The 144,179-nt window shown below is 39.0% G+C and overlaps 1 long non-coding RNA gene across 1 annotated transcript; it reads left to right on the top strand.

The window, feature by feature from the left end:
• The first annotated feature begins 52,093 nt into the window (after nt 1-52,093).
• LOC121982909 lies at nt 52,094-53,215 on the top strand. Its single transcript, XR_006112327.1, has 3 exons — nt 52,094-52,208; nt 52,359-52,447; nt 53,199-53,215. It is a non-coding gene; the product is annotated as an uncharacterized LOC121982909 (long non-coding RNA).
• The last annotated feature ends 90,964 nt before the right edge of the window (nt 53,216-144,179 follow it).

Genomic DNA, 144,179 nt, shown 5'->3' with positions numbered 1-144,179 from the left:
AACGGGAAAACTCTGACCTCCTGAGTGATGTCCAATGTATCACCGGACGGTAGGGAGATGGTCAGTTGCTACAGTCTACTAGTAGGTAGTCTACCAATCTCCCGCATAAAGGTACGGGATATAAAAGAATGTGAGCTACCAGTATCTATCAACATATCAGCAGATAAGTCATAAATGGAAATCGTACACGGAAAATGGATCTGTCGGCTCGCTGCGCATCCTCTGTGGTGACCGCATGAATACATCCCATCTCGGGCGGAGGAGAAGGTGGTAGCACTACCAGCGGCTGCTGCATTTGGGCAGGAGCCTGCCACTGAGGTGGTGTTGGATACTGTGCCAAAGACGTCTGAGAGAGCTGCGACTAATACTGGATCGGTGGCTGGGGTTGTGACTGGTACTGAACCAGTGGTTGTGGCTGCGGCTGGTACTGAACCAGTGGCTGAGGCTGCAGATACTGGACTAGGGGTTGGGGCTGTAACTGATATGGAGGTCCCACAACAGAACTTTGTGGTACCATAAGGGCATTGGAGTGCTCCTGTCCATGCATGCTATATGCAACTACGGCAGGGGGAGCTGTCCTCTGCTGACTATGCAAAGATTGGGCTCTTTGCCCTCCTCGTCGAGTCCCTGACTGACTGTGCTATCCTCCATGAACAGCAACCCCGGAAGCCGTGTGCTGAGCCTTTAATGAACAATCTCATCTCACGTGGCCAGGCTGTTTGCAATAATAGCAAACTAGCTGTCCGAAGGAGCAGGCTGAGGTGACGTGGTCTCTGGACCCACATCTAGTGCAGAGAATATCACTGGTAGGCTGTTTCCGGTTCTGCTGTGAAGATCGAAAACGTCCTGATGAAGATTCGCCAGACTTCTGAGGCTGACCAGAAGCCCTCAAAGTACCCTGTCCTGACCGGCTACGACCACTCTACTGCTGTCCGGTCGCCTGTGTCTGCTGGATCTGCCCTGATGTCTGACCCGTCTGCTTCCTTTTCTTAAACGGATACGCTCTCTGCTGAGCTGACTCTGCCATCAGGACTCTGTCCAGTATCTCTATGTAGGATGTACTCCCAAAACCGGCAAGCTTTACTTGCAGATGTCCATCCAGTCCCTGAATAAACTGATGCATACTGGAACTATCCTCAGCAACTAAATCTGGAAAGAATTTGGACAACCGGTTAAACTCAGTATTATACTCTATCACCAAACGGTTGTTCGGTCGTAGACTCAGAAAATTCTACCGGCGAGTCATCTGATAGGCTCGTGAAAAGTAGCGGCTCTCAAAAGCCTCTCTGAATCTGGCCCAGGTGATGTTCTGCTCGCCTATGATGGATCGCTGCATAACCATCCAGGTGTTGGCCTCATCCCGTAAATGGAAAGCAGCTAGCTCTGCTTTCTCCCACTCGGAGCAAGCCATGTAGAAGAAGGTCCACTCCATGGTCTCTATCCAGGACTGAGCCACACTCGGATAAGTCTATCGTCGGAAGAGTATGAATCGACTCTTCATCGACTCTGCCAGCGCTGGGATCCGGGCTCGTGCCGCGACTATATCAGTGAGGTGAGTAGGGATGACTGTAGGAACTGGCGAAACCATTGGAACTGGTATAACAGGCGGTACCGCTGCATAGGCCGGGGGAAGCATCCCCAGTGCTACTGCATAGGCTGGAGCAGGTGCTATTAGTGGCACCGTAGGGTTAGCATATGTGGATGCGGCTAGAGGTACGGTAGGTGGTGGTGCCAGAAATGGAGCAACCGGTACCGCTGGTGCAGGTGCTAGGTACACTGTAGGCACCGGGGGCATGGGTGGCACCGCTCGTTGTACTATGAATACCGTAGGAGTGGGTCCGACGGGTACGGTCGGGGTAGGTACCTCTGAAACCATCGGTGTCTAAGAACCCGATGCACCTGCAGTATCTTGAGTATGTCCCTGACCAACAGGCTCAACCCAGTAAAGGTCTCTGGCGACTCTTTCGCCAAGGACTCCAACGTCATCTTACGTGGCCGTCCTACACCACGTCTCGGCACGGGAGCACGTGCACCTCACCTCATATCTGTTGAATTATAACACGCAAATATTACAACCAGTCTAAAAAATTATAAAATTACCTTTTTACCTATTTGTTGTCCGGAAATGTTCTGTCGTTGTCCAGTCCCCCTTTTTGACCTCGAAAATCCAAAACAAGAAAATTGCCGAAAATCCATACAAATCCAAAACGGAATTCTGAAACATAATCATAACGAAAATCCGTACAAATCCGAAAATATTAGTTTGGCTCGCAAACTTGGCTCTGATACAAAAAATATTATCACGCTCCAGGTAGTCCCTGCCAGAAGAAATTTCGACAGCATCTCCCCTCTACGGGTGACAATATGAAACTTCCTACAACCAATCCAGATATCTCGGCCAACACGGCTCGAACATATGTATAATAACAATACAACAAACAAGCATCCACGCAGTTTAATAGTAAATAAACTAAACTAATGCAATAATAAAGGAAACTCTCAAAAATCCTAATCAACTACACCATAAAACACAAATCCGATATCCTACTCAACTACACTCATAAAACACAAATCCGATATCCTACTCAACTACACTCATAAAACACAAATCCGATATCCTACTCAACTACACTCATAAAACACAAATCACCAGCATACATCCAAACGAAAATCCATCGATAATAAGAAAACATAAAAGATCCAGATACCAGAAGACACAAGTCTAAAACATAGTCCAACATAAGAAGAAAAACAAAATGTGCAAACTCGTCGTGACGTGCACTGGTGGGGGACTAGCGACTAGAACCTCCTATATGCATGTCAAACAATGCATCCATCTAATATGCAAAATATAAAGTGCAACAAACACAAGCAATAAATGCAAATAATGCATATGATGCCAATAACATGTCCTGGTCACCCCTGACGCCAGTCAGCCATCTCACATACGATGGTGAGACCGAGTGGGTATGGCTGCGATAATCGTGCACTCTGCCATCACTACTCCTGATGAGTGACCGAGTAGATGGGATGCTATCAGAGTACACCTATCCTCCTACTCCAAATCATAAGTGGGGGAGCTCAATGCTCTCATCTCCCTGAGACAATCCAGTGGAGGGACCCCTGACGTGCTACCACGCTGCGTCACGCTACCCATGAGTGGACCAGCGGAGCACTGACAGAGCTAGCACTACACCTTGTCTGATATACCACTAACCCGTGAGTGGTGGTATGTGCAGATCCATGTAACTGGCGATGCGCTCAACAATAATGGAGTCGACTATCGCGCAGGAATGTAATCATGCGAGATGGTGCATGACAATAAGCATAGAAATATCCTGATCCTATCTACCTCCATAAAAACAAACATGTACCAAAATACGTAGATCAAATAATATGATCTAGGTACACAGGTCAGGAATACTATCTAACTAGTCTGATATATCATAAAGCATGACATGCCACTATCTCCATAACATACATCACAAACAGGGCATGAACGCTAAACAAGTAACAAACAAAACATACTCGGAAACAAATAGTGGCATGCCGATGCAGATATAAACATATTTAGTACTACTTGTTAAAATCTACTAAACATATCGACAAGACATATCAAAATAGATAGGTCAAGGTTCCTGCCTCCAATAGAAAGGTTCAATCTGAAATAGATCTCTCGTCAAGACACCATCTCGAATCAAAGTCCAGTACCAATCAATATATATTTTTATTTAGCTAAAATTCATAAGAATTTGAATAGCTAAATAAAATCCACAAGACTAAGTTAGGGAAAACCCTAATCCACACAATCTCAATCAATGCACTATAATTAAATCCCATGGTCAATTAGGGTTAGTTACCTTAAATCCAAACAAAGCATTAGATAGAAATCCACAACCTAAATCCAATTACACATGAAACTAAAACATGACCAACCACATGTTCCATTCTAAATTCATAGACCACATCAATTACAAAATGTATCAAGATCCCTACATCATACCTCAAGTTCAGCCCCTTCCTCCTATTTTTTCCACACAACAAGGAACGTTGCTATGGAAATGAGGTTGCTGCCGACACCAGAAAGTCCACAGAACAGTCGTTTCTGTTGGATTCCTTCACTGAACAGAACAAGATGAGATCCGGCAAGAAGATCACAAATCAAACAATACTTGTTAACATCCTAATATTGAAACAATCTACGAATCCAGTCGAACAGAATAGGAAGAAGGTCACAAGAAACTGATCCGAGGTCAAACAAGATCCTCGAATCCCCAACCTTCTCGTCACTGCCTTACCTTCATTAGTCGCCTCCAGAGATCGTCGCCAGATCTGGATTCTTGCCTCGGTGCTCTGAGCCCCACTCGACGTCGGTGATCTAGGGCATGGTGGCAACAATAGTGTGACCACAATGAGGGAGAAGAAGAACCAAATCAAAAGCCTCCACTCACCAATAGGGAAGAGGAGGATTCACGGTGGAGACGGCTAGGGCATCGGGCGATCGGTGTTAGCGCCGGGCAGTGAACCTAAGGCAGAGGGTGATCGGCAAAAGAGAGGAAGAGTAGGATCGGCTTCCTTGACCGAGGGCTTTATACACAGGGAGAAATGGAAGGCACGCCGATTTGGGGAAGAAGAGGAAACGACACCGGCGTCGGCGGTTTTGGCAAGAGGAAGAAACGAGGACGGGTTGAGTGAGGCGCGGCGCGGGTCAGGGGAGGAAACGACGTTTAAGGGGAAAAAGAAAAAGAAAATGAAATGTATTTATAAATAAAACATTTCCTCACTTAAATGGGTATCCTAAACAGGCTTTATCAGTACCCATAAATTCGTCCCCTCAAAACCCGACGTACGAGCTACGAAAAATTTCCAGAAAGTTTCTAAAATTTTAGAAAATTCCCTTATTATTATTCACCATTTTTCGGTATTTTACATACTTGGTTCGCAGCCTATGGTGACTCCTACTCCAAGGCCCGCACGTGAGAGTGCTTTTGATGGGCAATCCACTAATCAATCGAAAGTTACAGAATATTTACAATTATAGTACAGGTAACATTTAAATAACACAATACTAACGACTTAGAGAAATAGATCTTCAGAGTAGTCATCATCGGAGCAGCTTTCGGATGTCGAGAGGCTTTATCGACGCAAGGCGCAAGTGCAAAAGTCATTCTGAATGTTGTTATTAAGCTCTCGGTCGAATGCTGCTTATATAGTCTATTCCGGGTACCTGGAATACCTTCGGGTGCCTGGACCACGTGTCCCGGCCAATTGACGGACTCCACATCAGCTTGTGGATGACTTTTTGGGTCTAGACGCCTAGACTGAGTCCGAGCATCGGGATCCCTTCTAGGTGCCCAGACCCCTTCCGAGCCCCTGGACTAGTTTTTTCCATCCTTGCTTTTAACTGCAAAATAAAGTGTGTCTAGGCAATAAACCATATATATAATATAAATTTGACAACCTCTGACTATCTGATTCTGATTTTGAGTTTTGCTGAAACTCTAGGTCGAACTGACGCCTACTGTTCCCTCCTCGAGGGAACACATCCTCACCTACTCCTCTCAGAAGAGTTTACCTTCTGCCAGACTGGTCCTCTAGACCATTTGGAATTTTTCTCAGCGTCCGAGACTTCAGGTCTTCATGCTGAACGTCTGCTCCACGGCTTGTCCATGTTAAAATGTATACTAAAAGTCTGACTTTTTATATAAACATTTATTTTAAAATAAGAATCATATTGGTCAAATGTCTACATTTATATACTAAATGCAGTTGTTCATTTAATTTATATTGAAGATAACATGGTGTGTGTTATCACACAGAAGATCATGTTATCAGTTCCTTATAAATTATAAATAGTTGCTCACAACCAAGATGGAATGGGGTAAACCATTGGAATGGTTGTAGTGTAATTTGGTATTAATTTATCTTGACTATAAAATTACACTAGTACACTCAGAGTGTATTGAGTAGGACTATTTGAGGTTGTTCATTTTATACTGACTGTAAAAAAAGAACAGGACCTCTGTTATTATGGATGTACGCACTCCTAATCATGATATAATAACAAGAACGTATACTTAATATTTATTTTTTTAATTTATCAAAGGGTGAGATTTAGTTCATTAAATCAATAGACCCGATAAATTGGGAAATGATATTATTTATATGGTGTGTTATTGATTATAGAATGAAACTGTGTCCTAGTGATATAGGTTGGTGATGTCCCCTTGAGAAACTCATAAGGATTGTCATGTAAATTCTGCAGGTGGACTTAGTCTGACATGACAATAAGGTTGAGTGGTACTACGCTTGGAGCTAAATATTAATTAAGTGAGTTGTCAGTAACTCATTTAATTAGTGGGCATTCAATATCTTAAACATAGGGAGACTAACACACTCATGATAAGAAGGAACCCATATTGTAATATGGGATTGGTGCGTTAGTGCAATAATAACTCTTTAGTGGTATGAGTTATTATTGATGAACTTGAATTGGGTGTTCGGGGTGAACACGGGAAGCTCAAGCTCATCGGGGGATAAAAACCAATTCCTCCTCTCGGTCACTGTTGTAGCCTCTTATTTATAATGCCTTATATCCACCTAAAGCTCAGCTTCTTACCCATATTGATGTGGCCAGCCAAGCCAAGCTTGGAGCCCAAGCTAGGGCCGACCGAGCCAAATAATAGAACTAAGTTGTGGCCCGCCAAGCTTGGAGCCCAAGCTAGGTGGCCAGCCACATAAAATTAAAAGGGTATTATAAATTTTAAAATCTTTCCTTTTGTGGAAGCCATGCTTTTAAAAAAAAGTTTTTAAATTTTGAAATCTTTCCTTTTATAGCTTTCTATAAAGGATTAAGAGAGAGGTTTGAAATCTTTCCTTATTTGTAGTTATCTATAATGATTAAAAAAAGATTTTAATTTTTAATAAAACTTTCATTTTTTGTAAACATCCACATGTTTTTTAAAAGAGAATTTTTAATTTATAAAATTTTCCTTTTATAACCAACAAGGGATTTAAAAGAGAAATTTTTTATTAAAATTTCTTACCGAAAACAAATAAGAAAGTTTTAATTTTATGTTTAAAACTTTCCTTGTTTGGAGCACTTGGGTAGGGCCGGCCATGACAACCATTAAAAGGAAGTTTTAATTTTTTATTTTAAAACTTTCCTTTTTAGTCATTGGCAAGGAAAATAAGGAAGTTTTAATTATGTTTAAAACTTTCCTTTTTTGCCAAGACCAAGGATTATAAAAGAGAGGGAGGGGTGCCTCATGAAATAACATCTTCTATTCCTCTCTTCCAATCCATTGGTGGCCGGCCCTCATCCTTTTCTCTCCTCCTCTTGTTTTCTTACCTTGAGGCCGGTGGCACTTGAAGAAGGGTTTTCATCTTGGTGGCCGGTTGCTTGGAGAAGAAGAAGAAGTAGAGAAAGGAAACATCCCTTGGAGGTTGTTGGTGGCCGAAAGTTAAGGAAGCAAAGGAAGGCTTGGGTGGATTTCATCTTGGTAGATCGTCGCCCACACGACATCTAAAAGAAGGAGAGGAATACAATAGAAGATCAAGAGGTCTATAAGCTACAAAAGGTATAACTAGTTATTTATTTCCACATCATAACTAGTTCATCCTTTATTATAGATCTTGAAAAACCAAACACATGAGGCTATCGGATTTAGGTTATCGTTTTGTTATCGATTTTATTTTTTGATTTCATGTTTCGATATTGTGCTTCTATTGAGGTCTCTATAGTTAAACCTAGTTTACTGTAAGAAGATAAATATCCGGTTTCTTTAAAAGGCTTTGTCTAGGAAGTGGTGGTTGATCCCATACCCAAGAAGGCCTAGTGCCTCACCATGTTTAACCTAGATGTCAATTTTTGAAATAGATATTTAATTAACTTCTGTAATATATTTTAACTTATGAAGAACACATTGGTTAAATTTGGAGTAAAAATGTTAAGTATCGTTTCCAATCCAAGTTTAACTTCTGAAGGACAATTTGGATTAATAATGTTTAGCATCGTTTGCAATCCAAATTTAACTTCAGTAGAGCACATGGGTAGCTAGGATAGTTCTATGCTTGTACAAATTTTTGTACAGGGGAACTAGAACAGTATTCTGAGTAGCAACCTATAATTGGTATCAGAGCTAGGTTTTACCTCTGTGTGTTTGGTTTTTAGGTTAATTATGCACATGTCATATATATTTTAGGCAAGAAAATAGTAGGATGTGCAAATAGATTAACTCTGTTGTTGCAGGTTCCAACTATTATGGCCTATTGTGATTATGTGTGATTGGACCTTAGGACATGTCGAGGGAATTTTATGTGTGTGCATGATTGTATTATTAAATATAGCAGGAGCTGTATTAGTTTTAGGATTTTACATTTTGTTCGATCTAGACTTTATGTACATTCCTTTGTGGAATAAAGGATCGATATATGTAAAATTTTATTTTTGTCGTGGATCGTATCCTTGCGAGGAATGGTGCTATTTAAGGACCAGAGGCACAGCGGAAAAGGAAGCTCGATAGACGCGACGACATGAGCCCTAGTGCTGGTGGCTAGGTTTAACGACTGCTAGGGATGACAACACACGGAGGACAGTGATGAAAGAGGCCATAGTAGTTGGAAAATTATTATTTTATATTTATTGCTTTTATTTGCTGTGATGTGTGTGTGTGCATGTTAAAATCCTCATCTTATATAACTAAGTGGGAGAGGAATTTTTAAATAAATTTCACGGTCTCCATTACTGGTTTGTAAGTGATGCAAACAAACTTGCGCATTGGCTTTGAGTGCCTTCCTCCACATCGAATGAGTTTGTTTGTGAATCACTAGATCAAACTTCCTTTATGGATGATTATAGGAAATTATTTAAGAGCATGTGATCTTCTCCATCTGAAGGGGCACAATCATCCTATTTAATGGACTAAGTATCAAGTAATGGTATACACTTAGGCGCATTTAATAGTATCTTCTCCATCGGAGTCACTACTATTATTTGTGTGACCGAAAAAATACCAACTATTAATTTTATTTGACATAAAGTTAGGTTGACAAGAATAAAATTAATGGGTAAAACCTCCTCTTACAAATGTTTGAATTTGTATACGTCCATACTATCGTGGCATACAAATTTCACGGTGTTTTGAGGTGTTGGTGAATTTAAATGATATTGTTTGAGGAATCAATATTATTCTAAATTCATAAGTTTTGACCAAAACTTATTTTGTGATTCTTAGAATTTCAAATGACATTCAACCCACTTGCTGTTATTCTGAAAGAGAATAAACTTACTGATCCCAATTACATAGATGAGAAAAGAAACCTGGACATGGTCCTAACTGCTGAAGGCTATAAGTTTGTATTGTTAGAGGTCTGCTTTAATGTGCCTAATAGCGATTCTAGTGAAGAGGAGATTGAGTATCATAAAAATGGGTCAAGGCAGATGAGATGTCGCGGTGTTACATTTTGGCTTCAATGTCAAATGTGCTACAACATCAGCATCAGGCCATTCCCATTGCCTATGACATGATGCACAATCTCAAGGAATTCTTCGGACACCAGAATCGGGTAGCTAGGTAAGAGGCTATGAGAAACTTAATGACAACCACCATGTCAGAGGGGGCACCCGTAAGGGATTATATCCTCAAAATAATGGCTTACTTGAATGAGATACAAATCCTTGGCGCTGAAATCGATGGGGAAACCCAGGTCGATATTATTCTCCAAACGCTACCCAAATGTTTTGAGCAGTTCTGCCTGAACTACAATATGAATAAAAGGATTTATTCATTGGCGGAACTACTGATAGAACTTCAAGCAGCAGAAGGGCTATTTCGTCATAGTTCTCAAATCCACTTTGCTGAAAATGTTTCTACTTCTAAGTCGAAAGGCAAGAAGAAGAAGAAACAAGATGGTTCAATAAAGAAAGTGAATCGATCTCTAGGTACTGGACTAAAAGCAGGAGTGAAGAAGCCGAAGGGCAATTGCTTCATTTACAAGTAGTCTAGACATTGGAAGGCGAACTATCATTGTAAGAAGGAGAACAATAAAGGTATATCTTATTCTCTAGTAGTTGAAACATGTTTAGCGGTGTTATCTACCAGAACATGATGTGTAGACACAGGAGTCATTGATCATGTCTATAATTCATTGCAGGGGTTCCAGGAAACCCGACGACTATATGAAGGAGAGATAACCATCTACATGGGCAATGCTATGAAAGTGGCGCATGTTGTAGTGGGAGATGTTTACTTATCATTTGATAGGAATGAAATTTTTATTTTGAGAAATTATCTTTATGTACCAAGTTTTAGAAAGAATTTAATTTCAGTTTCTAAACTATTTTTGGATGGATATTCTGTTTCTTTTGATGACAAAGTGGTTATCAAGAAAAATATGGTAATTATCTATTCTGGTACATTAGTTGGCAATTTGTATACTCTAAATCCAATAACTCCCACAAAGCAACAAATGGAAATTAATAACACATCCTCTAATTCTAATAATAGAAAGGAACCTTCGGAAATGAACCAAACATATCTTTGGCATCTAAGGCTTGGTCATATTAATTTGAGTAGGATTCAAAGGCAAATAGCTGATGGACTTTTGGGTTCATTGGTGGTGGAAAACTTTCCAACCTACGAATCTTGCTTGGAAGGAAAAATGACCAAGAGACCTTTTAAGGCCAAGGGGTATACAGCAAAAGATGTGTTGAAATTGGTTCATTCTGATTTTTGTGGACCTATGGCTATCCAGGCGAGAGGTGGTTTCGAATATTTGTCTCTTTTATAGATGACTACTCGAGATATGGGTACATTTACTTGATGCGCTGCAAGTTTGAGTGCTTTGATAAGTTCAAAGAGTACAAGGCTGATGTGGAGAAACGTCATGGTAAAAGTATCAAGACACTATGATCTGATCGTGGTGGCGAGTACCTCTCAGGAGAGTTTAGGAATTACTTATTAGAGGTTGGGATTCAATCCCAATTATCTGCACCTGGTACACCCCAACCGAATGGTATGACAGAACGAAGGAATAAAACTCTTATGGAAATGGTTATATCGATGATGAGTTATTCAGAATTACCAAATTCGTTCTGGGAATATGCTCTAGAAATAAAAATGTACATTATAAACTTGGTACCTTCTAAATTAGTGCCCTCTACTCCCACAGAATTGTGGAATGGGCGTAAGCCTAGTCTGAGACATGTTCGGATTTGGGGTAGTCCAGCACATGTGCTGAAGGGAGATGCTAATAAGTTGGAATCTCGTACAGAAGTTCGCTTGTTTGTAGGTTATCCTAAAGGAACTAAAAGTGGTTTGTTTTATAGTCCTAAAGATCAAAATGTCATTGTTAGCACTAATGCCCGATTTTTAGAAGAGGACTATGTAATGAACCACAAGCCCATGAGTGAAATTATTCTAGAAGAAATGAAAGAGGTCAAGCCTACTTTAGTACCAACAGTGCAAGATGAAATATCATAAGAAACTACAGTACATATCACAAATAATGTACAACTACAGGCAGTGCCTCGTCGTAGTGGGAGAGTTGTTAGCTAACCTGAAAGATTCATGTTTTTGGGAGAGTTTTCGGACTTGATCCCAGGTAAACATGAACCTGATCCCCGAACATATGACGAAGCACTCCAAGATAAAGATGCAGCATCTTGGCAAAGAGAACCACCAAATGGTAAATAAACTATTGGATGTAAATGGATCTACAAAAGAAAAAGAGGGGCAGACGGGAAGTAAGGCTTATTGCGAAGGGGTAAACTCAGAAAGATGGAATCGATTATGAGGAACCTTTTCGTTAGTAGCTATGCTTAAGTCTATCCGGATACTTTTATCTATTGCTGCTTATATGGATTATGAGGTTTGGCAAATGGATGTCAAGACAACTTTCCTTAATGGAAGTCTTGAAGAAAACATCCATATGAAACAACTAGAGGGGTTTATTGGTAAGCTCAATCCATATGAAGCAACCATATGAAACATCCATATGAAGCAACCATATGAAGGACAAAGAGCATCTTGTATGTAAGCTCAATCGGTCTATTTATGGACTGAAGTAAGCTTCAAGATCTTGGAACATCTAGTTTAATGAAGTAATCTAGTCTTATGGATTTATTTAGTGTCCAGATAAGTCTTGTGTATACAAGAAGTGTGACGGAAACATGGTGGTATTTCTTGTACTATACGTAGATGACATTTTGTTAATTAGCAACAATGTCAAAGTGTTGTCAGAAGAAAGGGCATGGTTGTCCAAGAAATTCGATATGAAGGACTTGAGAGAATGCAGACATATTCTTGGGATCAATGTAATAAGGGATCACAAGAAAAGAATGTGTGCTTATCCCAAGCTTTATATATCGATACTATCCTTGCTCATTTTAGCATGCAAAACTCCAAGAAAGGTTTTCTACCTTTTAGGCATGAAGTATCTTTATCTAAAGAGATTTCTCCTAAGACATCAAAAGAGATAGAGAAAATGAAGGCAGTTCCTTATGCTTCAGCTATAGGAAGCCTAATGTATGCAATGTTATGCATGAGACCGGATATTTGTTTTGCCGTGGGCATGGTTAGTAGATATCAAAGTAATCCAAGACAAGGACATTGGACTGCCGTAAAGCATATATTAAAGTACCTGAGAAGGACTAGAGATTATATGACGGTTTACCAAGTAGATGATTTGCTCCCTGTGGATTACACGGATTCTGACTTCCAATCAGATAGGGACAATAGTAAGTCTACCTCAGGTTATGTGTTTACTTTAGGAGGTGAGCCATAGCATGGAGGAGTGTTAAGCAGAAATACGTTTCAGACTCCACCATGGAAGCTGAGTATGTGGCAGCCTCTGAGGTAGCCAAAGAAGCTGTATGACTGAGGAAATTCTTGATGGACTTAGATGTGATTCCTGGTTTGCCCAAAATTATCACAATTTATTGTGATAATAGTGGTGTAGTAGTAAACTCGAAGGAACCATGAGCCCATAAGGTGAGTAAACACATTGAGCACAAGTACCACCTAATACGAGACATTGTAAAGCGAGGAGAAGTTATTGTCTCCAAGATTGCATCAGCAAATAACCAGGCAAATCCTTTCACTAAGGCCCTTCCGGTGAAAGCTTTTGATCGACATGTTGAGGGGATAGGAATCAGATGTATGGCAGTATTTATGGCAACATAGTCTTTTAGTATAAGTGGGAGATTGTTGGAAAGTATACTAAAAGTCTAGATTTTGTATAAACATTTATTTTGAAATAAGAATTACATTGGTCAAATGTCTACATTTATATGCTAAATGTAGTTGTTCATTTAATTTATATTGAAGATAACATGGTGTGTGGTATCACACAAAAGATTATGTTATCAGTTCTTTATAAATTATAATTAGTTGCTCACAACCAAGATGGAATGGGACAAACCATTGGAATGGTTGTAGTGTAATTTGGTATTAGTTTATCTTGACTATAAAATTACACTAGTACACTCTGAGTGTATTGAGCAGGACTATTTGAGGTTGTTCTTTTTATACTGACTGTTAAAAAAGAACAGGACCTCTGTTATTAAGGGAGTGCATACACTTAATCATGATATAATAACAAGCACGTATACTTAATATTTATTTCTTTAATTTATCAAAGGGTGAGATTTAGTTCATTAAATCAATAGGCCCGATAAGTTGGGAAATGATATTATTTATATGGTGTGTTGTTGATTATAGAATGAAACTGTCATAATGATCTAGGTTGGTGATGTCCCTTTGAGGAGCTCATAAGAATTGTCATGTAAACCCTGCAGGTGGACTTAGTCCGACATGACAATAAGGTTGAGTAGTACTACTCTTGGAGCTAAATATTAATTAAGTGAGTTTTCAGTAACTCATTTAATTAGTGGACATTCGATATCTTAAACACAAGGAGACTAACGCACTCATGATAAGAAGGAGCCCATATTGTAATATGGGATTGGTGCGGTAGTGCAATAATAATTCTTTAGTGGTATGAGTTATTATTGATGAACTTGAGTTGGGTGTTCGGGGCAAACACGGGAAGCTCAAGCTCATCGGGAGACCAAAACCAATTCCTCCTCTCGGTCCCGTTGTAGCCTCTTATTTATAAAGTCTTATATCCACCTAAAGCTTAGCTTCTTACCCATCTTGATGTAGTCGGCCAAGCCAAGCTTGGAGTCCAAACTAGGGCCGGCCAAGACAAAGAATGGAGCTAAGTTGTGGCCGACCAAGCTTGGAGCCCAAGCTAGGTGGCCGGGTACATAAAATTAAAAGGGTATTTTAAATTTTAAAATATTTCTTTTTGTGGAAGCCATGGTTTTAAAAGAGAGTTTTTAAATTTTGAAATATTTCTACAAAGGATTAAGAGAGAGGTTTGAAATCTTTCCTTAATTGTAGTTATCTATAATGATTAAAAGAAAGATTTTAATTTTTGATAAAACTTTCCTTTTTTGTAGCCATCATCATGTTTTTTAAAAGAGAGATTTTAATTTATAAAATTTTCCTTTTATAACCAACAAGGGATTTAAAAGAGAAATTTTTTATTAAAATTTCTTATCGGAAACAAATAAGGAAGTTTTAATTTTATGTTTAAAACTTTCCTTGTTTGGAGCACTTGGGTAGGGCCGGCCATGACAACCATTAAAAGGAAGTTTTAATTTTTTATTTTAAAACTTTCCTTTTTAGTCATTGGCAAGGAAAATAAGGAAGTTTTAATTATGTTTAAAACTTTACTTTTTTACCATGACCGAGGATTATAAAAGAGAGTGAGGGGGTGCCTCATGAAATAACATCTTCTATTCCTCTCTTCCAATCCATTGGTGGCTGGCCCTCATCCTTTTCTCTTCTCCTCTTGTTTTCTTACCTTGAGGCCGGCGACACTTGAAGAAGGGTTTTCATCTTGGTGGCTGGTTGCTTGGAGAAGAAGAAGAAGAAGAGAAAGGAAGCATCCCTTGGAGGTTGTTGGTGGCCGAAAGTTAAGGAAGCAAAGGAAGGCTTGGGTAGATTTCATCTTGGTAGATCGTCGTCCAAATGACGTCTAAGAGAAGGAGAGGAATACAACAGAAGATCAAGAGGTCTATGAGCTACAAAAAGGTATAACTAGTTATTTATTTCCACATCATAACTAGTTCATCCTTTTGTATAGATCTTGAAAAACCAAACACAAGAGGCTATCGGTTTTAGGTTATTGTTTTGTTATTGATTTTATTTTTCGATTTCATGTTTCGATATTGTGCTTCTATTGAGGTCTCTGTAGTTAAACCTAGTTTACAGTAAGAAGTTAAATATCTGATTTCTTTGAAAGGATTTGTCTAGGAAGTAGTGGATGATCCCATACCCAAGAAGGCCTACTACCTCACCATGTTTAACCTGGAAGTTGATCTTTGAAATAGATATTTAATTAACTTCTATAACATGGTTTAACTTATGAAGAACACATCGGTTAAACTTGGAGTAAAAGTGTTAAGTATCATTTCCAATCCAAGTATAACTTTTGAAGGACAATTTGGATTAATAATGTTAAGCATAGTTTGCAATCCAAATTTACCTTCAGTAGAGCACATGGGTAGCTAGGATAGTTCTATGTGTTAGAGTGTATACTGAAAGCCTAAGCTTTTGTAAACATTTATTTTGAATAAAAAATCACATTTGGTCAAATTGTCTACATTTGTTTGTAGTTGTTCAATTAATTTATATTGTAGATAATATAGTATGTGGTGTCACATACAGAAGATGATGTTATCAGTACCTTATAAATTATAAATAGTAGCTCACGACCAAAATGGAAGGGAACAAACCATTGGAAGGTCGTAGTGTAATTAGGAATTAGTTTATCTTAACTATATAATTACACTAGTACACTTAGAGTGTATTGAGTAGGACCATTAGAGGTCGTTTCTTTTATACTGACTTTATAAAGGAACAAAGACCTCAGTTATTATGGAAGTGTGTGCTCTTAATCCTAATATAATAACAAGCACATATATTTGATATTTATTTCTTTAATTTATCAATGGGTGAGATTTAGTTCGATAAATCAATAAGCCCGATAAGTTGGGAAATGATATCACTTATAGTGTGTGTTGTTGATTATAGAAGGAAACTGTGACCTAGTGATCTAGGTTGATAATGACCCAAGAAGAGCTCATAAGGATTGTCATGTTAAACCCTGCAGGTGGACTCAGTCCGACATGACGATAAGGTTGAGTGGTACTATTCTTGGATTAAGATATTAATTAAATGAGTTGTCAGTAACTCACTTAATTCGTGGACATTCGACATCTTAAACACAGGGAAACTAACACACTCATAATAAGAAGGAGCCCAAAAATGTAATTTGGGATTGGTGCGGTAGTTCAATAATAGTTCTCTAGTGGAATGAATTATTATTGATAAAATTAAGTTGTGTGTTCGGGGCGAACACGGGATGCTTAATTTTATCGGGAGACCAAAACCAATTCCTCCTCTCGGTCCCTATCGTAGCCTCTTATTTATAGAGTACTATACCCACCTATACCCACCTTCATACCCATGGTGTAGGGGCCAGCCAAGCTAGCTTGTGGATCAAGCTAGGGCCAACCAAGCCTTGGTCCATGGGTGGCCGGCCCTAGCTTGAACCCAAGCTAAGGTGGCCGACCCTATTAAATTAAAAAAGAATTTTAATTTTAAAATTTTCTTATGTGAAAGATATAATTTATTGGAGAGATTAAAAATTAAAATATCTCTTTTATAAGGTTCTACAAAAGATTAAAGAAAGAGATTAAATCTCTTTCCTTATTTGTAGATTGGAAAGATATTTTATTTTTCTTCTTTGTAAATGATTCACATGTTGAAAAATTAAAATTATAGAAATTTGTTTTTATCAACCACGAAGGGATTTTAAAGGAAATTTTATTTTTTTAAAATTTTCGAAGACAAATAAGGAATTTTTAATTGTTGATTGAAAATTACCTTGTTTGCTCTCCATGAGGTGGCCGGCCATGATATAATTAATTGGGAAATTTTATTTAATTTTTCTTAATTAATTCATGTCAAGGAAAGTTAAGGAAATTTTATTGTAATTAAATTTCCTTATTTTCCAAAGCTAAGGATTATAAAAAAGGGGGTTTTGGGAGCCTTCAAGGTGAACAACCTCTATTATTTTCTCCCTCTTTTCTTCCTTGGTTTGGCCGGCCTCATCCTTTCTCTTCTCTCCATCCTTGTGGCCGAAACTTCCTTCATCTTGGAGATCAAGTGGTGGCCGGTTTCTAGCTTGGAGAAGAAGGAGAGAAAGCTTTCATCCCTTGGAGCATTGGTGGTGGTTTCTCTTCTTCCTTGGAGGTGCACTTGATTTGGCTGAACCTTGCAAGGAGGAGAAGAAGGTGCTTTGGTGGTTTCTCATCTCGGAAGACCGTTGCCCACACAACGTCCGAGATTAGATGAGGAATACGGTAGAAGACCTAGAGGTTTTTGCTTGCAAAAGAAAAGGTATACTTGTATTTAATTTCCGCATCATACTAGTTTTATCTTCATGTAAAAAATACCAAATACAAGAGGCATTCGATTCTAGTATTTCGAATTTGTTTTCGATGTTGTGTTCTTTGTTTTTCTTTTCCTTGTGATTTGATTGTTCTTTTCGGTTGACCTAAAGTTATTTAAGGAAATTAAATGTTAGCTTTCCTTAAAAGGCTTTGTCTAGGCGGTGGTAGTTGTTCCCATATCCAAGAAGGCCATGTGCCTCGCCATGCAGTCCTGAAAGCCAATTTTGAAAATTAATATTTAATGAAATTAATAACTTAGGTGATTTGGATCGAACGTGTTAAGTTCCGCAGGAGATCTAAGTCTAAACCTAAAAGAACAAATAGATTAAACTTTGGATCAAACGTGTTAAGGCGATCCAAGTTTAATTTAAAAGAACACATGGTAGCTAGGAAAAGGTTCAGATCTTTGTACAAAATTTTTGTACAGGTGGAACCATTAGGTTTCCTAGAAGCAACCAACAATTGGTATCGAGCTAGGTTTTGCCTCTGTGTATTTGGTATTAATTTAATTATGCACATGTCATACATAATTTAGGCAGGTTAATAGTAGGATGTGCTAACTTTGTGGATGCAGGATCCAACTATTATGGCTTATAGTTTTTATGTGTGTGATTGGACCCTTGGACATGTCAAGGGCATTTATTGTGTGTGCATGATTGTAATATAAAATACAGCAAGAGCTGTATTTAGTTTTATTAGGATTTTATTTTTTTTTGATCTAGTTACATGTACATTCCTTTTATAATATAGGATCGATGGATGTAAATTTTATTTTATGTTCGATCTAGTTCACATGTACATTCCTTCGAGGAATATAGGATCGAAAAATGTAAAATTCTATTTATGTCGCGGATCGAATCTTGCAAGGCGTGAAACCTTTTCAGGACCAGAGACGCAGCGGAACAAGGAGCAAGATGGATGCGACAACTAGACCCGGTGGCAGTGGCCAAAGATGGCAGCAGCTAGGGTTGGCGACACACGGAGGACAACAATAGATAAAAGCCATAATTGTTGAAAATTAGTTTTTCTATTTATTGCTTTTATATTGTGTTGTGTGTGTATGTTAGTATACATGTTTAGTAGGCTAGCATAGTCAAAATTCCTCATTTTAAATAGCTAAGTGGGAGAGGGATTTTAAATAAATTCCACGGTCTCCATTACTGGTTTATAAGTGATGCAACAAGATTGCATGTTGGCTCTGAGTGCCTTCCTCCATATCGGATGAGCTTGTTTGCGGATCACTAGATTAAACTTCCATTTTTGGATGACTATTGTTAGGACCAAAAGTAGCTAGAGGGGGGGGGGGGGGGAATAGCTCGTCGCGTTCGCTCGGTGCTCGGCGTTGCTTGTTCCTTCAAAGATGCGCAGCGGAAAATACAGAAACAAACACACAACGCTAACACGGTTGGTTTTACTTGGTATCCACCTCACAAGAGGTGACTAATCCAAGGATCCACACCAACACACACACCCTCCACTAAATAAAACTCTCCTTTGTGGTAACTACCAAGGGCGGAGAAGCCCTACAATACTCAATACAAGAAGAGAGGGAAAGGATACAAGAAATACAAGCTTACAAGCTTACAATGAGTACAAAACCCTAACCCTAGCTTCTCTTCTTGGCTTTGATCCGCCTCTTGACTTGGAGAGCTTCCAAGATCCTTCAAGAACTGGCGATCTGAGCTTTGTGAGCTCTGTGGAGGAGTTAGCGAGAGCTCTGGAGTGAATCGGAGAAGTTCTACCGCAGCCATCGAACGCCTGCAGCTATAAACGATGTCAACGGTCGGATCCCGATCGATTCGAATGTTCCCAATCGATCGGGGAGGCTTTGGATCGATCCACTGATCGATCCAGAGCTTATCGCGAGAAGCGCCGATCGATCCACGGATCGATCCAGGCTATTCATCGCTAGGCGGCCGGTCCCAATCGATCCAGATCGATTGGGACTCGAATCGATCCACGGATCGATCCGAATTGCGAGCACAGTGCGGATCGATCCACCGATCGATTCAGACTTCGGATCGATCCACGGATCGATCCACGGACTTGATTTTGTCCAAAACCAAGTCCCAAACATCCCTAACCAACATTCGGTCAACGGACTGTTGGTATGTCATGCCTAGCATCTAGTCACTCCCTTGACCTGCTAGGACTCCACTAAGTGTCCGGTCAACCTTTGACCCACTTGGACTTTTCTCTTGCCAAGTATCCGGCCAATCCTTTGACCTACTTGGACTTTTCTTCATGCCAAGTATCCAGTCAATCCTTTGACCTACTTGACTTCTCACACCGGATGTCCGATCATCCTTGATCCATCTCGATTTTCCCTTGCCTGCCGGCTTCACTCACCGGGGCTTTCACCCAGCTTCACTCACTAGGTTTCCATCCATAGCTTCACTCACTAGGACTTTCATCACCACCGGTCACTTTCACCTAGATTTCTTCCATCCGCTTCACTGGGCTTTCACCTTTCACTCGTGGCTTCACCCAGCTGCTTCACCACGGTTCTTCCATCCGGCTTTCACCCACCACTAGCACAGCTTCCTCACTCACTGGGATTTCACTCCTTCCCGCCAGCTAGACTTTCGACTCGCCTCACTACTTTCCATCACGCTTTCTCCCTAGACTACTTCTGCACCTTCGCTCACTCCAGACTTCCTTCCTTACCGCCACTCACGGGACTTTTCTTGGCTTCACTCACCAGACTTTCATTTTGCCTAACATCCCGGTTAGGACTTCCCCAAGTATCCAGTCAACCTTGACCTACTTGACTCTTCTTCAATCAATATCTTATTGTCAAACATCTAAACCCAAACCAAGACTCGGCTTGGTCAACCGAGGTCAACAACAATCTCCCCTTTTTGATGTTTGACAATACCACAATAACACTTACAATCCCATATGTAAGTTAGGCTAATCCCATAGCCTCCTTCTTCATGCCACTAGGTAATGAAAGCATAAATTAAGCTCTTCATTCTCCCCTAAGAGGGAACTCCCTCTAGGTAATGAAAGCCTAACTTACTCCCTTTCATGAGTCCTTTCATTCTCCCCCTATGACCTTCCCATAGGTAATGAAGGACTAAGCTTAACCATACATTCTCCCCTATTGGCACACATCAACCCATCGTTGGACACACATCAACCTATGCTCCAATTCTGGCACACTTCAACAAATCCATTTGTTGAAGACTCTCCCAAGAGTTGCTCATCGTTGTTCACAACATCACTCGTTGTGATCAACACGATAATGAAGGTCCCATACCCTTCATTTATCCTTAACTTCTCCCTCAATGTAGACAACTACCCAACCTTGAGCATTATCTACTACTTGAGTGGCCACTTGAAATAATGAGGATATCCACTCCCCATTTCTCCCCATTTCAAGTGTAAATGCTCAACCTTGAGCAAGTTTACAACAGAAGGTTAACCACCTTCCAAGGTTCATGAAAAATAATTTTCATGTCTTTAAAGAGTCCCTCCCCCTAAAGACATGGTGGTAACTTCTGTCATTACACCAACAATGACTTGGAATCCCTAAAACATTAGGAAACCCAAATTTGGAAGTTTTGAGGTTCAAATATTCAAAATTTGAAACAACCTCAACCTAAACTTCTACTTAGTCTTCGTTAACCAATCCATCCTTGTTTTCAACATGAAAACACCCTTTGTATGTATACAAATGTATTTAAGGGGTTTGAAATGGTTACCTAGACTCAAAGAGGTTCAAAGATGCTGAAATCAGCCTTCCCGCCAAAATCAACAACTTGGATCGATTGGAGTTGGGTTCCAATCGATTGAACCTTTACGAATCGATCCACGGATCGATTCAGACTCCGATCGATCGGCTGATCGATCCAGTGAGCTTCTGCTCACGGAATTGCTTTGAATCGATCCATGGATCGATTCATGGAACTCCAATCGATCCATGGATCGATCAGCTCGATAGTTGCTGAAATTCCATTTCAGTCAGAAACCCCTAGAAAATTCTACAAAAATCCAAAAATTATGAAATTTCGTGTAGACATTATTTAGGCATACTTAATCATGGAAAAATAGCTTTCTATGAAAATACATCATATTTTCAAAGATTGACACAAACTTGAAAACTTGCAAAACTTTAGTGTTTTTCTTCAAGTTTGTGTCTAACTATTCAATGGTGATTACTATCAAAAGATAGCCTTCACCAAGGTTTTCCAAAAACATTTTAAAAACATTTTCAAAACCAATATCCCATCATGTTTCTTGGGCATAATGCACATGACTTGTACATTAGCTTTCCCAATGATGGGAAAACACATAACTATGTGTTTTGATGAATTTAAAACTCAAAGGAATGCACTAAATCAACATCTTGAGCTTTGTTCATCATCCTAACATCTCACTTGTATATAATATGCACTAAAACACATACAAGTCACCTTAGAGGTCTTTGTGAGATGTAAAATTTGGTTTTGCCCTATTCTAGGGATCATGCATATCTATCTAGGCATTTTAGAAATGTTAGACATCCACCTAGGATGTCACTTGTCAATAAGTGTCGTTAAATGCCATTCGTCCTTAATTACAAGGAATTAAACTTAATGCATGATTATGTTATGGCATACATCAAAATAAAATAGCTTTCAAAAGAAAGATTTCTATAACTACATGATGTATGTATGGCATGACATGGTATTTTTGTATTTTTCATGATAAGTCATGAATGCAAAATCCAAATAAGATAAAATATGATGTCATGGCATATTATGAGCAAACAATCATGGCATGGTTTAGCATAAATAAAATATACCTAGATTACCTATCTAAGTATCATTAATCTTAGCTAATCCTAAAACTTAAACCCTAGATTGCCCTAAAGTGCTTCAAGAAAATGCCAAAGCCTAAGTTTGCATTTCTTATTCCCTTGATTAATTTATGCCAATTAAAATAAACATGTCCTCAAATGTTGGCATATTCCATTTTTCCTCAAGAGTAGCACTTTTAAATTTAAGGCCCGGATTGCCTTAAATTGCCTAAGAACATACCACAAACCCAACTTGATAGTTCTTATTAATTTTCCAATATGTGCCATTTAAGATAAAATCAATACTTCTCCAATTTGGCACATTTACTCTTTCAAGGAGTAATCAATAATTCCATTTCATTTTCAAAGGTTAACTAAAACCTTGAAAATGCTCCTTGAGTGTCAATTTCCTCAAAGTTGGGTTAACTACCCTTCTAATCGGAGTTGACACTCTCTAACCCATCTATAGAGAAGATGCTCCTAGGAACCCAACACCTATTGGTGCTCCTTGGATGCTCTAGGTACTCACTAGGGATAACTTCCCTAGATACCTTCCTAGTGACCTTGTTGGGCTTCTTAGAAGCCTTGGTCACATTTTCTAGGTCAACTTTAGGGATAACCTCCCTTGTGACCTTGTTTGTGACTTTCTTAGACTTCTTAGAAGTCTTAGTCACATTTATTGCAAAAATACTCTTAGGGATGACTTCCCTAGTATTTTTGGCTTGACCACTAGACCTAGGGTTTGTTCCATAACTATATGGAACTCTATGGTAAGAGGGCACATCCTTCTTAGCCTTTGGTTTGTATCCCAAACCTCTATGGCCATTAGATGACCTTTGTGCTCCTAGACCTAGGTTATGCTCATTTTGCCCTAATAGGATATTTTCCATCCTTTTTAGGGTCTTTTCCATTTTATCAAGTCTTGACCTCAAGACTTGATTTTCTCTCACTAAGTCCTTAGTATTTGACCCATGAGCATTTTTGTTTCTAGGCTTGTATCTAAAATCCTTAGAGTTTTCGCCTAGATTATTACCTACAATCCTAGCCTTAGATGTAGTAGTTTTAGCATGAAAAGCTATATATTTTTCTTTAACACTATCATGCTTTCTATTTTCATGGTAAATAGCATTAAAATGATATACATTTGAACTATCATGCTTTTTACCATAATGTAGAGGAGTAGGCTCAATAAATGTTACCTTCTTCTTTACTTTAGAGGCTCCCCCTTGACTAGAGCTTCCTCCATGAGCCTTGACCATCTTCTTCCCCTTGGGGCATTGACTTCGGTAATGCCCTTTTTGTTGACACAAGAAGCACACAATGTGCTCCTTGCTCTTCTTTGTCCCGGGGGTGGTCTCCTTGGGCTTCTCCTTGCCCTTTTGTGCCACTTGGCCCTTCTTCTTGGCCAATTTAGGGCATTTGCTCTTGTAGTGCCCACTTTCCCTACACTCAAAACATATTATATGATTTTTATTTTTAATTGAAACATTTATACCTTCTTGTATAGGGATGGCACTTGCTCCTCCATTTGATATTTCTTGAATTTCGGAGGTGGCACCATCTTCTTCTTCTTCACTTGACCCGGATGTAGAAGCTTCTCCTTCTTCTTGATCCGGCGTCACCAAGGATTGCTCCCCCTCAATCCTAGAGGTGGAGGCTTCATCATTTTGAATGTGAAACAAGGAGTATGCTCCCTCCTTGTTCCCTTCGGTGTATTCCCTTGAGGATGAAGCTTCTTGGATTTCCTCTTCTTCGGAGGTTGAGTATCTCTCAACCTCGGGGTCCTCCTCTTGGTCTTGCTCCAAAGAGTCACCCTCTTTGGATTCTTCATGATCTTGTACAGTGGAGGGGATCTCTTCATGAAGCTTAGCCAATTTGCTCCAAAGTTCCTTTGCATCTTCAAATTCTCCAATTTTGCAAAGAATGGTGCTTGGCAATAAATTGACCAAAAGCTTGGTCACATTGTCATTTGTCTCGCACCTTTGGACTTGCTCCGGGCTCCATTTGCTTTTCTTTAGAACTTTGCCCTTTGAATTTCTTGGAGCCTTGAAACCTTCCATTAGAGCAAACCATTGCTCTATCTCCATCATCAAGAAATTTTCAATTCTTGATCTCCAAGAATCGAAGCTTGCCGATGTGTATGGTGGAGCCACCCTTGTGTCAAATCCAAGTCCATCTTGGAATTGCATCTTGAAGTTGAGCTTGATAAAATCTTGAACTTGAAGAATTTGCTCCAACTTCTTCACCCTCTAGCTTTTCTTGTTATGCTTGACCCTTCCGACGATGATTCCGGTGAAGAGCGGCATCGCTCTGATACCACTTGTTAGGACCAAAAGTAGCTAGAGGGGAGGTGAATAGCTCGTCGCGTTCGCTCGTTGCTCGGCGTTGCTTGTTCCTTCAAAGATGTGCAGCGGAAAATACAGAAACAAACACACAACGCTAACACGGTTGGTTTTACTTGGTATCCACCTCACAAGAGGTGACTAATCCAAGGATCCACACCAACACACACACCCTCCACTAAATAAAACTCTCCTTTGTGGTAACTACCAAGGGCGGAGAAGCCCTACAATACTCAATACAAGAAGAGAGGGAAAGGATACAAGAAATACAAGCTTACAAGCTTACAATGAGTACAAAACCCTAACCCTAGCTTCTCTTCTTGGCTTTGATCCGCCTCTTGACTTGGAGAGCTTCCAAGATCCTTCAAGAACTGGCGATCTGAGCTTTGTGAGCGCTGTGGAGGAGTTGGCGAGAGCTCTGGAGTGAATCGGAGAAGTTCTTGCCGCAGCTATAAACGATGTCAACGGTCGGATCCCGATCGATTCGAATGTTCCCAATCGATCGGGAGGCTTTGGATCGATCCACGGATCGATCCGCGTCCGCGCGAAATGCGCTGGATCGATCCACGGATCGATCCGGCGCTTATCGCGCGAAGCAGCGTCCCAATCGATCCAGAGACTGGATCGATCCACGGATCGATCCGAGCTTTCAGTCGATCGATCCACCGATCGATCCAGATCCTCGATCGATCCACGGATCGATCCGACTTGATTTTGTCCAAAACCAAGTCCCAAACATCCCTAACCAACATTCGGTCAACGTTGACTGTTGGTATGTCATGCCTAGCATCTAGTCACTCCTTGACCTGCTAGGACTCCCTTACCAAGTGTCCGGTCAATCCCTTGACCCACTTGGACTTTTCTCTGTGCCAAGTATCCGGTTGACCTACTTGGACTTTTCTTTCATGCCAAGTATCCATCAATCCTTTGACCTACTTGGACTTCTCCCCTGATGTCCGATCATCCTTGATCCATCTGGATTTTCCCTTGCCCGGCTTCACTCACTGGGGCTTTCACCTAGCTTCACTCACTAGGGTTTTCCATCCGCCTAGCTTCACTCACTAGGACTTTCACTCACCAGGATTTCCATCTGCCTAGCTTCACTCACTAGGACTTTCACCTGGCTTCACTCACCAGGGCTTTCACCTAGCTTCACTCACTAGGGTTTTCCATCTGCCTAGCTTCACTCACTAGGACTTTCACCTGGCTTCACTCACTAGGACTTTCACCTGGCTTCACTCACCAGGATTTCTATCTAGCTTTACCTTTCACCTGGCTTCACTCACCAGGATTTCTATCTGCCTAGCTTTACTCACTAGGACTTTCACCTGGCTTCACTCACCAGGATTTCCATCTGCCTAGCTTCACTCACTAGGACTTCCTTCTGCCTGGCTTCACTCACCAGGACTTCCTTCTGCCTGGCTTCACTCACCAGGACTTTTCTTCTGCCTGGCTTCACTCACCAGGACTTTCATTTTGCCTAACATCCCAGTTAGGACTTCCCAGTCAAGTATCCAGTCAACCTTGACCTACTTGACTCTTCTTCAATCAATATCTTATTGTCAAACATCTAAACCCAAACCAAGACTCAGCTTGGTTACCCAGGTCAACCTTGACCTGAGGGATATTGCACCAACAACTATAGGAAGTTAATTAAGAGCGTGTGATCTTCCCCATCGGAAGGGGCACAATCTTATTAATGGACTTAGTGTCAAGTAATGGTACACACTTAGGCACGTTTAATAGTATCCTCCCCATCGGAGTCACTGCTATTATTTGTGTGACCAAAGTAAACCAACTATTAATTTTATTTGTCAAAAAGTTAGGTTGACAAGATAATAAAATTAATGGGTAAACCCCTCTTTTTACAAATGTTGAATTTGTATACGTCCACATTATCGTGGCATATAAAATTCACGGTGTTTTAAGGTGTTGGTTAATTTAAAATAGTATTGTTTGAGAAATCAATATTATTCTAAATTTAGAGTTCTGACCAAAAGTTATTTGTAATTCTTAGGATGACTTTCAACCCACTATCCATCATACTAAAAGAGAACAGACTTACTGGTCCTAACTACATAGATTGGAAAAGGAACCTGGACATTGTTCTAACTGCTGAAAGCTATAAGTTTGTACTGACTGAGCCTTGCCCTGATACTCCCAATGGTGAATCTACCCAAGAGGAGATTGAGTACCATAGGAAATGGGTAAAAGCAGATGAGATGGCGCGGTATTACATTTTGGCTTCAATGTCAAATGTATTGCAACATCAGCATCAAGATTTACCAACAGCCTATGATATTATGAACAATCTCAAGGAACTCTTTGGTCACCAGGATCGGGTCTCTAGGCAAGAAGCCATGAGAAAGATAATGACAGCCACCATGCAAGAGGGTACTCCTGTGAGGGATCATATCCTAAAGATGATGGCTTATCTAAATGAAATACAAATCCTTGGAGGAGAAATTGATGGGGAAACCTAGATCGATATGATCCTCCAAACGCTACCTAGAAGTTTTGAGCAATATCGCCTGAATTACAATATGAATAAAAGGGTATATTCATTGGAGGAACTACTGACAGAACATCAGGCAGCAGAAGGTTTGTTCCGTCATAATTCTCATATTTACTATACTAAAAATGGTTCTACTTCTAAACCGAAAGGAAAATAAGAAGAAGAAACAAGTTAGCTCAGCAAAGAAGGTGAATAAATCTCAGAGTACAGGACCTAAAGCTGGAGTGAAGAAGAAGAAGGGCAAGTGCTTCATCTGCAAGCAGTCAGGGCATTGGAAGGCGGATTGTCCTCGTAGGAATCAGAACAAAAAAGGTATATCTCATGCTCTAGTTGTTGAAACATGTTTAGCGGTGTTATCTACCAGCACCTGGTGCCACTGATCATGTCTGCAATTCCTTGCAGGGGTTCCAGGAAACCCGACGACTAACTGAAGGAGAGATTACAGTCTACATGGGCAATGTTACTAAGGTGGTGGCTGTTGCAGTGAGAGACGTCTACTTATCTTTTAATAGGAATAGAAATTGGTTTTAAGAAATTATCTTTATGTACCCAGTTTTAGAAAGAATTTAATTTCAGTTTCTAAATTATTTTTAGATGGATATTCAGTTTCCTTTAGTAACGATGTAGTTATTAAGAGAAATAAAGTGATTATCTGTTCTGGTGCATTAGTTGGCAATTTGTATACTTTAAATCCAATTTCTCCCACAAAGTATAATATGGAAATTAATAACACATCTTCTAACTCAAATAAGAGAAAAGAACCTTCGAAAATGAACCAAGCATATCTTTGGCATCTAAGGCTTGGTCATATTAACTTAAGTAGGATTCAGAGGCTTATAGCCGATGGACTCTTAGTTTCATTAGAGTTGGAAAATTTTCAAACTTGTGAATCTTGCTTGGAAGGTAAAATGACCAAGAGGCCTTTCAAGGCTAAGGGGTATAGAGCCAAAGAAGTATTAGAATTGGTTCATTCTGATTTGTGTGGTCCTATGTCTGTCTAGGCAAGAGGTGGTTTTGAATATTTTGTCTCTTTTATAGATGATTATTCAAGATACAGATACATTTACCTAATGCGCCGTAAGTCTGAGTGCTTTGATAAGTTCAAAGAATACAAGGCTGATGTGGAAAAACGACTAGGTAAAAGTATCAAGACACTACGGTCTGATCGTGGTGGCGAATATCTCTTAGGAGAGTTTAGGAATTACTTATCAGAGGACGGGATTCAATCCCAACTATCTGCACCTGGTACACCCCAACAGAATGGTGTGGCAGAACGAAGGAATAAGACTCTTATGGAGATGGTTAGATCGATGATGAGTTATTCAGAATTACCAAATTCGTTTTGGGGATATGCTCTGGAAACAGCAGTGTACATTCTGAACTTAGTACCTTCTAAATCAGTTTCTTCTACTCCCACAGAATTGTGGAATGGGCGAAAATCTAGTCTAAGACATATTCAGATTTGGGGTAGTCCAGCACATGTGCTGAAACCAGATGCTGATAAGTTAGAATCTCGTACAGAAGTTCGCGTGTTTGTGGGTTATCCCAGAGGAACGAAAGGTGGTTTATTTTATAGTCCTAAAGACCAGAAGGTCATTGTTATCACCAATGCCCAGTTTTTAGAAGAAGACTATATAATGGATCACAAGCCCAGTAGCAAAGTTGTTCTAGAAGAAATTAGAGAGGACACGTCTACTTTAGTACCAACAGTACAAGATGAAGTACCACAAGAGACTGCAACACGTGTCACACATGATACACAACCACAGACGGTGCCTCGTCGTAGTGGGAGAGTGGTGAGGGAACCTGAGAGATTCATGTTTTTGGGAGAGTCTTCGGACTTGATCCCGGATAAACATGAACCTGATCCCCATACATATGACGAAGCACTCCAAGATATAGATGCAGTAACTTGACAAAAAGCAATGAATTCTGAAATAGAGTCTATGTACTCTAATAAGGTCTGGGAGCTTGTAGAACCACCCGATGGTGTAAAAGTCATTGGATGCAAGTAGATTTACAAAAGGAAAAGAGGGACAGATGGGAAGGTAGAAACCTTCAAAGTTAGGCTTGTTGCGAAAGGGTACACTCAGAAAGAGGGAATCGATTATGAGGAGACCTTTTCACTGGTAGCCATGCTTAAGTCTATCCGGATACTCTTATCTATTGCTGCTCATATGGATTATGAGATTTGGCAAATGGATGTCAAGACAACTTTTCTTAATGGAAGTCTTGAAGAGAACATCCATATGAAGCAACCAGAAGGGTTCATTGAAAAAGGCAAAGAGTATCTAGTGTGCAAGCTCAATCGGTCCATTTATGGACTGAAACAAGCTTCAAGGTCTTGGAACATCCGGTTTAATGAAATAATCCAGTCATATAGATTTATTTAGTGTCCGGATGAGTCTTGTGTATACAAGAAGTGTAACGAAAACGTGGTGGTATTTCTTGTACTATACATAGATGTTATTTTGTTAATTGGCAATAATGTCAAGGTATTATCGAACGTAAGGGTATGGTTGTCCAAGCAATTTGATATGAAGGACTTAGGAGATTGTGCACACATTCTTGGGATCAAAGTTATAAGGGATCGCAAGAAAAGAATGTTGTGTCTGTCCCAAGCTTCATATATAGATACAATCCTTGCTCGTTTTATCATGCAGGATTCTAAGAAAGGTTTCTTACCTTTTAGGCATGGAGTAGCTCTATCTAAAGAGATGTCTCTGAAGACATCAAAAGAGATAGAGGACATGAAAGCAGTTCCTTATACTTCTGCTATAGGAAGCCTAATGTATGCAATGCTATGTACGAGACCCGATATCTGTTTTGCCGTGGGCATGGTTAATAGATATTAGAGTAACCCTGGACAAGGACATTGGACTGCGGTAAAGCATATATTAAAGTACCTGAGAAGGACTAGAGATTATATGCTAGTTTACCAAGCAGACGATTTGCTCCTTGTGGGTTACACGGATTCAGATTTCCAATCAGATAGGGACAACAGTAAGCCTACATCAGGCTATGTGTTTACTTTAGGAGGTGGAGCCATTGCATGGACGAGTGTTAAGCAGAAATGCATTTCGGACTCAACCATGGAAGCTGAGTATGTAGCAGCCTCTGAGGCAGCTAAAGAAGCAGTATGGCTCAAGAACTTTCTAATGGACTTAAATGTGATTCCTAGTTTGCCCAAAATCATCACAAATTATTGTGATAATAGCGGTGCAGTTGCAAACTCGAAGGAACCACGAGCCCATAAGGCAAGTAAACATATAGAGCGCAAGTACCACATGATACGAGATATCGTGAAGCGAGGAGAAGTTGTCATCGCCAAGATTGCATCAGCAGATAACCTGGCAGATCCTTTCACTAAGGCCCTTCCGGCAAAAGCTTTTGATCGGCATGTGGAGGGAATGGGAATCAGATGTATGGCAGAAGATATGACAGCTTAGTCATTAGTATAAGTGGGAGATTGTTAGAGTGTATACTGAAAGCCTAAGCATTTGTAAACATTTATTTTGAATAAAGTATCACATTTGGTCAAATTGTCTACATTTGTTTGTAGTTGTTCAATTAATATATATTGTAGATAACATAGTATGTGGTGTCACATACAGAAGATGATGTTATCAGTACCTTATAAATTATAAATAATAGTTCACGACCAAAATGGAAGGGAACAAACCATTGGAAGGTCGTAGTGTAATTAGGAATTAGTTTATCTTAACTATATAATTACACTAGTACACTTAGAGTGTATTGAGTAGGACCATTAGAGGTCGTTTCTTTTATACTGACTTTATAAAGGAACAAAGACCTCAGTTATTATGGAAGTGTGTGCTCTTAATCCTAATATAATAACAAGCACATATATTTGATATTTATTTCTTTAATTTATCAATGTGTGAGATTTAGTTCGATAAATCAATAAGCCCGATAAGTTGGGAAATGATATCACTTATAGTGTGTGTTGTTGATTATAGAAGGAAAATGTGTCCTAGTGATCTAGGTTGATAATGTCTCCAAGAAGAGCTCATAAGGATTGTCATGTTAAACCCTGTAGGTGGACTCAGTCCGACATGACGATAAGGTTGAGTGGTACTATTCTTGGATTAAGATATTAATTAAATGAGTTGTCAATAACTCGTTTAATTAGTGGGCATTCGACATCTTAAACACAGGGAGACTAACACACTCATAATAAGAAGGAGCCCAAAAATGTAATTTGGGATTGGTGCGGTAGTTCAATAATAGTTCTCTAGTGGAATGAATTATTATTTATAAAATTAAGTTGTGTGTTCGGGGCGAACACGGGATGCTTAATTTTATCGGGAGACCAAAACCAATTCCTCCTCTCGGTCCCTATCGTAGCCTCTTATTTATAGAGTACTATACCCACCTATACCCACCTTCATACCCATGGTGTAGGGGCCGGCCAAGCTAGCTTGTGGATCAAGCTAGGGCCGACCAAGCCTTGGTCCATGGGTGGCCGACCCTAGCTTGAACCCAAGCTAAGGTGGTCAGCCCTATTAAATTAAAAAAGAATTTTAATTTTAAAATTTTCTTATGTGAAAGATATAATTTATTGGAGAGATTAAAAATTAAAATATCTCTTTTATAAGGTTCTACAAAAGATTAAAGAAAGAGATTAAATCTCTTTCCTTATTTGTAGATTGAAAAGATATTTTATTTTTCTTATTTTTAAATTATTCACATGTTGAAAAATTAAATTATAGAAATTTCGTTTTATCAACCACGAAGGGATTTTAAAGGAAATTTTATTTTTTAAAAATTTTCGAAGTCAAATAAGGAATTTTTAATTGTTGATTGAAAATTACCTTGTTTGCCCTCCATGAGGTGGCCGGCCATGATATAATTAATTGAGAAATTTTATTTAATTTTTCTTAATTAATTCATGTCAAGGAAAGTTAAGGAAATTTTATTGTAATTAAATTTCCTTATTTGCCAAAGCTAAGGATTATAAAAGAGGGGGGTTTTGGGAGCCTTCAAGGTGAACAACCTCTATTATTTTCTCCCTCTTTTCTTCCTTGGTGTGGCCGGCCTCATCCTTTCTCTTCTCTCCATCCTTGTGGCTGAAACTTCCTTCATGTTGGAGATCAAGTGGTGGCCGGTTTCTAGCTTGGAGAAGAAGGAGAGAAAGCTTTCATCCCTTAGAGCATTGGTGGTGGTTTCTCTTCTTCCTTGGAGGTGCACTTGATTTGGCCGAACCTTGCAAGGAGGAGAAGAAGGTGGTTTGGTGGTTTCTCATCTCTGAAGACCGTTGCCCACACAACGTCCGAGGTTAGAAGGGGAATACGGTAGAAGACCTAGAGGTTTTTGCTTGCAAAAGAAAAGGTATACTAGTATTTAATTTCCGCCTCATACTAGTTTTATCTTCATGTAAAAAATACCAAATACAAGAGGCATTCGATTCTAGTATTTCGAATTTGTTTTCGATGTTGTGTTCTTGTTTTTTCTTTTCCTTGTGATTTGATTGTTCTTTTCGGTTGACCTAAAGTTATTTAAGGAAATTAAATGTTAGCTTTCATTAAAAGGCTTTGTTTAGGTGATGGTGGTTGTTCCCATATCCAAGAAGACCATGTGCCTCGCCATGCAGTCCTGGAAGCCAATTTTGGAAATTAATATTTAATGGAATTAATAACCTAGGTGATTTGGATCGAACGTGTTAAGTTCCGCAGGAGATCCAAGTCTAAACCTAAAAGAACAAATAGATTAAAATTTGGATCAAACGTGTTAAGTTTCGCAGGCGATCCAAGTTTAATTTAATAGAACACATGGTAGCTAGGAAAATATTCAGATCTTTGTACAAAATTTTTGTACAGTGGAACCATTAGGTTTTCCGAGTAGCAACCAACACTATGCTTGTATAAATTTTTGTACAGGGGAACTAGAATAGTATTCCGAGTAGCAACCAACAGTCCAAACTTCTATCTGGTCCATGACCACCATGATTTTCACCCAGAGTCCTCGACTCTAGGATTTCATCCAAAGTCTTCGACCTGCCAAAACTTTCCGTCTAGGATTACCTCCCCCTGGACCTAGGTTACCTCTCCCTAGGATTTTCTATAACCTTGGGTTACCACCCCTTAGGACCTAGGGTTACCTCCCCCTGGGGTTTTCCACCTACCTAGAATCCACTAGGAATTTTGCCTAAGCACACTTAGGACTTTCCTGCAAGCTCCATCACACTTGTCAGACAACAAGTAACCTTAACTTTGGACCCTTTGCTATAATCAAAACTTAGGTTCGATCATCTGGTGCTCCCTACACCAACATTTTGGCCTTATATCTGAGTCTAAATCTATTGTATACGACCCTTTGTATTTTAAGAATCAAATCAAAGTTCTTGGAACCCAAAGTAAATTGTTCCAATGTGCCATTGAATTCCTTGACTGTAAGATATGATAAATTAAATAATAAGTGTTATTAGAGAAAAACCCTTATTGAATATTTTAGAAATTTTTAGAATTTTTTTGAGATTTAAATGAAGGTCATATGATACGTTTTACGGGGATGAATCTATTGGACTTGGAGAAAGCTTATTTGAATTAGCTATTTAAGTTGGGAATTAATTGGATTAATTAAAAATTATTTAACTTAAGTTAATTTAATCAAGACCTAAGTATAAATATTACTTACCTAAATTTATTTCCCGATCTCCCCTCTGCTCTCGATCTCTCTCACTCATGCGAAGTCGCTCTTCTTCTCCTCTCGATTTCCTTCCCTTGTGCATCACGTCTCTGTCGACGCTTTCTTCCCCGATGCTGATGCCACAAGGGTACTGATCTCACTGGCGTTGTTTGATCCTCTGTTAGTTGAGCATCCCTTCTCCTCCATCGATCGATTTCATCCAGCGGTCATTCTTCCTCCTGACTCATCGCATCTGTGCGGGAAGTCTCTCAACTAAGGGAGGGGAGATCCCAACCATAGCCTCGATCTTCAATTTCCGCACATCTGTGCATTTTATCTCCGACCATCGAACCGTACTACTTCTATTGGATCTCTTTCTCCTGCTTTGACGTGAAGCTCATGGCTGAAATTCCCTAAATTACAGCCATTAGGCATGTTTCCTAGTCACAAAGGGGTATAGTGAGTTTCTTTATCTCTGCCCTTTCTTTTGTCAGACTATCATTGATGTTATCCAACTACTATGTTAGGTTGCAGATCCATGGCTGTGGAGACCATATGCTCTACTAGATCCTAATCACTGTTCACCTCTATGACTGGTGTTTGATCCTATCTTCTTTTTCAGGGAGAAGGTTTCGGCCAAATTGTTCAAGGAGTATTAATCATTGGGAACCTTGCTTCCGGTTACTATATTTGAGGTAATATGTTATCTCTAAGCATACAATTTGGAGTGTGGATGCTGTATTAGGTGCTGGTTAGGGATAATTAACCCAATTGGATTATGGAAGGATTAAGTTTATTAAATCTAATGTTGTTGTGATGGATTATGAATGAGGTTAATTAATTCTTATTGAAATGAATTTAGTATGGTTGATTCATGAGGGATTTAATTTAATCATTAGATTAATTAGAGATGATAAGATGGCTAATCCTAAGTTGATCAATAAGAGATTAATTGATTCATGATGCTTAGTTGATTTAAGACATGTATTAAATGATGTGTTGATTTGGGTGAGTTTTGGGGATGAATCACGTATAAACCCAATCTAATTAGGTTGTAGTATGGTTAAAGTTAATTGGGGAATTAATCCATAATCATGTTCTATTAGAGTTACTCTAATTAGGTGGGGGAGTTATTTAATTATTTACTTCATATGTAATTAGCTAAAAACATCATGTGATGCAGGACATAGATTCAGGATAAGCGTCTCGAAGTGAGATTACTTAGTATGATCGACAGATAAAGGCAGGTATTTCTTCCTTAGCTTCTTTAGTTCTTTAAACTTAGTGCATGGTTGTTATTGGTTGACGAATTAGGTTGCTTTATCTTAAATATGTTCATTTTGTTATCCTTCTTGAGACTTACCAGCTTGACGTTAGAGATGATCTGGTTATTTCATATATAGTCTTGGCTTTTGAATATCTAAATATAGGGTGCATACATTGCTGGTGTGTACTATATGTGTCACTACTTACTGTATTTGTTATTTAGTGGGCACCTATTAGATCTATCCATATCTATAGTCTTGAGTGATTGATGGATCATCTACTGGAGGTACCTATGTCGATCGGGTTGTTCCATTGATGATGATTGTGTCAATATCATGATTGATTATATCATGTTTATCATTGCATTGCATGATGACGACCATTGTCTCCCTTGTAGTGTGGGAGAGTCGTCAGTCATTTTTAGTGTTACACACTCGGCCACTCATGGGTAGTGGTAGATGGAGCAGTTACTGGTTATCTTGTTGTGCCACTCGGCCATTTAGGAGGGAGTGATATCCGACGTTATGAGTAGTCAGGGACCCTGATGCTATATAGTTAGATAAATAGTTAGTGAACTATCCAATTCGACCGCTCTATAGTGACTGGAGGGTAGTATAGTTGTCACGGATCCAAGCCTCTTAGCCATATTGGGGTCGTGGTGTCTTGAGAGGTGGAATGGGTGACCATGTGGCATGCATGCATATTTGCATACGATGCACGATGCATCTGTGGAGATATATCTGCATACATATCTTATAGTTACTAGCTAATGTGATTATGACATGTTGTACTTGTTTGAGCTATGATTGTTGCATATGGTTGTCATGCTTCATACATGTCATTTATTATACATGTGAATGCTATCAGTTATATTACTCAGGTGTTACGAGCAGATCTGTTGTTGATCCCCGATGAGTTTACCAATCATTACACTGTATGTGCCAACTTCAGATTGGGTATGTGAATTTCTTATGTTAGTTATGATTATGTGCAGTCATTTTGTTAGTTATGTTTCGGTGTATTGATTATGTCAATATAATCTATTCTTATTTTCCTACTGAGACTGTATACTTTGATTTTTCATGTTTTATATAGACCATCCACTATCCTGTCTATTACTAGCTGAGTAACCCACACTCACCACACCATATTTGTATTGTCTTTTTCCTCAGGTAGCAGATAGATGATTATGGAGTTACTTGGAGTATCCTGTCTACCGATCCCACGTTACATCCGAGGATAGTTTTTGGTATTGTTTCCTATTTTACTTGCATTACATGTTGTGGACTTGACATTGTATAACTTGATTTGTTTTGGAGTTTTACTATATGGTATCCTGTATTTTCTTTGCTGTGGTTGTGTAAAACCTAGCCGGCTAGTAATATGTCATTTTTTATTTATGTGCTTTTCTTTCATTTTCCACTATATTTTTAGTACAACCGTGTGGGTTGTTTATTATACAATTGCATGGTTGTGATTATTTTTTTCCGGCCGAGTGAACTATGTATATAACTACGTGGTTATAATTATTTTGTTCCATCCGAGTGGGATGTGTATATTACTGCGTGGTTGTGTATATTCCAATCGTGTGGGCTATTGATTATACCTTGTGAGGAACCTTGTGACATTGTATACATGTTTCATTTGTCAATGTTAAAGGGGAGATGTTGTCCGTTTGTCGGGTAGGGACTCCTCTAGGGCGTGACAATTTATTCATATCAGAGTCATAGGTTTACGAGGCTTATTTCGCTATGTTTTAGATTTCATGTTTTGTTTTCTTGATTTGTGTCATTTCGAGTTTTAGGACCAGGTAGCGATAGGATATTTCCAAGCTATAGGAGTTATGTTTGTATATTGTTATCATATAATTTTGTTGGTATATGTATAGTTGTCTATGATTGTTATGACATGTATTGGTACTCTTCTGTTAGTACTTGTCTAGTTGCATGTAACATGTATAACATATGTGTATCGACCATTGTTGATGTCTATCAAATCCTATTGGAGATCAGGGATTACAGTTTCAAGAGATTCCTTCTACCATACCACCAGTATTACTAGTTTTGTTACTACTAGTTGGGCAAGAGTTAGAGTCACCTACTAGTCTATGCTATTATTAGATGGGTAGTGGATAGTATCTGTATACTTATGTTGATTTAGTTAGTAGAGTATTAGTTTACCCTAGTTAGTTCGATCAGTAGAGGACTGATTTACTTTTATTGACTTGGTAAGTAGAGGATTGATTTACTCTTGTTGGTTCAGTTAGTTGATGACCAAATTACTATTATTGGTTCAATAAGTATAAGATCGAATTACTCTATTTCATAGAGATTCTAACCCTTGAGATACTTATGAGTGGTACATGACTTCTACAGACATAGAAAGGACTAAATTAGATGTATACATTGTTGGCATGATTAGTCTATAGGAGATCGGTGTATCTTATTCCATGGGGACTTTGACCATGGATTGTATGTACATGGTTGGATAACTTACAAGGTATATTTGGATAGATACCCCACTGATGTGGAAAAGTGTAAAGATACATGCTTAACAGTTACGAGATACAATCATAATAGGATGTACAATTTGGAGAGTACATTGGAACATAAGACTTGTACTGATGTGGGATAGATGATGTTAGTTGCTAATCCTATTAGGGTCAATTTGTAGCTAGAGGGGGGTGAATAGCTCGTCGCGTTCATTGTCTTGATGCTTTGTGATGATATGCAGCGGAAAAGAACTTGAAGCAAACACTCACAACGCTAACAAGAGGATTTACTTGGTATCCACCACAAGAAGAGGTGACTAATCTAAGGATCCGACCCTCACTCACTCATCCACTATGAAAACACTCATTCTTGGTAACTATCGAAGGTGAAAAAGCCTTGTACAATGCTCACAATACAACAAGAAGAAAAAGGGAAGCAAATACAAGTAAAATCTTACAAGATTTACAACATGAAGACGAAACCCTAGATTCTTCTTCTTTCTTGAATACACCTCTTGACTTGCTTGGAAGTGTACCAACACTCCTCTCTGAGCCTCCAAGATCTAGTGTGCATTGGTGAGCTCGGTGGAGAAAGTCGTGTGAGATTTAGGATGAAGCTCGTAAACAACTACTGAAGAAATCGCAAGCCAACGACTTTATCCTGCGCAATGGTCACAACCCAATCGATCGGCTGATCGATTGAGGAGGCTGAATCGATCGGCTGATCGATTCTACCTTCTTCTATGCTCTTACGTCTACGCGAGAAAACTGACCCCCAATCGATTGGGGAGCCCAATCGATCAGCTAATCGATTGGGGAAGCTACTGTGCGCGCGATATAAGCTCCCAATCGATCAACCGATTGACCACCCTTGACTTTCTTAACTCAAGCTCAAGGGCCCCCAATTCTAACATCTAGTCAACCGTGACCTGATGGAACTCCTCATGACTAACATCTGGTCAACCTTGACATGCCAGAACTTCTTCACCAAGTATCCGGTCAATCCTTTGATCCACTTGGACTTTTCTCTTCATGCCAAGTGTCCGGTCAACCATGAACCACTTGGACTTACCGTCTCATGCCAAGTGTTAGGTCCTCCATGACCCACTTGGACTTCTTTCCAACAAATGGCCAGTCACCCTTGACCCGTCTGAATTTCCTTGTGCCAAGTATCTGGTCACTCCTTTGACCTAATTGGACTTCCCAACACCAAGTGTCTGGTCAACCTTGACCCACCTGGATTTCCACATGCCTAGCTTCACTCGCCAGGTCTTTGCATCTGCCTAGCTTCACTCACTAGGACTTTCCATCTGTCTGGCTTCACTCACCAAGACTTTCACCTAGCTTCACTCACTAGAGTTTTCACTGGCTTCACTCACCAGGATTTTCCCACTGCCCGACTTCACTCACTGGGACTTTGACCTGTATAGCTTCACTCACTAGGTCTTTCACCTGGCTACACTCACTAGGATTTCCCAACTGCCTAGCTTCACTCCCTAGGTCTTTCACCTGGCTTCACTCACTAGGATTTTCAACTACCTGACTTTACTCACCAGGACTTTCCTTTACTTAACGTTAGGACTTTCTCAGTCAAGTATCTAGTTAACCATTTGACCTATTTGACTCTTCTTCACATCTAACTAGTCAATCGTTGACTAGAGGGGAATTATATCAACAATCTTCCCAATCAGATGATTACATCTGTAATCTCCATGTATTGTCAAACATCAAAATCCAAACATCAAGACTCAAGCTTGAGGCAACTCAAGCTTAGTCAACCAGGTCAACCTTGACCGAGGGAATTGCACCAACAATCTCCCTCTTTTTTATGTTTGACAATACCTTTAAGTTAGGCTAATCCCATAGCCTCAACTTTTTATTCATGCAAATGCATGAATGAAGGTTTCCTTCATTCTCTCCCTTTCTAAGAGAGCATTCTCCCCCAAACATTCCTAGAGGGATAATGAAGGCCTAACTTAAACCCTACATTCTCCCCCTATTGGCACACATCAAAAACTCTCGCCTTGAGAATTTACTCAACGTTGTTCACAACCTCACATATTGTTCACAACACTACAATGAAGGTCTTATACCCTTCATTATATCCAATGCTCAACCTTGAGTATTAAACCCCTTCACAATGCTCATCCTAGAACATTCATCATTCCAACAATGAAGGTCTCATACCCTTCATTGTATCCAATGCTCCTCCTATAGCATTCTTCTATCCAACAATAAAGATATCTGATCTTCCATTGTTTCCCTATGCTCGACCTTGAGCATTTACTCTAAAGAAGGTTAACCACCTTCCAAAATGTTTGAAAAATAATTTTCATATCCTTAAAGAGTAACTCTCCCTAAAGACATGCTCCAGACTTCTGTCATTACACCAACAATGACTTGGAGTTCCTAAATCAATAGGAACCCAAAAACTTGAAGTTTTGAGGTTTAAAAGATTCAATATTGAAACTAACCTCATCATAAACTTTAACCTAGTGTTCCTTAATCATTTCTCCTTATTTTCATCATAAAAACTACCCTTAAATGTATATAAATATATTCTAAGGGGTTAGGAGTGGTTAATAATGCTAAAAATGACTTAAAGTGCTGAAATTAGGCTTTCCCAGCCAAAATTATCTTTTTAATCGATTGGGTTGGGGCTCAATCGATTGACAATTGCTCAATTGATCTACTGATCGATTCAGCGAGGTTCTGTTCGTAGAAAAACTGCATGAATCGATCCACTGATTGATCCAGCCGGAGTTGAATTAATTGGATGATCAATTGAACGGGCTTCTTCTCGGGATAATACCTTTCTCAATCGATCACCTGATCGATTGAGATACTCCAATCGATCGGGTGATCGATTGAAGCTCTGATTTCCTGAAAGTGAATTTCAGTAAAATTCAAAAATGCTCCAAAAATTTTACAAAATTCTAAAAATCATGAAAACTCTTATAGACATTATTTAGGGTATATACTATCATGGAAAATAGTTTTCTAAGAAAATACTTCCTATTTTCAAAGATTGACACAAACTTGAAAACTTGCAAAAGCTTCAATATTTTCTTCTAGTTTGTGTCTGACTTTTCAATGATGGTTACTATCAAAAGATAGCCTTCACCAAGGTTTTTCAAAGTATATTTAAAATATTTTTCAAAACAAATTTCCAATCATGTTTTTTGGGCTTAATGCACATGACTTGTACATTAGCTTTCCCAATGATTGGAGTACACATAACTATGTATTTTGATGAAATCAAAACTCAAATAGATGTACTAAATCAACATGTTGAGTCTTATTCATCATCCTAACATCTCACTTGTATTTAATGTGTACTAAAATACATACAAGTCACCTTATAGTCTTTGTGAGATGTAGATTTTTATTTTGCCCTAAACTAGGGATCATGCATATATATCTAGGCATTTTAGAAATTTTGAACATTCACATAGGATGCCACTTGTTAGTAAATACCATTGTCCTTAATCACAAGAAAATTAAAATAATACATGATGATTTATGGCATACATCAAAAAGAATAATTTTTGAAAGAAAATACACTATAGCTACATGATATATGTATGACATGACATGGTATTTTTTTTTCATAATAAACATGAATGCAACATGATGTCATGGCATATGATGGGCAAACAATCATGGTAATTAGCATAAATAAAATATACCTAGATAACTTATCTAAGTATCCTTAATCCTTGCTAAATTAAAATCTAACCCTAGATTGCCCATATTTTCTCAAGAAAATGTCAAACCCCAACTTGGCATTTCTTTTGCCTTTCCCTATTTGTGCCAATTTAAATTATGTGTATTTTTTCAAGGTTTGACACATTTTACTCTTCCAAAGAGTAATCACTTAAATTAAGACTTAAATTTGCCCTTAACTCCCTAAGAAAATACCAAAATCCCAACTTGGCATTTCTTATGCTTTTCTCAAGTGTGCCAATTTAAATTAAGTTCAATTCCTCAAATTTTGGTACATTTTACTCTTCCAAAGAGTAAGCAATAATCCATTTCATTTTCAAATATTAACAATAACCTTGAAAATACTCTCCAAGTGTCAACTTTATCAAAGTTGGGTAACCACCCTTCCCATTTAAAGTTGACAATCTCTAAACTCATCTAGGGTGTAGAGAATATGCTCCTTGGAACCTAAAACCTATTAGTGCTCCTTGGATGCTCTAGGTACTCACTAGGGATAACTTCCCTAGATACCTTCCTAATGACCTTTCTAGGCTTACTAGGAGCCTTTGTCACTTTCTCTAGGTCAACTCTAGGGATAGCTTCTCTTGTGACCTTCTTGGTGACTTTCTTAGACTTCTTAGAAATCTTAGTCACATTGGTCTTGGCAAAAATACTTCTAGGAATAACTGTCCTTGTATCTTTGACTTGACCCCTAGACCTAGGATTGGTTCTATAGGTATATAGAACCCTATGATATGAAGCAACATCCTTCTTAGCCTTATGTTTGTATCCCAAACCTCTATGGCCATTGGATGACCCTTGTTGTCCTAAACCTAGGTTATGCTCTTTTTGCCCCTTAAGGGTACTTTCCATCCTTTTTAGGGTCTTTTCAATTTTGTCAAACATTGACGTCAAGACTTGATTTTCTTTCCATAAATCCCTAGATTTTGATTTATCATTAAATCCTTGCCATTTCTATTTCTAGGCTTATAACTAAGGTCCTTAGTGTTCTTGCCTAGTTTATCTACCTTCCTAACCTTAGGTGAGGTAGTCTTGGCATGAAGAGGTACATATTTTTCTTTCATCCTATCATACCTTCTATTTTTATGATAAATAGCATTAAAATGATATAAAGTTAAACTAGCGTGCTTTTTACCATGATTTAAAGAAATTGGCTCAACAAATGATACCTTGGGTTTACTCTCACAAGCTCCCCCTTGACTCTTGCTTCCTTCTTTGGGCTTGGTTGGTTTATTCCCTTTAGGAAATTGACTCCTATAATGTCCTCTTTGATTACAAGAGAAGCACACAATGTGCTTCTTTCCCTTACGTTCCATGGGGCCGACTCTCTTGGGCTTCTCCTTTCCCTTGGGTGCCACTTGACCCTTCTTCTTGGATAATTTTGGACACTTGCTCTTATAGTGCCCTCTTTCCCTACACACAAAGTAAATAATGTGATTTTTATTATTTAAACTTGAAATTGTTATACCTTTGCGTGTAGGGATGGCACATGATCCTCCAGTTGATTTTTCTTGATTTGTGGAGGTGACACCATCTTCTTCTTCTTCATTTGACCCGAAAGTGGAAGTCTCTTCTTATTTCGGTGTCAATACATGCCACTCCTCCTCAATCCTAAAGGTGGAGGCCTTTTCATCTGTTAGTATTAGCCCTAGCACCAATTATGAGATGATTGTAAAGGACTCCTTTTGTATCATATTTCATTATTAATAAAGGCAAAGTTGGTTATTATATTTACTTCAATTCAGTGCCGAATGAATAAGCATAATAATGTCCTAGAGTAGGAGGTTCTAATCTACAACATATCAATTGGTTGAATTGATAGTGAGATATTGTAGATATACATAGAACACTACTCTTAACTATTCCTAGTCGAGCATTACTATACAAGGATAATATTAATGCGTTGAGACTAGCATGTAGGTCAACGGATGACTTGATCTCACAAGTCATGGATATGATATATCAGGTTGACACATGGGTATATATTAGAGAATATGTACTGAATGCCCCACCATGAGAATGTTTCATGGATTGTCGTATGAGTGTCATAAACATTCTCATGTGACAATTGGTATGAATAGTCATTAAACCTGAAGTCACTACGGTTCCCTACATAAGGAGTTGTATACTTTGGTATCGTCAAACGTCACCCGTAATAGGGTAGACTATAAAGTCGATCACTAGGTATGTAATAAATTATGCGGAGGGATGTGAGTGATACAGATGAGATCTATCCCTTCCATATGACGAAAGTGATATCTATGGGCCCCTGGATTAGTAGGATATAAGAATGCATGGCCATGCTTAAATAAGTCAATATGTGATATTTAGCTTATTTAATTGAGTGTGTCTACTTAGAGATCAAGAAACATAAATATTGATAAGAGGATGACATGGTCTATGCCTCATTGATCAAACTAGATATCGAGGATAGAAGGATTGAGTCATACAAGATAATAGTCACAGAAAAGTTAAGTCGGATCTCGACATTCTCGTCACTTGGGTAGCAATGATGCCTTGCTAGATGTCACTCATTGCTTATGTATTTAAATGTTGATTTGGATACATTGCCAACGTTACGAGAACCTATTGGGTCACACACAAAGAACAAGTCAATGGAGATGGATTAATATTAATCATTGGATTAAGTCTGATTCAAATTTGACTCATTGAGTAAGACTCAATTAAATCCAACTATTGGATTGAGTCCAATTCAAATTAGACTCATTGAATCAATTAGATTAATGATTAATGAGTTGGACTCATTATATGATTTCATGAAATTTGAATTCATGAAGAAAGAGGAGTGTACAACTTGAGTTACTCATGCATTGGATGCATTGGATGAAGAGTGAACAATTTGAATTGCTCATGCATTGGATGCATTGAATTCATTGGATGAAGAGTGAACCATTTGAATTGCACATGCATTGGATTCATTGGATGAAGACAAATATTAATGTCAACCAAGACAATTGACATTAAGGCATGAGGCAACTTCATGAATCTATAAAAAGGGGTTTTGGGGTTCATTTTCATCATGAGTTTTTGGTGCTCCAACTCTTATTCTTCCTCCTCCTCTCTTCCACTTGGCTGAAACCTCCAAGAAAGGTTGCTAGCACAACCTTTGGTTGTTTCATTCTCCACCTTGTGAGTTTGTGAGTTTCATTCTCCACCTTTGGTTTTTAGCGAAACCATCATGGCATTGTGGCTCATAATTAGTTGTTTAAATCATAGTAAATTTTGTCATAATAGATTGGGAATGTTATATGACATGGTGCATGGTTATGACCCTTAAACCCCGATGTGATTGGATGTGTGTGTTGTAATTCATAATACTGTCTGCGTGTCGTGCCTCTCCTCTTTTATTCTAGTTGTAAATTTAGACTACACTCAAATGTAACTCGAGCTTTCTTTAGATTTTGTAATATACAAATTAGAAAAGATTGAGTCTACTTGATGACGATGAAAAAGGAGAAGGACAACAACACATAACGACCAAGGAAGCACTTGGAGAAGATGTTTTTGCCTAGGTTGACCTTTTGATCTTCTCATTTGCTTGAGAGGATTATAGATTATGGGGCCATAACCATGTTATGATTTCTTTTATGCATATATGTGATGTATGCCATGATATGCTATGATTGTATGTGATGCATGTGTAGTTTAATCATGATTAGGTCTTTTAAATATGCCTACCAAAGTTTGGTACTCACATCTAGCTCGATCAATTGTAGTCAGGTTTTGCCAAAGCAAGGTGACTCGATTTATCTTGCTAGAGTGCGAAGGACAATTGTGATGTTTGACTACTAAAACTTTGGGTGTAACTTAACTAAGTTGAGAACTTGGAGGCATATCCCATATGATGAAATTCAAAATTATATTAGTCTTGGGCGATTAGACAAAGCTAACTCAAGATGAGTTATAATGTGGATTTCATAAGATGGGCAAATGAACAAATAGTCTTGTTCACACAATGATACAAGAGTTACATATGATGTAATTGGTAAATGTTGCCTGCCTAAATTATACTAAGTCTTGGGCGATTAGCCAAAGCTAACTCAAGATGTGGTATAATACGGATCTTGTCCCATATAAATGTTATTGCGATTGGATTTGGAGCTAGTAGTGTGGGTAAAACCACATCCATGACTTGCTTCTACCAAAGCTTTACAATTTAGTGGGAGAATCATCTAATTAAAGACCTTGTTAAATGATCAAAAATATGATACTTATTTCTATATTTTATTGTTATAGATCACCATGTTGTCAAATACGTCAAATACTCTCTCTCTACGATCTGTCCTTGATAAGGACAAGCTCAATGGAGCTAACTTCCTAGACTGGTACAGAAACATGAGAATAGTACTTAAGCAAGAACGAAAACTGAATGTTCTAGAGCAGCCCGTTCCTGAAGCACCCCCCGCTACTGCCACTAGAGCTGATAGGGATGCCTATAAGAAGCATCAAGATGACGCATTAGATGTGTCATGCCTTATGCTCGCCACCATGAACTCTAAGCTTCAGAAGCAACATGAGAACATGGACACCTATGATATGGTTGAACACCTTAGACAACTATATCAAGGAGAAGCAAGGCATGAGAGATTTGAGATCTCAAAAGCTCTATTTTAATGCAAAATGCAAGAAGGAAGTCCCGTAGGGCCTTATGTGCTCAAGATGATCGGGTATGTGGAGAATCTACAAAGGTTGGGATTCCCACTAGGCCAAGAATTGGCCACTGACCTAATTTTGCAATCATTGCCCGAAAGTTATAGTCAATTTGTCATTAACTATAACATGAATGAAATTGACAAACCATTGCCTGAGATGTTGAGCATGTTGAGAACTGCTGAACTCAACCTTAAGAAGGCAAAGCCTAGCACCATTTTAATGGTCTCAAAGTGCAAAGGCAAATGGAAGCCCAAAGGTAAGGGTAAAACCCAAATCAAAGGCAAGGGCAAGACTCATGCACTGAAACCCAAAGGTGGGGTGGCTAAGGAAGGAACCTGCTTCCACTGTGGTGAGACTGGACATTGGAAGAAGAATTGCAAATCATACCTAGAGGAAGTGAAAAGGAAGAAAAGTGAAACTTCTACCTCAGGTATACATGTTATAGAAGTTAATATATCTATTTCTTCTTCATGGGTATTAGATATCGGATGTGCATCTCACATTTGTTCTAATGTGCAGGGCTTGAGAAATAGTAGAATATTGACAAAGGGCGAAGTGGACCTACGAGTAGGCAATGGCGCAAGAGTTGCTGCTATAGTTGTAGGAACATATTCCTTATCTTTGCCCACTGGACTTGTATTAGAATTTGAAGAGTGTTGTTATGTGCCTACCTTAACTAAGAACATCATATCTGTTTCTTTTTTGGACAAGAAAGGATTCTCATTTGTAATAAAGGACAAATGTTGTTCTATTTATTTCAATGAAATGTTCTATTGTAGTGCACATCTTGTGAATGGACTCTATGTTCTAGACTTTGACAACCCAATCTATAACATAAATACCAAGCGGTTCAAGTCTAATGATTTGAACCAAACATATATCTGGCATTGTCACTTAGGTCACATAAATGAGAGTTGCATATCCCAACTCCATAAGGATGGACTTTTGGACTCATTTGATTTTGAATCATATGAGATATGCAAATCTTGTCTTCAAGGCAAGATGACAAAGACTCCATTTAGTGGACATAGCAAAAGAGATAATGACTTATTAGGACTCATACATACAGATGTATGTGGCCCTTTCAGAATAGCAGTTAGAGGAGGCTACCATTACTTCATTACTTTTACTGATGATTTCAGTAGATATGGCTATGTGTATCTAATGCGACATAAGTCAGAATCCTTTGAAAAGTTCAAAGAATTCAAGAATGAAGTACAAAATCAACTTGGTAAGAGTATTACGATCCTTCGATCAGATCGAGGTTGAGAATACCTTAGCCAAGAGTTTCATGACCATCTTGTTGAGTGTGGGATTATATCTCAACTCACTCCACTTGGAACACCACAATGGAATGGTGTATTAGAACAGAGAAATCGTACTTTATTAGACATGGTACGAATGATGATGAGTCAAACAGAACTTCCTGCTTCCTTCTGGGGACATGCTCTAGAGATGGTCGCTTTCACACTTAACCGCATTCCATCTATGACTGTCATAAAGACACCATATACGATATGTACTAGGAAGAATCTCAAGATGTCTTTCATGAAGATTTGGGGATGTGAGGCTTACGTTCGATGACAAGTCTCCGATAAACTAGGACCCAAATCAGACAAGTGCTATTTTGTAGGATATCCCAAGGAAACAAAGGGATATTACTTCTATAATCCCACACAAGGCAAAGTGTTTGTTGCCAAAACTAATGTCTTTCTAGAAAGGGAATTTATTTCTAGAAGAACTAGTGGGAGTAATGTCGATCTTGGTGAAATTCAAGATACACAAACTAGCACCGACGCCTTGATGAAAACTGAACAGGTACCACAAGATGTTGGGGATCATGATTTTGTTACACCACAAGAAGTTGTGGAGCAACAACCTGTTCAAGTAGCACAAGCTCTACGCAGATCTGATAGGACTCGTCGTCAACCTGATAGAAATATTCTTTTCTCTTGTCTGACCATGGTGATGTAGAGCTTATTAGTCTCAATGAGCCTACATCGTATTAGGAAGCTGTACAAGGCCTAGATTCTGAGATATGGCTAGAGGCCATGAGATCTGAAATGGAATCCATGTACACTAACCAAGTATGGACTTTAGTCGATCCACCTAAAGGGATCAAACCCATTGGGTGTAAGTGGGTCTTCAAAGTGAAGACAGACATGGATGGTCATATGCATAACTATAAAGGTAGATTGGTGGCTAAAGGATTCAAGCAGATTTATGGTATAGACTATGATGAAACCTTTTCACCAGTTGTGATGCTCAAGTTCATTCGGATCATGCTTGCTATTCACTACAAGAAAAAGCCTCATAGACATCGGTGGAACAACAACGGTTTTAAGCAAAAACATATGTCTTTGAGTATTTTACACCGGTTTTTGGAAAAATCGGTGTCTATGAGCACAGATTTTCGCTCATAGACATCGGTTTTTTTAGCCGATGTCTATGAACGCCTTTTTTACATTAATAGACATCGATTTTAACCGCGGTTTTTAAAACCCGGTGTCTATGAACCAAAATTCTGGTGGACTTTTTTAGCGCGATTTCTTTTGGGCTTCTCTTCGCCCACCATAAATCGAAACCCTAATCTTCCTCATCCTCCTTTTAGGAGTTACCATTTGAAAGACGAGCAATGAATCTCTCAACGGCGATGTGGACGGCGGTGGTCGTCGGCGCTGTCGCGGTCTACTGGTTCGTGTGGGTGATGAGCTCGGCGGAAGTGAAAGGCAAGCGGGCAGTGGGGATTGATCATGCGGGATAAGGTTCAGGAGTACTGGTCCTTCTTTCTCCGCTCCAAGGAGGGCCTAGCACCATTACTATATTAGTGAAGTGAGAGCTAGATCCCCTCGTTTCCCCGATCTGATCGCCATCCGAACTCCTAGGGTTCGACGCCCGGTGACTCCTTCTTGTTCCGGCGGCCTCTCCACCCCTTCCTCTCCCCCTGCATATCTTCCATTCTTGATGCAGGACAAGGCGGCCGCGGAGGACAGCGAGAGGGAGACTTTTTCGAAGAAGCCGCGCCACTACGAAGCCGAGATGCCCCTTACTGATTCCAAGGAAGACTCTTTCCTCTTTCCCGTGAAGGAGATCGTCCAGTACCCTCTTCCGGGATACGTCGCTCCCTCTTCCATCAGCTTCAGCCCCGATGGGCGCTTGATCTCCTATCTCTTCAGCCTCGATGGTACCCTCCACCGTAAAGGCTTCGCCTTTGAAGTTGCCTCACGGCGGCAGGAGTTTGTGATTTGCCCGCCTGATGGAGGCGGCCTCGATGAGAGTAATCTCTCGGCTGAAGAGAAGTTGAGGCGAGAGAGGTCAAGGGAGAGGGGATTGGGAGTCATGAGGTACGAGTGGAAATCGAGGTCGATGTCCTCTTCTTGCTCCGCTCCAGGGAAGCCCACTATCATGGTGCCATTGCCAAATGGGGTCTGTGCTCTGCCCTATTTCCTGATTTAATGAGCAAGTGTTGACATTCAACTAATGTATTTGAAGCAATTTCTGTTTTGAACATTAAAATGCTTCATCACAAGTAGCTATTCTGCGTGCCTTTCTGCGGATGCGGGCCTCCTTCGGAGCTTCCTTCCTTTGGCTTGTTACTTTGGTCTACTTCAATTAGGTTCCCTTCCTTTGGCTCTTATTTACGACCTTGTTGAGTAGGGCTTCTTTGTAGATTCGTTCTTGTACCTGCCTTTTTGGTAGTTTTCATCGATCTTGTTTCTCTGTGAAAGATGTAATTTTGATCGTCATTTTTATATACTTTGGCAGGGTTTCAGATCCTTTGTGTGGACTGCAATTTCTTACCATATGAAAGACGTCCTGAAGTTATCGCCGTCTTCATCACAGTTTCTAGTTTCTGTTGCTCATTCTCCATGGAGTATCAAACCAATTTATGGGTAACCACTTAACAGTCTTGTGTTTGGTCGTTCGATGGATCTTATTGCCTGTTGTGTTCGTTGTGATTGGTACTTCAAGTAACACTTACAAATGATCTGCATTTTATGTTAGCAATCACAATATGTTGCCAATTTATCTTATAAAAGTGTTTTAGTAATTCCTCCCGAATAAACTGTTTTAGTAATCTGTATGCAGTTCTAATTCACGACTCTTTTGTTGTTGATGTGCATGCTATCATGAGCTTGCTAACAGTTAAATTATACTAACATGACGTGTTTATTTCTTTTGGAACACTAAACTTTAAATGACTCGGTCTTTTGTATATTTTCTCATAATAAATACACATAGCTGGACTCACAAGAGCATTTGGGCATCATGTGTGAGATCATACTGTTTCTGATATTGATGCATGAAGATGCATAACTTGTTGAGCAACACAAGGCAAATATGTCAATATAAATTTCTTAAAACATAATGTTTCATATCAAATTGTTTCCATATTTTTTATTATGCAAACTTCAACTACTCATGCTTTTGCAGATCTCGTCAAAATCTCTCTAGCACTTCATCGTTTTACATCGTTTCAACTACTCATGCTTTTTTTTGTTATCTTTGTTGGATGATATTGATATTATTTTGACTTAGCCATCCTCCTCTGATTTATTTGTTCAGACTTTGTCACGTTTTAATTTAATCTCTTGTGCTAACCAAGTCAATGTAGACTTTCTCATTACAGAGAAAATGTAAAGAGAATAAAGACTCGTTCAAGAAGGTGAGCCGCAAAGTGGGACGATCTCAAGAACTGCTAATTAACGACTAAACTTCACTTTCAAGAATTGTGTTACTCGCAAGATGATCATAAAACTCTGTTTTAAATTTATGCACCATATTTCTGGTCATATTACAATACTATAAATTTTTAGACATCTCTTTCTATCGAGATGTAAAACAACATAATCCTGCCAGTCTGTAACAATAGAATGCTATTTTCATTTTCCATGCAGTATAATCAAATACTCCTAAAGACATTATGCAACAAAAGCTTGTTGTTGGTTTAGCTGATACCAAATGGAGATTGTGACAACGAGAATGAAGAGGATGAACACTGGCCATGCAACTTGAGACATGAGAATGATGATGCATAGAAGTTGAACAAGTGCAAAAGCTAATCCTGCCAGTTTGTATGGGATATCAGTGTCAACGGTTGTCTGATCTGATGAAGACTGGAAAAGGTGACAATTGTTAAATTTATACTTTGATATTTAAGCAAGCTACTGAAATTTTTAAATCTTTTAGATAATGCTTCATATATTAACATTGTTACTTTGCTAATTAAAGGAAAGAGTAGTGATATGTCTTTTTGACCTGACAATAAAGAAGAAAGAGAGAAAATCAAAGAACTAACCGTATTAAGTATTCGTCTAGAAGGCGTTGTGTCAAAAAATGACATTGGTGCTCTAAAAATGCTTGTTATCATTCCCAGAAATAGCTTCTGTGCTATTTCAAAGGCAACAGTTGCAAGCAAAACTCCCCTTCCTAGTATAAACATTGAGCTGCTGGCTGACAGTAGAACAAAAATTCCAATAAGTTTTTCTTTGCTCACTTGGTCTTCCTTTTCAGTTGCCCAGGAAATCCAGTAGTTGCTACCAATCTGTAGACCCTGAAAGAGAACTTGAAATAATAACAATACTGGAACAAGAGCCCCTTTGTATGCTGAAGTCACAAAGGTGTGGTATACATGCCATTTCACCCTTCCAAATTCCCTGTCTCTTTGATATGATCTCTCCAAAATCTCAGAGCACCCTTTTTGATCATGTTGTTTTACATCTCTGAGCTCCTTGTGTTTTCATCTCTTGCCACTATCATGGATGCTGGTTTCAAAGGTATTGGTATCATAATCCACTAAATATGCACTATTGTTATTTTCTTGTGAGAAGGTCAATAATTTATCTATCAGGTGAGTTTAACCGGTTTCAACCTGGAGTGAGAATGGAGATATTTCGGCTTGATGCTTGGTATTTCAAGGAAGATCTATTGATAAACCCTACTAATTACATAGTGAAAGGGCTTAATCGTAGGTGCTGTCTACTATAAATTATTCTTCGTTGTATGCAGGTTAATTAGAATCTCAACCTCGATACTTTTTTATTTCTGTGCTATATGTGTTCCTTGACATACACCATGGTGTTACAGATCTTTATTGATCCTTTTTTGTTCACCAATAGGTGTCAGTTTCTCTTGCTAAAATGGGCAATTTAAAAGATCATCGTGATGCACTTGTAGAATTAGTTGCTTCTTCGGAATATGGAATCCTTCATTTGTTTAGTCATCACCAGTTACAGGTATTACCCTCCGCATTCTACGTGAATGAACAAATCATCATAGTTTGAGTTCTACACCGTGAAAATTGATTTGAACTGTTTTTGAGTATCACTGCCAGCTCCCCAACAAAACATGCGACAAAAGAAATTAACTGGGCATATATTTTTCAGGAATTTTTATTAATTGAAAGGGAATGCTCATTACACGCAATGGAGTACGAAGAAGAGTTGTCTGTCATTAATTCTCAACAAGAATGATGGTAATTTTTGGTAAGCTTTGACTCCCTAGTTATAATGTCTTTCATTATCTATGTTTCAAAATTATGCACATATTTGCTAGATTTTTACTGGTTTAATTTTTTTTGATTGATTGACATTTCTTTGAATTGTTTCTGATGTGTTCAAATCATACGTTGTCCAAGTTATCTAGTTTAACTTTATTGCTATTACTTAAATTCAAAATTCTTAGCTGTTTGTGCATAATTAAACAAGTGTTATTCCAATTCCACCCTCTTTTACTCATGTTTCACAAAAACATAAAATCTTTAGTCATATCATTATAGTTGGCAGGACTTCTGATGAGAGGTTGGAAATCTCTTTTTTCCATTTTCAAAAAGAAGTACCAAGAATACGTTCATTGGCACTTCTCAAGTACTGATTAATTAAAAAGGACCCCAGTTAAGAGAGTTGGATCGTGGAGCTGATATCATTGTTGCTACACCAGGATGTTTGAATGATATTCTGAATATGAAAAGATTGAAGCTCCATCAAGTACTGATTAATTAAATTGCAACTATGAGAAAAACTTTGTTGCAATAATTTCTGGTTTGGAATATATTAAGTTCACAGGAATGATAAATCTATCACTATATGATATGGTTGAGATAAATGATGAATGTGTCTCTTTTTAAGCATTCAAATTAGTCATCTTGTTACCTAGTGCTCTTACTACTTTTTCAACTATGATTTTTGGTCTTGGTTTACTAATATATTATTTATGTGTTTTTACAGTTTACAAATCTCAAGTAATCTAGAGTTGAAATTGATGAAGTGCGGTTCGAGTGGGTTGAATGCATGCTAGATTACATTTGAAGTGCGGTTCTACCTTGATGTGTTGTTAAAAGAATGTTCTACCTTAATGATTCTGATATCTATTAGCTTTTGATGTAAAAAGAATGTTTGTGTATTTTATGGATACTGTTGTAAGAAGAATATTTATGTAATTTGTAAATATTTGTGTATTTTATGCATACTGTTGAATGAAGAATATTTGTGTAATTTATGAATATTTGTGTATTTTTTTGTTACTGTCGATTTTTCATTGTTTCGGAAATCAAATTTGTGAAATATACTGATATTACATCGGTTTTCCACCGCTGCAAAATCGATGTTATTAACTAATATTACATCGGTCGTATACCACTGCCAAAACTGGTGTTATTAACATATAATATTACATCGGTTTTACACCGTTGATGAAACGGTGTCGTTAAGTGATACTACACCGGTTAATAACCGATTCGAACACCGGTGTCGTTAAGTGATACTACACCGGTTTTAACCCGATGTCTAAAATGGCAGACCTTTTACATCAGCTTCATATACATCGGTCGAAAATGTAATAGACACCGGTGGAAAACCGATGTCTATGAGGGTTTTTGTTGTAGTGATTGTAGCCTTTTATGATTACGAGATCTGGCAGATGGATGTCAAAACTGTATTTCTTAACGGAAATTACTCGAGGATGTGTACATGGCACAACTTGAGGGTTCTGTAGATCCCAAGAATGCTGGAAAGGCGTGTAAGTTGCAAAGATTCATTTATGGATTAAAGCAAGCTTCTAGAAGTTGGAATCTTCGATTCGATAATGCAATCAAAACATTTGGTTTCATTAAGAATGAAGATGAACCTTGTGTCTACAAAAAGGTTAGTGGGAGCATAGTCATCATTCTCATATTGTATGTAGATGACATATTTCTCATTGGAAATGATATCCCTACTCTTCAATCAGTGAAGACATGGCTTGGGAATTGTTTTTTAAAGAAAGACTTAGGTGAAGCAGCCTACATTTTAGGTCTTAAGATCTATAGAGATAGATCTAAAAGATTGCTTGGTCTAAGCCAGAGTACATATATTGACAAGGTGCTTAAACGTTTTGCCATGGAGAATTCCAAGAAGGGATTCCTACCTATGCCACATGGCGTGAGTCTTTCGAAGACTCAAGGCCCCTCTTCTAAAGAAGAAAGGGACCACATGGATCATATTCCTTATGCATCTGCAATAGGTTCTATCATGTATACCATGCTTTGTACTCGCCCAAATGTCTCATATGCATTAAGTATGATGAGCAGATACCAGTCAGATCTAGGTGAAGGTCACTAGACAGCAGTCAAGAATATTCTTAAGTACTTGAGAAGGACTCAACATTATTTCTTGATCTTTGGAGGCGATGAAGAGCTTGTTGTAAAGGGTTACACCGGTTCTAGCTTCCAAACTGACAAGGATGATTATAAATTGCAGTCAGGGTATGTATTTTTCTTAAATGGTGGTGCTGTGAGCTGGAAGAGTTCAAAGCAAGATACAGTAGCTGATTTTCAATAGAGGCCGAGTACATTGCTGCTTCAGCTGCAGCAAAGGAGGCTGTTTGGATCAGGAAGGTCATTACCGAGCTTGGTGTTGTTCCTAGTATAGCAAATCTAATAGACCTTTATTGTGATAATAATGGGGCTATTGCACAGGTTAAGGAACCTCACTCTCATCAAAGATCCAAACATATACTATGACGATTCCATCTCATTCGAGAGATCATCGATAGAGGAGATGTGAATATATGTAGAATACCGACCGATGGTAACATTGTGGATCCCTTGACAAAGGCTTTGGCACAGAAGAAGCATGATGGTCATACAAGGTCACTGGGTATTAGATATTTCAGTGATTGACACTAGTGCTAGTGGGAGATTGTTAGTATTAGCCCTAGTACCAATTATGAGATGATTGTAAAGGGCTCCTTTTATATCATATTTCATTATTAATAAAGGCAAAGGTGGTTATTATATTTACTTCAATTCAGTGTCGAATGAATAAGCATAATAATGTCCTAGAGTAAGAGGTTCTAATCTACAACATATCAATTGGTTGAATTGATAGTGAGATATTGTAGATATACATAGAACACTACTCTTAACAATTCCTAGTCAAGCATTAATATGCAAGGGCAATATTAATGCGTTAAGACTAGCATGTAGGTCAACGGATGACTTGATCTCACAAGTCATGGATATGAGATATCAGGTTGACACATGGGTATATATTAGAGAATATGTACTGAATGACCCACCATGAGAATGTTTCATAGATCGTCGTATGCGTGTCATAAATATTCTCATGTGACTATTGGTATGAATAGTCCTTAGACCTGAAGTCACTACGATTCCCTACATAAGGAGTTGTATACTTTGTTATCGTCAAACGTCACCCGTAACAGGATGGACTATAAATCGATCACTGGGTATGCAATAAATTATGTGGAGAGATGTGAGTGATGTAGATGGGATATATCCCTTCCATATGACGAAAGTGATATCTATGAGCCCCTTGATTAGTAGGATACAAGAATGCATGACCATGCTTAAATAAGTCAATATGTGATATTGAGCTTATTTAATTGAGTGTGTCTACTTAGAGATCAAGAAACATAAAGATTGATAAGAGGATGACACGGTCTATGCCTCATTGATCAATCTAGATATCGAGGATTGAAGGATTGAGTCATACAAGATAATAACCACGGAAAAGTTAAGTCGGACCTCGACATTCTCATCATTTGGGTAGCAATGATGCCTTGCTAGATGTCAATTATTGCTTATGTATTTAAATGTTAATTTAGATACATTGCCAACGTTACGAGAACCTATTGGGTCACACATAAAGAATAAGTCGATGGAGATGGATTCATATGATGAATCATTGGATTAAGTCTAATCAAATTGGACTCTTTGAGTAAGACTCAATTAAATCCAACTATTGGATTGAGTCCAATTCAAATTAGACTCATTGAATCAATTGGATTAATGATTAATACGTTGGACTCATTATATGATTTCATGAATTATTTGATGATTAATGAGTTGGACTCATTATATGATTTCATGAAATTTGACTTCATGAAGAAAGAGGAGTGTACAACTTGAGTTACTCATGCATTGGATGCATTGGATGAAGAGTGAACAATTTGAATTTCTCATGCATTGCATGCATTGGATGCATTGAATTCATTGGATGAAGAGTGAACCATTTGAATTGCACATGCATTGGATTCATTGGATGAAGACAAATATTAATGTCAATCAAGACAATTGACATTAAGGTATGTGCCAACTTCATGAATCTATAAAAAGGGATTTTTTGGATTCATTTTCATGATGAGTTTTTGGTGCTCTAGCTCTTCTTCCTCCTCCTCTCTTCCACTTGGACGAAACCTCCAAGAAAGGTTGCTAGCACAAACTTTGGTTGTTTCATTCTCCACCTTATGAGTTTGTGAGACAAACAAGACTTGCTCGTGTGGATACCATAGAGGCGCGACCACTTGATCGCACTAAGATCCACATCTAAAGAAACGTTGGAATCGGGATTGCGAAGGACACGTAACAAAGGTATAACTTTCTCATGTAGATAATTAATACTTAGTATATGGTTTCCTTCGCATGGATCTATTGTAAAGGAACTAGATATTTTCCGCTGCGCTTTCACGTGTTTAGCGCCCTATTTCCTTACATCATCTTCATCCTCTTGCACATGAAATAATGATTATGCTCCCTCTTTGCTCTTTTGGTTATACTCCTTTGAGAATGAAGCTTCTTGGACTTCTTCTTCGGAAGTTGACATTTCTCAACTTCGGAGTCCTCTTCCTCTTGGTCTTGCTCCAATGAGTCACCCTCTTTGGATTTCTCTTAGTTTGGTGCAGTGGAGGGTTCTTCCTAAAGCTTGGCCAATTTGCTCCATAGTTCATTTTCATCCTTGTATTATCCAATTTTGCAAATGAATGTGCTTGGCAATAGACTAACCAATAATTTGGTTACCTTGTCATTCACCTCGCATCTTTGAATTTGCTCCTTGCTCCATTTGCTTTTCTTGAGAATTTTGCCCTTTGAATCTTTTGGACCTTCAAAGTCTTCCATTAGAGCAAACCATTGTTCTATCTCCATCATGAAGAAATTTTTGATTCTTGATTTTCAAGAATCTAAGCTTGTCATTGTGAATGGTGGAGGCACCCTTGTGTCATATCCAAGTCCATCTTGGAATTACATTTGAAGTTTAACTCTTTTGAAGTCTTTGAATTTGATGATCTTGTTTCAACTTCTTCTCCCTCTAGCTTATTGCCCTTTCCGATGATGATTCTAGTGAAGAGCAATCTCGCTCTGATACCACTTGTTAGGGTCGATTTTTAGCTAGAGGGGGTGAATAGCTCATCACGTTCGTTATCTTGATGCTTCATGATGATGTGCAGCGGAAAAGAACTCGAAGAAAACACTCACAATGCTAACAAGAGGATTTACTAGATATCCACCTCAAAAAGCGGTGACTAATCCGAGGATCCGACCCTCACTCACTCATCCACTATGAAAACACTTCTTGTCAGTAACTACTGAAGGTGCAGTAGCCTTGTACAATACTCAAAATACAACAAGAAGAAAAAGGGAAGCAAATACAAGTAAAATCTTACAAGATTTACAACATGAAGTCGAAACTCTAGCTTCTTCTTCTTGCTTGAATACACCTCTTGACTTGCCTGGAAGTATACCAACACTGCTTTCTAAGCCTCCAAGAACCGGTGTTTGTCAGTGAGCTCAGTGGAGAAAGTCGTGTGGGGTTCAGGATGAAGATCGCAAAGAACTACTGAAGAAATCGCTCGCCAACGACTTTATCCTATGCAACAGTCATAACCCAATCGATTGACTGATCGATTGGGGAGGTTGAATCGATTGACTGATCAATTCAGCCTTCTTCTGTGCTCTCGTGTCTACGGGAGAAAACTGACCCCCTATCAATTGAACAATCGATTGGGGAGCGCAATCGATCGACTGATCGATTAGGGAATCTATTGTGCGCGTGATATAAGCTCCCAATCGATTAACTGATCGATTGGGCTGTTGTTTATCGTATCACTTTCCCAATCGATCAGCTGATTGATTGGGCTTCGGTTCCATCGATTGGTTAATTAATTGACCACCCTTGACTTGCTTAACTAAAGCTCAAGGGCCCCTGATTCCAACATCTGGTCAACTGTGACCTATTGGAATTCCTCATACCTAGCATCCGGTCAACCTTAACCTGTCGGAACTTCTCCACCAAGTGTTTAGTCAATCCTTTAAACCACTTGGACTTTTTTCTCGTGCCAAGTGTCCGGTCACTAGGGTTTTCACCTGGCTTCGCTCACCAAGATTTTCGCACTACCCGACTGTTGGTTAGTCCTAGGAAAATCGTATCGGTTCCACTGTACAAAAATTTTTTCTACAAGTGTCGAACCTTTCCTTAAATAACCAGACGAAACTTAACATCGTTGATTCTAAATTTAACTTATCTATTCTTAATGGTTTAGATTTGAATAGCAAGCGGAACTTAACACTATTGATTCAAATCCACCTATGTTATTAATTCCATTAAATATTAATTTCCAAAATTGGCTTCCAGGACTGCATGGCGAGGCACATGGCCTTCTTGGATACGGGAGCAACCACCACCACCTAGACAAAGCCTTTTAAGAAAAGCTAATATTTAATTTCCTTAAATAACTCTAGGTTAACCAAAAAGAACAATTGAATCACAAATTCCAAAAACAAAGAAAACACATACTCAAAAAATAAATTCAAAAAACTAGATCTAATGCCACTTGTGTTTGGAATTCATACAAAGAAAAATAACTAGTATGATGCGGAAGAAAATTACTAGTTATACCTTCTCTTTGTATGTTAATGACCTCTTGATCTTCTACCGTATTCCTCTTCTAACCTCGGACGTTTTGTGGGCAACGATCTTCAGAGATGAGAACCACCATGCACCTTTTTCTTGCTTCTAGGTTTCGGCCACCAAGAGTCCTTCTTGATGGATAGGTTCGGCCACCACCAATGCTCCAAGGGATGCTAGAGACTAGGCTTCCTTTCTCTCCTTCTTCTCCTTGCTTGATCCAGCCACCATGAGAACTCCACCAATGAAGAAGTTTCGGCCACAATAAGAAGAGGAGAGTAAAAGAGGGGCCGACCACACCACCATGGATGAGAGGGAGAAAGAAAAAGAATAGAGTCGTTAGCCATGAAGGCAACTCTACCCCCTCATTTATAATCCTTGGTCTTGGCAAATAAGAAAATTTAAATAAAAACTTCCTTAATTCTTTTGCCATGAAAAAGAAAATTTTATTTAATTAAAAATAATTTCCTCTTCTCACATTATATCCGGCCACATCTATAAGCTATAAAAAAGGAGAGTTTTAATTATAATAAGAATTAAAACTTCCTAATTTGTCTTCGGAAATTTATAAAAAAATTTCTCCAATAATTTTTTCCTTCATGGTGGATTATAAAAAGGAAATTTTATAAATTAAAATCTTTCTTTTAAACATGTGGATAATTTCCAAAAAGGAAAGTTATCTCTAAAAATTAAAATCTCCTTTTAATCTACAAATAAGGAAAGATATTAAATCTTTTCTTAATCTTTTGTAGAAACTAATAAAAGAGAATATTTAATTTTTGAACTCTCTTTTAAATCATGAACATGGTTAAAAAAGGAAAGCTTTCTCAAAATTAAAATCTACCTTTCAATCTACAAATAAGGAAAGATTTCAAATCTTTTCTTAATCTTTTGTAGAAAGCTATAAAAGGAAAGATTTAAATTTTAAACTCTCTTTTAAAACCATGGAATCCACATAAGAAAAATTTTAGAAATAAAATTACTTTTTATTTTAATAGGGCCGGCCACCTAAGTTTGGATTCAAGCTAGGGCCGACCACCTCATGAACCCATGAACCATGCCTTTGGCTGGCCCTAGCTTGGACTCCAAGCTAGCTTGGCCGACCCCTATAGGATGGATAAGAAGGTGGGTATAGTACTCTATAATTAAGAGGCTACGATAGGAACTGAGAGGAGGAATTGGTTTTGGTCTCCTAATGAAATTAAGCATCCCGTGTTCTCCCCGAACACATAACTTAATTTCATCAATAATAATTCATTCCACTAAAGAATTATTATTGAACTACCGCACCAATCCCAAATTACATTTTGGGCTCTTTCTTATTATGAGTGTGTTAGTCTCCCTGTGTTTAAGATGTTGAATGTCCACTAATTAAATGAGTTGCTGCAACTCACTTAATTAATATCTTTGTCCAAGAGTAGTACCACTCAACCTCATCGTCATGTTGGACTAAGTCCACCTGCAAGGTTTAACATATCAATCATTAAGAGCTCCTCTTGGGGTCATTCTCAACCTAGATTACTAGGACACAGTTTCCTTCTATAATCAACAACACACACTATAAGTAATATCATTTCCCAACTTATCGGGCTTATTGATTTATCGAGCTAAATCTCATCCATTGATAAGTCAAAGAAATAAATATTAAATATATGTGTTTGTTATTATATTAGGATTAAGAGCACACACTTCCATAATAACTAAGGTCTAGTTCTTTTATAAAGTCAGTACAAAAAGAACTTACCTAAAATGATCCTACTCAATACACTTGGAGTGTATCAGTGTAATTTATTAGTTAAGATAAACTAATACTTAATTACACCATGACTACTTCAACGGTTTGTTCGTTTCCATTTTAGTCGCGAGTAACTGTTTATAATTTATAAATAACCGACAATATGATCTTCTGTGTGTGACACCACATACCATGTTGTCTACTATATAAGTTAATTGAACAAATTACATTTAACAAATAAATGTAGATATTGACCACTGTGATTCTTTATTTCTAAATAAATATTTATACAAAAGATAGACTTTTAGTATACACTCTAACAATCTCCCACTTATACTAAAAGACTATGCTGCCATAAATGCTTCCATACATCTGCTTCCCAACCCTTCAACATGCCCATCAAAAGCTCTTACCTTAAGGACCTTAGTGAAAGGATCTATAGGTCATCACCTGATGCAATCTAGGCGGCAACAACTTCTCCTCGTTTATATGATTTCTCGTATCGGGTGGTACTTGCACTCTATTGTGTTTACTTGGCTTATGGACTTATGGTTTCTTCGAGTTTGCTACTGCACCACTATTATTACAATAAATTGTAATAATCTTTGGACAAACCAGAAATCATATCTAAGTCCATCTTGAGGTTACTGAGTCATTCAGCTTCTATGGCTGCCTCTGAGGCTGCCACATACTCAACTTCCATAGTGGAGTCTGAAAGCACCTATGCTTAACACTCCTCCATAGTTATGGCTTTACCTCCTAAAGTAAACACAAAACCCCGAGGTCGACTTACTATTGTCCCTATCTAATTGGAGGTTAAAATCAGGGATCAAATCATTTGCTTAGTTCTAGCATATAATCCCTAGTCCTTCTCAGGTACTTCAATATATGCTTTACGGCAGTCTAGTGTCCCGGTCCTGAGTTACTTTGATATCTGCTAACTATGCACTGGCAAAACAGATATCTGATCTCGTGCATAGCATACATTAGGCTTTCCAACAGCCGAAGCATAAGGAATTTGCTTTCATGTCCTTTATCTGCTTTGATGTCTTTGGAGACATCTCTTTTAGATAAAGTTACTCCATGCCTGAAAGGTAGAAACCCTTTCTTGGAGTCTTGCATGCTAAAACGAGCAAGGATTGTTTCGATATACGAAGCTTGGGATAAGTAAATGTTGGGTTTTTCGGACCGCGAAAATCACTTTTTCGCGTCGCGGAAACCCCGAAACCTCATGCCACCAGATCTGTGCGAAGTAAAATAAAATAAAAATTTGAGTATGAGTTTACTAAAACCTAGATCTACATTAAGAGAAGATCTTTACCCTTGGTGTGAAGCCCTTCGTGTATCCCGCTCTTCCAAGTGAGGCCAGATCTCGAGGTTGTCAAGTGTACAACCCTCTAGAAGTATCCACACGAACAAATAGGTGGAGAAACCTAACACAAAGGTGTGCTAGCACCTTGGTAAGGTTCGGCCAAGAGAGGAGAGGGAGAAAGGGTGCCAAGAGAGGAGAGGGAGAAAGGGTGAGAGCTTGAGGAAGAAGATGATGTGAATGAGAATGAATGCCTCGAATTGCATTCACTTGCAATTCCAAAAGTGGCTGGCCACATTTTGAGTTGTAACCTCCATTCCCATTTAATGTAGCCATTAAAGAGAAGGAGATTTGTAACCTCCATGAGGTGGCACACACATGTTCTAAACATGATGATGTGTAACACCATTATTGGCCACTTAATACCAACTCACAAATGATGTGGCATAAAGTCAAGTCAAACTTGACTTTTCCTCTTCCTCTCAAGTCAAGTCAAACTTGACATTATAACTCCCATGGTTGATCTTGTAAAATACGGTACCCAAATAATATTTAAATAATAAGGTTATTTGACAAATAATTTATTATAATTTTTAGGGATTTTTAGAAATTTTTCTAGAATTAATTGGAGCTCGTATGATGTAGGTTAAGGGGATTACTTATTAGGCTACGGAAAGCATGTTTAAGCTACCCTATTTAAAGGAGGGATTGATTGAAGCAAAGTTAGTTTTTGATTATTAAACCCTAAGTAATGGGCCGTCTCCCTCCTCACGACATGTTCGCGATCATGTTGTGCCCGCACGACCGCCGCCCTGCGCGGTCGGCGCCCCCGCGTGATCGCCGCCTCCGCGCGATCACCACCTCCTCGCGGTCGCCGCCTCCATGCGACTGCCGCGTCCTTCCGACGACCGAGTCCTCACGACCGTTGAGCCCGTGCGATTGCCGAGTCCTCACGACCGTGTTTCTACGCAGCCGCCCCGACTGCCCGGTCACTCCTCAGCGGCTCGCCTTCACCAAGCTCACAACGGCGCTGTTCTGCCGTGAGGACGATGGCGACGCCCAACACCTCCATGCTCTAATGCCAACGTCGGCAGTAGCCGACCCTCACCCAGACCAAGTAGTTTCAACTGTGTTCCATACCCTCCACACAACTCCTTGTGTTGCCGTCGGAGCGCTGTCGTCGTGGCACGCGACTTCGCCTTTATCGAGCTTGAAACGCTGGTTGCGACTAGCCATCGCTGCACTACTCCCTCCATGTCTTGGACAACAGATCACCATCACTGACTTCCTGTGGAATGCAGGTAGTTATGCTGTCGGAGAAGAAGCGAAACGGAAGGTAACAACGATGAGTAATTAAGGCAAGGATGTGATTAATGCAATTATACATTTAATTAAAATTGGTGGATCATCTAACGGATTAAGGAATTATCAAAACAGTGGTTTTAACTAAATTCCAAATTTATGCTTTTGATTTAATTAGATTAATTAAATATTTATGCAAGGTTAATTGAAGGTTTGGTTTAAATGAATTATTTATAATTTAGTTATGAGTTACGTACTTATAGGATGAACAAATAGAATTGATTAGAAGGATTAAACGGTTGATTAGGTGAGATTAATAAATGGATTAGTTGATTAATTGAGGTTAATTGATGAAATACATGAAAGTTATGCTTAATCAATTAAGGAATAGATTGATGGATTAATTAATTAATGGATTGCTTAATTAATTAGTAAATAGGTTGATTAATGGATTAATTCGTGTTATACCATAGATAATATTCCTAATCGGATTATAATTATGATTAGTTATGTGGTTTATAATAAATCTTAGTTATATTGTGCATGCTATGTGATTTACAGGACGTTGATTCGGGACGAGCGTCTCGATGTAGGATTTCTGGTCACGATCTTCTTATAAGGCGGGTACTTCTTACCTTGATTTTATAGTTCTTTGAATTTAGTGCATGAACTAGTTTGGATAAGAAAGTGTTTTTACCTTGACTCCACTCTTATTTTCTTGCGCTTGATACTTCCACTTGATCTCTGAGAAAATTCATTCCCATATCTATACAGTCTCTTGTTATTGTTCATGATCAGTAGCAGATACTAGATACCATGTTTGTATGCTTTGACTGTTGTTTATTTATGTACTATATTAAGCATGCTGGCTTCATGTAGCATACCCTGTTTCTGCTTATATATATATGATGACTGTTGCATTGTTCGCATCATGTCATTGCATGCAGGCCGCATCCTCGGCCACTCGAGAGAGTGGTAGCTGGAGTTGATGTCACTTGTCTTGTCGTGCCGTGCTCGGCCACTCATGTGAGTGGTAGCTGGAGTACGAGCAGCAGGGACCCCGTCGCAGATGTAGCTAGTTAGCTACTATGCAACTGTCCCCTCGGCCACTCGTGTGAGTGGTAGCTGGAGTGGTGTACAGTCTGTCACTGACCCGGCCTCTCGACCATACAGGGGTCATGGTGCAGAGAGGTGGGCGGAAGTGACCATCCGTGCATACGCTGTTGTTATTATATTTGTTTTGGATGCTATTGTCTATATATGCTGTTATTGCTTACTTATTGATGTTGTTCACATATGCTGATATGCTTGTGTTGAGATATATTTTCATTTTAGATGTTTAGTCATTGGAAATTTGTATATAGCTTTCTTATTACCTCTATAGTTATGAGAAGTACTGTAGTAGATTAGTACCAGTTCTAACCTACTATACCTAGCTAGGATATGGTTTCAGGTATGAGCATTTATTTTGGTTCTATTGTAGTATCTGTTATTCCTTTTATGAGACTGTATACTCTTGGCTCATTTTCTATTTGTATACTATGTTTATGCACTATCTTATCTTTACCCGCTGAGTTCCAATACTCACCACCTCACAAATTTGGTTTCCTTTCGCCATGTAACAGGTAGATGAGTCATGGATGCTTGGAGAGTCCCGGTTGCCAGTCCTACGTCACATTCGAGGATAGTTTTTTTTAGGGTTTTGTTATCGTTTGGGTGGTATGTTGATTTTGTGTATTTTTTACTTTTCAATAAGTCGATGTGAATTTTGGGTCAAGTTTGTGATGGCAGGTATTTTTGTTAGTGTCGTTGTTGGTTTTACGTTCGTATCGTTTTATGTCTTCCGCTGCTGTGTGTTTATTTTATTCCAGCCGAGTGGGTTGTTATTAACTGCGTGGTTGTGCTTATATCCAGCCGTGTGGGCTGTTGTATTATGTTATATGTTTATATGTTGAGTATGTATGTATCTATTGCTTTAGATTGTCACCCATACAGGGGAGATGTTGCCGGATTTTTGTCTGGCATGGATTCCTCTGGGGCGTGACAATTTAGTGGTATCAGAGCCAAGTTGAGAAGCCTATCTTTATGTTTCAGATTTTACGATTTATTTTCATGTTTAGGATTTTTGATTAATCTGATACCAATTTAATGGTATCAGAGCTCAGGTTTTGCGAAGCTTATTTTTATGTTTTAGGTTTGTGCGATTTGTTTTCATGTTTAGATTTTCGAGTTAATCTGATACCAATTTATGGTATTAGAGCGAGGTTAGAGTCAAATGCGAGGTTTTGTGTTTTTCAGGTTCGATCTTGTTTCAATTTATGATTTTCCATGTTCCGATTGTTTTGTTTTCCCTTTGTAAGTTGATCCCTCAATGTGGCTCTCGAGTTGTGGGACCAGGCAGCGGCAGGAATCTCCAAGCTATAGGAGGTATGTGGTATACCGTTATCATACACTTTTGTTAGTACTTGGTTAGTTGTTTATACCATGTGTACTTGTTTAGTGTTTGTACCATGTGTTTATACCAGGTATGACTTGTGTTGTGTTAGTCATTGGTGGATATCTTCTTACACAACATCTAAATGTAGTAATATTTGATTTTCTGATACTCTATTAGTAGATATATGACTTGATGATCTATTGTTTGGTATTTGATGTTGATAGAACCATGAGGAGTAGCACTTGTGTGATATTTAGGGATTTGGTGATATATAGTTGGTGATCCGATTTAAGTGATCTTACGATTGAGTGACCATTTGGATTTTGGAGTGTAATTTCTATATTGTGGATACTTGAGTATTCGGAAGGATGAGAATATGATTGGTTGTCTCACTAGAGATTTATGATAATAAACTTCCTCACTAGATATTATCTTTGTAGAGGGACGCCATGGAGGTGCAATGTTGAATCATAGTGGGTACATCTAAGTTATTAACAGTGGGTGTTGAAGGTTGGATGCTTTCCTTTTTCTCTATTATTGTTCGGGAGGTTAGCAGGTTTGATTGATGATGTCGATAGTTTGAGCGCTATACAGATGTTGGAGGATCTGTTGATAGTGGATTATGGATTTCAGAGGTAGTTGATTTATTCATAGTTGATTAGGTATTAGAGTGGCGTAGCGGAAGCAGGGTGGACTCATAACCCATAGAGTCATCCCTTAAGGTTGGAGATTTGTTCATGAATACTTGGATGGAATGGTATTGGAGTATCTTATTTGTTGCTACCCTAGGATGAGGATCCCGGAGTTGAGCAGAAAATTTGGGGACCAAATTTTTACTAGTGGAGTAGAATGTAAAATATGGTACCCAAATAATATTCAAATAATAAGGTTATTTGACAAATAATCTTATTAGAATATTTAGGGATTTCTAGAAATTTTTCTAGAATTAATTGGAGCCCGTATGATGTAGATTAAGGGGATTACTTATTGGGCTACGGAAAGCCTGTTTAAGCTACCCTATTTAAAGGAGGGATTGATTGAAGCAAAGTTAGTTTTTGATTATTAAACCCTAAGTAATGCGCCGTCTCCCTCCTCACGACGTGTTCGCGATCATGTTGCTCTCGCGCGACCGCCGCCCTGCGCGGTCAGTGCCCCCGCGTGATCACCGCCTCCGCGCGATCGCCGCCTCCGCGTGGTCGCCGCCTCCATGCGACTGCCGCGTCCTCGCGACGGCCGAGTCCTCACGACCGTTGAGCCCGTGCGATTGCCGCGTCTGCTTGCGACGTTGCCATTCGCCGGAAACTAGCCACGGACCCTATCGTCGGCACCGAGTTTCTACACAGCTGCCCCGACTGCCCGGTCACTCCTCAACGGCTCGCCTTCACCAAGCTCACAACGGCGCTGTTCTGCCGTGAGGACGATGGCGACGCCCAACGCCTCAATGCTCCAATGCCAACGTCGGTAGTAGCCGACCCTCACCCAGACCAAGTAGTTGCAACCGTGTTCCAGACCCTCCACGCAACTCCTTGTGTTGCCGTCGGAGCGCTGCCGTCGTGGCACGCCACATCGCCTTTGTCGAGCTTGAAACGCTGGTTGCGACTAGTCATCGCCGCACTACTCCCTCCATGTCTTGTACAACAGATCGCCATCGCTGACTTCCAGTGGAATGCATGTAGTTATGCTGTCGGAGAAGAAGCGAAACGGAAGGTAACAACGATGAGTAATTAAGGCAAGGATGTGATTAATGCAATTATACATTTAATTAAAATTGGTGGATCATCTAACGGATTAAGGAATTATCAAAACAGTGGTTTTAACTAAAATCCAAATTTATGCTTTTGATTGAATTAGATTAATTAAATATTTATGCAAGGTTAATTGAAGGTTTGGTTTAAATGAATTATTTATAATTTAGTTATGAGTTACGTACTTATAGGATGAACAAATAGAATTGATTAGAAGGATTAAACGGTTGATTAGGTGAGATTAATAAATGTATTAGTTGATTAATTGAGGTTAATTGATGAAATACACGAAAGTAATGCTTAATCAATTAAGGAATATATTGATGGATTAATTAATTAATGGATTGCTTAATTAATTAGTAAATAGGTTGATTAATGGATTAATTCATGGTATATCTTAGATAATATTCCTAATCGGATTAGGATTATGATTAGTTATGTGGTTTATAATAAATCTTAGCTATATTGTGCATGCTATGTGATTTGCAGGACGTCGATTCGGGACGAGCGTCTCGATGTAGGATTTCTGGTCACGATCTTCTTATAAGGCGGGTACTTCTTACCTTGATTTTGTAGTTCTTTGAACTTAGTGCATGAACTAGTTTCGATAAGAAAGTGTTTTTACCATGACTCCACTCTTATTTTCCTGCGCTTGATACTTCCACTGGATCTCTGAGATAATTCGTCCCCATATCTATATAGTCTCTTGTTATTGTCCATGATCAGTAGCAGATACTAGATACCATGTTTGTATGCTTTATCTATTGTTTATTTATGTACTATATTGAACATGCTGGCTTCATGTAGCATACCCTGTTTCTGCTTATATATATATGATGACTGTTGCATTGTTCGCATTATGTCATTGCATGCATGCCGCATCCTCGGCCACTCGAGAGAGTGGTAGCTGGAGTTGATGTCACTTGTCTTGTCGTGCCGTGCTCGGCCACTCATGTGAGTGGTAGCTGGAGTACGAGTAGCAGGGACCCCGTCGCAGATGTAGCTAGTTAGCTACTATGCAACTGTCCCCTCGGCCACTCGTGTGAGTGGTAGCTGGAGTGGTGTACAGTCTGTCACTGACCCGGCTTCTCGACCATACAGGGGTCATGGTGCAGAGAGGTGGGTGGGAGTGACCATCCGTGCATACGCTCTTGTTATTATATTTGTTTTGGCTGTTGTTGTCTATATATGCTGTTATTGCTTACTTATTGCTGTTGTTCACATATGCTGATATGCTTACTTGTGTTGAGATATATTTTCATTATAGATGTTTAGTCATTGGAAATTTGTATATAGCTTGCTTATTACCTCTATAGTTATGAGAAGTACTGTAGCAGATTAGTACCAGTCCTGACCTACAATACCTAGCTAGGATATGGTTTCAGGTATGAGCATTTATTTTGGTTCTATTGTAGTATCTGCTATTCCTTTTATGAAACTGTATACTCTTAGCTCATTTTCTATTTGTATATTACGTTTATGCACTATCTTATCTTTACCCGCTAAGTTCCAATACTCACCACCTCGCAAATTTGGTTTCCTTTCGCCAGGTAATAGGTAGATGAGTCATGGATGCTTGGAGAGTCCCGACTGCCAGTCCTGGGTCCTACGTCACATTCGAGGATATTTTTTTTTTTTTTGGGTTTTGTTATCGTTTGGGTGGTATGTTGATTTTGTGTATTTTTTAACTTTTCAATAAGTCGATGTGAATTTTGGGTCAAGTCTATGATGGCAGGTATTTTTGTTAGTGTCGTTGTTGGTTTTACGTTCGTATCGTTTTATGCCTTCCGCTGTTGTGTGTTTATTTTATTCCAGCTGAGTGGGCTGTTATTAACTACGTGGTTGTGCTTTTATCCATCCATGTGGGTTGTTGTATTATGTTATATGTTTATATGTTGAGTATGTATGTATCTATTGCTTCAGACTGTCACCCGTACAGGGGAGATGTTGCCGGATTTTTGTCTGGCATGGATTCCTCTAGGGCGTGACAGATCTAATCCAACTATTTGATTCAAGCCAATTTAATATAATGAATCTAATTCATTTAATTAAATTGATTCAATGAGTCATAATCTAAATTAGACTCATTAAACACATGAATCAACTTGAGTCCAACTCAATTAGTCCAATTAGGATTACTCTTAATCCAATTTGATTCATCACATGAATCTAATCCTCTTGGTTCATCATATGAACCTAATCTCCATCTAATTGTCCTTTGTGTGTGACCCTATAGGTTCTTATAACGTTGGCAATGCTCCTAAATCCATTTAGAAGCATAAGTAATGAGCGGTATCTAGCAACACATCATTACTACCCAAGTTATAAGAATGTTGAGATCCAACATCACCTTGTGACTACTAATTGTGACTTCTCACAAAATATGACAAGTGTCCTTCTATCCTAGACATCTAGATTGATCAATGTGAGGCATAGACAGTGTCATCCTCTGCCCAATCTAAATTTTGAACTCCAAGTAGACTCACTAAATCAAATGAGCTCAATATCTCATATTGACTCATTTGAGTATGGCCATGCAGTTCGTCGTCTCACTCTATCAAGAATATCGATGTCTCTCCCGTCATATAGGAGGGATAGATCCTATCTACATCACTCACATCCCTCTGCATAATTCGTTACATACCTAGTAATCACCTTTATAGTCCACCCAATTACGGGTGACGTTTGGCGAAACCAAAGTACATAACTACTTATGTAGGGATCCATGGTGACTTCAGCTCTAAGGACTAGTAGTCATACTAATAGCCACATGAGAAAGTATATGACACTCATATAACGATCCATGATACTTTCTCATGGTGGGTCATTCAGTATACATTCTCCAATGCATACCCATGTGTCAACTTGATATCTCTATATCCATGACTTGTGAGATCAAGCCATCGAGTTGACCTACATGCTAGTCTTATTGCATTAACATTGTCCCTGAATGTTAATACTCGACTAGGAATGATTAAGAGTAGTGTTCCCTATATCATCTCACTATCGGTTCAACTAACCGATTGATATAGGTAAGAACCCTTTACTCAAGGATGCTATTATACTTAGTTATTTGACACCAATACAAGTAAGTATAATAACCAAAACAAATGCCTTTATTTATATAAGAATATGACACAACAAGTCCATAATACAATCATCAAATGATTGGCTCTAGGGCTCTAACTAACAATCTCCCACTAGCACTAGTGTCAATCGGTGTAGGCTCTAAGCCCCAATGACCTAGTGTGAGCATCATGCTTCCTCTGTGCCAAAGCCTTGGTAAAGGGATCTGCGATGTTAGCCTCTGTAGGTACTCTGCAAATCTTCACATCTCCTCTCTCGATAATCTCTCGAATGAGATGGAAGCGCCGTAGTATGTGTTTGGTCCGCTGGTGTGAGCGAGGTTCCTTCGCCTGTGCTATAGCTCCATTGTTGTCACAATAGAGCTCAATAGGGTCAGCGATACTGGGAACCACCCCAAGTTCAGTGATGAACTTGTGGATCCAAACTGCCTCCTTTGCTGCCTCTGATGCAGCAATGTACTCAACCTCTATCGTAGAATCAGCTACTGTGTTCTGCTTCGAACTCTTCCAGCTCACAGCACCACCATTAATGCAAAACATGAACCCTAACTGCGATCGATAATCTTCCTGGTATGTCTGGAAGCTAGCATCACTGTAACCCTTTACAGCTAGCTCATCATTGCCTCCATATATCAAAAAATATTCTTTAGTCCTTCTTAAGTACTTAAGAATATTCTTGACCGCTATCTAGTGACTTTCACCTGGATCTGACTGGTATCTGCTCGTCATGCTCAAAGTATACGAGACATCAGGACGAGTACATTGCATGGCGTACATGATAGATCCTATGGCTGAGGCATAAGGGATCTGGTCCATTCGATCTCTCTCCTCTCTAGAAGAGGGACCTTGAGTCTTCGAAAGACTCACGCCATGTGACATCGACAGAAATCCCTTCTTGGAGTTCTGCATGGCAAACCGAAGGAGTACCTTGTCAATATATGTACTCTGACTTAGGCCAAGCAATCTCTTAGATCTATCTTGATAGATCTGTATGCCTAGAATGCGAGATGCTTCACCTAAGTCCTTCATTGAGAAGTAACTCCCTAGCCAGGTCTTGACAGACTGAAGCAAAGGGATGTCTTTCCCAATGAGTAGTATGTCATCCACATACAATATGAGAAAGATAACTATGTCCCCTACAACCTTCTTGTAGGCACAAGGTTCATCTTCATTCTTGATGAAACCAAACTGTTTGATTACATCATCGAATCGAAGATTCCAGCTCCGAGAAGCTTGCTTTAGTCCATAAATGGACCTATGCAGCTTGCATACTCTACTAGTATGCTGTGGATCTACAAAACCCTCAGGTTGTGTCATGTACACATCCTCGAGCAGGTTTTCATTCAGAAACACGATTTTGACATCCATCTGCCATATCTCATAGTCATGGTATGCTGCAATAGCAAGCATGATCCGAATAGATTTAAACATCGCTACTGGAGAAGCGGTTTCATCATAGTCAATACCATGAATTTGCTTGAAACCTTTAGCTACCAAGCGAGCCTTATAGATATGTCCATCCATGTCAGTATTTCTCTTAAAGACCCACTTACACCCAATGGGTTTTACCCCTTCAGGTGGATCAACCAAAGTCCATACTTGGTTGGTGTACATGGATTCCATTTCGAATCTCATGGCCTCTAGCCATTTCTCGGAATCTAGTCTCATCACAGCTTCCTGATAGGTGGTAGGCTCATCCTCTATAAGCACAACATCATCATGGTCAGACAATAGAAATGAGTATCTCTCAGGATGACGACGTACCCTATCAGACCTGCGAAGAGGTATGTCTACTTGAACTGGTTGTTGTTCCTCAACTCTTTGTGGAACACAACATCATCCACAACACTTTTTGGTTCCAGTTCAACTTCCATCGAGGCTTCAGTACTATGGTCCACATCTTGAACTTCTTCAAGATTGAACGTACTCTCACTAGTGTTTCTAGAAACAAAGTCCCTTTCTAGAGAGACCCCAGTCTTTGCCAAAACTACCTTGTGCTGACTGGGAATGTAGAAGTAATATCCCTTATTTTCCTTGGGATATCCAATAATGTAGCACTTGTCGGATTTGGGTCCTAATTTATTTGAGACTTGACGTCGAACGTAAGCCTCACAACCCCAAATCCTCATGAAAGACACCTAGGCATCTCTCCCAGTCCATATCCTATATTGTGTCTTTATCATGACCTTGGATGGAACTCGGTTGAGTATAAAAGCTGTCGTGTCTAGAGCATAGCCCCAAAGAAATGTAGGAAGATCTGTGTGACTCATCATAGACCATACCATATCTAATAGGGTACGATTCCTCCTTTCGGATACACCATTTCACTATGGTGTTCCAGGAGGAGTGAGTTGGGATAGGATCCCACACTCAGCTATATAGTCACGAAACTCATGGCTAAGGTATTCACCACCTCAATCTGATCGAAGTATCTTAATACTTTTGCCAAGCTGGTTCTGTACTTCATTCTTGAATTCTTTGAACTTTTCAAAGGATTCAGACTTATGTGTCATTAAGTACACATAACCATATCTACTGAAGTCATCAATAAATGTGATGAAGTACCTATAATCGCCTCTAGCAGTGACATTGAAAGGGCCACATACATCACTCTGTATAAGTCCTAACAAATCAGTCGCTCTTTCGCTGTGCCCACTAAAGGGAGTCTTGGTCATCTTTCCTAATAGGAATGACTCACACGTCTCATAAGATTCAAAATCAAATGAGTCCAGCAAACCATCCTTATGGAGCTGGGATAAGCGCTTGTCATTTATATGACCTAAACGACAGTGCCAGAGATAGGTTTGGTTCATGTCATTTAACTTGAACCTCTTGGTATTTATGTTATAGATAGGGCTTTCAAGGTCTAGAATGTAGAGTCCGTTCATCAGAGGTGCACTACAATAGAACATATCTTTTAAATAAATAGAACGACATTTGTCCTTAATTATAAAAGAGAAACCTTTCTTGTCCAAACAAGTAACTGAAATTATGTTCTTAGTTAAAGCAGGTACATAACAACATTCATCTAATTCTAATACAAGCGCAGAGGGCAGAGATAGATGATGAGTTCCTACAGTAACAGCAGCAACCCATGCTCCATTGCCTACGCGTAGGTCCACCTCGCCCTTTGCCAATGCCCTGCTATTTCTCAGCGCCTACACATTAGTACAACTGTGAGAAGCACGTCCGGTATCTAATACTCATGATGAAGAAATAGATAGATTGACTTCTATAACATATATACCTGAAGTGGAAGTCTCACTTCGCTTCTTCTTAAGATCTTCCAGGTACATTGCAGTTCCTCTTCCAGTGTCCGGTCTGACCGCAGTGGAAGCAGGTAGCATCCTTGGCGACCCCTCCTTTAGGCTTCAGTGCCTTGCCTTTGCCCTTGGCTTGGGACTTTCCTTTACCTTTGGGCTTGCCCTTGCCCTTATGTTTCTGAACCATCAGAACAGAGTGGGGCTTAACCTTCTTAAGGTTCAGCTTAGCAGTTCTTAACATGCTAAGCAGCTTGGGCAGTGGCTTGTCGATTTCGTTCATGTTGTAGTTTAGAACGAATTAACTATAGCTATCCGACAAGGATTGCAAGATCAGGTCAATGGCCAGCTCTTGGCCAAGCGGGAATCCCAACCTCTGTAGGTTTTCTATGTACCCAATCATTTTGACTACATATGAGCCTATGAGAGCCCCATCTGACATCTTGCACTGAAATAGTGCCCTTGAGATCTCAAATCTCTCGTGTCCCCGCTTGTCCTTGATATAGTTGACGAAGATGTTCAACCATATCATAAGCGCCCATTAACTCGTGTTGCTTATGAAGCTCAGAGTTCATGGTTGCGAGCATAAGACATGACACATCTAATGCGTCATCTTGATGCTTCTTATAAGCATCTTTGTCAGCTCACGTGGCATTGGCAGGAGGAGCCTCCGGAATGGGCTCCTCCAGAACGTACAGTTTACGTTCCTGAATGAGAACTATTCTTAAGTTTCTGTACTAGTCTAGGAAATTTGCTCCGTTGAGCTTGTCCTTCTCAAGGACAGAACGCAAGGAGAAAGAGTTCGTATTCGACGTCATGGTTTTCTACAACAGAAAAATGCAGAAAATAAATATCATATTCTTTTAAATCATTTAATTAGGCGTTTAACTAAATGATGCTCCCACTGAATTCTATAACTAATGTGGGACAAGATCCACATCATACTAACCCTTGAGTTAGCTTTAGCTAAAACGCTCAAGACTTAGTATGATCGGTAGGTAACGATTTACCAATTACATCTCTATGCAACTCTTGTTTATAGGATCATTATCCGTAGTTATATTAAAACTTGAGTTAGCTTTGGCTAATATGTCCAAGAATTAATATAAATGTGATTTATGTCCTATCTTTCCAACCGTTGGAAGAATGCCTACAGTTAAACTTGATTTAACTAGTTGTAGTCAATCAAATTGAGTCTCTACTCACCCATGCGTTGATAGGCGGGACCAAGATTGTCCCTCCGTACCCTACCAAGATAATATGTGTTGCTCTGCGCTTTGGCAGATTCAACAACACATGTGATCGAGGTAGTGATAGGTATCATGGCACGGTAGACATTTGAGTTGACGCGATTGAGATCTAATCTAATCGAGAGGGTGCATCTTGTACACGATTTAGATCTAATCTAATCGTTAGGCACTAATTAATTACTAATTATACATCACATACACACAAGCAATTAATTAAATTATTTGTGATTAGTCATGGCCCTACTACGATCTTCTCAAGCCAATGAGAAGATCGGATGGTCAACCTAAGGTCAACAGCTTCTCAAGATCCTCCCTTTGACCACCTTGTGTTTCTCGCGCCCTCCTTGTAACTCCGCCTCGAGTGGACCTTCCACGCTCCAATTTTGTACATTACAATTTTGAAACTTGAGTTACATTCGAGTCTAAACTAATTTACAACAAGAATAATTGGAGAAAGGCACGACACGCAGGTCGCGTATCAAATATACACCACACACAACTCAAATGATGGCGCGTAGGCCGTAACATGAATTACAACACAAATATACCAATCAAATTGGGTCTTTTGGGCCATGATCATTACAATTTATACATAATTCTAAATTATGTAATTTCCATTATTTTCTATAATTTTAATACTATTTTTTACAATTATTATGAGCAAAATTTCCCGGCGGTCCCGATTAGCGGTTTTCGAGCGTAATCGCGGAACGAATCCCCTTGCGGGGCCAGGGGTAGCGCCCCTACCCGTGATCTAACCATCGCGAGTGTTCCTTAGCGATCCTACAGCGCCTTAGCCCGCTGTCCCAAAAAGATTTGGGGCGAAACCTTGTCGTTTCAGGAAAAACTTCTCGGTAGTCGAAGCCTACAAGTGTCGAAACACTTGTGCTTCGCTTCTACGAGAAAAATACTCATAAAAACCATAAAAAACCTAAATTTACAGAAAATTACAGAACCTACATTTTTCATAAAAATGCAAACTAAACTCGTACAAGACTTTGCACGCGGCTCTGATACCACTGTTGGGTTTTTCGGGCCGCGAAAATCGCTTTTTCGCATCGCGGAAACCCCGAAACCTCATGCCACCGGATCCATGCGAAGTAAAATAAAACAAAAATTTGAGTACGAGTTTACTAAAACCTAGATCTACATTAAGAGAAGATCTTTACCCTTGGTGCGAAGCCCTTCGTGTATCTTGCTCTTCCAAGTGATGCCGGATCTCGAGGTTGTCAAGTGTACAACTCTCTAGAAGTATCCACACGAACAAATAGGTGGAGAAACCTAACACAAAGGTGTGCTAGCACCTTGGTAAGGTTCGGCCAAGAGAGGAGAGGGAGAAAGGGTGAGAGCTTGAGGAAGAAGATGATGTGAATGAGAATGAATGCCTTGAATTGCATTCACTTGCAATTCCAAAAGTGGTCGGCCACATTTTGAGTTGTAACCTCCATTCCCATTTAATGTGGCCATTAAAGAGAAGGAGATTTGTAACCTCCATGAGGTGGCACACACATGTTCTAAACATGATGATGTGTAACACCATTATTGGCCACTTAATGCCAACTCACAAATGATGTGGCATAAAGTCAAGTCAAACTTGACTTTTCCTCTTCCTCTCAAGTCAAGTCAAACTTGACATTATAACTCCCATGATTGATCTAATCCAACCATTTGATTCAAGCCAATTTAATATAATGAATCTAATTCATTTAATTAAATTGATTCAATGAGTCATAATCTAAATTAGACTTATTGAACACATGAATCAACTTGAGTCCAACTCAATTAGTCCAATTAGGATTACTCTTAATCCAATTTGATTCATCACATGAATCAAATCCTCTTGGTTCATCATATAAACCTAATCTCCATCTAATTGTCCTTTTTGTGTGACCCTATAGGTTCTTATAATGTTGGAAATGCTCCTAAACCCATTTAGAAGCATAAGTAATGAGTGGTATCTAGCAACACATCATTACTACCCAAGTTATAAAAATGTTGAGATCCAACATCACCTTGTGACTACTAATTGTGACTCCTCACAAAATATGACAAGTGTCCTTCTATCCTAGACATCTAGATTGATCAATGTGAGGCATAGACAGTGTCATCCTCTGCCCAATCTAAATTTTGAACTCCAAGTAGACTCACTAAATCAAATGAGCTCAATATCTTATATTGACTCATTTGGGCATGGCCATGCACTTCGTGGTCTCACTCTATCAAGAATATCGATGTCTCTCCCGTCATATAGGAGGGATAGATCCTATCTACATCACTCACATCCCTTTGCATAATTCGTTACATACCCAGTAATCGCCTTTATAGTCCACCCAATTACAGGTGACGTTTGACAAAACCAAAGTACATAACTACTTATGTAGGGATCCATGGTGACTTCAGCTCTAAGGACTAGTAGTCATACTAATAGCCACATGAGAATGTATATGACACTCATATAACGATCCATGATACATTCTCATGGCGGGTCATTCAGTATACATTCTCCAATGCATACCCATGTGTCAACTTGATATCTCTATATCCATGACTTGTGAGATCAAGTCATCGAGTTGACCTACATGCTAGTATTATCGCATTAACATTGTCCCTGAATGTTAATACTCGACTAGGAATGATTAAGAGTAGTGTTCCCTATATCATCTCACTATCGGTTCAACTAATCGATTGATATAGGTAAAAACCCTCTACTCAAGGACGATATTATACTTAGTTATTTGGCACCAATACAAGTAAGTATAATAACCAAAACAAATGCCTTTATTTATATAAGAATATGATACAACAAGTCCATAATACAATCATCAAATAATTGGCTCTAGGTCTCTAACTAACAGTAAAATATATATTCTTTTCTTGCGATCCCTTTGATCCCAAGAATATATACATTCTCCCAAGTCCTTCATATCGAATTATTTGGACAACCATACCCTTACTTCTGACAACACTTTGATATTGTTTCCAACTACCAAAAATGTTATCTATGTATAGTTCAAGAAATACCACCACATTTCCATCACACTTCTTGTATACACAAAACTCATTCGGTTATAAAATAAATCCATAGGTCTGGATTACTTTATTAAACCGGATGTACCAAGATCTTGAAGCTTTACTTCAGTCCATAGATTGATTGAGCTTACACATAAGATGCTCTTTGTTCTTTGCAATGAACTCTTCTGGTTGCTTTATATGGATGTTTTCATCAAGACTTCCATTAAGGAAAGTTGTCTTGACATCCACATGCTAAATCTCATAGATAAAAGAATCTGGATAAACTTAAGCATGGCTATCGGTAAAAAAGTTTCCTTTTTCAATAAGCCTTGCTTTGAAAGTTTCTACCTTCCTGTCTATCCCTCTTTTCCTATTGTAGACTTATTTTCACCCAATGGCTTTTACATCATTTGGTGATTTTATAAGCTCCCAGACTCTATTAGAATACATATATTCTAATTTTGTATTCTTTGCAAAGATGATGCATCTTTATCTTGGAGTGCTTCGTCATATGTCCGGAGATCAGGTTCATGTCCACCAGGGATCGAGTCCAAAGACTCTCCCAAAATATCAATCTTTTAGGTTGCCTAACAACCCTCCCACTACGACAAGACACTTTCTGTAATTATGTATCATTTGTGATACATGTTGTAGTTTCTTGTGATATTTCATCTTGTACAGTTGGTACTAGGTTAGACGTGTCCTTTAATTTCCTTAAGAATAATTTTTACTCATGGGCTTGTGGTTCATAGTATAGTCCTTTTCTAAAATCGGGCATTGGTGCCAACAATGACCTTCCGATTTTAAAGACTGTAAACCTCTTTTCGATTTTCTAGAATAACTCACAAACAAGTGAACTCATGTCCAACTTATCAGTGTCTCTCACGTGCTAGACCACCCAAATCTGAATATGCTTCAGACTAGGCTTACGCCCATTCTACAATTCTGTGGGAGTAGAGAGTTCAAACTTAGAAGGTACTATGTTCACTTCCATTTCCAGTGTATATCCTTAAAACGAATTTGGTAATTTTCTGAATAACTCATCATCGATCTAATTATCCCATAAGAGCCTTATACCTTCTTTCTACTACACCATTCTGTTGGGGTGTACCAGGAGCAGTTAGTTGGGATTAAATCCCGACTTTTGATAAGTGACTCCTAAACTCTCCTAAGAGGTACTCGGTACTACGATTTCACCGTAGTGTCTTGATACTTTTACTTTGACATTACTCCACATCAGCCTAGTACTCTTTGAACTAATCAAAGTACTTAGACTTGTGACGCGTCAAGTAAATGTATCCTTATCTAGAATAGTCGTCTATAAAAAAAAATGAAATATTTGAAACGACCTCTTGCCTGGATAGTCAAAGGTCTACACAAATCAGAATGAACCAATTCCAACATATCTTTAGCTCCATAACCCTTAGACTTAAAAGCTTCTTGGTTCCTTCCAAGTAAGACTCGCAGGTTGGAAAGATTTCCACTACCAATGAACCCAAGAGTTCATTGGTTATTATCCTTTGAATCCTACTCAAGTTAATATAACCTAGCCTTAGATGCCAAAAATATGATTGGTTCATCTCCGAAAGTTACTTTCTCTTATTTAAAAAATATGTTATTAATTTCCATTTATTGCATCGTGGGAGTTATTGGATTATAAATTGTCAACCAACATACTAGAACAGATAACTTCCTTATTTTTCTTGATAACAAGTTATTAAAATAGACAGAATATTTATTCTTTAATAGTTTAGAAACCGAAATCAGGTTCTTTCTAAACTTAGTACGTAAAGACAATTTCTGAAAATCCATATTTTATTCCTATCAGAGAATAAACATCTCCCACTGCAATAGTTGCTACTTTTGCAGTAGTACCCATATAGACAGTGATTTCCCTTTCATATAGTTGTCGGGTTTCCTGGAACCCCTGCAATGAATTGCAGACATGATTAGTGGCATCTGTATCTACACTCCAGGTACTGGTAGATAACACCACTAAACATGTTTCAATAACTAATGAATTAAATACACTTATATTGTTCTCAGTTTTAAGAGGACAATTTACCTTAATGTCCAAGTCCTATTTCCAATTATAATTGAGACTACTAAGTCTATTCTATAGTATAACAACTAGGGGATTGACAAACATTTTAAATCCTAAGAATCATAAAAATATTTGGTCAAGACCAACACCTAAAAATCCCCATGAATTTTGTATGTCACGATAGTGTGTACGTATACAAAATCAAAGAGGAGATTTTATTCATTAATTTTATTATCTCGTCATCCTGACAAAATTAATAGTTGGTCTATCAAATATTTGGTCAAAAACTTTGAATTTGAAATAATATTGATTCCTCAAAACAATATCATTTAAATTCACCAACACCTCAAACACCGTGAATTTTGCATGCCACGATAGTGTGGACGTATACAAATTCAAACATTTGTAAGAAGAGGGTTTTACCCATTAATTATCTTGTCAATAAGTCTTTATGACAAATAAAATTACCTCAAACACCGTGAATTTTGTATGCCACGATAGTGTGGACGTATACAAAACCAAACATTTGTAAGAGGAGTTTTTCCCATTAATTTTATTTGATTGTCATCCTGACAAATAAAATTATCTCATACACCGTGAATTTTGTATGCCACGACAGTGTGGATGTACACAAAAACTTGATATTTGTAAGAGGGGGTTTTAATTTTATTATCATGTCAACTTATCTTTTTGACAAATTAATAGTTGGTTTTCCTTTGGTCACACAAATAATAACAGTGACTCTGATGGGGAGGATACTATTAGACGTGCTTAAGTGTATACCATTACTTGACACTAAGTCCATTAATAAGATTGTGCCCCTTCCGATGGGGAAGATCACACACTCTTAATTAATTTCCTATAGTCATCCTAAATGGAAGTTTGATCTAGTGATCCGCAAACAAACTCATCCGATATGGAGGAAGGCACTCAGAGCCAACGCATAAGTTTGTTTGCATCACTTACAAACCAGTAATGGAGACCGTAGAATTTATTAAAATAAATCCCTCTCCCACTTAGTTATTTAAAGTGAGGAATTTTAAATTATCCTAGCATACATCACATGCATGCACACACATCACAGTAAATAAAAGCAATAAATATGAAAATTATTTTCCAACTATTATGGCATTTTCCTGTTACTATCCTCCATGTGCTCCAACCCTAGCTGCTGCCATATTTAGCCACCGCCATCGGGTCGAGTTGTCGCATCCATCTTGCTTCTTATTCCGCTGCGCCTCTGGTGCTTCAAAAGTACCACATCTCACAAGAATCTGATCTGCGACAAAAATAGAATTTTACATGTGTCGATCCTATATTCCATGAGGGAATGTACATGAAATCTAGATCGAAAAAAAAAATCTAAAATCCTAGGGCTAATACAGCTCCTACTGTATTAGTTACATACAATCATGCACACACACAATAATGCCCTTGACATGTCCAAGGGTCCAATCACACACAACATCTATAAGCCATAATAGTTGGAGCCTGCAACCAAAAAGTTAGCACATCCTACTATTATCCTGCTTAAATTATGTATGACATGTGCATAACCTATTTGAATTCTAAACAAATAGAGGCAAACCCTAGCTATGATACCAATTGTTGGTTAGTCCTAGGGAAATCGTACCGGTTCCACTGTACAAATTTTTTTGTACAAATGTTAAACCTTTCCTTAAATAACCTATTGTGTTCTTTAGAAGTTAAATTAGGAATCGCAGATGGAACTTAACATCGTTGATTCCAAATTTAACTTATCTGTTCTTAATGGTTTATATTTGATTCGCAAGCGGAACTTAATACTCTTGATTCAAATCCACCTATGTTATTAATTCCATTAAATATTAATTCCCTAAAATTGGCTTCCAGGACTGCATGGCGAGACACATGGCCTTCTTGGATATGGGAGCAACGACCACCACCTAGACAAAGCCTTTTAAGGAAAGCTACTATTTAATTTCCTTAAATAACTCTAGGTTAATCAAAAGAACAATCGAATCACAAATTCGAAAAACAAAGAAAACACATACTCGAAAAATAAATTTGAAAAATTAGATCTAATGCCTCTTGTGTTTGGAATTCATACAAAGAAAAATAACTAGTATGATGCGGAAGAAAATTACTAGTTATACCTTCTCTTTGTATGTTAATGACCTCTTGATCTTCTATTGTATTCCTCTTCTAACCTCGAACGTTGTGTGGGCAATGATCTTCAGAGATGAGAACCACCATTCACCTTCTTCTTCCTTCTAGGTTTCGGCCACCAAGAGTCCTTCTTGATGGATAGGTTCGGCCACCACCAATGCTCCAAGGGATGCTAGAAACTAGGCTTTCTTTCTCTCCTTCTTCTGCTTGCTTGATCCGGCCACCATGAGAACTCCACCAATGAAGAAGTTTCGGCCACAATAAGGAGAGGAGAGTAAAAGAGGGGCCGACCACACCACCAAGGAAGAGAGGGAGGAAGAAAAAGAATGTAGTCCTTAGCCATGAAGGCACCTCTACCCCCTCTTTTATAATCCTTTGTCTTGGCAAATAAGGAAATTTAAATAAAAACTTCCTTAATTCTTTTGCCATGAAAAATAAAAATTTATTTGATTAAAAATAATTTCCTCTTCTCACATTAAATGGCCGGCCACATCTATAAGCTATAAACAAGGAGAGTTTTAATTATAATAAGAATTAAAACTTCCTAATTTGTCTCCGAAAATTTATAAAAAATTTCTACAATAATTTTTCCCTTCATGGTGGATTATAAAAAGGAAATTTTATAAATTAAAATCTTTCTTTTAAACATGTGGATGATTTCCAAAAAGAAAAGTTATCTCTAAAAATTAAAATCTCCTTTTAATCTACAAATAAGGAAAGATATCAAATCTTTTCTTAATCTTTTGTAGAAACTAATAAAAGAGAATATTTAAGTTTTAAACTCTCTTTTAAATCATGAACATGGTTAAAAAATAAAAAGTTTCTCAAAATTAAAATCTACCTTTCAATTTACAAAATAAGGAAAGATTTCAAATCTTTTCTTAATCTTTTGTAGAAAACTATAAAAGGAAAGATTTAAATTTTAAAATCTTTTTTAAAACCATGGAATCCACATAAGAAAAATTTTAAAAGTAAAATACTTTTTATTTTAATAGGGTCGGCCACCTAAGTTTGGGTTCAAGCTAGGGCCGACCACCTCATGAACCCATGAACGATGCCTTTGGCCAACCCTAGCTTGGACTCCAAGCTAGCTTAGACGGCCCCTATAGGATGGGTAAGAAGGTGGGTATAGTACTCTATAATTAAGAGACTATGATAGGGACTGAGAGGAGGAATTGGTTTTGGTCTCTCGATGAAATTAAGCATCCCATGTTCGCCCCGAACACATAACTTAATTTCATCAATAATAATTCATTCCACTAAAGAATTATTATTGAACTACCGCACTAATCCCAAATTACATTTTGGGCTCCTTCTTATTATGAGTGTGTTAGTCTCTCTGTGTTTAAGATGTCGAATGCCCACTAATTAAATGAGTTACTGAAAACTCACTTAATTAATATCTTTGTCCAAGAGTAGTACCACTTAACCTCATCGTCATGTCGGACTAAGTCCACCTGCAGGGTTTAACATAACAATCCTTATAAGCTCCTCTTGGGGTCATTCTCAACCTAGATTGCTAGGACACAGTTTCCTTCCATAATCAACAACACACACTATAAGTAATATCATTTCCCAACTTATTGAGCTTATTGATTTATCGAGCTAAATCTCACCCATTGATAAGTCAAAGAAATAAATATTAAATATATGTGTTTGTTATTATATTATGATTAAGAGCACACACTTCCATAATAACTAAGATTTAGTTCTTTTATAAAGTCAGTACAAAAAGAACTTACCTAAAATGGTCCTACTCAATACACTTGGAGTGTGTCAGTGTAATTTATTAGTTAAGATAAACTAATACTTAATTACACCACGACTACTTCAACGGTTTGTTCCTTTCCATTTTAGTCGCGAGCAACTGTTTATAATTTATAAAGAACCGACAACATGATCTTCTGTGTGTGACACCACACACCATGTTGTTTTCTATATAAATTAATTGAACAAATTACATTTAACAAATAAATATAGATATTGACCGCTGTGATTCTTTATTTCTAGATAAATGTTTATACAAAAGCTAGGCTTTTAGTATACACTCTAACACCGGCTTCACTCACCGGGACTTTCACCTGCCTAGCTTCACTCACTAGGTCTTTCACTTGGCTAAACTCACCAAGATTTCTCAACTGCCTAGCTTCACTCACTAGGTTGTTCACTTGGCTTCACTCACCAAGATTTTCAACTGCCTGACTTCACTCACTAGGACTTCCCCTTACCTAACCTCCAATTAGAACTTTCCCAGTTAAGTATACGGTCAATCCTCTAACCTACTTGACTCTTCTTCACATCTAACTGGTCAGTCCTTGACCAGAGGGGAATTGTATCAACAATCTCCCCAAGCAGATGATTGCATCTGCAATCTCCATGAATTGTCAAACATTGAAACCCAAACATCAAGACTCAAGCTTAAGCCAACTCAAGCTTAGTCAAATAGGTCAACCTTGACATAGGGATATTGCACCAACATATCCTTTTCGTGACCCATCACCACGTAAAGAGGATGCAGAAGATGATTTTGGGAACAAGACATCACTTGTTGATTACTTTGAGATGTTTTGAGAGAGAGTACTTCTCTTAATCCTTTGGTGGCATGATGGTTTATAGGCGATGGTCAGCCGACTCACCTAACGCTGTTCTATAGGAGATCCTGACCTATGAACTTATCGGATATGGTTAGATATCCTCAATGTATAGAGTTATATATAACCCATAAAGATTTGGAGAAGGTGGTATTAGTTGGTTAACATCTATAAAATATAACTGTTACAGAGTGGAAGTATCGGTAGATGATCTTCAAGGAGAAGAGCGTCGATTGACATTTATTTCTGTAACACCCACGAAAATTTAAAATAGGTATATGAATAATATTTTTCCTTAGAGCATAAAGAAATGAAAAGAATAAGAGAAAAAGGAAAATAAAAACAAAGAAAATATAGAATAAGAAGAGGTGAGGTCAAGGATTGAACCTTGAACCTCCCACAGTTAATGGAGATAAATTGATGCATGATAACCATTAGGGTAAGGGGAAATAATTGGATAGAAAGGAATGAAAAATTTAGTTAAAGGAGAAAAGAAAACTAAGCAAAAAGAACAAGAGAAAACCAAGTTGCTTACCTTCCTTTTCCCTCTTGGTTAAGAAAAGGGAGGAAGCAAAAGAGGGATTTTCTACTCCCCTCCCTCCCTCTATTTTCGTGGGAATTAATGGAGTGAGGGAAAAGAGGAGTTGGGGGAAAGAATGGGGACATGTCTCATTGGCAAAGGGATAAATAGGATTAGAGAAGAAAAACAAAGGGATTTAATTCATTTTCTTCTTCCTCCTTCTTCCTTCTCCATTCTCACCGAACCAAGAAACCCTTTCCTCTCCTCATACCAATTTCTAAGTTAAGTTCTTCTCCAAGAAAACTAATTTCCGAGAAGGAAACTTCAAGTTCTAGCCCTTACAAGCAAAGGAAACAAGAGGAGGTACAAGAAGAAGAAGCTTCCACCTTCCTTATCACTAGAACACTTTTCTCTCTAAGGAAAACCACAAGCGAAAGGATGTAAGTTCCCCTCACCTGTGGTACAATAGCTCTTATTTTTCTATGTAGAATTCGGTCACATAAAAGCTAAGAAAACATCATGAAGAAATTCTATCCAAGATAAGACTAAAGGAAAGACCTAGAGAAAGAAAGGATCTAAACATTTATATGCTTGATATTTCTCTTGAAGCATGTATTTTATAGTAAGGAGTTATCTATGTTGAAATGTTTGGTAGAACTTAGATTTATGAGTATTCGGCCATGGTAGAACTAAGGGCCTAGGGGAGCTTTAATTTTAAACTAAGTATGCCAAGATCTCCTTAAGATAAGATATGAAACTATTACGATATGCTCATGATTATATGTTAAGTTGAACTCTATTTTTATGTCCATGAAGGTTCGACTATGTTTGGATGTTTTGTTCTTAAAAAGCCTAGGAGAATTTAAAGCAAATCTAAGATGCTCATGATCTCCTTGATGAAATGATTGTGTAGTTAATCTAATGTGCTTATGTTAATTGTTGTATGGAAATTTAAATTCATGCTATATAACCTTCGGCCACTTCATGATTTAGGACTTAGGAAACTTAGAACCTAACTCAACTATGCTCATGTTATTCCTTGATATATTTGCTATGAAAGTTGTTTAAGGTTCTCATGTTTTTAGGGCACTTGAACCCTAATATGAATCCCTACAAGTTTCAGCCCCTTCAAGATTTAGGGCTTAGGAAACTTAGAACCTAACTCAACTATGCTCATGTTATTCCTTGATATATTTTCTATGAAGGTTGTTTAAGGTTCTCATATTTTTAGGGCACTTGAACCCTAATTTTAAACCCCACAAGTTTCAGCCACATCAAGATCTAGGGCTTAGGAAACTTAAAACCTAACTCAACTATGCTCATGTTATTCCTTGATATATTTGCTATGAAGGTTGTTTAAGGTTCTCATGTTTTTAGGGCACTTGAACCCTAATTTTAAACCCTACAAGTTTCGGCCACATCAAGATCTAGGGCTTAGGAAACTTAAAACCTAACTCAACTATGCTCATGTTATTCCTTGATATATTTGCTATGAAGGTTGTTTAAGGTTCTCATGTTTTTAGGGCACTTGAACCCTAATTTTAAACCCTACAAGTTTCGGCCACATCAAGATCTAGGGCTTAGGAAACTTAAAACCTAACTCAACTATGCTCATGTTATTCCTTGATATAATTGCTATGAAGGTTGTTTAAGGTTCTCATGTTTTTAGGGCACTTGAACCCTAATTTTAAACCCTACAAGTTTTGGCCAATACATGATGAAGGACTTAGGAAACTTAGAACCTAACTCAACCATGCTCATATTATTCCTTGAAATGTTTGCTATGAAAGTTGTTTAGGGTTCACAAACTTGAATGATAGTCTTTAACCCAATGCATGCTTGATAAGGTTCGGCCATGATAAGTTGTAAGTTTAAGTAACCTAGAACTCTACCTAAACTTGCTCATGATAGTTCTTATGGTATAAGAAGTGATGCTTGCTTAGGGTTCACATGTTGGGATGAAGTTTTACTATAAACCCAACCTATATGGTTCGGCCACTAAGAGACATTAGGGTTAGAGATCGAATTATGTTTTCCATGTATCTTATATGCCATGATTTTGAGATTTCCATGCTTCTATGTTTAATTATGCACACTTATGATCTATACATGATGGAAACCCTTATGCTATGGTGTGTATTATTTATGATGAAGCTATGTGCAAATTTATGCATGAAATATATGATGTGTTGTGTGCCTATTTATGCATGAAATATATGATGTGCTGTGTGCCAAATCTTTACATACCATCATGATGAGTTGTGTGCCCAAAAGTCTATATGGTATGATATGATAAGTGACACGATGTACAAGAAAAGATAAGAACCATGATATGTATAAACATGCTATTTTACTTTATGTATGGCTTGTACCAAGGGTGGGCTCCATAAGCGCCCCGGGGTCGATGGACTAAGAAACGGGCCTCGTTAGGGATGAGCTCCTAAGTGTCCCTAGGTCGATGGACTAAGAAATGGGCCTAGTATGTATGCCTTGTAGGGTTCAAGACTTGCTACCTTGGACCTACATAGGACGTGCGCATTTATGTATGTGGTACAAGCCGGGGCCCCAATCATGTTATGATTATGTTTAAGTATGTATATTATAAGTTTTCAAAGGACATATTGCATATGTTTTTATGATACATGTTTATGAATTCACCTTGCATATACCTTATGATTATGCCATGATATTTATGATGATGTTATGATATGTCAGGGTGCAGTTGATGATTATGTTATGTTATGCCATGATACCTTATGCTTACGTTATGATATGCCATGATATGCTGCATGATATAATGATTTTCCTCCATGTGTTATGTCTTGTGATTTTAATATGTTATACCGTTTTTGTGAGTAGGAAAGGAACTTACTGAGCCATGAGTGCTCACAGCTTACTTTCTTGTACCACAGATAAAGGCAAGGAATGGATGGACTAGGGGAGCAGCAGGAGAGGCTAGAAGGATGTGTGTGGTAGTGCCTTGGCTAAAGGAGAAAGACCTGCTCTTTGTTTAATAAGAACTATGCCTAGTTATGTTACTGCTCTATGACTCCATGACCTTTAATTTTGTGTTTGGGCATTATGACTTACAAATCATGTTAAGTATGCTATGTGATTTTATATGTCCAGGTGATTAGTCATGTTGGTTTTAAAGAAAAGAAAAGTTTCTAATTTTTTTATAAATAAGACTTCCGCTGTAGCAAGTAAGTATACATAGGTATGTGTAGGTAACCCCCGTCGCCTTAGCAGGAGGGGCGGGGCATTACAGTTTCGACCAGTTATCTACTGATAGTGCTCCTCTACCCCTGTGTGTGCATGGCTCATCTCTAGAGGTTCCTAAACCTCAGGTGGAGCAATTGTAGTATGATAGATTATAAGACAATGGTTAGGCGACTTAACTAACATTGTCTTCATGAAGTAGCTCAAGACCTTGACCGCATGACCATTTACCTAGGTCTTGAAGTCTATATTTCATATCATAGGGTGTTCGACATTTTGTCAACATTTGTTGAGGGATAATTACAGGCACGATTATGAGAGTTGAGGAGATACCTTCTTGATGGGTAGACTTTTAGATAGGAGGTTGAGTTACCTTTTGAACTTTGGATTGTCATTCTTTTACTGTGGATATTTGAGTATTTGAAAGGATGAGATTTGATATACTCTTTGGACATTTTTGGATAAGATTAGTAGAGTTTTTTATACTCATATCTTATGGATTCACCATATCTCTACTATTTGAAAAGTTGTTGTTTAACGATCAAGAAGTCAAGGGATATCTCTTAGACTTCAATAGTCGTACACCTTAGGTAGGATGATGATCAATTTCTACATCTTGATAGTGCCCCATAATGAGAAATGATCACTGGAAGTTAGACTTGTGGGCATATGATGGATTTATGTCACTAAAAGTATATGATGCAACAAACTTACCAATCGGGCATAATATATTTGGTTGGTACAACATAGGCGTGTAATGTTGAAGCATGATGGATATATTTAAGTTTGTTGGCAGTGGGTGTTGAAGGTTGGATGCCTTCCTTTTTCTTTATCATTGTGCTGGGAAGCTATCAGGTTTGGTTGATGTTGAGGGTGATTTGAGATTGGTGGATATTGTGAGATAAGATATGGTGATATGTTATCTTTTGATGATTTATTAGTAGATATTTGACTTGATGGTTGATCCTGTCTGAGAAGCTTGACAAGACGGAGATCCGAGAGAAAAAACCTACCGCTGGTGAAGGATGATACCTATAGAACAATGATCCGAGAAACCCAAAGTGGATCGGGAAGAATAGGATCACCGAATGCCCTCCTTGTACAAAGACCCGATGATGAGAAAGAAATCCAATTGAAGAGAAACCCAAATTCGGAGCTTCCAAGACTTTCTGCGCACAAGAGACCAGCCAACACTATTGTCAGTGACCTAAGACCGGGGTGGGAATCCCTGGCTAGGCTCTCCGACGCTCAAGTTAGTGATCTCTCTTGGTGTGCCCAAAGGAGGAAGAAGATGAATAGTGGTTGAAAATTAGGGTTATGAATGTGCGCAATGATGTAAACTTACCTTGCCAATGGAGAGGATTCCGCTTTTTATACCACTTCATATAACCTCCGTATTCATGAAGTGGACCCCGGTTTGTTAGAGTTTGTTATGAGATGACGTAAGCTGCGTACTTGTGGTAAACGACTTTTAAGGAATCTTTTTTGCACCCCAGATGTACCTTCTTTGTCGTCTAGTACCTGGAAAATAGTCTAAAAACACATTTCCTGCCAAAACATATAACACCTGTCATACAATCATATACTGCAAATATCTTCCTGCATCGCTTTATTTGAAATATTACTTCTCCTTTGTTTCACAAGTTCTTTTAAAGTATTTCTACCTTTCCTACTCGTCCCTCCTGTTTTTACTACATCATAGATAACTTAATATACTAATGTTTCTTGTATTGATCGAGGCTAAGCTTAATTAAGTTTGATCAATTATTATTACCTCTTATGAGGGTCCTGGGGCAATGCTCGTCCGGGCTCCTTTATGTTTATTATTCTAGCTAGCCCTGGGCTATATTTTATCAAGTATCATTTCAAGATATTAGTCAACCCGGTCAGTATTGACTTTCCTTCTTAAAGGCATATCTTGGTCGATACTAGTCTACTCACTCGGAAGTATATCCTGGCCGATATTGGCTTTCCTTCTTAAAGGTATGTCTTGGTCGACACTGGTCTACTCACTCGAAAGTCTATCCCGACCGATATTTGTCTTCTTCCCCGAAGGTATATCTCGGTCGATACTAGCCTGCTTATTTGGAAGTATATCCCGGCCGATGTTTGTCTACCTCCCTTGAGGTATACCCCTATCAATATTGGCCTACCTCCTTTGAGGTATATGCCGATCGATATTGGTCTACCTCCTTTGAGGTATATCCCGACCGATATTGGTCTACCTCCTTTGAGGTATATCTCGGTCGATGCTAGCCTGCTTATTTGGAAGTATATCCCGGCCGATATTTGTCTACCTCCCTTGAGATATACCCCTATCAATATTGGCCTACCTCCTTTGAGGTATATGCCGATCGATATTGGTGTACCTCCTTTGAGGTATATCTCGGCCGATATTGGTCTACCTCCTGTGAGGTATATCCCGGCCGATATTGATCTATCTCCTCCACTTGGTTATCTTCTTTCCCTTCCTTGCCAGGGATCCATGAAACCTAACCCATATCACTAGCCTTCCCTTCAAGTCTAGTCGAAGAAGGTGTAGACGACTGACTAGACACAAGTCTGATTTTGTTTTTTCCTATCCGTGATTCTACTACAGGTACTGAAGTGACTTTACAAACTTTGTGTACAACTATCTTGTGAACTTGAGTACAGTGATCCCGTGAACCTTAGTATAGTGATTCCTTGGGCCCCTTAATCCTTTAAATAGGGCTATAACCTTCTCTTCGTTCATCGCCTACCTCAGTTCTTTTCCTTCCTTGCTGATCTTTCCTGCTAAGAGTATGGCCTTGGATCCCCCTCTTTGGGGGCGACTTTTGTTGGACAAGGCGTGATCTATATATGAGTTTATTCAAGTTTTTTGCTTCGACTAACTCTAGGGTTCGAGGAACTGCCCTAAGAGATGAAGTTTCTCAAAGTCCAGAATTTTCAACCAAAGGTGCCAATGCTCTGAAGGCTCAAGAAACTTCAGAGAGGTTTTTGTTACTCTTAGAGGGGCAACCACGTAGCCCTTGGGTATCAATACGAACACGTAGCCCATGCTACCCTTGGGCTAAGCTTGGTGGCTCTAGTTGCAGAACTCTAGGGCTTGAGCAGGAAAGGGGGCTCTTTCGGTCACTTTTCCACCAGGGCATGAACAAATTTGTCCCTCTTTTGCTCATGTGCCCATTCTGCTTCATAGTTTCCTTCATCTTGGCAAAATATTGTTGTTTCTGCGCCTTGATAAGCTCGGACGAGCTTCCTCTGCGCTAGGTAATATATTCTTACTTATGCTCCCTGGTAAGTTTGACTATAGGGGGATTGAAATCTTCAAAGTATTCTGAGGGCTTGTGTTTGTAATTTTTGTTGACCTTTCGAGGTCTGATGTTTTGAGAAGAAAATGTAATGCTATGTATTTGATCAGACTTTATGTGTAACAACAATCTTTTGTATTGAGTCGAGTGACTCTATTGAATCCTTCTAATTTATATGAATAAATGTGATGTTGTGCTCATTACCCCTTCGTATATCCTATGTGTCGTTATCTCGACAAATATTTTTCATTTATCATGGCCAAGGCTATCTTGACTACTGGAATACTTCCCTATTATAGCTAACGTTATACCGACCAATATTAGCTTATCTATCATAAACAAGAGTGTCTCGGTCGATGTTATACTTATCTATTGTGACTGACATTATACCGACCAGTATTAGCTTGTTGATCACAAACAATGTTCTTTAAACCAATATTATACTTGTCTAGCATAGCCAAAGTTATGTCGGCCGATGTAAATAAAATTATCTTGATTAATGCTAGTTTGCACTTTATAATGATATTAATTTAAAATCTGTTATGCGCCTAAATCGCTCTCCTTAAATTTTCTTATCCTTAGCCTGGGCTTAGTCAAACTTAGTCCCTCTCCCTTTATTATGCCTAGTTAACTACGTCTCCTTTCAAAACTTTCTGGTTGGTGATTGGCTCTTCCTCTGGTGAGAGAATGTTGGAAGCGTACAACGAGGTGTTACCAACCCCAGCGTGATCCGATCTGTCGCAACCCGTATAAATGTTTCTTTATGATTATGTGACACATACTTTCTCTCTCTGCCACGTCATGTAAGACTTTGCCCTTTTTTCTGTAATGCTCAGCGTCTACTGAGATAAAAATGTTTTGATCTAACGACGGCTGTGTGTTTTTCAAACCCTAAACCCTTTGTCTTCTTTTCAACTTTGTCCCTTCTTTTCTTATCTTAGCGTTCTTTTCTTGCTGCAATTTTCGACCAAACCTCGTGCTCACCATTTCTCGGCGATCTTCTTTCTTGCTTTCAGTAAGTAATCTGTTGTTCTGGTAGCCTCTACTCTTGTCTATGGCTGAGGAAGCAATTGCTCCTTGGTATGTTCAAATGTCTTCTTCCTTTGATAAAACTGCTAGGCTCACCATCCGTCGTCAATATGAAATTCCCCGGGAGTATAGCATCTTAATCTCGAAACCAGATGATCATCCTCATCATCCCCCTGCTAATTGCGTGACGTTTTTCAATGATCAGTTGATAGGAGGTTTAAGGTTTCCCATTCCTCCTTTCCTAATCGAAATAAGCCAGTATTTTGATATTCCTTTGCAACAGCTTGCCCCTAATGCATTTCGTTATCTATGTGGTGCTTACATGTTGTTTCATGTGTTAGATATTCCTCTTACTTCTCAAAATTTCTTCATGTTTTCTTACCGCAAGTGTTTGGAACCTGGTGTTTTCTTGTTCCAGTCACGAACTAAAATGGTTCTTTTTGAGGATATGCACTCGTCTCTTAAAGCTTGGAAATCCCGCTTCTTCTTCATAAAGTTTCCCGGACCCATTCCTTGGTCTTATGTTTGGAAATCCTCCTTACCCTCTTTGCCCGATGTCAGAGAGTTCCATCTCCATCCTTCTTTTCCTATTTATTGTGAAAAGTTGTTAAATCGTCGACTTTCTATTCCCAAGTGGCTGAGAGTCTGTCTTCTATACTTGTTTGGCCTAAGCCCCGTCAAACCTGATACACAAGGCTCTTTAGGTAAAACCCTGTTTCTTTCTTGGTGATTTTAACTAACTAAACTATTTTTCTTTTCTATGTAGTGGAGAGCTTTTATGATGCTTTGATCGATGAAGAACTGCGTCTGGCGGAGGACGCAATTCGCGCCAAAGAAAAAGAGCTTCTGGCTGCTATTACTCCACCGCCTTCAATCGAAGAACCGGCTCCTTTAGCTGAGGTACCCAGCTCTTCGGGAGTTCTTGAGGTTCCTCAAGGTCTTCCCGTAGAAATCCCTGTTGTTTCTTTGCCCATTGTGGCTTCACAGTGGCTGCTGTTACCTCATCAGCCGCCCCTCTCCCTGTTATTGAACTCACATCTCCTGGGAGTTCTGCTAAATCAATAGCTGAAGTTACTATCGGCAAACTCCCTGGGCATAAACTTACCCGGGCTCCTCCTCCCAAAAGGAGACTTATCCTTCCAGCCGACGAACTTGTTTCAGAAGGTTTTACTTCTACCGACCTTCCTTCTGACGAACCTACTTTGGCTGAGCTATACCCTTCTTTAACCTTTACTGCCTCACCTTCTTCCAGCACCAGTGCCCCTGGTGATGCTTCTTTCACCTTCCCCTTGTCTATTCCAGAATTCAGATCTTTACCTTCCTCATCCTCTTCTTACTTAGTCTTTGCTCCTCCATCTATTCCTACTTCCTCCTTCTCCGCCGGTTCCTCTGCTATTCCCGTCCTTCCTATATTGCTAGGAGGTTCTTTTGCCAGCGCTTGGGATAAAGTTCATCCCATTTTTGAAGAACTCACCACTCTCGAAACAATTGATCATTTTTCCCATAATGAGAATCAGGTATATTTATTAACGTCCACTTTCTATTCATTATTGATTATATCATGATCCTTTATTATATTTCCAGCGATGGATAGAAAATATAGGCTTGTCTTGGCTGATGCATAATTTATATAATGAGAACAAAAAGCTGAGACTTGAGAACGACAAGCTAAAACAGCAAGTTACCGAGTTATCTTCTGCCCCATTTTCTGCCGCTTCCCAGAAACAACTTGAAACCCAAATTGAAAGTCTTCAGACACAGTTCAAATCAGCCACGGATCTTAACCAAGAATTAACTTCCAAACTTGGCAAATTAAAGGCTGATTATGAATCGGAGTTGGCTGAAAAGCTTAAAGCCTTACAGCTGAAGGATGATGAAATAACTTCTTTGAACACCTCCTTAAATTCAGCTAAAACCGAGGTCTCTATCAAAGAAGATGAATTAAAGACTTCCTAGACAGCTTTGGTGGTCTACAAGGCGAACGAAGATACTCGCTACAAAGAAAGGGCCACCACCATGATTGAATCCACTGAATTCAATAGGTCGATCGTGAAGTCAATCTTAGCAGCCTTTACTGCGGGAGCTAAAGGGGCGGTTCAACAATTGCGAGAGGAAAACTACTTATCTCGTGATCCCCCTCCCAACTTCCTAAATCGTCGCAAACTTATTGAGGAGAGGCCTCCTGATCTATTGCCTCAGCTGACCTTAGTATGACTTTCTTTTCTTACCTAAATTCGAATCCCTGTAAAGGGGACCGGGACTCTGTGATGACAGTCTAGTGGACTCATGTAAAGTTGATTATCTCTTCTCATTGTTAAACTTGCTCTTTCTTATGACGATCGTCTATTTTGTTTGAATATGTTGAATGTCACTTGGCTGGTCATCATAAAACCTTACCCAACATATTATTATGTTTATCTGTTTAGACCGTTCCATCATGACTGGGCGGTATATATCAATGTTGACAAATACCGTCCAATACTTTATAGGTTAATTGTGTCCCATTCGATCTAGTACAGTTCTATTGCAATATTCTCAATATCGGTCGATTTGTTCTACTCGATTGATTTACACTCATATTTATGTATGTTATCTTATGTATTAACCAAATTTCATATGGTTTTATCATAGTGCATGTCGTTTGACTTACCATGATAAGCCTTTGGTCGACATATTTGAATAGCCTTTATCTCGGCCGATCTATTATGACCGACCGATTCATATTCACATTTATGAATCTCATCCGGTATTTTCTAACCAAGTCCTGTCTATCGACTAAAGCCTCCTATATAACTCTTTCCCGGTCTATTATGCTCATTTGGGTTTGTTGTTTTATTAGACAAATGATCCGAACTTATAGTACCTAACTGATTTCTCTTATATTCGTCGGACTCTCTTAAGGATTAAAATTATACTTAGGGAAACTTTTCATATTTTTCGAGGAAGATTACTTAACTCAACCTATTTTTTCTTTGGATTCATTCCCTTTTTTTAGGATTTGATTTTATCCTTTAACGTCATCGCCCATTTATGACGATTGGAATTCCGAGTACTTTTTCTTTTCCTATTTCTTCTGCTATCTTTATTTGGGGGTTTTAGCACAGGACCCAAAGGAAAACAAGGGTTTTAAGAAGTTCTCTTCCGCTTTCCCACTTTTCTCTTCATCTCCCTCGATTCATCTTCCTTCTACTATTTCATCATGGCAGCTTCCCCTCGTGCATGGTTCCTTTCGTGTGCTTCTGATCTTACGGAGACAGAAGAGGTGGATTTGAAGGCGACTTATGGTTTTCCTTCTTATATAGCCCACCGTACTCCACTAGATAGTCCACATCTGCCTCCTTTAGGGTGTATATTCATCTTCCGGGACCATGTTCTACAAGGTTTCTGATTCCCTCTCCATTCCTTTTTTTCTGATGTTAGTGTATACTTCAACATTCCCCTCAACCAGCTTATCCCTCAGTCTTTTTCTATTCTCATGGGTTTCATTGGAGTATCTAAGCTACTAGACTTTCCTTTATCCCCTCATCTTTTTCATCACTTCTTCGTTCCGCACCAGATAGATATGGGTGTTTTCAAGTTTCAATCTCGCCCTAAGGCTATTTTGTTTAACCGCATTCCCCCTCAAGGGGAATGGTGCCATAAATTTTTTCGTATACGTCTTCCTTCTCCTCCTCCTTTTCCTATCCAATGGATATGCAATTTACCCCCAGTTCCTAGTACCCATAATCTCCTTAATGATCCCTCTATTGCCTTTTCTTTATCTAAATTGAGGGGAGCAAAATTCAGCTTGCCGCATTTAATTGTGGAGGGGTTGATGTTTCCTTTTGGGATAGGCAATATTGACACTCCCTTGGATGACTCTTTTGGTACGTATAAACATTTCGCTCTACATTTACTGATTAGTATTTCTCTTTTATGATGGTGTTTAATTCCTTTGTTTTAGCTGATGCTCTTCTTCCAGCTTTTATGTACAAGAATTCTACTATGACTAAGTCCTTTGTTAATAATCTTGGAGAAGAGTGGTTGCGAGCTCGCCAGGCTAATCCTAATTCCTCCACCTTGGGCTTGTTATCTGAAGAAGAGCGACAAGCAGAGGTTGTCGCAGCCATGGAGGAGAATGAAGAAGAGCCTTTTATTGCCTTAATCAAAAAGCCAAAGCTTACTGAGGATGCCTCCTTTGGTGATCTCTTTGGTACTTTTGTGCAAGCTCCTCTTGTTCCGCCGCCCATTTCTCTTGAGAGAGGTAAGGCACTGATAACTCCTACCCATATTATCTCTAATCCTTCTCTTAGGTTGATGAGACCTGGTCTACTCATCCCCTCTTTTGGTGCTATTATTTCAGCTCCTTCTGCTTCTACTTCTGCTTCTGAGATGGCCATTATCCCTTCTATGTCTTCTACACCTTTTACATTGGCCTTACCTCCTTTGGCTTCTCAGCCACGGGCAAAACGAACACCTTGCCGGAGATCTTCTCCTAGTGCCGGGCCTTCAGCAATTTCTGTTCCCACGACTGAGTCAGTATCCCTTGCATTGCCACCTTCTATTCCATCTAGTTCTTCTTCTGCTGCTCTTGTTTCTACTACTTCTTTCCCTTCCATTGCATCTTTTTCTTCCCTACCTCCTTCTTCCTCCGTTCCCCTGCCTTTATTTAAATAGGCTATGAGTTTGCCCTCTCAATTGGGACAGACTTTTGATCCTCTTAGCTATGGTTCTCTACAACTACATGGCCTATTGGCCGAATCTTGGCTACAAGGCCAAGAACAACTAAGGGGCCTTAGTCTTCCAAATTGGGCCGACCACCACAGTCGTCAGGCAATAGCTGTAAGTATTCTTGGTTATATGTTGTTAACTTCGTATCCTTATCTTTAACTATATCATCATTTTGTTTAGTTCCTTGCCTCGAGTCTGCACATTGACTAGCTACTTATGGCTCGGGACCGCGAGAACAATAAGCTAAAAGCTCAACTAGAGACATTGAAGGCTACTTTACCTCCTTCTAATAATGACCTGACTCAATTGCAAGAGAAAGTGTCCTTGCAAAATCAACAATTAGGGGTATTGAGATAGGAATTAGAGGAATCACAACAATTATTCAAAGAAAAGAGCTTGCAAGGAGAACTTTGGAGTTACAGGTGGATCGATTACACTCTGGTCTCCGACTGGAAATTACTTTAAAGGAGAAAGCTCTCTTAGACGCTTCTCATAAAAGTCTTATTTTAGAGAAAGTAGAGAAGCTTCATAATGTCTATCTTTCTGAACAAGCACAAGACCTAGCCTCTCACGATTTCGCTATCCTACAGGAACAAGAGCAAAGAAAGGCTCAAGATGTTGAGTTGTCACTGCTCCAGAAGGAATTGGAACAACTCAAATTAGAGAAGGATGCTTTGAAAGATCAAAACACTAAACTACAAGCTGATTTTCAGAGTTATAAGGAGCAGGAGAAGAACCGATGGGAAGAGTGGCGCCTAGCTTATCTAAAGTCTCCGACGTTTGCCCAAGAATTTGTCCGTCGAATGGTGGGTGCTCTAAATCATTCTGTGTCGGGAGTTCTCCAACAATTGAGAGAGGGTGGTTATCTACCATAGGAACCTCCCTCTACTTTCATAAGCCGTCGCAGACTTAATGAAGAACTACCCGCAAATTTAAAAAGTCCTTTTAATTAATTATGTTTATGTATCCAAAAAGATTGGCAATGGAAAGACTTGTAATGGAAAAACTGGTAGCAAAAGGAACTGTAACCAAAAACTTGGTAATTAAGTGATTGCGATATATAGGAAATTTTTGATACTTACCTGTTTCTCTTTTGTGCTAGTTTGAGAATGCCTCCTTTGAAATGCTTCCGGGTATTAAGTATAATTTTTATTCAAGAATTCCTTGCTTATAATTTGAAGTTAAACCTTGTCTTAATAAATTCTTTTGCAGATAATATCTAGTGTACTCCATATTTCAGAAGAATGAATAATCCCGAGTGATTTTAGATAAGGAACTATATAAAACTCCTGAGTTCTGAGCTGAGTATAATACTCCAGGTGATTTTAAATAAATATTTCCATGTGAATGGGCCTCCAGATAGAAAATGTGTCATATGCATAGAATCCCCCTTGAACCCTGGCTTCTGATCCAGTGTAAAATGTCAACCGATTTTGTGAATAAATCCATATAACGTTGTATTTACCATGCCAATATAATCCCAGTTGATTAGGCTTTGAAGTCTCTGGTTCCTCCCATGAAGACCCGTCCGAGTTATTTCATTAGATTTCCCGATCAACTATGTTCTGTGATAGTTTAAAGTCTCCGATTCCTCCCATGAAGACTCGTCTGAGTTACTTCATGAGATTTCCTGATCGACTATGTTCTGTGATAGTTTAAAGTCTTTGGTTCCTCCCATGAAGACCCGCCCAAGTTACTTCATGAGATTTCCCGATCGACTATGTTTTGTGATAGTTTAAAGTCTCCGGTTCCTCCCATGAAGACCTGTCCGAGTTACTTCATGAGATTTCCCAATCGACTATGTTCTGTGATAGTTTAAAGTCTCCAGTTCCTCCCATGAAGATCTGTCCGAGTTACTTCATGAGATTTCCCGATCGACTATGTTCTGTGATAGTTTAAATTCTCCGGTTCCTCCCATGAAGACCCGTCCAAGTTACTTCATGAGACTTCCCGATCGACTATGTTCTGTGATAGTTTAAAGTCTCCGGTTCCTCCCATGAAGACCCGTCCGAGTTACTTCATGAGATTTCCCGATCGACTATGTTCTGTGATAGTTTAAAGTCTCCGGTTCCTCCCATGAAGACCCGTACGATTTACTTCATGAGACTTCCCGATCGACTATGTTCTGTGATAGTTTAAAGTCTCCGGTTCCTCCCATGAAGACCCGTCCGAGTTACTTCCTGAGATTTCCCGATTGACTATGTTCTGTGATAGTTTAAAGTCTCCGGTTCCTCCCATGAAGACCCGTCCGAGTTACTTCATGAGAGTTCCCGATCGACTATGTTCTGTGGTAGTTTAAAGTCTCTGGTTCCTCCCATGAAGACCCGTCCGAGTTACTTCATTAGATTTACCGATTGACTATGTTCTGTGATAGTTTAAAGTCTCCGGTTCCTCCCATGAAGACCCGTCCGAGTTACTTCATGAGATTTCTCAATCGACTATGTTCTGTGATAGTTTAAAGTCTCCGGTTCCTCCCATGAAGACGTGTCTGAGTAACTTCATGAGATTTCCCGATCGACTATGTTATTATGCCAAATTATGATGTTTGTACTGACCTTGTGATGGTTTTAAAATTTCTGGGTTTTTCTTAGGGGAGCTGAATAGGTCTTTAGGATTCCCCACTGTTGATCGCTTGAAAGAGATTATAAAAGTTCTGCCAATATTTGTCAATCTGTATGAACCACATTTATTTCTATGGCGGTATTTGTCTTGCATTGCATTTATTGAAAGAAATGGAGTACATAAACTGTAAGCATACTTGTCCTCAACTCACCGGGAACTTACTTCTGATAATTATGATTTGTTCCTTCAGACGTATTCTTGAGTGGCATAATCTTGTCAGGTCCGGTAAGGTTATAAATGATTTGCACTCTAGGGACGTTCCAGAATTCTTCCTTCAGTATCTTGGAGATAATATGAACCTGATGCGATCTTTTCCATCACTTTGTAGGGTCCTCCCCATTGTGGTGCCAACTTACTGACATCCCTGACAGGTTTAATATGCTTCGATACTAAATCTCCTACTTGGAAAAATCTATGGATGACTCTTTTGTTATAATTTTGCCTCATTTGTTGTCGGTATGATACGAGACGAATAGCAACTTTATCTCTAATTTGCTCTATCAAGTCTAGCTCCATGAGTCGTCAACCCTCATTATCCGCATCATATAATTGTCTTCTGTCAGATTCTACTCCCACGTCAATGGGAATTATTGCTTCTCCCCCATAAACTAATTAAAAGGGAGTGATTCCTATAGCTTCTCGAGGTGTATGCCCAAAGAATGCTGGGTAATTCATCTACCCAGCTACCTCCGACATGATCCAGTTTGGTTTTTAAACCCCTTATAATTTCTCTATTGGTTACTTCCGCTTGACCATTACTTTGCGGATAAGCCACAGAGGTGAAGGCCTGAATAATACCATAACTTTTGCACCAATCTAAGATTCTATCCCCTTGAAATTGCCTTCCATTATCAGAGACTAATTTATGAGGAATGTCAAATCTACATATGATATTTTTCCACAGAAATTTAATAACTGCATCTTCGGTAATCTGGGCAAGTGGTTCTGCTTCTACCCATTTGGAAAAATAATCCACTGCTACCAATAAAAACCTTCTTTGTGCAGTTGCCATAGGAAATGTGCCTACTATGTCCATGCCCCATTGATCGAAGGAACATGAGACTATAGAGGTTCTCAACAACTGTGTAGGATGATGCGGAATATTTTGATGTTTCTGGCAAGACATACAAGTTCTTACCAACTTGTTGGCATCCTCGTGTAGAGTAGGCCAGAAATATCCTGCTAATAAGATTTTACGGGCCAAGGATCTCCCTCCTATATGACTACCACATGAACCTTGATGAACTTCCTGTAAAATAAATTGTATATCTTCTGTGCCGATACACTTGAGCAGAGATCTAGAAAAAGCTCTTTTATATATCTGTTCTCCTACCATAGTGTACTAAGCAGCTCTCTTCTTAAATACCCTTACTTGTTCTGTATTACTTGGAAGAACACCTTGTTGTAGATACAATATGATTTGAGCCCTCCAGTCACCTTGAATTTCTACGTCACTTGTCTTTCGATATAGGATATTAACAGGGTTTGTTCTACTGGACGATCTAGACTCCATGGTACTATAGCAGAGGCCAGTTTAGCCAATTCATCTGCTACCTGATTCTCAGATCAAGGAACCTTTTGTATATTTACTTATTGAAACTGGGACTTCAACTTATCAAATGCCTCAGCATATAACTTGAGCCTGTCATTATTAATTTCAAAATTACCTGATAGTTGTTGGGCTGCTAATTGAGAATCAGAATAGATGAGGACTCGAGCTGCCCCTATATGCCGAGCGGCTTGCAATCCAGCTATCAAGGCTTCATATTCTGCCTCATTGTTAGTAGCTTTGTAATTCAATCTGATAGAGTGTTGGAGTCTATCTTCCCTTGTAGATATAAGAAGAACACCAATTCCGCTACCTTGTCTAGTTGAGGAGCCATCCACATAAACTTTCCAGATGTTTTCTTCCTCAGGGCCTTGATCTTCTATAATGAAATCTGCCAGAGCTTGTGCCTTGATGGCCGAGCGAAGTTGATATTGTATGTCATATTCACCAAGTTCAGTTGTCCATTTGATCAGCTGACCTGATGCCTCTGGGTTGAGTAACACCCATCCGAGAGTATTGTTGGTTAATAAAACAATTTCATGTGCTAAGAAATATGGGCGTAACCTCCGAGCAGTCAATACTAATGCATAAGCCAATTTTTCTAGTGTAGTATATCTACACTCAACTCCTTTTAATAAATGGCTAGAGAAATATACAGGTTGTTGTTCCTTTCCTTCTTGTCTAACTAATACAGAGACTACAACGTTTTCATTAGCCGACAAATATACCCAGAGGGGCTCTCCTACTATAGGCTTAGCTAATACAGGAAGAGTAGACAAGTAATCTTTTAACTCTTGGAAGGCCTTATCACATTCCTCGTGTAATGACCCGCCTTCTACTACTAGGCTGTAAGGTCGATCGTCACATTATGCTGTGCTAAACTATTCCCTGACCATTACTAAATCTAAATGCGGAAGCTGTGCTAATTAAAATTTTGCTAAGCTGTTAACATTTCTTGGTGCTACATGTACTAAGGAGTGTAATCTAAAGTATACCTAACATATACTACATCCCCTATGGTCAAGGAACTGAAATATATGTTTTCCAGCTGTTATCAGACCTCCCAATCGATCCACGGATCGATTGGAATAGTCGGATCGATCCAGTGATCGACTCAGCCGACTACTGTATGCGGGACATAGGTTGGATCGATCCAGCAAGCTACTGTGCCCGAGACGATAATTTGGATCGATCTGCTGATCGATCCAGGCTGGTTAATCGATCCATTGATCGATCCCATAGCTCTCTGTTCGCGACGAAATTGGCTGGATCGATCGGCTGATCAGTTGATCGATTGGAGACCCTCGAATCGATCAGCTGATCGATCCGAGTTTCTGATTTCGACCCCAAAGGTCTGATTTTAGCACTGATTCGTGCCAAAGTCATTACACGACACTATAAAAGCTAAGAGAAACATTCTACTAAGTAATGGCTAACATACTAAACATGATTAAGGCATAGAATACTAATTCATGGTATGTAAACATATGGTAACCAAAACTGACAAAGTTTTAAACTGTTCTCTTGCTAACTAACAGAAACATAAGATAACGCTTGCTATAAGTACTAATGCATACTGAACACGTTCTAATGCATAATAAAATAAAACTAGATCCCTAGGATCTTTATTCCAGTTCCTTCCACACACATCTTGATCTGCATTGACCTCCAGCCTCCACAGCTAGTCCATTTTCCTTTTACCTGTATCTGCAGTATAAGGAAAATAGTATCTATAAGCTAAAAAGCTTAGTAAGAAACCATCTACCTCACTAAAACATGCATACGATGCAAATATGATTTTAAATCATGCTGTTTGAAAGGATATGCTAAGTATACTGGATAAACTAAACATGGCATGGCATATAAGCATACAATCATGGCATATCTAAAGCTGAACATGATATCAATCACATGGTATCAATGAAGAACTAAGCTAATACTAAAAACTAAGCTAAGCTAATACTGAGCTACTGCTAGGACTGTACTGAATTCACGAACTAATTTGTGAGATGTTGAAAACCATATACATATAGTAAGTAAAAATACTAAACATGCTGCTGATGGGACCTGGCAACTGTACTTGCCCTAACTAGACCCGGGTTAGCAAGTTCGAATCTAGTAGGGTTTACTAGGTTATCTAAACCTAGGGACGACTATGGAGCCCAACCCAAGGACAAGTAAAATACTGTAATAGCTAATACTATTTTGTTGAATCTAGGTTATCTGAACCTAGAACTAGGTAGTCTGAACCTAGAGGCGACTGTGGGAGCCTACCCATTCGGACATCTAGTCTCATAAAAGCTGAAATAAAACTGATCATGCTAATTAACATGTTCTATGGCATTTAACTAAATGCCCACTGTATCATAGGGCGGTGCTAGGCATTTTGTCGAGCATTTGGCGCTCTCTAACTCTCCTCTCGATCGGGGAGACCACCTCTAGGCACCCAGTGGCGTCTAAACCCCTATCTACAAAGGATACACATGCTCAGCCCATCTAGAGATGCTCACTGATCCCTAAATCTGTGAGAAGAGTTAAAATACACACTATATGCTGACAAAATTCCATAAAACTAAGCTAATGCATAAAAGAAAACACACGAGAGCTACTTATACTGTAGGTGAGGGGTTTCTTACCTTGTGTGCTAGATTTCTTACAAATCTAATCGCTGGAAATTCCGGTGGAGACGACTTCTCGACGGTTCGCTCGCGTCCACGTGCTCTACTCGCGGAGGGAAACGTCCTCGTGTTGAAATCGTCGCCGGAAAGTGTCCTTGGGGCCCTAGGGAGAGAACCCTAGTTCTTCCCTTGTTGTGGCGCCGAGAGAAGGAGAGGGGAGAGGGTTGGCGTCGGCGTGAGGGTTTTGGAGAGGAGTTGCCAAACCAAGTTCTAAAATAAACCAAACCCCAACTTAAATTTCCTATTTATATTAAGGAGTTAATTCGCCCAATACCAATATAAATTTTATTGGTTCCCTTTCCTTTCAGCACGGCCCTGCTGGGTTCAACTGGTTACTAGAATTATCCCCAAGCCATAGGTCTCGGGTTCAATTCCCGCTTAGGCCGTTTTCGTTTTCTAATTATTTTTGCTACTTCCGTTACTCTAAAAATTCCGGAAAAATATCTAAAAATTCTAGAATAATCATAGAATATTTCTAATTTAGCTTTGAGAATTTTCGGGCGTTACACCTTGTTCCACTGAAATTTGTTTGCCTTCCTGAGTATTTTAAAGAAATGGAAGCTACGATCGGCCGACCTGGAAATAAACCTAGACAAGGCTGTAATCCGGCCAGTCAGTTTTTGAGCTTCTCTCATGTTGCGCGGAGGCTCCATGTTCTGAAGTGCCTTGACTTTGCTCGGGTTGGCCTCTATTCCTCGCTCGGACACCATATACCCCAGGAATTTTCCCCCTTTCGCTCCGAATAAACATTTGCTCGGATTTAACTTGAGCCCATATTGTCTCAATGTCTTGCAGGTCTCCTCTACATCCCTACACAGATCAACAGCTTGAAAAGACTTAATTAAGATATCATCAACATATTCTTCATATTTCTTCCAATCTGCTTCTGGAAGACTTTATTCATAAGCCTTTGATAAGTTGCTCCTGCATTTTTTAATCCGAAGGACATAACATTATAACAATAAGTACCTTTAGATGTTATGAAATTGACCTTTTCTTGATCTTCTTTAGCTAAAGGAACCTGATGATAGCCTTGATAAGCGTCTAGCATAGAGATGTACTCACACCTAGTAGTGGAGTCTACCAATTGATCGATCCTGGGTAATGGATAATAATCTTTTGGGCAAGCATTGTTGAGATCCCGGAAATCAATGCATACTCGCCATTTGTTTCCTGGCTTAGAGACTAACACCACATTAGCTAGCCAGCTAGAAAATTGTACCTCCCTGATGTAACCAACCTCCATAAGTTTAGTTATTTCTTCTTTGATGATTTGGTTCTGTTCCACGCTAAAATTCCTTTCTCTTTGCATGATCGGGCGGGCATCTGGGAAGACATGTAAGGAATGCTCCATGACTGTAGGAGAAACGCCCGAGACTTCTTTGGGCGTCCAGGTAAATACATCATTATTCTTCTTTAGGCATTGTACCAGTTTGGCTTTCAGAGTGGGATCAAGATCAGCTGCAATATATGTAGTAGCTTCAGGCCGACCAGTCTGAATCTGAACTTTTCCTTTTCTTCATAAACCAGAACAGGCTGCTTCTCTTGAATGGTATTGACTTCCATTCTTTGAATCTTTCGGGCAGCGTTTGCTTCAGCCCGAACTATTTCTACATAACATTTTCGGGCTGTCTTCTTATCACCCCGCAACTCCCCGACTTGGTCATCAACAGGAAATTTAATTTTTTGACAAAAAGTAGAAACGACCGCCCTAAACTCGTTTAGGGCCGGTCGACCCAGTATCACATTATAAGAGGACGGAGCATCTACCACCATGAAATAAGATCTCCTTGTTCTCATCAGAGGCTCCTCTCCTAGAGATATGGCCAACTTTATTTGACCCAGTAGTTGTTCTTCGTTGCCCGTGAATCCATATAGAGGAGTGACCATCTGTTGAAGTTCACTCGGGTCAATCTGCATTTTATCGAAAGCCTTCTTGAATATAATATTGACAGAACTGCCCGTGTCTATGAAGGTACGAGAAATAGCGAAGTTGGCTATCTCGGCTTTGATAATCAGGACATCATCATAGGGTATTTCTACCCCCTCAAGATCTCTAGGCCCAAAACTTATCTCGGGACCAGCAGCTCGTTCCATGCTACACCCCACGGCATGAATTTCCAATGTCACGAGCGGCATTACTCCTATTTTCTTCCTGTCGAGTCGTCATGGCTTCAGAAGGAGCCTTTTCCGACACTTGGCTTGTACCGGCCGGGGCCGGCAATGCATCCTGCCGAGGCTCGACCGGACGATATTCCAATTTGAGCGGACTTTGCTGTCTAGGGTACTATTGCCGATAATAATTTTGCCTTTGATAATGCTCCCTATTAGCTCGTTTATTTCTTAAAACAAAACAGTCTTCAGTATGATGACTGCTAGTTTTATGATAAGTGCACCATCTTCTTGGTGCCTCTGGTTGTATCTCTACGTGTGGATGACGGTGAGGTGGATGAGTCGCTCGAGGTCCTCTTGGTGGAGGAACAGGGGCAGGAGCTTTCTCCTTAACCAGGGTAGGAGAAGAAGTAACGCCCTCCTTTCTACGGGTGGCTTGAGCTTCTTCCACATTAATGAATTCAGTAGCACGCTCAATCAAGGAATCAAAATTAACAGGAGGATTTCTCACTAAGTCTTTAAATAAATCATTATCATTTAAACCCTGAGAGAAAGCGCTTACTAAGATTTCAGTGGTAGCATTAGGTACATCGATAGCTACCTGATTGAACCTTTTGTTGTAGGCTCGGATGGACTCTTTGAATGCTTACTTAATTGAAAATAGACTCCAAGGAGTCTTATGATACCTCTTGTTACTGGAAAAATGGTGTAAAAAAACTTTCTTGAAGTCTTTGAATTTTCGGATAGACTTCTCTGACAATCTCTTAAACCAGCGTTGTGCAGCTCCTCCGAGAGTAGTAAGAAACATCCGACATTTCACCCCATCAGAGAATTGTTGTAATAATTCTACGTTATCGAATTTCAACAGATGATCTTCTGGATCTGTTGTTCCAGTGTACTCGTCGATCTGAAGATTTTGATACCGCTTAGGAAGCGGATCATCCAGTACACTTTGAGAGAATGGGGAGATAACTTTTTCCAGTGATCCATCACTGGTTATCATTTTAATCTTATGCTTTTCTCTATCTGGTGCTTCGCTAGAGGATTCTTGAAACACAGGCCTTCGTCCTCCATGCTCCATAGGAGTACGAAGAAAGGCTCGCGGGCATCGCGTCGGAGAAGCTGTGACGGGAGGAAAATACGCATGTTCTTCTTCTTCTCGTTCTTTTCCCTTCCGGTGCTCAGTAGTTGAAATCGCTGGGTTATGAGATGTTGGCAGGGTAGCTCCAGTATGAGCTTGAAGTTATTGTTGTTGTTGTTGCAGGGCTTTTTGTACGTGAGAATTAATGAGGAAATCCAGATCCTCACGGCTAATAGTGAGTAGGTTTGATTTTCTGGCCTCTTCCATCTTGTAGTCTCAGATTCAGGTGAAGTTCCCACAGATGGCGCCAAATTTGATCCTGTCTGAGAAGCTTTACAAGATGGAGATCCGAGAGAAAAAACCTACCGCTGGTGAAGGATGATACCTGTAGAACAATGATCCGAGAAACCCAAAGCGAATCAGGAAGAATAGGATCACCGAATGCCCTCCTTGTACGAAGACCCGATGATGAGAAAGAAATCCAATCAAAGAGAAACCCAAATTCGGAGCTTCCAAGACTTCCTACGCACAAGAGACCAGCCAACACTATCGTTAGTGACCTAAGACTGGGGTGGGAATCCCTGGCTAGGCCCTCCGACGCTCAAGTTAGTGATATCTCTTGGTGTGTCCGAAGGAGGAAGAAGATGAACAGAGGTTGAAAATTAGGGTTATGAATGTGCACAATGATGTAAACTTCCCTTTCCAACGGAGAGGATTCCCCTTTTTATACCACTTCATATAACCTCCGTAGTCATGAAGTGGACCCCGGTTTGTTAGAGTTTGTTATGAGATGACGTAAGCTGCGTACTTGTGGTAAATGACTTTTAAGGAATCTTTTTTGTATCCCAGATGTACCTTCTTTGTCATCTAGTACCTGCAAAATAGTCTAAAAACACATTTCCCGCCAAAACATATAACACCTGTCATACAATCATATACTGCAAATATCTTCCCGTATCGCTTTATTTGAAATATTACTTCTCCTTTGTTTCACAAGTTCTTTTAAAGTATTTCTACCTTTCCTACTCGTCCCTCCTGTTTTTACTACATCATAGATAACTTAATATACTAATGTTTCTTGTATTGATCGAGGCTGAGCTTAATTAGGTTTGATCAATTATTATTACCTCTTATGAGGGTCCTGGGGCAATGCTCGTCCGGGCTCCTTTATGTTTATTATTCTAGCTAGCCCTAGGCTATATTTTATCAAGTATCATTTCAAGATATTAGTCAACCAGTCGGTATTGACTTTCCTTCTTAAAGGCATGTCTTGGTCGATACTAGCCTACTCACTCAGAAGTATATCCCGGCCGATATTGGCTTTCCTTCTTAAAGGTATGTCTCGGTCGACACTGGTCTACTCACTCGGAAGTATATCCCGGCCGATATTTGTCTTCTTCCCTGAAGGTATATCTCGATCGATACTAGCCTGCTTATTTGGAAGTATATCCCGGTCGATGTTTGTCTACCTCCCTTGAGGTATACCCCTATTAATATTGGCCTACCTCCTTTGAGGTATATGCCGATCGATATTGGTCTACCTCCTTTGAGATATATCCCGACCGATATGGGTCTACCTCCTTTGAGGTATATCCCGACCGATATTGGTCTACCTCCTTTGAGGTATATCTCGGTCGATGCTAGCCTACTTATTTGGAAGTATATCTCGACCGATATTTGTCTATCTCCCTTGAGGTATACCCCTATCAATATTGGCCTACCTCCTTTGAGGTATATGCCAATCGATATTGGTCTACCTCCTTTGAGGTATATCTCGGCCGATATTGGTCTACCTCCTGTGAGGTATATCCCGGCCGATATTGATCTATCTCCTCCACTTGGTTATCTTCTTTCCCTTCCTTGCCAAGGATAAATGAAACCTAACCCATATCAATGGTCTATTATTTGGTATTTGTTGTTGATGATAGTGATATGAGGAGTAGAATGTCTATGATATTTATGGATTTGGTGATTTATAGTTGGTGATCAAATTACAGACTAGTTGTCGGTGATCTTACGGTTGAGTATGCCTATTATTTGGACATTATGAGTCTTGTCGTTTAGGCTTACCAATGCTCTAGATGTTTTCATGAACTCGATGAATCTGGTATCTCTTGGGTATTTGGATCAGTTGTAATTATCTTCATTGACAATATTGTGATATATTCCCGATCTGAGGTGGATCATGAACACCATCTTCGCATAGTTTTGGAGTTACTTCGATGAGAATATATCTATACGAAGTTCAGTAGTATGTATTTTGATTGTCTTCTATGGGATTTCTGGGACATATTGTCTCTAGTAGAGGTATATCAGTGGATCCACAGGAAAATAGAGGTTGTTATAAGACGAGAACAGATGAAAATAGTATAGGAAGTTTGAAGCTTCCTTGGTTTAGTTGGATATTACCAGAGACTTATTGAGAGTTTCTCTAGCATTGTTATGTTATTGACTAGTTTTAGGGGTTGAAACAAAAACTCACTACAAGAAAATTCGGATTCTGCAACACTTAAACAACAACGCTTTTTGTAAAAAGCGTTGTCTATTTTTTTTTAACAATGCTTTTAGTGAAAAGCATTGTCTATTTCATTATTTTCTTATTAATAGACAACGCTTTTCTAAAAACCATTGTCTATTAGTGATTTTTACGGGTCGAAGACAACGCTTCGTAAAAAATGTTGTCTATTAGACTTTTTTTTAGTGTCTACGACACCATTTTTTAAAAAGTATTGTCTATTGTTAAGTTCTCATCTAAATCTTGATTAATACAAACCGTTGGATCTAAGTAAGGAGTAGAAAACCTGAACCCTTCTCCCAACTCCTATCTTCCGATCGTTTTTGATCTCGAACCCTTCTCCCAACTCCTCATCTCACGCGGCCTTCTCCATCCAACTCCTCTCCGGCAAACCCCTCTCTGGCGAACCCCTATCCACGAATCACTCCTCCGAACTCCTCTCTGTCAAGACCACACCTTCGTCAAGCGGTAGATCCCGGTGTTGAGGAGATCGACCACGACAGATCGACCCATCTCTTTGCCTCCTTCGCCCCCGACATTAAGGCGGTGACTGGTATAAGGACAAGATGAGCGTGAGTCCAGTGCCGGCCTCGGACACCCATGGCAACCTGGACCACCATATGCTTTGACGGCTTGAACAGGATCATGGCTCCCAGCATATCCTAAAACCCTAATCCTCGAAGGAGACTCGGAGATCTGGCGCGGTAGCATCGGATCGGAGGCGTCTCTCTGCTACGCTCCCTCCTCGGTCTCGATGGATTCTTCGCTTCTCGGTTTGTGCTTTGCCACGATAGAGGGCTGCAGTTGTAGGCTTCTATTTCTCATCCTTTTTTCTTCTCGTTGCTGGTTTCTTTGAAGGGTCTTGGTGTGTATTTTGTAGAGATGGAGGTTCTCTGTCAAACCCAGAGCAACAGAGCTGCTTTATTCTTCGTAGTGTTGTTGTTCATCACCGAGGCTGCTTTGGTCGTGGAAAAGACTCTCCTTTCGCTTCTACTGGCAGTAAAAAAAAGGGGGGGGGGGGTTTCTTCAACTTGATGCCCTCCATCCAATTTCCTTTGTTATTAATTTCATTGTGACTGCTACAAATAGAGAATTTGGAGATATTCTTTTGTCATGGAGTGACTCTTTGTCGTTTCAGATCCTGCTGCAAGGGTGTTCTTGAGTTTTCCCCTTTCTTATCTACATCATTGTTATATCTACACTTTTGTTCGCTTTTAAATTTGGTTTTCACCATAAATGGATATCAAACTCCATTGCAACTGCATTTGCAGTTCTTGACAAAGTAGTAGGGGTGTCAAAAATGAACCCGACCCGACGACCCAACCCGAGTCGACCCGAAAAAAATCAGGTTCGGGTTGGGGATTTTCGGGTTCGGGTCAGATTCGGGTTGGAGGGTTGGAGAGTAAAAAATTTTCGGGTTGGGTCGGGTCGGGTTCGGGTTGACCCGGGTTGACTTAAATATAGGGTTTTGTGGATTTTTTTGGGGTTAAATCAAATTTTATTTTTAAAATTTAGATGTTTTTATGTATATTTGTATGATAATGATGGAGTATTGAGATAAAAGTGAAGAATTATAGGGAAAATATCCCAAAAAAGTCATTTTGAATCGGATTTTCGGGTTATATGGGTCAGGTTCAGGTTGATCGGGTTGGTCGGGTTCGGGTTCGGGTTTAGGTGTTTTGGGTTGAACTCGGGTTCGGGTCGGGTTCGGGTTGGGTTAAAAAAAAAAAACTCAACCCGACCCAACCCGACCCGACCCACCCGAATTGACACCCCTACAAAGTAGAGCTATGTTTGAACTATTGTTGATTGCTTATCTTGAGTCTCTGGCTGCACTGCTTTAATTTGGGTTTCCTTTGTTATTAAGTCGTTCTTTGTTGGACTATGGGGTGTGTTAGAGTCGCTTGTTAATGAATAATCTGATGATTTATTTATCCGATGTGACTTAATTATTTCTCCTTTATACAATTATAAATGCTTTAATTTGTTAGAGACGATGGGAAATAGTTTATCTAATCAGCATGTCATTCGGAATTCAGTTTTTGATTGAGCTGATTTTTCTTGTAAGTTATATAGAAAAAATATTCGTAGAGGTTTCTATTGTATCTTTTCATAAGTCTCTGGAAATTTTTGAAATATTACTCAAGTTATAGGAGGACTCCTCTAGTTACATGCATTAACTGTTTGTTCTATTAACAAGAAATAGAGGTAAATGCTTCTATTCCCTTCTTGTGTCTTGCTAATTGCTAAAAGTTCACAATGAGTTCACATCGTTAAGACATTAGCTTTTGCAGTCCAATGTTTGTTTAGTGTTCTTTTTTTTTCCCTATGAAAATAATATTTGGAATTTCTTGCAGTTTATCATTGTGAGTTAATAACTATATTTATAAGTTTTTAAATAAAATTTTAGGTTAGGGTGGTTTGCAAAAAAGCTAAGGAGGTTTTAATGGAAGAAAGCAATGTTCAGGTAGACATTACTTCTTTTAAGTAAGTTATTCAATCTAGTTAAGGTCCTTGTTAAAGTATAACGCTGTTGAATTTCCTTGAAGTTGTTCACTCGCATGCTGGCCATGATCATTCTCTATTAAAATTAGAAAGGAATGTAAACAATACAAACCTCAACTGATGTCTCATAAGAAGTTCTTATAGAACTTCATTGGTTGTAGGCGTAGAAGCTTGCTATAAATCTGTATTATTGAACTTCAAGATATTTGCTTGTATTACAAGATATATACTTTATGTAAATATGAAATAAAAAAACACAGATGCAACAAAAGACAAAAACTAAAAAATGGGTGTAATACTGAGTACTACAAACCATAGTTTATCATATTATAGTTGATTCTCTAGCAAAGTTTCACATTTTGAACTCGTTTATTTTGATTTGAAATGTCTAAAACTATTACTAATGTTTGATGGTAAAATTTGGTGTTTGGTTCTTTATGCAACTTTTTGTTGTTTGCTATGAAGTCACCATAGAAATGTTGTAACCTTCACAACTCTAATGTTGATCAATACCAGTGGGTATTCTCTGAGTACCTCCATTTATGTTCGGAAGTTTCTTATATGGGTTGTTCACCTTTTTGGCATTTCTATTTTAAATGTGGCTTTTGAGCTGTTTCTAGAACAAGACAATTCCTGTAAGGTCATTGGTATGTTGATTTGTTAACCTTGTATAATATTGGTTAATGTGAGTATTCATTCATTCGTCTCCAATGATTGTTTTGTTTCTTTTGAGAGCCATCAGTAATGCTCATGTATGGACTTGAAACATATTTTTGCAGTTTGAAGAAACGTTGCATTTCTGCAACAACATTGCTTTTTGCAAGAAAGCGTTTGCAGAGAAGAAGGCGTTTTATTTCTGCAAGCTTTCTTTCTGCAGTTTGAAGAAATGTTGTATTTCTGCAAGCTTTCTTTCTTTCTTTATGCAAGCATTTCATTTCTGAGTAATGAGTTTTGGTTCATTTATAGAAAATAGCTAGTAGAAGTAATTTTTTGGTTCAAACTATTGACTGTAATTTTTTGTTTATATTTCAGGCCAACTGTTCAATCTGTTCAAAGCTCACAAAGATCCTAGGAAAAATTCAATTGCTTATTCCTGTAATAGATTGAGAAAGACAAGCTACTTCTTCAGTATTGTGGTAGTAATTACTGTACTGTTTTGTCCCGTTCTCAAGCCGATAATAATTTTTAAGTGTAGCTAGTAGAAGTAAACATATTGTTGGCTTCGAGGTCGGCTAGTTATTTTGTGCTCTTTTGTTTTATTTGTGAATATCACTATCTACTTTGAAATAGAATTAGTGTTAATTTTGATATTTGCTAGCTTCTCATGTAATTAAATACTAATATTACTTCAATGTCAGAATTCTATTATTTTGGTATGAGTTTGAAATCATTAGTTGAGTTGATTATATGTAAAATTCGAATCTTGACATGGTAAAAGAAAAATAATAGTTTCGTAAATATAAAAATAATGATTTTTAAATAATTTTATTTATTTTTTTTCTTTAAAACGACAACGCTTTTAAAGCGTTGCAAAAAGTGTTGTCTTTATTAAAAAAACAACAACGCTTTTAAAGCATTGTAATAGTGTTGCAAAAGCGTTGTCTTCGCTACAAACGACAACGCTTTAAAAGCATTATCGTTGAGCAGACTTTTAACAACAGTGCCTTTAACAACGCTTTTTCAGGCACAAAGACAATGCTTTAAAAGCGTTGTCTATTAGCTTTTTTCTTGTACTGACTAATTACTACAGTCATGTTAGTTTTACCTTCTCATGTAGATGGATTTATACTCTACACAGATATATTGTATCAGGGGTTAGGTGCAGTTTGCAGTAGCGCAGTTGAGTAGTTCCATATGCTTCTCAACGACTGAGAAATCATGAAAAGAATCATGATTTTAGAGTTAGTAGTTACCATTTTCATGCTAAAAAGGTGGTGACATTTATATGGGATTCATTATTATCGTGGGAGATTATGTGTATTCTTGAGTCACATCCAATCTAGGAGAAGTTACTCCATGAAGCACACCGTTCCAGATTTGCGATACATCTAGGTGGTACCCAATGTATAAAGACTAGAAGTATTCCTATTGGTGGAACGATATGAGGAAAGATTGTTGGTGCGGGAAGCATTCGACGATCGAACCTACGTTTTGATTATGTCAAAGAGTTCAAAGTTAAGGTGTTTTGTTATCTGATATGCTAAATGAGCTTTGCAGAAAAAGTCCTAATTGTACTTAGGCAAAAGCCCTAACTGCGGTTAGGCAAGTAGAAAACCCTAGGGGGTGGTAACGCTAGGTCCTAGGGGGTGGTAACCCTAGGTCCTAGGGGTGGTAACCCTAGGTGAAGAAAAGTCCTAGCTACGGTTAGGAAAAGGGAAAACCCTAGGGGGTGGTAACCCTAGGTCCTATGTAACTTCCGTGCCCTCCCCTTAGCAAGTCTGTGAGGGTGTTGCCGTTACTTAACTATGAACTTTACTTAACTAGTGTTGCTCACATGTGGATAGTAATACTTATAACTCTCGGAAAACTCAAATCATACAATTAAGTAGCAACTGAAAACATAAATGACTCATCTCAACATTTTACTCAAGCATTGGTTCACAATTAAAAACAAGCATCAATCTGCACATGCATGCTACAGCTATACGACTCAAATAATGGGACTAATGTGCATAGAAATTTAAATAGAAGAATTCTAAAAACATAAAAACATTCTATGAACCCAACCAGCAACACTAAAGAATAATTCCTACAATGCAAGAAGGACTTAATCCACCTAAATTTCACTAACAGTCTAAATACAAAAAAAAAAGAAAATCTTAATAAATTCTTTAGCAAGGTCCCAAAGCTTCCATAGTCCAAACATCACACATCTATCCCGCACCTCCTTGTCGCCTTCCTTCACTATAGCTTTCCTTTTCCTTTATCTGCAGTAAGAGGAAATGCAACTATAAGCAGATGCTTAGTAAGCGTTGTCTACTCACAAAACTCAATGTGCATGTACATATATCTATAACAAAAACTAAACTGAATGCATACTGAAAATCTAAAACTGAAATGCTAAAGGAAAATCTGAAGCTAAAATACTAAATGCAAATTTGCACTTAAATACTTAACAAAAATCTGCACTGAAATGTTAAACAAAATCTGCACTGAAATGCTAAACTACACAACTAAAAGATATAAAACTACATTTCAAAGATTTAATAACAAAAAGGATCTGCCAGCATGTTAAACAATTGATAACAAAAGGATCTAATTAAGCCACAGAAATCCAACAGAACACTCCCAAAACTAAAGTTTTTTTCGTGCCTATTGCGTAGTACAAACCAAAACTGCACAGCAAGCTCCAAAGCAAACAAAACTGCACAGTAAGCTCCCAAAATAAACTAAACTTACTGGAATTTACATACCTATGTAAAGATTGTTTTATTTGTTCTAAGCTTATATTTTATTACTTCAAAATAATTATAAGTTTCTCTTGGGCCCAGGCGTAGTACCAATGCACACTCCCTAATAAAGACTGGGGTGGCGAACCACCAGTCCTACGAGGGTGAAGACCTTGGTCTTACCAGGGCCGAGACCTCGGAATCGGTCACCTGGATTTGTTTAACGACAACCTCAGAAGTCGGGTACTAGCCTCTTCAAATAAAATACTTTTTATTTGTTAATACTTCTAATAAAAAGAATACCTTGGAAATTAAACAGCAAGCTAAAAAGAAAAAGGTTGTTCATATTCAATGCATAGCACAAACCAAAAACAAGTTGTAAGGGCTGTTCGTGCACCTTTCATAGCACAACTCAAAACTGCACGACAAGCTCAAAGAGACTGTTCATGCCTCTTTCACAGCACAACCCAAACTGCACAACAACTCCAAAGGGAGCTGCTAGTGCCCCGTTTACAGTACAACCCGAATTGCACATTAATGTCACAAACAGAAAACTAACGCAAAATCTGAAATACCATTTACAAGGCCAGAAGAAATCCAAATCCCATGCTTAGCCTATACCATTTATTTTCTTTCTTTGTGATTCACGGCAGCAAGCTTCAAAAACAATCCTTCTTACAGCACGCTTCAAAAATCAAGAGGAAACAAGAATCCAAGAGCTACTCCTACTGCAGGTGAGAAGCACTTACATTTGTTCTTGAACCTACAACCGAAATCGGCTTCTAGGGTTTCGGATAGCTCGAAATTTTCAGCGACTCCTCGCGTCTACGCGTTCTCCTCGCCGAGAGGATCGTGAGGATGTGAAGAAACCTTCGGATTGGTCCTTGGCCGACCACCGGAGATGAAGCCCTAGCTTCCTTCTTCGTTTCCGCCCAAGCAGGGAACGACACGCGTGCAGTCAGGAGAAGGAGAAGTTTAGGTCACGGAAAATAAAACCTCAACTCCTCTGTTAACTTATCCCTCTTATACTTAGGGTTTTCTGTTATCTACTACTGCTTAAATTTCTTTCTCCCTTTATTTGATCAGAACTACCCTGCTGGGTTCCTGGTCATCCGAAACAACTTAAGACTTTGCTTAACTAGGGGTCTCTGGTTCGAACCTCGGCCCAACCTCTTTTTGCCTCAACTTTGTTTCTCTTGGTAAAAATACCAAACGAACTCCGAAAATTACATAAAAATACTCTAAAAATTTCTAAAAATCTCTAGAATATTTCTAAAGCATTTATAAATATTTATAATTACTATTAGGACTCGAAATAAGGAAATTTGGGTTGTTACAATTCCCCATACCTTATAAAAAGTTTGTCCTCAAACTTAGAATAATTCTGGATATCTCTGTCTCATACTGTCCTCCCGCTCCCACGTAGTTTCCTCGTGCTTCTGATTTTGCCAAATGACCTTCACTAGTGGTACTTCTTTGTTCCTTAGTCTCTTAACTTCTCTGTCCACTATCCGTATAGGTCTGCTCTCATAGCTAAGATCCTCCTGAATCTACACTAACTGCGCTGATCACTTGGCTAGAGTCATGGAGGCACTTCTTTAGCATGGAGACATAAAACACATTGTGTATTGCTGACATGTCTTGAGGTAAGTCCAGCTTGTAAGCTACTTTCCCAATCCTCCCGGTGATCAGGTAGGGTCCTACGTAGCGGGGACTTAACTTGCCCTTTTTGTCAAACTCATCACTCCCTTCATAGGAGCGACCTTGAGAAATACTGAATCCCCTACTTGGAATTCAAGTAGCCTATGGCGTGCGTTAGCATAACCTTTCTGTGTACTTTGGGCAGTCTCATTTCTCTGTCTGATCTTCTGGATAGCCTGTGTGGTCTCATCTATAATCTCTTTCTGAATAACCAGCTCCACTTCCATTTCTTTCCTTTCACCTGCTTCTTTCCAGCACATGGGTGATCTACACTTTCGACCATATAGTGCCTCGTAAGGTGCCATCTTGATAGTGGCCTGGTAGCTATTGTTGTAGGCGAATTAAGCTAAATACAGATACTTGCACCAACTGCCCTTAAAATCTAATGCACAAGCCCTGAGCATGTCTTCTAAAATCTAATTTACTCGTTCTATCTGTCCATCAGTCTGGGGATGGAAGGTTGTGCTGAACTTGAGTTTGGTGCCTAATGCATTCTGGACACACTCCCAAAAGTGAGAGGTGAATCGCCCATCCCTATCAGAAACAATCGACTTCGGGACTCCATGAAGTCTGATCACCTCCTTAACATATAGCTGCATCAACTGCTCTATTGAGTGAGACACCTTGATGGCTAGAAAATGGGCAGACTTTGTCAACCTGTCTACTATAACCCATATCGCATCGTACCCATTGGTGGTTCTTGGAAGACCTGTTATAAAGTCCCTGGATATTTCTTCCCACTTCCACTCTGGTATTGGGAGGTGTTGCAGGACTCCTCCTGGTCTCTGGTGCTCTGCTTTGACCCTCTGACATGTCAGGAAGGTACTGACATATTTTGCAGCATCTCTCTTGAGTCCAGACCACTAGAATCTCTGTTTCAAATCTTGATACATCTTGGTGGAACCAGGATGCATGGATTATGGTGTACTATGAGCTTCCTCTAGAATCTTCTTTCTCAATTCCTCATCATTGGGGACGCAAAGGCGGCTCCCCTGATAAAGAATTCCACTGTCTGATACCCGAAACTCTGAATTTTCTTCTTTTTGTATCCCTTGCTTGATCCTTTGGATGTCTGGGTCTTCACTTTGCTTCCTCTGTATATCCTCGAGCAGGGTTGACTCTAAGGTCAACGCCGAGAGTTGCCCATAAATAATTTCAACTCCAAAGTCTGACAGTTCCTTCTGCTGTGACAGTGCTAATGATGACAAGGGCATCAGAGTTGCACTAGATTTTCGGCTTAGTGCATCTGCCACTTTGTTAGCTTTACCTGGGTGGTAGAGGATTTCAAGTCATAATCTTTAACCAACTCTAGACACCTGCGCTGTCTCATGTTTAAGTCTTTCTGGGTAAAGAAATAATTCAACCTCTGATGGTCTGTGAAGATTCTGCACTGAACTCCATACAAATAATGTCGCCAGAGTTTTAGTGCAAAGACCACAGTTGCCAGCTCAAGATCATGAGTGGGGTAATTCTTCTCATAGTCTTTGAGTTGTCTGGAAGCATAAGCTATAACCTTCCCCTCTTGCATGAGAACAGCTCCAAGGCCCATCTTGGAAGCATCACTGTAGATGTCAAAACTCTTGCCACTCTCTGGAACAGTCAGGACGGGAGCACTGGTCAGTCTTTTCTTCAATGCCTGGAAACTTTGCTCACATTTGTCTGACCATTCAAACTTCTTGTTCTTCCTAGTTAGGGCTATTAGTGGAGAGGCTATCCTGGAAAAGTCTTTCACGAATTTCCTATAATACCCAGCTAAACCAAGGAAGCTTCTGATCTCCCTGGTGTTCTTGGGTCTACACCAGTTGTTGACCGCTTCTATTTTGGCATGATCCACTTGGATACCTTCTTTAGAGATGATGTGACCTAGAAACACCACTTGCTCTAACTAGAACTCGCACTTTGAGAATTTGGCATAAAGCTGCTTTTACTGAAGGGTCTGCAGTACTATTCTCAAGTGCGTATCATGCTCCTCTGGGGTTCTTGAATAGATCAGAATGTCATCGATGAACACGATGATAAACTTGTCAAGGTATTCTCTGAACACTCTGTTCATTAAGTCCATGAAGACCGCAGGTGCATTAGTCACTCCAAAAGGCATGACTACAAACTCAGACGGGAGCACTGGTCAGTCTTTTCTTCAATGCCTAGAAACTTTGCTCACATTTGTCTGACCATTCAAACTTCTTGTTCTTCCTAGTTAGGGTTGTTAGTGGAGAGGCTATCCTGGAAAAGTCTTCCATGAATTTCTTGTAATACCCAGCTAAACCAAGGAAGCTTCTGATCTCCCTGGCGTTCTTGGGTCTACACCAGTTGTTGACCGCTTCTATTTTGGCAGGATCCACCTGGATACCTTCTTTAGAGATGATGTGATCTAGAAATGCCACCTTCTCTAACCAGAACTCGCACTTTGAGAATTTGGCATAAAGCTGCTTTTGCTGATGGGTCTACAGTACTATTCTCAAGTGCGTGTCATGCTCCTCTGGGGTTCTTGAATAGATTAGAATGTCGTCGATGAACACGATGAGAAACTTGTCAAGGTATTCTCTGAACACTCTGTTCATTAAGTCCATGAAGACCGTAGGTGCATTAGTCACACCAAAAGGCATGACTACAAACTCGTAGTGTCCATATCTGGTCCTGAAAGCTGTTCTGGGTATATCACTTTCTTTCAATTTCAACTGATGGTATCCAGAGCGCAGGTCTATCTTAGAGAACTCTGTTGCCCCCCTTAACTGATCAAATAGATCATCTATTCTGGGAAGAGGGTACTTGTTCTTAATTGTCACTTTGTTCGGCACTCTATAATCTATGCACATCCGCATAGATCTATCTTTATTCTTAAAAAACAACACTAGAGCTCCCCATGGTGAATAACTAGGGCGGATGAAACCTTTGTCAAGCATCTCCTGGAGTTGTTCTTGTAGTTCTTTCAGCTCTGCTGGAGACATCCGGTACGGAGCTTTAGAAATTGGACCGGTGCCAGGAACCAACTCAATTTCAAACTCCACTTCTCTGTTGGGAGGTAGTCCAGGTAGCTCTTCTGGAAATACCTCTGGATACTCACAGACTACCCGAACATCTTCCTGCTTGGGTCCTTCTTGTTCTTCTGCATTCACAATGTACGCCAGAAAACCAGTACACCTTTAGCTAACATTTGGTGAGCTGTTAGGGAAGAGAGGAATTTCTGAGTCTTCCTCTTCGGCACTCCCGTAAACTCAAAGGATGGTTCACCTTCTGGGCTGAAAATCACTTTCCTTCTGCGGGAGTCCACCGAAGCACTGTACTTACTGAGAAAATTCATACCCAGAATAACATCAAAATCCTGCATCGCTAGGACTACTAAATTAACATATATCTCTCGGTCTGAAATTTTAACTAGTACAGCCCGAAGTCACTGGTTGAACTCCATGACTTCCCCAGAAGGTAGGGTTGTTAAGAATTTGGAGTTCATGCTCTCTGTAGGCACCTGAGATTCCTTGGCAAAGGGTACTGATATAAATGAATGGGTCGCCCCAGTATCAAATAGTACAGTAGCTAAATGCTGAAAAATAACTACTTGACCTGTTACGACTGTGGAGTCACTAGCAGCTTCCTCTTTAGTGAGGGAGAATACTCTGGCACCAGCTGGAACTGGTGGGGCTTCCAACCTTCCTTGACTGAGTTGAGGCCTGTCCAGAGTTATAGGCATGTAGTGTAACTAAGGTTTGCTCCCGTATGGCGCTGCCTGTTGCTGAGGTTCTTTGAGCTTGTTAGGACATGTCTTAGCCAGGTGTCCTTCTTGACCACACGAATAACATCCAGTCATACCCAAAAGACAGGCTCCTGGATGTAGTCTCCCACATTTAGGACAGGGAGGGAACTTGGGCTGCTTATCTACTAGACCTCCCTTTTGGCTGCCTCCTGTATTCCATCGTTTCCTCTTGTTATCCTTGCCCTTCCAATTCTGTTTACTTACCTAGGGTTTCAGACTCCCTGCTGTCTTGTCCTCTATCTTGACTGGCTTGAGTTGCATTTGTTGTTCCTTGATGATGTTCAGATAGTGCTCAGCGACTAATGCCCTGCTGACCAATTCTTCACCAGTCTGTGGTCGGTGAGTTCCACTACTCACGTTAAGTGATATTTCTAGCCTCAGCATCCGGAGCATCAGTCTGACTCGTTTTTTCTCTGTACTTACTAGCTTTGGGCAGAGATGAGCTAGCCTGTTGAATCTCTTGACTGCTTCTTCTACTGGCAGGTCACCTTGTCTGAATTCTATGAACTCCTCATAATGCTTATTGGTGATCCATTGGCGGAAGAATTCTTCGTAAAACTCCGTCTCAAAGTCAGCCCAGCTCATCTGGTTTGCTGCTCTCTTGCTCTTAACTCTCTCCCACCACATACGAGCATCTCCAGACAGGCAAAAGGAGGCACACTTGACCTTCTTGACTTCTGGCCAGTCAAGAAGATCCATTGTGCTCTCTAGTGTCTTGAACCAAGCCTGAGCATTCCAGGGCTCAGTCGTGCTTGAGAAACTTTCTGGCTTTAGCTTCAGCCACTGTATCAGGTATACTTCTTGTCGTTTAGGTGCTGTGGCGACTTCCAGGATAGCTGGTGGAACCTCAGCCACCATTGGGGTCTCCACATTGATAGTTGGGGGAGGGGGAGGAACTGGCTGCTGATTTGCCATCAGATTGGCGATTACTTGTTGCTGCTCTGCTACTTATATCTGGAGTTGAGCAACAACTTCAGAGAGATTAGGCTCAGTTGTTCTGGGCTCTTCGTTTTCTTGAGCTCGGTCCTCAGTACGAACGGTACGGGGACGCCCTCTCCTTGCCATCTAGTCATGCAGAGAGAGAAAACCTGAAATCGTCTCTGTACTCTCTAGACACATATATAAAACATAGAAAAACAAAACAAGAACTTTTATCTTACTTATGTACATTTAAGCAAATATTTCTAAGGATTTCTCTATACTGCAAATAATAAGGAAAGGCATAATAAAAAGAATTTAAGTACTTTCTTACTTGAGGCGACAAGGCTGATGTTGATGTGTGTGTGATGTTGGAAAAAGGGAACTGCTCTGATACCAAAGAGTAACGACCGTGCCCTCCCCTTAGCAAGTTTGTGAGGGTGTTATCGTTACTTAACTATGAACTTTACTTAACTAGTGTTGCTCACATGTGGATACTCTCGGAAAACTCAAATCATGCAATTAAGTAGCAGCTGAAAACATAAATGACTCATCTCAACATTTTACTTAAGCATTGGTTCACAATTAAAAACAAGTATCAATCTGCACATGCATGCTACAGCTATACGACTCAAATAATGGGACTAATGTGCATAGAAATTTAAATAGAAGTACTCTAAAAACATAAAAACATTCTATGAACCCAACCAGCAACACTAAAGAATAATTCCAACAATGCAAGAAGGACTTAATCCACCTAAATTTCACTAACAGTCTAAATACAAAAAAAAAGAAAATCTTAATAAATTCTTTAGCAAGGTCCCAAGGTTTCCATAGTCCAAACATCACACATCCATCCCGCACCTCCTTGTCGTCTTCCTTCACTATGGCTTTCCTTTTCCTTTATCTGCAATAAGAGGAAATGCAACTATAAGCGGATGCTTAGTAAGAGCTGTCTACTCACAAAACTCAACGTGCATGTACATATATCTATAACAAAAACTAAACTGAATGCATACTAAAAATCTAAAACTGAAATGCTAAAGGAAAATCTGAAGCGAAAATACTAAATGCAAATCTGCACTTAAATACTTAACAAAAATCTGCACTAAAATATTAAACAAAATCTGCACTGAAATGCTAAACTACACAACTAAAAGATTTAAAACTGCATGTCAAAGATTTAATAACAAAAAGGGTCTGGCAGCATGTTAAACAATTGATAACAAAAGGATCTAATTAAGCCACAGAAATCCAACAGAACACTCCCAAAACTAAAGCTTTTTAATGCCTATTGCATAGTACAAACCAAAACTGCACAGCAAGCTCCAAAGTAAATTAAACTGCACAGCAAGCTCCCAAAACAAACTAAACTTACTGAAATTTACATACCTATGTAAAGCTTGTTTTATTTGTTCTAAGCTTATACTTTTATTACTTCAAAATAATTATAAGCTTCTCTTGGGCCCTGGCGTAGTACCAAAGTATGCTCCCTAATAAAGACTGGGGTGGTGAACCACCAGTCCTACGAGGGTGAAGACCTTGGTCTTACCAGGGCCGAGACCTCGGAACCGGTCACCTAGATTTGTTTGACGACAACCTCGGAAGTCGGGTACTAGCCTCTTCAAATAAAATACTTGTTACTTGTTAATACTTCTAATAAAAAGAATACCCTAGAAATTAACAGCAAGCTAAAAAGAAAAAGGTTGTTCATATTCAATGCATAGCACAAACCGAAAACAAGTTGTAAGGGTTGTTCGTGCCCCTTTCATAGCACAACTCAAAACTGCACGGCAAGCTCAAAGAGACTATTCGTGCCTCTTTCACAGCACAACCCGAACTGCACAGCAACTCCAAAGGGAGCTGCTCGTGCCCCTTTTATAGTACAACCTGAATTGCACATTAAGGCCACAAACAGAAAATTACGCAAAATCTGAAATACCATTTACAAGGCTTGAAGAAATCCAAATCCCATGCTTAGCCTATACCATTTATTTTCTTTCTTTGTGATTCACGGCAGCAAGTTTCAAAAACAATCCTCCTTACAACATGCTTCAAAAATCAAGAGGAAACAAGAATCCAAGAGCTACTCCTACTGCAGGTGAGAAGCACTTGTTGGTGCGGGTAGCACTAATGGTCTAACCTAGGTTTTGATGAATGACAAATAGGATAAGTTAGTTTTGTTGTTGTCTGACACTTTGATCGAGTGTGCAGGAGAAGTCCAGACAGGTCGACGGGCTGACCGGATGTCTGCCACGAAGTCCAGCTAGGTCGAAGGGCTGACCGGATAGCTGGCGAGAAGTCCAAGCGTGTCGACGGGCTGACCGGACGCTTGGCAAGAAGTCCAGCTAGGTCAACGGGCTGACCGGATAGCTGGCGAAAGGTCGAGACGGGTCGAAGGGCTAACCGGACGTCTGGTAGGTAAGTAAGGTAAGTCACTCGAGGGGAGTGACTGCGAGGACGCGTTCCCGGGAAGGGAACATTAGGCGTCGATCCGGCTTAGATCCATTTCGGAAATCTAAGTCGAGATCGTGACTAGATTCCGGTCTCGGAAAGACGGAATCTAAGTCATACTCTTTCTTGTTAAATCATATTACTTGAATTGTGCTAACAATATGTTTTACAGGATATATATTTGCCTCGGACTAACTCTATTTTGCAGGAAAGGAAGTTTCTGGAAATAGGAGGTCCGGGCGCCCGGAGGTGAATTTTATCCAGGCCGAGTCGTCGCCACGTAGAGTTCGCTGATTAGACCTGCCACGTCACACCAGGGCGCCCGGAAGGGATCCAGGCGCCCGGAGCAGCATATAAAAGAAGCCCCAGGGGTGTAGCTTCAAACACAACTGAGAACTCTTCGACTGCTTGCTCTGCTGCTCTACGCTCTTGCGACGCCACGAAAAGCTCTCCGACTCAGTGCTGGTTTTGTCTTAATTCTATTGTCGGTATTTTCTTTATTTTGCTAGCATTACTGTACCTTAAATTGTAATCATTTTCGAACTGCTAGTGATTGCCTAACGAAAGTGGTCAAGGACCACGGGCCTTCGAGTAGGAGTCGTCACAGGCTCCGAACGAAGTAAAACTCATTGTGTTCATTTACTTTTCCGCTGCGTACTTTTACACTCGAGTTTTCGAATCGATATTCACCCCCCTCTATCGAACGATCACGGTCCTACAAGTGGTATCAGAGCAGGTACCGCTCTGATTTGGTGTAACTACCAATCAGACAGGGGTGAAAAATTAATTTTTTTTGGTTTTCAGTTTTACGAATTTTTTCCGTTGAAATTAAATCTAAATTGGTGCAACACCAATTTAGATACTTCTATATTTTTTTTCCTTTCGCACTACTAATCCAAGATCAAGTCTTGGAATTTTGTTTTTTTTTTCTTTTCTCTGTGCGCAGGACTAAAATGTCTCAAACAGAAGGATTCAGCACAGTACGACCTCCACTCTTCAACGGGGATGATTTTCCGTACTGGAAGAAGCGCATGAAGGTCTACCTCAAAACAGACTTCGACCAGTGGATGAGCGTTATGAAACCCTATAAAATTCCAGCGGACAACTCCGGGAATATACTGGATCCTGAAGACTGGACAGCAGATCTGAAGAAAAAGGCATCAACAGAAAATAAAGCGATCAACACTCTACAGTGCGGATTAACAAGAGAAGAACTGAACAGAGTCGGTCCACACAGAAATGCTAAAGAGCTGTGGGACAAATTGATCGAGCTGCACGAGGGAACGAGCGACGCCAAGGTAACAAAACGAGACCTGCTTTTGAATAAAATTCTTAATATAAAAATGCAGGAAGGTGAAACGAACGGTGAATCAGCTCCACGCGAGGATCAAGGACATCCTCAACGGGCTTCATGCGATATGCCACAAAATGGAAAATAGAGACTTAATAAGGTACGCATTAAATGCTTTTCCACATAATAGTTTGTGGGCATCAATCGTAGATGCCTACAAAATTTCTAAAAATCTTTCTAAGTTAAAATTAGACGAGCTTTTCTGTGAATTAGAATTACATGAACAAACTAATGCTGGAGCCGAGAAAGGTATAACTTTATTTGCAGGTTCCTCCAAAGAAAAGAAAAGCAAGCCTGAATTTGAAGAAGATTCCGACCAAGACTCCGAAGACGAAGAACACCTGGTGAACTTGGTAAGAAAAATGTTCACCAGGAGAAAAAGGAGCTTCAGCAAAAAGGACCTTCAAAAGATCAGTTCTCCCTCAGAATAAAAGAACGTGACTTGCTTCGGCAAAAAAGGACACTACAAGAACGAATGCCCAAAACTGAAGTTCAACAAACCAAGCCAATCAAAAGAAGGCACTCAAAGCAACATGGGACGACTCCTCTACGAATCGGAGGAAGAAGAGCAAACATCGATCCACCTCGCACTAATGGCCATGAAGCGGAAGGCAGTCAAGATGAAGACGGTTCTGAACCTGAAACAAGCCACGAGTCCGTACTCGTTTCCGAAGGCCCGAATGAGGTATATTTTAATTTAAACAAAAAATTTTTTAGAATTATTTCCTGTTTAAATAGTAAATTAATTTAAATAGAAAATGAAAACAAATCACTTCTTGAGGAAAATCAAAACCTCAAGGAACAAATCAAAAATTCAAATCCAACTCAAGATCTAACACTTGAGGAGGAGAATTTATCATTAAAAAATGAGATTAACAATTTAAAAGAAATGTTAGAAAAATTCACAACAAGATCAAAAAATTTAGACTTAATCCTAAATAATCAAAAAGCATGCTATAATAAAACTGGACTAGGATATACGTCGAATTCAAATAAAACCTTTAAATCATTAATAACCCAATACAAATCAACCAATCTAGCTTGGGTTCCGAAAGTGTGCTTAACCACGCAAATAGGACTTAATCAATATTATATACCTAAAGAAAAAATACATTATATAAAATCGAATAAACCAAACCAAAATCCAAAATACAAACCTAAATCAAATTCAAAATCTAAACACTTTAAAAATCAACAAAATTATCACCAAGTTAACCATAACTATAAAAGGAATCGACACAAACCTAAAACCAAAATTTAAATTAATAGCCAATAATTCAGGGGGAGGCTCCAGAATAGCTGGCACCTCCAAAACAAACTAACCCGGCAGGGTAATTAGGATTAGAGACCAAGTTTAACTTGAATCATGGTACAGGTGAAGTTTTTGGATGATAGTACGTTAGGGAAACTTGGGCATCGCATGTCTAAAAAGATATGGTTTCGATCTGGTGCATTTGGCCAAGTGGAACTGACCGAAGCTACCCTTAAATGAATTCTAACTAGTTAGACCAAGATTTAGTACTAAGCTCCGTGGATAGGACTATTCGGAAAACCTCGAAAGGTTGGTTACTTCTAATGATGTCCATGTGACTCACCAAGCTTAGAAGTTTATCCGAAGATTGCCTATTTGTGGAAACCAAAACTAAATTTGAATCTAACACAAGTTAAACCAAAACTCCATAATTAACAATCCAATTTCATCTCACAAAATCATAGGATTCCCTGATTGATAATATAGATTGGGTGAGATGAATAAGGCTTAATTTTAAACTTAAAAATTAATTTCAAAATTTTAAATTTTAAACTTAAAAATTAATTTCAAAATTTTAAATTTTAAACTTAAAAAATAATTTCAAAATTTTAAATTTTAAACTTAAAAATTAATTTCAAAATTTTAAATTTTAAACTTAAAAATTAATTTCAAAATTTTAATTTTAAACTTAAAAATTAATTTCAAAATGGTAATTTTAAACTTAAAAATTAATTTCAAAATTTTAATTTTAAACTTAAAAATTAATTTCAAAATTTTAATTTTAAACTTAAAAATTATTTTCAAAATTTTAATTTTAAACTTAAAAATTAAATTTTAATTTTAAACTTAAAAATTAATTTCAAAATTTTAATTTTAAACTTAAAAATTAATTTCAAAATTTTAATTTTAAACTTAAAAATTAATTTCAAAATGTTAATTTTAAACTTAAAAATTAATTTCAATTTTAAACTTAAATTAATTTCAAAATTTTAATTTTAAACTTAAAATTAATTTCAAAATTTTAATTTTAAACTTAAAAATTAATTTCAAAATTTTAATTTTAAACTTAAAATTAATTTTTTTAAACTTAAAAATTAATTTTAAACTTAAAAATTAATTTCAAAATTTTAATTTTAAACTTAAAAATTAATTTCAAAATTTTAATTTTAAACTTAAAAATTAATTTCAAAATTTTAATTTTAAACTTAAAAATTAATTTCAAAATTTTAATTTTAAACTTAAAAATTAATTTCAAAATTTTAAACTTAAAAATTAATTTCAAAATTTTAATTTTAAACTTAAAAATTAATTTCAAAATTTTAATTTTAAACTTAAAAAATAATTTCAAAATTTTAATTTTAAACTTAAAAAATAAAAAAAAATTAATTAAACTGAAAACTTAAATTCAAAATTTTTAATTAAACTTAAATTCAAAATTTTTAATTAAACTTAAAAATTAAATTCAAAATTTTTAATTTCAAAACTTTCCTTTTTTAGATTTTCAAAAACAGTTTTTGCCTTAGACTAGTTTTGAATCCTTAGAAAGCATGTAACCATAGGACTAGTTTTTGAGCATCTCACCAACACCTTAGGTTTACCTTGCTTGTGTTTGACAAACATAGAAAGGGGTGAGATGCATAGGCCAACTGTCTGGACTTAAGATGCTTATTTCAGTGCATCGACATAAGTCTGGACGTTAAATACAAATAAGACATTAATCAGATTAAGTTCATCAGTCAAGTCAAACACTGACTGCTTATAATCAACTTAATCTGACTAACCAAGTGAAAGCTACTATCTTCTGATAGTTAGTTAGTACCTAATTGGTTAGACGGCTGTTTAATTTTAAGTGTCAAGTTCAGGGGGAGAAATTAATTAAGATATTGTATATCTTTGTACATCTATTTTAAAACTAACTTAGTTTTGAACACTAGTTTTCAAAAAGTTAAATTTAACTGAGTGTTTGAAAAATTGGAAGTTTAATCCCACCTAATTTTTAAACTTGAGTTTAAAGTTGAAAATTATTACAAATTTAAACTTATTCAGTTTTGTAACATATGCTTGAAAATTAAACTTTCCAAACTTAGCTTTTATCAAATTAGCCTTAACAAATTTATTTTTGCTAAACTTTTACTTGTTTTTTTAAAAATTTTACACGTTTGAAAAGATAACACTTGATTTTCTTTAAACTTATACTTTTTAAAATTCAAACTTGACTCCCCCAAGTCAACTTGACTATCTTTTTAACTTGGTTTTAAAAATTATCAGTATCGTTGAATCAAACTTAAATATTTTCCAAAATTAGCTGTTTCTTAACAGTAACTCTACACTATGCTTGCTTACCCTTGCCTATTTTTTGCTGAATGCCAAAGGGGGAGGGTTAGGTGGTTAAGTTATCTAAACCAAATTGAAAATACTAAAACTAACTTTAAAAACCATGTACCTGTTTTATTTATTTTTTTGCGTCTTTTTCACTAACTTAACCAGGTTGTCATTCCATCAAAAAGGGGGAGATTGTTGGTGCGGGTAGCACTAACGGTCTAACCTAGGTTTTGATGAATGAAAAATAGGTTAAGTTAGTTTTGTTGTTGTCTGACACTTTGATCGAGTGTGCAGGAGAAGTCCAGACAGGTCGACGGGCTGACCGGATGTTTGCCACGAAGTCCAGCTAGGTCGAAGGGCTGACCGGATAGCTGGCGAGAAGTCCAAGCGTGTCGACGGGCTGACCGGACGCTTAGCAAGAAGTCCAGCTAGGTCAACGGGCTGACCGGATAGCTGGCGAAAGGTCCAGACGGGTCGAAGGGCTGACCGGACGTCTGGCAGGTAAGTAAGGTAAGTCACTGGAGGGGAGTGACTGCGAGGACGCGTTCCCGGGAAGGGAACATTAGGCGTCGATCCGGCTTAGATCCATTTCGGAAATCTAAGTCGAGATCGTGACTAGATTCCGGTCTCGGAAAGACGGAATCTAAGTCATACTCTTTCTTGTTAAATCATATTACTTGAATTGTGCTAACAATATGTTTTGCAGGATATATATTTGCCTCGGACTAACTCTATTTTGCAGGAAAGGAAGTTTCTGGAAATAGGAGGTTCGGGCGCCCGAAGGGGATCCGGGCACCCGGAGGTCCGGGCGCCCGGAAGGGATCCGGGCGCCCGGAGGTGAATTTTATCCAGGCCGAGTCGTTGTCACGTGGAGTTCGCTGATTAGACCTGCCACGTCACACCAGGGCGCCCGGAAGGGATCCAGGCGCCCGGAGCAGCATATAAAAGAAGCCCCAGGGGTGGAGCTTCAAACACAACTGAGAACTATTCGACTGCTTACTCTGCTGCTCTTCGCTCTTGCGACGCCACGAAAAGCTCTCCGACTCAGTGCTGGTTTTGTCTTAATTCTGTTGTCGGTATTTTCTTTATTTTGCTAGCATTACTGTACCTTAAATTGTAATCATTTTAGAACTGCTAGTGATTGCCCAACGAAAGTGGTCAAGGACCACGGGCCTTCGAGTAGGAGTCGTCACAGGCTCCGAACGAAGTAAAACTCATTGTGTTCATTTACTTTTCCGCTGCGTACTTTTACACTCGAGTTTTCGAATCGATATTCACCCCCCCTCTATCGAACGATCACGGTCCTACAGCACTTACATTTGTTCTTGAACCTACAACCGAAATCGACTTCTAGGGTTTCAGATAGCTTGAAATTTCTGGTGACTCCTCGCGTCTACGTTTTCTCCTCGCCAAGAGGATCGTGAGGATGTGAAGAAACCTTCGGATTGGTCCTTGGTCGGGCGCCGAAGACGAAGCCCTAGCTTCATTCTTCGTTTCCACCCAAGCAGGGAACGGCGCACGTGCAGTCGGGAGAAGGAGAAGTTTAGGTCACGAAAAATAAAACCTCAACTCCTCTCTTAACTTATCCCTCTTATACTTAGGTTTTTTCGTTATCTACTACTGCTTAAATATCTTTCGCCCTTTATTTGATCAACATGACCCTGCTGGGTTCCTGGTCATTTGAAACAACTTAAGACTTTGCTTAACTAGGGGTCTCTGGTTCGAACCTCGACCCAATCTCTTTTTGCCTAAACTTTGTTTCTCTTGGTAAAAATACCAAACGAACTCCAAAAATTACATAAAAATACTCTAAAAATTTATAAAAATCTCTAGAATATTTCTAAAGTATTTATAAATATTTATAATTACTATTAGGACTCGAAACGAGGAAATTTAGGTTGTTATATCCTAGGGGATGGTAACCCTAGGTAAAAAGACTTGGCGGGTCGAAGGCTTCGGGCAAAAATCCTAGGAGGCGGTAAACTTAGGTGGAAAGTCCTGGTGTCGCGAACCAGGTGGAACACTGGATGGGTCGTGGAGCAGACGTCCAACATGAAGACCGAAAGATTCGAGCACTTGACAAAAGCCCAGTTGGTCTGGAGGATCAACTGGCAATAGGTATACTCTCCTGAGTGGAGTAGGTGAGGACATGTTCCCCAATGAGGGAACATTAAGGGTCGGTTCGACCTAGAGTTTCTACGAAACTCAAAGTCAGAACCGGACAGTCGGAGGCTGTCACATTTCTTATACTCTATATTATTTTATGCCTAGACTAACTTTGTTTTTCAGAAAATAAAGTTGCTGGAGAAAGCAGGTCCGGGTGCCCCTAGCTGTTCCGAGCACCCCTAGCTGGTCCGGGCGCCTGGAGTTGGTCCAGGCACCCCGAACCCAAAAATTATCGAGAAGCTGACGTGGCACATGTGGAGTGGCCGAGCCACGTGGTCTATGTTAGAGTGTATACTGAAAGCCTAAGCTTTTGTAGACATTTATTTTGAATAAAGAATCACATTTGGTCAAATTTATCTATATTTATTTGTAGTTGTTCAATTAATTTATATTGTAGATAACATAGTATGTGGTGTCACATACAGAAGATAATGTTATTAGTACCTTATAAATTATAAACAGTAGCTCACGACCAAGATGGAAAGGAACAAACTATTGGAAGGTCGTAGTGTAATTAGGAATTAGTTTATCTTAATTATATAATTACACTAGTACACTAAGAGTGTATTGAGTAAGACCATTAGAGGTCGTTTCCTTTTATACTGACTTAATAAAGGAACAAAGACCTCAGTTATTATGGAAGTGTGTGCTCTTAATCCTAATATAATAACAAGCACATATATTTGATATTTATTTCTTTAATTTATCAATGGGTGAGATTTAGTTCGATAAATCAATAAGCTTGATAAGTTGGGAAATGATATCACTTATAGTGTGTGTTGTTGATTATAGAAGGAAACTATGTCCTAGTGATCTAGGTTGATAATGTCCCCAAGAGGAGCTCATAAGGATTGTCATGTTAAACCCTGCAGGTGGACTTAGTCCGACATGACGATAAGGTTGAGTGGTACTACTCTTGGACTAAGATATTAATTAAATGAGTTGTCAGTAACTCACTTAATTAGTGGACATTCGACATCTTAAATACAGGGAGACTAAAACAAACATAATAAGAAGGAGCCCAAAAATGTAATTTGGGATTGGTGCGGTAGTTCAATAATAGTTCTTTAGTGGAATGAATTATTATTGATAAAATTAAGTTGTGTGTTCGGGGCGAACACGGGATGCTTAATTTTATCGGGAGACCAAAATCAATTCTTCCTCTTGGTCCCTATCGTAGCCTCTTAGTTATAGAGTACTATACCCACCTATACCCACCTTCATACCCATGTTGTAGGGGCCGGCCAAGCTAGCTTGAGAACCAAGCTAGGGCCGGCCAAGCCGTGGTCCATGGGTGGCCGACCCAAGCTTGAACCCAAGCTTAGGTGGCCGACCCTATTAAAATAGAAAAGAATTTTAATTTAAAATTTTTCTTATGTGTAAGATATAATTTAAAAGAGGGATTAAAAATTAAAATATCTTTTTATAAGTTTCTACAAAAGATTGAGAAAAGAGATTAAATATCTTTCCTTATTTGTAGATTGAAAGGATATTTTATTTTTCTTCTTTGTAAATTATTCACATGTTGAAAAATTAAAATTATAAAAATTTCTTTTTATCAACTGATATGGGTTAGGTTTTGTAAGTCCCCGATAAGAATAGAAAAGGATATAGCTTAAAGGAGGTAGGCTAATATAGGTCGGGATATACCTCAAAAGGAGGTAGGTTGGTATCGACCGAAATATGCCTCCAAGGAGAAAGACTCATACTAATTGGCATATATCTCAAAGGAGGTAGGCTAATATCGGCCGGGATATACCTCAAAAGGAGGTAGGTTTGCATCGACCGAAATATGCTTCTAAGGAGGAAGACCCATATTAATTGGCACATACCTCAAAGGAGGTAAGCTAATATCGGTCGGGATATATCTCTAAAGGAGGTAGGTTAGTATCGACCGAAATATGCCTCCCAGGAGGAAGACCCGTATTAATTGGCACATACCTCAAAGGAGGTAGGCTAATATCGGCTGGGATATACCTCCAAAGGAGGTAGGTTAGTATTGACCGAAATATGTCTCCAAGGAGGAAGACCCATATTAATTGGCATATATCTCAAAGGAGGTAGGCTAACATCGGCCGGAATATACCTCCAAAGGAGATAGGTTAGTATCAACCGAAATAGGCCTCCAAGGAGGAAGACCCATATTAATTGGCATATATACCCCAAAGAAGGTAGGCTAATATCGAACGGGATATACCCCCAAAGGAGGTAGGTTAGTATCGACCGAAATATGCCTCCAAGGAGGAAGACCCATATTAATTGGCACATACCTCAAAGGAGGTAAGCTAATATCGGCCGGGATATATCTCCAAAGGAGGTAGGTTAGTATCGATCGAAATATGCCTCCCAGGAGGAAGACCCGTATTAATTGGCACATACCTCAAAGGAGGTAGGCTAATATCGGCAGGGATATACCTCCAAAGGAGGTAGGTTAGTATCGACCGAAATATGTCTCCAAGGAGGAAGACCCATATTAATTGGCATATATCTCAAAGGAGGTAGGCTAATATGGGCCAGAATATACCTCCAAAGGAGATAGGTTGGTATCGACCGAAATAGGACTCCAAGGAGGAAGACCCATATTAATTGGCATATACCTCAAAGGAGGTAAGCTAATATCAGCCGGAATATACCTCCAAAGGAGGTAGGTTTGCGTCGACTAAAAAATGCTTTAAGAAGAAAAGCCAAGACCGGTCGGTTGACCAATACCTTGGAAAGATACTTGATAAAATGTAGCCTAGTGCTAGTTAAGATAAATAACATAGAAGGGCACTGATAGAAGGCTCATGAGGAATAATAATCATTAACTAAGTCTAGTTACGATTAACCTCGTCCGATACAAGGAACATTGGTACATTGAGCTATCCATGATATAATAGAAGCAGGAGGGGCGAAATGATATAAACACTTTAATAGGACTCATGAAGTAGGATAGAGGAAAATATTTCAAATAAGATAATTAATGAAGATATTTGCAATATGTGACTACATGACAGGTATTATATATTTTGGTGGGAAATATGTTTTTAGATTGTTTTACAGGTGCTAAATGACAAAGGAGGTACATCTGGGGTACAAGAAAGATTCCTTAAAAGTCATTTACCACAAGTACGCAACTTACATCATCTCATAACAAACTCTAACAAACCGGGGTCCACTTCATGACTACGGAGGTTATATGAAGTGGTATAAAAGGGGGAATCCTCTCCGTTGGCAAGGTAAGTTCACATCATTGCGCATACTCATAACCCTAATTTCCAACTACTGTTCATCTTCTTCTGTATCTTCCTTCTTCCACACCGAGAGAGATCACTGACTTGAGCGTCGGAGGGCCTAGCCAAGGATTCCCACCCCGGTCTTAGGTCACTGACGATAGTGTTGGTTGGTCTCTTGTGCGCAGGAAGTCTGGGAAGCTCCGAATCTGGGTGTCTCTTCGATTGGGTTTCTCTCTCGTCATCGGATCTTCGGGCAAGGAAGGCATTCGGTAACTCTATTTTTCCCGATCCGCTTTGGGTTTCTCGGATCGAGGTTCTCCCGACTTTCTTCTCCATCAACAGTGGGTTTCTTCTTCCGGATCTCCGCCTTGCCTAGCTTCTCAAATAGGATCAAATTTGGCGCCGTCTGTGGGAACTTCACCTGAATCTGAGACTACAAGATGGAAGAGGTCGGAAAATCAAACCTACTCACTATTAGTCGTGAGGATCTGGATTTCCTCATCAATTCTCACGTACAGAAAGCCTTACAACAACAACAACTACAACTTCAAGCTCACACTAGAGCTACTCTACCAACAGCTCATAATCCAGTAATTTCAACTACTAAGCATCGAAAAGGAAAAGAGCCGGAAGAGGAGGAACATGCGTATTTTCCTCCAGCTGCTGTTTCTCCGACAAGGCGTCCACAAGCCTTCCTTCGCACTCCCATGGAGCAAGGGGTAGGAGGCCCGTGTTCCAAGAATCCTCTGGCGAAGCACCAGATAGAGACAAGCATAAGATCAAGATGATAACTAGCGATAGTTCACCAGAGAAAGTCATATCCTCATTCTCTCAGAGTGTACTGGATGATCCGCTTCCTAAGCGGTATCAAAATCTTCAGATCGGTGAGTACACTGGAACAATAGACCCGGAAGATCATCTGTTGAAATTCGAGAACGTAGCATTATTACAACAATTCTCTGACGGTGTGAAGTGTCGAATGTTTCTTACCACCCTCGGAGGAGCCGCACATCGCTGGTTCAAGAGATTGCCAGAGAAATCTATTCGAAAATTTAAAGACTTCAAGAAAGTTTTCCTACACCATTTCTCCAGCAACAAGAGGTATCATAAAACTCCTTGGAGTCTATTTTCAATTAAGCAAGCATCCAAAGAGTCCATCCGAGCGTACATCAAGAGGTTCAATCAGGTAGCTATTGATGTACCTAATGCTACCAATGAAATATTAGTAAGCACTTTCTCTAAGGGTTTAAATGATAATGATTTCTTTAAATATTTAGTAAGAAATCCTCCTGTAAATTTTGATTCATTGATTGAGCGTGCTACCGAATTTATTAATGTGGAAGAAGCTCAAGCTGCTCGTAGGAAGGAGGGTGTCACCTCTTCTCCTATCCAGGTTAAGGAGAAAGCTCCGGCCCCTGTTTCTCCACCCAGAGGGCCTAGAGCAACTCATACACCTCACCGACAACCAGAATACCGTCCACAAGTCGTACAACACATGGAGATACAACCAGAGGCACCAAGGAGATGGTGCACTTATCATAAAACTAGCAGTCATCATACTGAAGACTATTTTGTTTTAAGAAATAAACGAGCTAATCGAGAGTGATATCAGAGGGAAAACTATTATCGGCAGCAATACCCCAGGCAGCAAAGCCCACTCAAATTAGAATATCGCCTGGTCGAGCCTCGGCAGGATGCATTGCCAGTACCGGCCGGTACAAGCCAAGTGTTAGAAAAAGCACCTTCTGAAACTATGACGACTCGGCAGGAAGAAAACACGAGTAATTCCGCTCAGGGCAATATCAATATGATTGCAGGTGGACCCACTGATGGGGATTCTAACAGGGCCAGAAAAGCGCATGCTCAAAGACTAGAAATTCATGCCCTGGGGTGTAGCATGGAACGAGTGGTCGGTCCTGAGATAAGTTTTAGGCCTAGAGATCTCGAGGGGGTAGAAATACCCCATGACGATGCCCTAATTATCAAAGCCGTGATAGCCAACTACACCATTTCTCGTACCTTCATAGACACGGGTAGTTCTATCAATATTATATTCTAGAAGGCTTTCGATCAACTACAAATTGACCCGAGTGAACTTCAGCAAATGGTCACACCTCTATATGGATTCACAGGCAATGAAGTACAACCGCTGGGTCAAATAAAGTTGGCCATATCTCTAGGAGAGGAGCCTCTGATGAGAACAAGGAGATTTATTTCATGGTAGTAGACGCTCCATCCTCTTATAATATGATATTGGGTCAACCTGCCTTAAATGAATTTAAGGCGGTCGTTTCTACTTTTTGTCAGAAAATTAAATTTCCGGTGGATGACCAAGTCGGGGAGGTGCGAGGGGATCAGAGGAAAGCCCGAAAATGTTATATAGAAATAATTCGGGCTGAAGCTAACACTGCCCGAAAGATTCAAAGAATGGAAGGTAATGACATTCACGAGAAGCAGCCTGTTTTGGTTTATGAAGAAAAGGAAGAAGTTCATATCCAGGCCGGTCGACCTGAAGCTACTATATATATTGCAGCTGATCTTGATCCCACTCTGAAAGCCGAACTGGTACAGTGCCTGAAGAAGAATAATGATGTGTTTGCCTGGACACCCAAAGAAGTATCGGGCGTTTCTCCTATAGTTATGGAGCATGCCTTACATGTCTTCCCAGATGCCCACCCGGTCATGCAAAGAAAGAGGAATTTCAGTGCAGAACAGAATCAAATCATCAAAGAAGAAATAACTATGCTTATGGAGGCTGGATACATTAAGGAGGTACAATTCCCTAGCTGGTTAGCTAATGTGGTGTTAGTCTCTAAACCAGGAAACAAATGGCGAGTGTGCATTGATTTCCGGGATCTCAACAAGGCTTGCCCAAAATACTATTATCCATTACCCAGGATCGATCAACTGGTAGACTCCACTGCTGGGTGCGAGTGCATCTCTATGCTAGACGCTTATCAAGGCTATCATCAAGTTCCCTTAGCTAAAGAAGATCAAGAAAAGGTCAGTTTTATAACATCTGAAGGTACTTATTATTATAATGTTATGCCCTTCGAACTAAAAAATGCAGGAGCAACTTATCAAAGGCTTATGAATAAGGTCTTCCAGAAGCAGATTGGTAGAAATATGGAAGTATATGTTGATGATATCTTAATTAAGTCTCTTCAAGCTGTTGATCTGTGCAGGGACATAGAGGAGACCTGCAAGACATTGAGAAAATATGGGCTCAAGTTAAATCTGAGCAAATATTTATTCGGCGCGAAAGGAGGAAAATTCCTGGGATATATGGTGTCCGAACGGGGAATAGAAGCCAATCCGAGCAAAGTCAATGCACTTAAGAACATGGAACCACCACGTAACATGAGAGAAGCTCAAAGACTGACAGTCCGGATTACAGCCTTGTCTAGGTTCATCTCTAGGTCGGCCGATCGTAGCTTCCATTTCTTTAAAATACTCAGAAAAGCCAATAAATTTCAATGGAATGAGGAATGTGATAAGGCTTTCCAAGAGTTGAAAGATTATTTGTCTACTCTCCCTGTATTAGCTAATCCTATAGTAGGAGAGACTCTTTAGGTATATTTGTCAGCTAATGAAAACGCTATAGGCTCTGTATTAGTCAGACAAGAAGGAAAGGAACAACAACCTGTAGATTTTTCTAGCCATCTATTAAAAGGAGCTGAGTGTAGATATACTACACTAGAAAAATTGGCTTATGCACTAGTCTTGACTGCTCGAAGGTTGCGCCCATATTTCTTAGCACACGAAATTATTATATTAACCAACAGTACTCTTGGACGGGTGTTACTCAATCCAGAGGCATCAGGTCGGCTGATCAAATGGACAACTGAACTTGGAGAATATAACATTCAATATCAACCTCGCTCAGCCATCAAAGCACAAGCTCTGGCAGACTTCATTATAGAAGTTCAAGGCCCTGAGGAAGAGAACATTTGGAAAGTTTATGTAGATGGCTCCTCAACCAGATAAGGTAGTTGAATTGGTGTTCTTCTTATATCTCCACGGGAAGACAGACTTCAACTCTCTATCAGATTGAATTATAGAGCTACTAACAATGAAGCAGAATATGAAGCTTTGATAGCGGGATTGCAGGCTGCTCGGCATATAGGAGCAAACCGAGTCCTCATCTATTGTGATTCCCAATTGGCAGCCCAACAACTATCAGGTAATTTTGAAATTAATAATGATAGACTCAGGTTATATACTGAGGCATTTGATAAGTTGAAGTCCCAGTTCCAAGAAGTAAATATACAAAAGGTTCATCGATCTGAGAATCAGATAGCAGATGAATTGGCTAAGCTGGCCTCTGCTATAGTACCATGGAGTTTAGATCGACCCGTAGAACAAACTCTGTTAATATCCTGTATCGAAAGACAAGCCAAACCAGAAATCTAAGGTGACTGGAGGGCTCAAATCATATTGTATTTACAGCAAGGTATTCTTCCAAGTAATACAGAACAAACAAGGGTATTTAAGAAAAGAGATGCTCAGTACACTATGGTAGGAGAGCAGTTATATAAAAGAGCTTTTTCTAGACCGTTGCTCAAGTGTATTGGTACGGAAGATATACAATTTATTTTACAGGAAGTGCATCAAGGCTCATGTGGTAGTCATATAGGAGGGAGATCCTTGGCCCGTAAAATCTTATTAGCGGGATATTTTTGGCCAAATCTACACGAAGACGCCAACAAATTGGTAAGAACTTGTATGTCCTGCCAGAAACATCAAAATATTTCGCATCATCCCACACAATTGTTGAAAACCTCTATAGTCTCATGCCCCTTTGATCAATGGGGCATGGACATAGTGGGCCCATTTCCTATGGCGACTGCACAAAGAAGGTTTCTATTGGTGGCAGTAGATTATTTTTCCAAATGGGTAGAAGCAGAACCACTTGCCCAGATTACTGAGGATGTAGTTATTAAATTTCTGTGGAAAAATATCATATGTAGATTTGGCATTCCTCATAAATTAGTTTATGATAATGGGAGGCAATTTCAAGGGGATAGAATTCTAGCTTGGTGCAAAAGTTATGGTATTACTCAAGCCTTTACCTCTGTGGCTTATCCGCAAAGTAATGGTCAAGCAGAAGTAACCAATAGAGAAATTATAAGAGGTTTAAAAACCAAACTGGATCATGTCGGAGGTAGCTGGGTGGATGAATTACCCAGCGTTCTTTGGGCATATCGTACTACACCTTGAGAAGCTATAGGAATCACACCCTTTCAATTAGTCTATGGGGGAGAAGCAATAGTTCCCATTGAAGTGGGAATAGAATATGATAGAAGGCAATTATATGATGCAGACAATGAGGGCCGACGACTCATGGAGTTGGACTTGATAGAGGAAATTAGAGATAAAGCTGCTGCTCGTCTCATATCATACCGACAGAGAATGAGACAAAATTACAACAAAAGGGTCATTCCCAAATTTTTCCAAGTTGGAGATTTAGTATGGAAACGTATTAAACCTGTCGAGGATGTTAGTAAGTTGGCACCACAATGGGGTGGACCCTAGAAAGTAGTGGAAAAGCTCGCATTAGGCTCATATTATCTCCAAGATACTGAAGGAAGAATTCTGGAACGTCCCTGGAGTGCAAATCATTTACAACCTTATCGGATTTAACAAAGATCATGCTACTTAAGAATATGTCAGAAGGAACAAACCATAATTATCTGAAGTGAGTTTCCAATGAAAAGAAGACAAGAATTTTACAGTTTATGTACTCCATTTCTTTCAATAAATGCAATGCAAGGCGAATACCGCCACGAAAATAAGTGTGGCTCATATAGATTGACAAGTATCGGTAGAACTTTTATAATCTATGTTCGAGCAATCAACAATGGGAAATCTTAAAGATCTATTCGCCCCCCGCCCCCTTTTATTTTGAGAAATCCAGAGATTTTAATCATTATAAGGTTAGTGCAATCATACTTTTGCAACAGAATATAGTCGATCGGGAAATCTCATGAAGTAACTCGGACGGGTCTTCATGGGAGAAACTGGAGACTTTAAACCATCACAAAACATAGTCGATCGGGAAATCTCATGAAGTAACTCGGACGGGTCTTCATAGGAGGAACCGGAGACTTTAAACCATCACAAAACATAGTCGATCAGGAAATCTCATGAAGTAACTCGGACGGGTCTTCATGGGAGGAACCGGAGACTTTAAACCATCACAAAACATAGTCGATCGGGAAATCTCATGAAATAACTCGGACGGGTCTTCATGGGAGGAACCGGAGACTTTAAACCATCACAAAACATAGTCGATCGGGAAATCTCATGAAGTAACTCGGACGGGTCTTCATGGGAGGAACCGGAGACTTTAAACCATCACAAAACATAGTCGATCGGGAAATCTCATGAAGTAACTCGGACGGGTCTTCATGGGAGGAACCGGAGACTTTAAACCATCACAAAGCATAGTCGATCGGGAAATCTCATGAAGTAACTCGGACGGGTCTTCATGGGAGGAACCAGAGACTTTAAACCATCACAAAACATAGTCGATCAGGAAATCTCATGAAGTAACTTGGACGGGTCTTCATGAGAGGAACCGGAGACTTTAAACCATCACAAAACATAGTCGATCGGGAAAACTCATGAAGTAACTCGGACGGGTCTTCATGGGAGAAACCGGAGACTTTAAACCATCACAAAACATAGTCGATCGGGAAATCTCATGAAGTAACTCGGACGGGTCTTCATGGGAGGAACTGGAGACTTTAAACCATGACAAAACATAGTCGATCGGGAAATCTCATGAAGTAACTCGGACGGGTCTTCATGGGAGGAACAAGAGACTTTAAACCATCACAAAACATAGTCGATCGGGAAATCTCATGAAGTAACTCGGACGGGTCTTCATGGGAGGAGCCGGAGACTTTAAACCATCACAAAATATGGTCGATCGGGAAATCTCATGAAGTAAATCGGACGGGTCTTCATGTGTAATGAACCAAATTTCCTCAATTAGAGTCCTAAAAGTAATTTAAAAATATTTAAAAATGCTATAGAAATATTCTAGGGATTTTTAGAAATTTTTAGAGTATTTTTATGTAATTTTTGGAGGTTGTTTGGTATTTTTACTAAACAAAGGAAGTTTCGACAAAAAAAAATGTCCAAGCCGAGAATTGAACCCACGACCTTTGACTCGGTCAAAACCCAGCTGACCAGGTGGGCAAATAGATTTTTCTGTTTAGAAAAGGTAGCGAATTTATTTAAGATAGTTAACAGAATATTGGATTATAAAAGGGATAAGTTGATCTTGGATTTGTCTGTTTAGAAAAGGTAGCGAATTTATTTAAGATAGTTAACAGAATATTATAAAAGGGATAAGTTGATGTTGGATTTGTTTGTTTAGAAAAAGTAACGAATTTATTTAAGATAATTAACAAAATATTAGATTATAAAAGGGATAAGTTGATGTTGGATTCGTCTGTTTAAAAAATATAGCGAATTTATTTAAGGAGTTAACAAGAATATTAAGTTATAAAAAGGGATAAGTTGATGCTCTGTTTTTCTGTGACTTAAACCATTCTCTTCTTCTCTTCTGCGTACGATGGTGGAGCTCGGGCAGAAAATGAAAGGGAGTTAGGGCATCATCTCCGGCGGCCGACCAAGGTCTTAGAAGCCCTTTTTGTTCGGTTGTGAGTCCAAGAAGCAAGGTAAGTGCTTCTCACCTGCAGTAGGAGTAGTTTCAGACCTTTGTTCTTCTTGAATTCGAAGCATAAGAAACGCTTATAGTGCAGATTTTTAATTAAGCCTATAGTGCAGATTTTAATTAAGCTTATAATGCAGATTTTTATGTAGAGCTTATATTGCAGATTTTAATTAAGCGCTTATAGTGCAGATTTTTAATTAAGTCTATAGTACAAATTTTAATTAAGCTTATAATGCAGATTTTTATGAAAGTTTATAGTGCAGATTTTAATTAAGCTTATAGTGCAGATTTTAATTAAGCTTATAGTGCAGATTTTAATTAACCATATAGTGCACATTTTAATTAAGCTTATAGTGCAGATTTTTAATTAAGCTTATAGTGCAGATTTTTGTTAAGCATTAGTGTGCAAAATTTTATTAAGCTTACATGTGCAGATTTTATTAAGATTATAATGCAGAGTTTTAATAAGCTTGAATGCAGATTTTGATTAAGATTATATGAAGATTTTTGTTTAAACATTTCAGTTTTTAAAGAAGCATTCTTTTATTAGAAGTATTAACAAGTATAAGAATGATAAAGAAAAGAAAGAAAAGGCCAAGGCCTGAAGTAGATCCTAAAGTCAAGACTTTAGGGATTTTGGCACACAAGGTGGTAAAGAAAATGCTGAGACATTATATATTAGAAGTATTAAAAGATAACAAGTATTTTACTTTTATCAGTGGCACTGTACTGGACTCTTAGTTGTCCTTGGGTTGGGCTCCCATAGTCGTCCCTAGGTTTAGATAACCTAGTAGTAACGGCACGGTCGACGGTTGACGGTCGATAACCCGAGGGTCGCCAAATGGGCCACCAAATGGGTCGGGTCGTTACAATAGTAAACCCTACTAGATTCGGGACCAGCTATCTCGTGTCTAGTTAGGGATGCACGCATAGCAAGTACAGTTGTCGAGCCCAAGAAGAAAGTTGATTATTATTTTGAAGTATTATATGTATAAGTTTTTGAACAAGTAAAGTAAGTTTTACATCAGTATAAAAGTATTAAAGAAGAAGTTTTTAAACAAGTGAAAT

The sequence above is a fragment of the Zingiber officinale genome, chromosome 5A (assembly GCF_018446385.1).
Source record: "Zingiber officinale cultivar Zhangliang chromosome 5A, Zo_v1.1, whole genome shotgun sequence".
Taxonomy (NCBI): domain Eukaryota; kingdom Viridiplantae; phylum Streptophyta; class Magnoliopsida; order Zingiberales; family Zingiberaceae; genus Zingiber; species Zingiber officinale.
This window is presented reverse-complemented; position numbering and strand designations above follow the sequence as displayed.